At 37.4% G+C, this 144179-nt stretch overlaps 8 protein-coding genes and 1 long non-coding RNA gene across 14 annotated transcripts in view; 3 read left to right on the plus strand and 6 right to left on the minus strand.

Moving 5' to 3' along the window:
* Positions 1-254: 254 nt before the first annotated feature.
* On the minus strand, positions 255-59186 carry LOC117567274 (uncharacterized). The gene is given in 18 exon segments (XM_034247137.2): positions 255-562; positions 892-1320; positions 1377-1493; positions 1554-1767; positions 1823-2555; positions 3157-3318; positions 3381-3973; positions 4035-4160; positions 15122-15223; positions 15225-15722; positions 15936-16224; positions 22656-22779; positions 23191-23301; positions 27979-28770; positions 29726-29849; positions 44535-44768; positions 44843-45706; positions 58671-59186. Coding segments are annotated over 18 exon segments (5910 nt in total). The 5' UTR covers positions 58857-59186; the 3' UTR covers positions 255-350.
* Positions 24934-26353, minus strand: LOC117567275 (uncharacterized). Of its 3 annotated transcripts, none has more exons than XM_034247138.2 (3): positions 26196-26340; positions 25956-26129; positions 24934-25895 (listed from the first exon to the last, which is right to left on the minus strand). In XM_034247138.2, exons 1-3 carry the CDS (start codon positions 26271-26273, stop codon positions 25524-25526), a joined length of 624 nt encoding a protein of 207 aa, XP_034103029.1. In that variant the 5' UTR covers positions 26274-26340; the 3' UTR covers positions 24934-25523. The 3 variants fall into 3 exon arrangements, with proteins under 3 accessions (XP_034103029.1, XP_034103030.1, XP_051859686.1); XM_034247139.2 differs by having other exon boundaries at positions 24941-25895; positions 25956-26134; XM_052003726.1 differs by having other exon boundaries at positions 25758-25845; positions 26196-26353.
* Positions 59187-61435: 2249 nt separating the features above from the next.
* Positions 61436-63735, plus strand: LOC117570823 (gamma-tubulin complex component 2 homolog). Its single transcript, XM_034252686.2, has one exon. The coding sequence runs from the start codon at positions 61547-61549 to the stop codon at positions 63566-63568; it is 2022 nt and encodes a 673-aa protein (XP_034108577.1). The 5' UTR covers positions 61436-61546; the 3' UTR covers positions 63569-63735.
* Positions 63736-69183: 5448 nt separating this feature from the next.
* On the minus strand, positions 69184-74408 carry LOC117570397 (dynein axonemal intermediate chain 3). The gene is made up of 7 exons (XM_034252016.2): positions 74209-74408; positions 72723-73387; positions 72276-72438; positions 70931-72216; positions 70190-70365; positions 69935-70134; positions 69184-69879 (listed from the first exon to the last, which is right to left on the minus strand). The coding sequence occupies exons 1-7, from the start codon at positions 74406-74408 to the stop codon at positions 69222-69224; spliced, it is 3348 nt and encodes a 1115-aa protein (XP_034107907.1). The 3' UTR covers positions 69184-69221.
* A 17105-nt stretch (positions 74409-91513) lies between these two features.
* On the minus strand, positions 91514-94152 carry LOC117570946 (vacuolar protein sorting-associated protein 33A-like). The gene is made up of 2 exons (XM_034252880.2): positions 92544-94152; positions 91514-92412 (listed from the first exon to the last, which is right to left on the minus strand). The coding sequence occupies exons 1-2, from the start codon at positions 93981-93983 to the stop codon at positions 91999-92001; spliced, it is 1854 nt and encodes a 617-aa protein (XP_034108771.1). The 5' UTR covers positions 93984-94152; the 3' UTR covers positions 91514-91998.
* A 6032-nt stretch (positions 94153-100184) lies between these two features.
* LOC117570947 (uncharacterized) lies at positions 100185-100830 on the minus strand. The gene is made up of 2 exons (XR_007954849.1): positions 100701-100830; positions 100185-100608 (listed from the first exon to the last, which is right to left on the minus strand). It is a non-coding gene; the product is annotated as an uncharacterized LOC117570947 (long non-coding RNA).
* A 5825-nt stretch (positions 100831-106655) lies between these two features.
* Positions 106656-115386, plus strand: LOC117570606 (uncharacterized). The gene is made up of 3 exons (XM_034252350.2): positions 106656-106967; positions 111625-112087; positions 113611-115386. The coding sequence occupies exons 1-3, from the start codon at positions 106847-106849 to the stop codon at positions 115298-115300; spliced, it is 2274 nt and encodes a 757-aa protein (XP_034108241.1). The 5' UTR covers positions 106656-106846; the 3' UTR covers positions 115301-115386.
* A 10724-nt stretch (positions 115387-126110) lies between these two features.
* Positions 126111-132358, minus strand: LOC117571144 (fibrinogen-like protein 1). 4 transcript variants are annotated; one of them, XM_052004521.1, is made up of 5 exons: positions 132151-132350; positions 131497-132081; positions 131245-131370; positions 126355-126923; positions 126111-126294 (listed from the first exon to the last, which is right to left on the minus strand). In XM_052004521.1, the coding sequence occupies exons 1-5, from the start codon at positions 132229-132231 to the stop codon at positions 126216-126218; spliced, it is 1440 nt and encodes a 479-aa protein (XP_051860481.1). In that variant the 5' UTR covers positions 132232-132350; the 3' UTR covers positions 126111-126215. The 4 variants fall into 4 exon arrangements, with proteins under 4 accessions (XP_051860481.1, XP_051860483.1, XP_034105410.1 ...); XM_052004522.1 differs by lacking the exons at positions 126111-126294; positions 126355-126923 and adding exons at positions 130286-130489; positions 130550-131118 and having other exon boundaries at positions 132151-132358; XM_052004523.1 differs by lacking the exons at positions 131245-131370; positions 131497-132081 and having other exon boundaries at positions 126355-127508.
* Positions 132359-143480: 11122 nt separating this feature from the next.
* Positions 143481-144179, plus strand: part of LOC117572461 (trypsin epsilon-like) — an 894-nt gene continuing 195 nt past the window's right edge. Inside the window, exon 1 of the mRNA XM_034255296.1 lies at positions 143481-144179. This exon is cut by the window's right edge and continues 195 nt beyond it. Coding sequence (XP_034111187.1) covers positions 143481-144179 — 699 coding nt within the window.

Consider the following 144179-nt stretch of genomic DNA (forward strand, 5'->3'; position numbering starts at 1 on the left):
ATTTTCTAAAACAGAATTGTGTGTAGGGGAATGGATGAATGATAATGAGTGGAAAAGCGGCATCCAGGGAAAATAATACAATAGTAGTATTGGAGTTGTTTTATGACAAATTAACACAACTAAAATGAAATAAATAATAAATAACAAAAATAATAATAGTAATAATAATGATAATGATAATAAGTTTACATATGTAAAATATATATATATATATGATAATCTGAAACTGTATCTATAAATCTGTAGATGAAACCTTTCTTTTTTTGTTGTTTGTTTTTTCTTTTTTTTTTGCTAAAGCTATACATTGTTTTGTTTGTTTTCTTCGAAATACGATACGCTAGAGAATTGTTTTATTTATTGATCTCTGGTTCGGCGGATTCGGCAGCATGCGCATAGGATTTGTAGCGACGCAATATGACCGTCGAGTTGCTGGTGCTGGCCATCGATGCAGCTGTTCCCGATGCCGTTGACCAGCTCCCGCGGCTGCCCGTCAGCTGCTCCATGGCCGAGTGTGTATGTTCCTGATCCGGCGTTACAGATATATCGGAGAGTATGCCGCTTTCTGAATACACAATATACAATAACATATTTTAGTTGATAATACGTAGGATTAACATACAGCAATTGAGGGACACAAAAGAACATGCAGGGAACACAAATACTAGTTAGGCGGGGATCGTGAATGTGACAGGTGATGGGTGAGTGGGGTATATACAGATTGTGTTGTGTGTGTGTGTTGTCTGTCTACTAATACTGAAGGAGTGTGTATATATACAGTGGGAACAAACAAACAAACGGAAACAAAGAAACAAGTAACAAAACTAAACATAAACAAAACAACTAAAAGCAAGTAAACGCCTTAGAAGAAGTAGCACAAGTCAAGCTCTATACCCATGGACAGCTGGCTGACAATCGTCGTGGATCGTTTGTGTTGACGCTTGTTGCTCTTGCTGTTGGTGTTGCTGTTGCTGTTGTGGCTGTTGCCAGCATACGAGGGAGTGCTGGTGCTGGCACTCATGCGGTTGTCTGCCTCACTGCTGTGGCTCAGCTTCAACGCTTGCGTCTCGTTGATTAGTTCCAAGGTGGCAGAGGTGTTGTTGAGGTTGCTACTTCCAACAGCATTACTGCTGCTGCTCAGTTTGCCAAAGTTGAGATTGAGGCTGTGGCGGGTGACGGTGTCGTGGACAGAGGAGGAGCATCCACCACTGATGGAGGAGCTGCTCGTGGTGCTGGTGCCGCTGGACAGCGAACTCTCCGAGATGAGCGAATTGGGACGTCGCATGCTGCCCTTGCCAGGCTCTGCATGACGCAGCTTCGGTGCTATAAGAAAAAGTAATTAGCAAACAGTGTGTGTGGCTTACACGGCGTATACGTACTTTTGTTTAGCTGAGCGAGCGGTATAGAGCGATCGCTGATCTGATTGTGGCTGGGACGTATGTCCAGGCAGGGTTTGCTGCCAATGCCCATCGAGGACATCTCTGCCAGGCGAATTTCTGAAAGAAAAGTTTAAATTTAACATACAATTTCTTTACTTCAGTTCAATGAATACTCACCTCGATTTCGCTTCGCCTGTTTCCAGAGCAGTTTCGATATCTCCTCGGTCCAGGCATTCTTAATGTCCTCCGACATGCACTGCAGTGTCCAAGTATCGTCCGGCTTGCGTTTGCGGAACCAAATCTCAAACTTGGTCGTCGAATCGCCCGTGTGCGCTGTGAGTCCAATGTCCGAAGTCTTGATGCTGTTCTTATAGATGTAAATGTCCAAATTCTGTAGGAGAAATTTGTCAACATCATATTGAAAGCATTTATAGACATTTACTTACCTTGTGATCGGGAAAACGTCGCGCCTTACCGAACAGCACCAACTCCTCGAAGAGAAACACTTGACGCAGCGTCTTCTTGCCTCCGCGTCCTTGCCACACCAGAAACTCGTTCTGCCGCAGCAATCGCCCCTGCTCCTTCACATTCACATCGCAATCGCGCAGCGAATCCATGGCCAACAAATCGTTGCCGTGGCGCAGCTGAAACTTGACCATCTCCTCGGCCCGTTGCAGTTCCTCCACATCGGCAGCAATCTCCTGCAACGCTGCACCTTCCACACTCTTCACGGCCTTGACCAGCTGTTGCAACAGCAACGCATATTTGCCCATGCGTTGCACTGGCTTCAGCAGATATGACGCCAAGTCCATTTTGTCCTGCAGCTGCAGCTGCTTTGGCTTAAAGAACGAGCTGCCGTATTCACTGAGCAGCGTGTCGCTCTTCGGCTTGTTCTTGTTGTACAGCGCATACAGATAGAACTTGGATTCCATTTCCAGGAAAGCTGCGCCCACTTTCAAAGGGTTGCGTTCATAGCGTTCCAGTTCGCCCAGAAAGTGCGAATTGTGAAACTCAAAGATCTTCTCAATGTTGCCAAAGATCACATTACGCTGACCACGCAGCGGCTGAGGGATGTCCTCGCGCAGCAGCTCGTCGATGTAGTTCTCGATGACATAGTAGAGGGAGCGCACATAGTCGCGTTCGGTACCAATCATTTCGCGCATGATCAATAGAAGCGTTCTGTGGATGACAATGTGATTTAAGTAAAGATAAATGGTAGTTCAGAGTTTTGAAAATAAATTAAGATTTCGATTCTTATTTGCAAATATAAATAAGCGATATTTTCTACTCCATTGTAAAGCAAAGCTGTTCATAAATTTCAACAGAATATGAACCAGAAATATTACATTATAATTGCAGAGATATTGGTCTATCATAAAAAATCAATACTTAACAAAATCTAATATAATTTCGCCAGCAAAATGTATTTCAGGTGTTTTTATTATTTTCGCAAATAGCACTCTATATATTCGGACCTCTTGTAGCTTACATAAAATACCAGATTTTAGAGTTAAACAAATTATAGTGGCACAATACTCAGTAATAATTTTGGCTAGTCCCACAAAAAATGAAATTTTTTGTTGAATCGGTTTTTTCCCCTCCTTTTGTTCGTTTGTCTATCAGCTTATATTAGCTCCTACTTCATAGAGAATATTTAAGATAACATCACCAAATTTTATTATTTACAAGTTGCTAACGGAATATCACAAGGTTCCTTTTAAATTGTAAAGTTTTTCAAATAAATTGTAGCCTCATTAAATAAAATATTGTTGCTACTTACTTTTGTATTTTTGGTTCCAAACAGCTGAGCTCCTCCAGTGTGGTCAGCTCGAAACTGGAGGCATGGCACTGCAGATGGGCATTCGCCTCCATGGGCGAATGCATGTCCATGTAGCGCTTCGTCGGGCGGTCAAAGCACTCGTCCTCGAGCAGCTCATCGTGACTGCAAGGAAGAGTCCTACACTTTAGCATGGCGATGCTTGGAATTAGCGTTCGTTAACTCACCTCTTCTCGTTGAGACTCTGACAGGAGCAGATGCGCGCCAGCTTCGGATTGCGTTCGCAATTGTCGCAGACACCAACCCCAGAATCGGCAATCTTTGACTGCTGCTCCTCGCCATCAGCATCGGCATCGCAATCGTTGTCATGCTCCTCCTCTGGTTCATCCATATCCTCCAGATTGCGACTCTCGCGCCAGCAACTGCAGTGACTGCTGCCACCAGCGCCGGTTGCCCCATCGAAGGAGCTGCCATTGCCGGAGCTGCAGCGATAGCTGCCACGCTTCGCAGTCGTCGGTCCTGGCGTGCTGCTCGCTGTGGGCAGCGAGCTGGTCTTGCGCATGGTCGGCAGATGCTTCTCGATGAGCGTCGTGGCGCCCAGCTCTTCGGCCAAACGTTGCAGCTCGTCCAGGGCCGCAGTTTCGCGTTGATGCTGTGTGAGCAGATGCAGCAGTCGAGCGCCGCCTTCGATGCGTTCGCGTGTCTTCTCCAGCTTGTCGGAGAACTGATCCAGCGCCATCTTCAGATTGTGAGCGCTCTCACTGAGCACGGCAATCTTGTTGGCCGCCAAATGCAGGTCACGTCCCTTGGCCAAGTGTTTCTGCCAGGACAAAGTATATATTAGTTGAAGAGTATGATTTAAGTCAAATGTCCCAACTTACCCTGGCTATGAAATAGTACTTTTCAAATTCCAGTTCCTGCGCCTTGAGCGTTGCCTCGTTGTCCAGCTGCAGCTGTGCAAACTTTTGCAAATTATCTGCACCGTCACTGGCCAGCCAAGAGGTGACCTAAAAATTAAAGAGATTGAGATCAGCGAGGAACCTTCAAACGCTTTGTGGACACGCCCACTTCAAGGTCCAATCCCCTAAAAAAAAATTTCCCAACGATGAAAAGTGAAATTCAAAACAACGATCGACAATCGACGATCGACGCTTCGATCTAATTAGCCTCCACTTTACAAATTAAAAAGCAATCGGGCACAAATCAAATAAAATGATTCCTCTACGGGTATTTTACAAACGCTAAGCTCCCAAAGGTATTGAAAACAACAACAGAGAGGACAGAGACGACGACGACAACAACGACCACGAGCCAATCAACGATCTCACATTGATAATTTTGTAGCTCTAACCAATTTTTAATCACCTGCTGCGTCCAATTGAATTGATACAATCGATGATGCGACGAATTATGGGCCAGGGACGGGCACTAGTTCGATTTATGGCCCCAGGGAGGAAGCAGTGAGGGAGTGGAGAGAGGGGAAGCTGCACTAAGTAACTAGCTTCCAGCGTGTGCCGACGTCTCATTCACTTTCCGTTTTTGGTTTCTGTCTCTGCCGATCTTTGGCTTTGCGATAATGTGCCCCAGCCACTTTTGGGGGCATGTCCACGTCCACTGCGACTACGACTACGCTACCACAAACTATGTCTATGCGTCCTCCCCAATGAATGAATATGCTGCCAGTTGCTCCAGTTTCACAGTATGCCGCAAATCAGCAGTGCAAAAGAGAGAGAGAGAGACAGCGACTCAGTTGTGCACCGACTCCGACTGCGACTTGGAATCGCGCTCTTCATGCTCATCAGATATGGCAGACTTGGCCATATGCACGAATAATGCCGAGCGAGTAATATACAGGGTGTTGCCAATGCGCTTAATTGAAATTGATGATCGAGTTGCCTTTTTCGATTTCAAAAATTCCCTCTGGGGAGTAGCTTATTAAGAATTAATTGGAAATGTTTTAAAGTGCAACTGCCTTTCTTTCAAATCAATACAAATATATTGTTTTTCAAGAATTAAATAAATTTGATTTTAAGAACTACGCTTATTAAATTGAAGTGAATTGTATTAAATTTACTTTTTATTGGAAACCGAATCTGAACTGTTCTTTAGAACTGTTAAACGATAAAATTTTCAAATAAATTTAAAAATAAGAAGAACTTTTAGAAGATTAGTATACGTAAATATAAAAATAACTCTCATATTTGAAATCATTTGATTACTTAAAAAAAATTATGAATAATTTTGAATTAAGTGGGAACCACAAATCACTTCAATTTAATAAGCAGTATTTCTTCAAGCCAAATTTATTTGATCTGCTTTTCTAAGAGTTCTTTCTGTTCTTAAATTTTGTTGAGCTACTCTTCTCTATGTTTTCTTTTTTTATTATATATTTATAAGTTTGATATATTTATTCTGCAGCTCTTTACGTAAGGAATTAATTATATCCAAATTGAATCACATCATATTATTATTGCCAGTATTTCAAACAAAAATTCAAACAATTTAATTGGACTACCAAATTTTAGAATGATATAATCGATTTTTTGATTGTATTCATATTTTGTTTGAGCATTTTCCATAGCTTGTTTCTTATGGTTTTCATTATAGAAACTTTAATTACGCATTCATTTTTTTAAGTCTTTGTCATTTTGTATTTTGAATCATATGAATTTGTGAATTGTTATTTATTTGTTTTAATTTGCACAGCACTTTTTGTTGCAGACACACCCTGTATTTAAGAGCCGGCTCAGCAGTTAGCATTGTTTACATGACGGTGCGCAAGGCCTTTTTTAGTTTTTATTGGACGCTGCCATTTGAGAGATTGTTTCTCAACGATTGCCACACACACCGACACACACGTACACGCAGACGTCAATAGAGGCAGAAGTCAATAATAAATAAATTAATTGATTTACTAAATCGCTGGTTCAATGAAATGCTTAATGACAGGCGATAAGACTGCAGCCGGAAAGAAGCTGAAGTTGTCGTTGCTTGTTGCTGGTTGCTGGTTGCAAGTGAAATCATCATCGAATGATGCGATAAACAAACGAAAATAACCATAATAGAAACAAAAGTTTCAAACTTCAACTTGAAGTCTCAGTTGGTTGCACGTTAAAGCGATGATGACTCACTCACATAGTTGGCTATTTGGGCAGCCAATTGCTGGCTGCCAGCTGTTTCTTTCGGTGATGGCGAACGAGAGCGAGAGGCGGGGGATCGACTGGAGGTGGGGAAAGTAATCATTGCGCGAATCGAGCTCAGAATGCGATAACAATTAAAAGCGGGCCGCCAACAACAACATGCCCGAGACAGCGCTGAATTGCAACTGTTGCTCACAACGTTGGCCAGCGACGAGGAATCGTTGTCGTTGTGGTTGTGGTTGTCGTTGGCAATCGCACTTCATCATCATCATCATCGTAGTCAGCAATTGCTCACGAACAGTGCGCTGCTCTGCATTTGGCAGGCAATGAAAAATGAAAATGAAAACAAAACGAATCGAAATGAAATTCAATTCAATCAAATCAAAACAATTAGCTAGCGCAAATAAATGTCCACTTTGGAGAGCAGCAGGCAGCAATTGTTGAGGTTGCTATTGCAGTTGCCTTCTTCAATTTGCTTAGCTAAGTAAATAAGAAGAAACTGACTATCTTTTGCTATTCTCTTCTTTCCTTCATACACTCTCTGATAAGCTTGACTACATATTTCTTGCGTCAACTGATTCTATTTGCCACTGGCAGCGGATGTTGTCTTTTGTTGCCTGTGGCTGCTGATAACGCTGCAACAGCAACTGCAACCGCAACCGCAGCAGGGGGAGTTGACTGCACTCTACTGTGGATCGGCACATCTTAGAAGAAGCTGTCGGAATAGTTGCTGTTGCAGTTGTTTGCTGTTGGCATTGCTGTGACATAAAACGCAAATTTAACGTGACAGTTTAACAAGTTGATCGCATGCACCATAAAACACATGCAACACCTACAACAGCAACAGCAACAACATCCCTAGCAACCAGACTGTTGCAACAACTATGTTGCTGTTGCTGCTGCGTGGTTGCTCCCAGTGGTGTCCATAGCAACTGTTGCTGCCGCTGCTGTTGCTGCTGTCGTGTAATTTACGCAAATGTCGCGTATTTATCTCACAGCCATAAACATTTTTTAAGCCACAATATCGAATTTATTTTGACACTTAACAAAGTTGTTGGCTCTGTTGTTGTCGTGGTTGTTGTTGCTGCTGTGGTTGTTGTCGCTGTTTACTATCATAGAAAATTCCGAGAGCTATTGGGGGAGGGGGGGATTTAAGTTTTGTGTTTTGTGTCTGCATTTGTCTCTGCCTCGCGCTGTGGTCTCTTCTGGCCCGTGTGTAATTTATTTCAAAGTACGTCTTAAATGATATGCGTATCCCATTTACAATTTGCCACATTTGCCACATTTTGCCGACATTCGCGGAGTGTCTCATTTGATGTTCGGTTAATTTGTTCCTCATGCCGTGTTCTCGCCTTATCCACAGCTGCTTATCTCCACTTCTTTTTTATTTTTTACTTATGCTATTTTAACGGCCGTGTCTAGTCATTTCGCCAACTAATTTATGGCAGTTACTCAGAAACTATAGCGATGACGATAAGTGTGCCCCTTCCCTTTCACTCCTGATCCTCTCTCTCTTTCTCTTTCTGCATTTATCTCCCTCTCTCTCTCTCTCGAACTCTGTTCAGGGTGAAGCAACTGGGTGGAATGTTGTGTGTACGGCAAGTGAGACATTAAACATGTATCTTGCCACTTTAAGTGGAAACATATCAAACACGCTGCAAGCCAAGCCGTAACAACACGAAAGCACATTAAAAACAAATTTAACCTTTGAGTTATGGCTTTATGTTTTCGAATAAAAAATATATATATAAAAACTAATGCGCAAACTGTGACCACTGCGAATAAAAATATTTTACAGTGGGACATCAAAGTGCAAATAAATAAAGTGAAAAAACAAAAAACAACAAGCGAAGTTCGCATTGCGAATACACAATAAATATTAAGACACCTTATGAAACAATTAATTTTTGAAGTCTTCCTTAAGAAAGTAAAAATAGTAATAACTTTGTGTATTTTTTAAATTAGGATTTTTGAAATTGCTAAAATTTCTCTACATTAATTTTTATTATTTGCAATAATTATTTTATTCTTGTTTTTATTGTTAATTTTTAAATATCTCTGTAATTTGTTTTTTCAGATTCTTCACTAAAAAAATGGAAATCATGTTTTTGAATAGGCAAAATCGCCTACTTACTACGGGTTAATTTCCAAATTCTCTTTTAAATGTATAAATCCTTTTGATAAATATATTAAATACGCATTATTCTTTACTGTTCTGTCATTTTTGTTTTGTTTTTGATTTCTTTTTGATTAATAATTTAAAACTTTATCACTTTTTCACTTTCATTCAATGAATTTCACAACTTGCTTTGAAAACATTGAAAGTAAATTATATTTTCCAACAATAAATCACATAAATTCCGCAAAAGCTCTGCAAGCTTTTGCAAATAGAGAATGTCGAGCTTTTCAGCCAAAAGCACATTAAAACATGTACAGCTAATACGACACCTTATTAACCTATTGAATAATAAAGAAAAATTAAAAAAAAAATTTTTAATTTAGGATTTTTACGATTGAAATGCGAGTGGAAATGTGGAATCTGGAATAAGTAAGCTATTAAATGAAATGGAAATTTGAGAGTTTGCTCATGCTTTTAACAGCATCGTTAAAAAAATTTGCAGCCCCTCCCACTAATAAAAAAATAATGTAAAATACCCTCATGACTGACTGACTGAGTGAGTGAATGAATGCCACTGCAATTGCCACTGCAACTGCAACTGCAACTGAAACTGAAATTGTGGCACGCTCGGCTGCATTTTTTGGTGAACTACAATGAGACGTATGTATAATAAAGCAATTTTCGTTTAACTATTTGACGCGAAAAGGAGATTACAATTTTAGTTATTTTTCACTTTCCAATGCAACGAACAACAAAGACAAAAAAATAATAAACACGCCTCATAGTTAAACCCAAAAACAAAAAAAAAAAACTTCAAACCGAAATCCCCCAAGAGAGACTCGGGAATGGGAGACGCAACATGCAACAACAGCCATAAATTGTGGCCACAAAAGGCCAAGACGTTAATGTGGTGACAATATTGCATGCAGGCGAAAAGCCGCTTTAATCAGCAGCAGCAAGTGCAACACTGGCAACATGGGGCAGTGGCAGTGACAGTGACTGCAGCTTATCGCGTCTGAATCAAAGACGGAACGGACGTGACGCGACGCGACGCTCGAAAGGCGGCGGAGAGAGGGGAAAAAACGATGACAGCTGTTGATGAAGTTGACGATTTCTAAAAATGCGTGTAAAATTAGTGTTAAAAAACATGTCAAACTCAATACGACAGTTACATTTTGACATGCCCCAAACGATGTCGCCGCCGAACAACAATTACGTTTTGTTCGCTGTCACTCCACCTGAAGAAGAGAATGAGGAGAGTCAAGTCAAGTCAAGCCGAGTCAAGTCGTGTGTTGGGGCTTCTCTTGGTTAATTCAATAAATACTATGCACAAATGCAGATGCAGATGCAGACATTCTAGGCGGCAACTTGCACTGCCTTGGGCAACTCAATGTCTGCCAAGCTAAGCGTATGATTAACGTCTACATTGATGACACACAGCGAGTCAGAGTCAGAGAGGCAGCGGATGAAGTTGCAGCTGTGATGATGCTGAGACTGATGCAGAGTCTGAAGCTGAAGCATTGTTTGTTCGCGTGGCGAATTTGCATGCATCAACCGGTTGCAGCACTTGGCGGCACTTGCGGCAGTCGAGTCCACCACCACCACCACCATCGAGTCCCAGATCCCAGATCCCACATCCCAAGCGAAGATGTGTGTCTGCTGCGAGGGTTAATACACGCGGCTATTATTAATGCCAAAGTCAGGCCACTGTGAATGGGTCTCACTCGGTCTAGGTCTTGGTCTCGGTCTTGGACTCGGTCTTGATCTTCGTCTTCGTCTTCCTTTTGCAAAACTTCTTCTTCTCGGCACTGTCGACACTAAATAAGCCTTCATATTTCATGGCCAGTTTTCGCTGCCTGACCGAAATTCTAGCCCGTTCTCAAATGCTGTTGCTGCTGCTGCCTCATTGGCTGCTGTTGCAGCTGCAGTTATGCAAGCCAAGACAAGGCAAGCCAAGTCAAGCTTTGCCACCACATTCCACGGGACCTCAGCGACTTTTGGGGTTCGAATGTCAGAGGCCATAAATAAGCTGCGCATTGCTTCCGCGCCACAAACTTGTCGCTGCTCGCAAATTTAGACTGTGGTCAGCTCATCAGCTCCCTGTTGGCATCGAGAGATAATATGGTTGCTGCTGTCGGCGTCTATTGCTTCTGGGATATTGTGAAGGCGCGAAACAATTAAACATAGTTTTCATTGCACAAAAGCCGCCGCCAACAGCGCGCGCAAATTAATTTGAAGAAAGAAACAGAAACGAGCCAAGACGATGGCGACGACAACGATGGAGTCAAAGAAAGCGCCACAGCCCCAAAAACAAATCCAATTTCACCGTCAGCGTTCGTTTGTTTGTCTGTTTATTTGTTTGTGTGTATTTTTATCGGTATCTTCATGTAGCTATCGGCCAAGACGCGTCAACTCTTTCACCAGCAGCAGCAGCAGCCAAAGCAGCAGCAACACCCAACGCAAACACTTGTGGCCATAACTGGAGCTCTGTCTTGGCCCCGCAACCCGCCCCGAGTAATGCAGCCGATCAACAATTTAGATATAATATCGCATATCGCATCATAATGTCGTCGTTGTCGTCGTACTCGTAGTTGTCGTCGTTGTTGTTGCTGTTGATGTTGTAGTTGTCTTTATTCCCCCTTCTCTGTATTCCCCTTGTCTATTAACTCTCTTACTGCAGCCCAACAAAATGGCGACGGCGGCATCTTTTTTCGCACCTTGTTTGAATGCGCGCCTAATGGACGACAGCGACATTTGTTAGGTGGCGACGTAGCACATTCGCATTCGTATTCGCATTCGCATTTGGAATTGCAACTCGAAGCTTGAAGCTCGTGTTTGGCTCAGTTTAGTTGCGGTTTGTTAGCCAACTACATAAACGTTTTGATTTAATTAAGCAAATCAAGGCCACCGCACAACAAATACACTTTTCTTCACACACTCTTGGGAATCAAGTTGATCGTCAACATAAAGCCAATGATTAACTTATTACTGGCTAACCTAATAAACTTACTACAGATGTGATTAAGGAGTCTTACAGAAAACCTTTTAATGAGCTGAACTGGTTATTAAATATGTTATAGAATATTCTTGTTTTTACCTTTGGAAAATAATGGGATACTTAGCAAGCAATTCATTATAAATATTAATCAACTAAATAATTAATTTGCAGTTGTTACTCAGTTACTTTGTACTTCAGTTTAATAAGATGAAATATTACAGGTCGTCTGTGACGGTTGTTGTCTATATAACCTCCATTTTAAAATGTTCTTTGTTTATTTCAAATTGAATTATAAAAATATAAATTCCATATAATGAATCCGTATCAAAAAGTTTCTGATAACTCTATGTAAAGGCTATCTATAAGAAACAATACTATGTATAGAGTTTTAGTTCTTGATTTAAGAATTTATCTTTTGTCTTCAATTTTATAGACATTAAATTATTTTTTCTTGTTACTATGTTTTATAAACTTACTTAAAGTCACAATAATAACATACTGTTTCTCAACACTATTAAATTTATTTTAAAATGAATGATGTTAGCAACATATGATAATTGAGAGCTTAAAAAACATTACAACATATAATGCCAAAACACAATTGCAAACAAAAGAAGCAATCACAGGTGTAAAATCGCAATTGACGCAACAAATTGTGCGTTACAACATAATCATAACTTAATGATGTTAAATAAATCATTAAATGTATTTATAGACATTGTGCGTCTTCCCACGCCAATTATTTGTGCAAAGTCTTTTTGGTTATGCGCAATGACAAATTAACAATGCTTGGCAAACAAGTTAGAGCATTCAACTCAACTTCAAGCGGCAATAAAAAATTGGGAGCTGTCATCGAGGGGCTTTTTAATTGAAAGCGTGTTGGTGTTAAATGTTTAGAGTAAGTTTTTAGTATAATTTTAGCGGCGATCGCGATATGACAGATAGAAGAGAGAGAGAGAGAGAGAGAGCTAGAGAGCTCAGACAGTTAAGAGTTCGATGGATGGATGGACAGGCAGATAGATAGCCAGTCTTTCAGTCAGTCAGTCAGTCAATGCGTCAGTCTTATCGCTGAACTACTTTTGAATGAAAAACTAATGAAATGAGCCATCAATGGAGCAATCAATGGGCAGCTCTCAGCTGCTCAGCGCGTATTGCAAATCGATTGAAAAATCGCAAAAAAGAAAAAAACGAAATTGTATTTAATTTCTTTAACCTTGCTTTCACTTTTCTCATTAACTTTTCGTCGGCAATTAAAATTCAATTTTTGGCCCCAGCCAAGTTAGCTTTTTTGATAAATGGCCGCACACATATATCTTTTACTCCTGAGGCGGAGGAGCGTGTGAAAAATGTCGAAAAAACTGAAAACTGAAATTCGAAATCCGACAAAAATCAAATAAGCAGCAAGCGGTTAACAAGGCGCTGCAAATTGTTAAATGCCAATTTCCGCAAATTATTAAATGAAATTGAAGATCCAGGAGCCGTTTATCTATGAGATACTCGCACAAGTACACAAGTATCTACGTATCTTTTGTGGTTGCTGCTGCTGTTGTTGCTGTTGCTGCGTGTCTGTCGTGTGTTTGCAATTTGACATACTTTTGTTGGCCAACAGCAGCATCAACAGCAACGGCAGGCTCACATGCAACAATCATAATAATAATGGCAAAACTTAATAGTAGCGCGAAAGTATGACGAATATGTAAACGCATCTGCAATGCATACGAGACGAGTACGGAGTTAAAGTTGGAGTTGGAGTCTTCCTTTATGACTGCGCTAACTAATCCCACAACAAATTATTGTGATTAATCAGCGAAATTGCATTAGCGGAGACTGCAACGGAGCTCTTTGGGAGCTCGCGTTGGGCGTTGCTGCAACTGTCATTGGCGCTGATTAAGCGCCGCCGAGAGTCGAGATTACCCAGGCCAGATAACGCCACAGAGGAGAGCTACATCTCTCTGCAGGTTTGCAGCTACCGCCCAGAGACAGTTGCAGTTGCAGTTGCAAGTTGTGGGTGCGTGCGTGCTCAATTATGCATACCACATGCCACATGCGGCAAAGGGGCCAAAAGGAGGGTTAAAGGTAGCCCAAGACAGACAGATGATCATGGAAAGCCATTCATCTGCAGCCCTTGAGAGCAACTGTTACTGCTGCTGTTGCATGCTACCCATTAACAAGTCAATTAAAATGCCAGGAAATGGCAAAAGATGCAACTGCAACTGCAACTGTGATTCGCAGATGCGCCACTGCGAAACACTCTCGAATCTTGGCAGGCTTATCTAACGGCTCCATTTGGCTGCAAAAGCCAAAGCAAAAGCGACGCTGAGAGCTTTGAGCTGATGGCCAAATCAAGCAGCCATTGGCTACCGATTGGCTAAGCGAACCCGTTGCGCACATTAAGCGGATGCGCGTAATAAATTAATAAAGCCAACATTAAATGCACTGCATATTCAATTAACAATGTCAGTCGAAGTCGCAGTCGCAGTCGCATTCGCAGTTGCCGCGTATCTGCCAGATACATTTGGCATTTCGTATGTGGACGCCGCGTTTCCTGTCGCCAGTCTCACACACAAAATGTTGCCAGCTCATTAAACTCCTCTTGTTATCATCAAATCCAACAACTCTTCGGGCTCAACATCAACACGTTGCCTGCATATCAATTGAGTGCACATCAAATACGTGTGGCAATAATATTCATGAGTTCATCAGAAACATGGCCGAAATGCTTAGAAACTAAACTTTGGATTGAAGAAATTTTGGGTATAATGTGCCTTGAAGATTGAAATTTTGTGTGCGAGACGAAAATAGTTTGAAGTCTAGAATTGTATTGTTTGCTTCTGGATAGACTTTAGATTGCACGACGTTAAATTAATCATTCGGATACTATTGGAAATTGAAAGATGGAACTTTGGCACAATATAAAATTTCAGTTAATAATAATTTCTACATAAAAATATTAACTCAAAATTGATTTTTTCGAGCTTTGACCGATTTGCACTGTAAGCCAATTGAAAGTATTAGAGCAGAAGTTTTATATAATTATAATTAAAAGGGTAAAAGTTGAATTTACGTATTTTTTTCTTAGCTTTTAGTATATACTAATGTTTAGTATAGAGTATCTTAACACTTGTGGAAGTAAGTATTGAAGATACTTTATGAAATAATTGCTTAATAAGAAACGAACTAAGAAAGGAATTTTAATTAATATATGATACCCTTTGGTATTTGCTATTTATATTAATGTCAATTTATCATTCAGCTACTAATGATATCCTGATATTTAAAATTTCATGAAATTGTTGAAATGTGATTTCAATTATAAGTCAGGATTTTATGATTAAACATTCTCCATTTTAGAATGTAATCTGATTTGAAGAAATTTCTTTATTTTCATTACACTAAAAATACTTTAAACGAAGAGTTAGTCAGAAAGACTCGAAACTAGAAGGGACAAAATCGATTAGCTTTATGGTAAAATATTTGCGTAACTTTTGTTGCTATTTATGTTTACGTGAATACGTCATTAAGACATCACAGTTGTAAGTTGTGAATTCGTCATAAATTTCGTAACTGTGGTATTATTCTTCCGTTACAATTCCCAATTCTAAATACGTAACGATAAAAAGAAATTGAGCAACTTTTAACAGCAATTGCCACTAAAAATTGAAATACATAACTGAGATACTTTAGGTATGCAATAACAATTTGATGACTTACCTCATTGATCTCATCCTCGAGGGCACGCTGGCGAGTGAGTTGCCGCAGACGCTCGCGTCGTTGCTCCGTCAGCTGCTCGAGGCGCTGTGCGGCACGATCCACCTTCGCTGTAGAGCAGCGTCACCTTCCGCAGTTTCTGGCCAGCATCCGAGTTGCAACTGCTTGGGCTAGAGGCAGAGGCAGAGGCAGAGTTGGAGGTAGCAACTGAAGCTGTTGCTGGTGGCGCATTGATGGCACTGGCTGCCTCCTGGAGGCGCTGCAGCTGTGTGGCGCCACGCTTGCGCAAATTGTGCAGCTGCGAGTCCATAAGGGCACGACTGAGGGCACGATGCTGACCGTAGAGCTGTCGTCGCGTTGGCAGCCCCAGCAAATCGGCAGCGCGTATGTCACTCAAGGCGGCAACAAGTCGACCGCCGGCCGCGGAGCATTGACGCTGGAACGCCTCAAGCTGGGCGAAGAACTCGCGCCACTTCACAGCGTCGTGATGATGCTGGCCCCGGAGCAAACCGCGCGGCAACTGCGATGGCGCAACACTTGTCGTGACTTGGTCCACGCTAATGAATTTAACCAAATGCGACGATGACGATGATGGCGATGCCTCCTGTGTGTGTGCGGGTGTGTATCGGTGTGTGTTTGGAAGAAAACAAAATAGCGTCATTAGTGGCCAGGTAAGTTCTGTGTTTTGTTTAGTTGTTTTTGCTGGCCATGTAAAGCGGTTTAATTGGGTGCTGTGGGGCGTCAACCTAGACGGAGTGCCCTCCTAATGATTTCATTTTGTGGTGCAATCGCACCAAAGGTTAGACGTTGAACTTACCGGCTGATCACAGCTATTGCTGCTGCTGCTGTTCTGTTGCTGTTGTTGTTGCTGCTGCTGGTTGCACAATTGCAGCAAATTCGCATCGAGACAAACGGCCAAAATTTCACAATTGCCAATTTGCTTGCTTAACAGTTTGAGACTTTGGCAAATTAAGTCGATTACGCATAAATGTTGCGACTTCTCGATGGCAATTAAAATGGTAAATGTTTGCTGGGCGGGTTTCAGTTGTTGTTGTGGTTGCTGCTTTTGCTGCTGTTGTTGCTGTGTACTTTTATGGGCTGCAATGCTGCAAATACACAAGTTAAAATGCAATGAGTTTACGGTAAGAAGTGCATGGTCAGGCGCTCATAAACAACAACGTCAAATGTGTATGGTGTAAATTGTGGATGTGGCAGGTTGCTGCTGCCACTGCTGTTGCTGCTGCTGCAACTGCAACTAAAGCAGAACCAACGCGATGGCAACGCCCAAAACAAGTTCAGCTTAATTGGCAATAAGCGGCCTCTGCCTCTGCAACTAGTAGATGCGATGTGAATGTGATGTGTGTTTGGTTGGAAGCTGCCTTCTCACTCCTTGTTACGAGTGTTCACTGTACCTTCAAAGTATATCAAAAGGCAGGCGGCGGCGGGCAGTAAATATGACAAGTTGGTAGCCACTTTTAATCAGCGTAAATAAAAATTGAAAATTGCCGCTAATGGCAGCTGCTGCAGCAGCGCATTAATAAAATGCCCAACAGCCGCATTTGCCTTAACACTTTACCCCAAAAAGCGTTTTTATCCAGCTGCGCTGCGCTGCCCCCAGCCAGCTGCAGCTAACTGTAAATGCATGCCAGCCAGCGAGTCAGCAAAATGGTCAGCGACGGTCGGTCAAGCAGTCAGTCAGGCAGTTTGTTAGCCAGTTATGCCTGTGTGTTGTGTGTTCTCACAGCAGTCCATCCACCCCCGTCAGAGAGTCCGCATTTTAGCTGATATTTGCACGCAATGCGCATGCGGCAGGTCGCTGCTTGCTGCTGCTGCTGCCACAAGTGGCAAGCTAACTGCGGGCTTTGGCTCAGCTTCATCATCATCGCTGGCATGTTTCGAGTTTAATGATGCCGCACACACACAGCACACGGCCATCAAAAGCGTTTGGCATTTCAATTTGAAAGCAACCTACACAACACACAACGCGCTAAAGCTGCCACAAGATTTATGAGAAGTTCAACAATGAATTCTCTATACTCTGCCGTCGTAAATACTCTCAACGATTTACTAATTGTCAGCTTAATAAAGTTTAGCAGACACTTAAAGCTAACTGATCAGAAGAAAATGGGTTGCGAGTGTTATTAGTCAGTTTGTTAAAAATGCATCGAAAATGTTAAAGTCCAAAAATCGTTACATTAATCATAAATATGATTTTATGAGGAGAGCAGATATGTTGTTATGCAGTAAATATAGCCTATTACAAAATACAGTAAATAACTGTTAAATAAGGGAACTTAACAGGCAAATGTTATTACACAGTCTGTTAAAACTGCAGAAAAATATTGTTGTTAAAAAACTTTTTAATTAAATTTTTATAATATATAATTATAATAAATAATTATTACAAAATAGCTCTTAAACAAGCGAAACATAGAATTCCAACTTTAAAATAGCATAGATGTAGAATAGAAATGCTTTTTCGCAATAAATTTTCCTTAGATAAAAGTTCCTTTAAGTAAGTCAAACAAAACATTCAAATGTTATTTGACCATCTGTTAAAGTAACAATGATATTAATTTAATATTAAAGTTCAGAAATTGTGTAATTAATATTATTAAGTTAATAAACTGTTTTTACGATCAGATGAAACAGCTTAAAATGGCTGTTAAAAAACTGAACTTAACACGCAAATGTTATTAGAGAGTCTGTAAAAAAAGCACAAGAATGGTAATGTTAAGAAATTTTTACCAGACTAAAAAAATGGTTTTTAGCTCTACTGTTAAATAAGCGAAACATATCATTCAAATGTTATTAGGCAATCTGTTAACATAATAATTGCCTAATTTTTACATATAAATATTGTTATTTAGAGATACTAGAAATGTTTTATACAATAAATGGCTGTTAAACAAGCGAAACATAGAATAAGAACTAAGAAAAATCAAAGAAAAATTTTACCATTAAGAAATTGTTAAATTTTAATGTGATTTTCTGACGAAAACAAAAATGATTTGTCCCATAAACATTGACTGTCCGTTTAATAATAGAAGAAAAAAAAAAATGGTAACGAATTACATAAATGTGAAGGTTAACATTTAAATGATGATGAAGACATCTGTTAAAGTAACAAAGAAAATGTTAAACTTCCAAAATTATTACTTTAAAATAAGCAATATCATTTTAATACATTAGAAGAATTTTAACTTCTTTGCATTTTAACGTATAAATATTGTTTTATTTTCGGTTACAACATCTTCAATAAAAGAAAACAATTTACTTATATAACAGCAACGCTATTGAATTGTAAAATGTTGATAGTCTGAACATAAAGAAATCATTTAAATTGTTTTTTTTTAGATGCAGCTAATGAATTTTAATTATATTACAGCTGTAACATTGTAAGCGCTTATTAAGTTTGCCATGTAATTATAATTGTCTGGAGTATCGATAAAAAAAACCCATTTGCCAATTTACCAGAGAAAATTGAATATCTGACTACCCAATTCACAGCTTAAAGACTTAAAAACGGACAACATTAAAATTGCATTTGAATATGGGAAGTTTGCCCAAAAGGTCTGTTGTTCAAATGGCATTTACAACACTTTAAAGCCATGAATCTTTTTATTGCTTTTGCATGCAACCCGATAAATATGGGCTATAAAAACGAAAAATCATAATCAATTTATGTAAAATAGCTGTAACATTAAAAAATCTTATTGGCCAAACATAACATGCAACACAGCATAAAATTGATCTAATGTCAGTTTTAGTTGTCAGTTTTGCCTAAGGATATGAAAATGCAAGAAAGAGCAATAAAGTGTGAGTGAGTCCTCGCTTTGGGGTCGCTCTCGTGTGTAACCCGAGCTTTCTTTTATACTCTTTTTACCAGTCTTATTTGTATTATGTATTATGCGCGGGCATGCATATTAATACCTTTCGCACTCGTTGCAGGCGGCAGGCGGCATTTAAAGATATTCCCAGAAGTACTGCTGCAGACCCATAAAAACAAATTTAATTGCACGCTGTCACACACTGAGAGAAAAGACATACAAGACAAGACAAGGCACAACACAAGACAAGAGAAGACACAACATCAGTGAAGCCTTCATCATCATAGAGCTGGCTCACATTGTGACAGGGTCAAATAGGCCCATGGCCCAAAGTGGGATGATGTAAGTTTTTCTCTTTAGATAGATCAAGACTCTACAACAGCAACAACAACATCGCTTCGACTTGCAGTCTGTTTTGTTGACACTGCTGTCAGTCTGGGTCTCCACACTCGTATATCTTGTGGCTTTGGTGAAAACTTTACTCAGCTCAAATATTAAATATTTGCGTGCTGCGCTCGTCTGTCGACTGGCATTTCGGATTTAGACAGTCGAGCTAATGAATACCTTACACATGTCGGCAAACAAAACGCAAATAATGTCAATGGCTGAGGCTGGCCAGGCCCGCCATTGAAGAGAGAAGAGAGAGAGAGAGGAGTTTCCACCAAGTGAGAGGAGCGCAGAAGAAGAAGACATAGACTGAGTGGCTGTCCGAGTCCAACTTGTAAAGTCTTTAGTGTCATCGTCATCAGTCAGAGACAGGCTGGAGTTTGTGCCAGTTTTGGAATTTCGTATGACTTGTGCAGATCTTTTTTTTTTGCGCTGCGTTGCTGCGCAAATGTTTGTCAAAGTTTTCTAACACGATTTGGCCGCATTTTATCAATTGGCATTGAAGCAATTAACATGCAGCTGAAACGGGAATCAGAATTGTGTATTGGAATGGCGAATGGGGGAATGCCAGCCAGCCAGCCAACCAGCATTTATGTATATGTTAGTATAGTAAGTGGCCAACGAGTGTGTTCTCATATGTCGATTTAGATTTCACAGATTATTCTCATATTTCCAGGAATCGTGTGGAGGAGCAACAACAACAACAATAACAACAACCACAACACACAACCATTCAGCATTTCATTGCTGGGCCACTAAAGTTCACATCATAAATTTAAAGTGTCACGAATCTGTCTGAAAAAATCATTCATACGCCTGCAGCAAAGATCTTTCGCTCTCTCTCTATCTCCATCACAAGTCTTCTCTCTCTGTCTTTCATTGTCTCCTTCTGCGGTTTTGCTCTACAAAGGGAAGCCGAAAGAGCACAGTCCCTCAAGCGACGTGTCTGCCGTGCTTTAGTAGAGCCAACACACAACTGTTGCCTGACAGCGACTAGAATTCAAAATTACACTATAGAACACAGAGCTCAGCTTAACCCATGACTATCTTGATAAGCTCTCGAGAAGAAAACATTGTGTTAGTCTAGGGCTATCTTGATAATAAAGCTTGAACATCTTCCGCAAATGTGAATGACTTGAAAAAGATTAATTACGAGCTTATGCCCTTTTTTGTTATGTTACATATGAGTTTAGATTTATTTGCACTCATATGAAGGAAGCTTTGCATAAATGTCGCTTCTTGAAAAGTACTTGAAAATCTTTAGAGAATTTCCATTGAAAAGTTTGGAAATTATTTAAGAGCATAATAAATTGTATGCCTAATTTTTTTTCAATTATTAAGATAAGACATTATGCAGCTTTTTTTTTATTTATGCTTTCAATTATGCGGATTATTATTCTCAAAAAAGTGAAAAAGATGAATGAAGTTTTATATACAAATATTTCTAGACTTTTAGATAACTGCATCTTCTCTAAAAGTGTTGATTGACTATCAATTAAAAAATCTAGGTATTATTTAAAACTATAAAAAATTACGCTGCCTTATTTAATTAGACCTAATTTGGCTATTTAGCTTATGTTTCTCTTTCAATCAATCAGAACTTTGTTAAAGATAAAGTAGAAGACAAAAAGGTGTACAAATAAATATAAAAAATTAATTAAGTTTTCTTCTGAACATAAGTTAAAAGTTAATATGTATTTTCACCAAAACTACTTTAGAGAATTTCCATTGAAAAATCTAGTCATTTTTTAAAGTACGTCATAAATTTTATGCCCGCTGTGTTATATAATTATTTAGATTAGACTGAATGCAGCTATTTAATTTATGCTTGTCTCTCAATTATGCAGAACTTAGCTTAAAATAAAATATTAACCAAAAAACTGTGAAAATAAATAGAAAGAAATGAGTTAAGTTCTCCAAGATGTGAGATAATATTTATTGCAGTCCATTTAAAGGACGTTTACATTGTAATCTGTAATCTGTTGGCAATGAACTTGGGTTCTTTTCTTTGAAAAACTGAGCATTTAAAGAAGTTAAAAGACAATACTCAACTATAGTATGTTCTCATTAAATTATATAACACGCGTAGGCGATTAAATTTAAATGCTTTCATTAAATAAAGAACGCTTCATTCACAAAAGCAGAATTATCAGCTGGCAAAGTGTGAAAATAAATAGATTTTTGCTCAAAGTTTAAAGTAACTTCGCTAAAATTTATTATAAATTTTCCATATTAGCTAATATCTTAAAGAAGAATAGATTTCTATCTTTAAGAATATAAATGAAATACTATAAATTCTGCACTATTTAATCTTCTAGCAAAAGCTATTATGTTAAGTTTGAAATGATCAATTAATTTCATTCCCGTTATAACACATACAAATAGAACTAATACTCTAGTCTTTCTTGATAGAGAGATCCCAGAGGCAATCTCTTATTTATAAAAGACTTAAGCCGACAGTTCATAGCAATGCAAAGTACTTGGAAAGATTACTGATATTCTAATCTGTTATAAGGCGAAATGTGGTAAGTGGACATAATGCCAGCTTATCTATTTGTCGGCTCAATTGGAGCGTAAAATCTTCAAAGTTTGACGCTTTTGTAGCGCAGTGTTATCGACTTTTAGACTGAGGCTTTTGTTCTATTTTCTGTGGCAAAGTTCTCAGCATTGAACACAAGTGCTGTTCGATGTTGTTGTTATTGTTGCGCAGTTGTTGTTGTTGTTGCTAGTTGCTCGCTGGTTGTTCTTGTTGCATGTTTCCTTTTAGCCAAAGTGGCAAATTGACTGGCATGCATATTCTGCTGTGGCAATGAGTTCGACTGCCTGATTGCCAGACAGCCAGACGACGACCGAGCGAGTGAACAGATGTGTTGGGGAAGAGCTCTACTTGTGGCCAAAGCGAGTTCTTCCCCATCCCTCCTGTATATAACATCTTAAAGGCTTAAGTGCAGCGCCGTCGTCGTCATCGTTGTCGTTGTCGTTTTTCCCAGCGCCATGCAAAGTTGGCTCTTGGTTGGTTGGTCAGGCATTAACTGCACATTTGCATATCTGCTCGTAAATATGGATGGGCTGTGAGTCTATAAACTGCTTCTTCTTCTTCTACTTCTACCTCCACCCACTGCGTCTTCATCTTGAGTCGCTTTGTTGTGTTGAAACTGAAGAGCAGGCAGCTGCCTCGTTGTTGTGCTCATTCCCATGCGTTTTGCATTTGACATTAAACTGCCTGATTCTGATTGAGAGGGGGCAGCAACAAAGACGGAGGGCGGGGGCGGGGTTGAGGTAACCCCTTCAATAGTGTGTGTTTTTTTCTGCAAACTCACCTGCGCTCCGGTATGGTGCTGTAGTAGAGCAACAGAGTGGCCAGCTCATAGCAATTGAGGCCCGCGCTTGCCACAGCATCGCCATCCACATGCACAAGTGGGTCGCCTTGGAGGGTGCGTGTGCCTGCGAAAAAAAGGGGGAAATGGAAATGAAAATGGAATCGATATTGGTTATGCGATCGCATGGAAATCAAACTCGAATGCTTTGTGAATTGCTCGCTGGGTGGTCCGAGTGTCGACACGCCGCGTTAATGTGCGAAAAAGTGTGTGAATTAATTGAATTGAATTGGAGTTTGAGTTCGAATTGGTGAATTCACATCGCAACGAATTGAAACGAATGCAAATTGAATTTTAAGTTCAATTGCATGCCTGGCGGGCATGAAAAACACAAATAAAAATCAAGGGGCGTTGCTTGATGATTTTCCATTTCGGCGTTATCAAATTTCCAATTTATATTTATAAGCGAACAGTTAGTTTAGTTAGTTAGTTGGTTAGTTGTAGTGAAAGTCTAGAATTATGCAAAAATGGAAAGTACCTGGCAAATAGACGCCGCTGTTCAACAGTTTCTCGGGCAATTCACTGATCGAGTTGGGGGGCAACAGTTCCGTCTCTGTCTCCATCGTTGTCTCTCTCTCCGTCTGCAACGCTGCAAAAGCAAAAAACAGATACAACAAGTGACAAGTATTAATATTATATTTTATATATAGCATAGTTCGATATGGGTTAATTGCATTTTAAACGCTCGAAGGAAACCTTGAAAAAACTGGTTCAGGATCGTGCGACGTGCTTTGCATAATAATGTCATTTGATTAATTTGGCGACAGCCACAGCCACAGCTACAGCTTCACAGTAGCCCCCACACACAAAATAAAAGGGGGCGTGGCATTTCGGAAAACTCGTTTGCAATCATAAATTTGGAGTCGCCACTTTCGCGTGCGACAATTTTGATATTTTTTATAGTTGTTATAAATGCGACACTTTGCAGCGTCTGCAGAAATTCTGCCACCTGGTTGCACCACCAAAAGAGTCGCCACCACCTGTTGGCCACCGCTTTGAATTGTGGTGCGAATACAAATGCCAGGTGCTGGTTGCACGTTGCACGCTGCTCTGTTGCATGCATAAGTACGTAATTCAATACCCCAATAGTTGCTGCTGCCACAGTTGTGTGCCCCCGCACTTGTCAGCTGATTTATGCCCGCTTGCAAATTGCACCCACACACACACCCAAAATGCGACTTCAGGTCGATCGCATTCCATTGCCGCTGCACACTGGGATCAGATAACGAGCTCTCCACTTAGCATATCTGCTCCCCCTCCTTCTATATATATATATTTTAGATATAGTCAGTTGGCTTGGGAGTGACCCTTGCACCAATGCAGTGCCAATTTGCCAATCGAATTTATTTTACATCTTTGACCAAAGATCTTAGACCAGCAATTGACTGGGATTTTATTTGATCTTGTCTTTTGTAATTGCTTTTTGTACATAGTATCAAATATTTTGTTATTTATGTACATATATTGCACTTATTTCTTGTAAATTTATTAATATACCAAAGGTTATATTTAGTATATCGATATACTACTACATTAAATATATACTAGATTGTAAAGCAAGAAACCCCTAAATGTAATGTATATCTCATGTTTAAAATAAACAGCTATAGTAGAGATTAATAATTTATGTAACGCTAATAAAACTATTCAATGAACTTCTCATTTATCTTTGGATTTCACATATATTAAACTGTGGAATCTTTTCATTATTATTTTTATATCATTTTTTAGTGAATTTTGTTATTTTCCTAAAATGTTCCAAACTAACCAAGAAACAATATTATCTATACTTTTTGAAAATTAAATTTATGAAAATATTGCAATGCTCTCATTGCTCTATTATTTAATATAAATTGAATACTGGAAACAAATTTGGGAACCTGTATACTAAGAGCTTAATAAAATGAAGCAGTTAATCTATTTCTCAAACTTCTTATTAACAAAAATCACAATCAGAATATGAATATGTAATGGTTTCATAATTTACTGATCTTACAATTTCCCCATAAAGTGGTCTATAGCTATTGTCTATTGCAAATTATTTGCTGAATTACGAAAACTTTATTAAAATTCTAGAAGAATTTGAAGGCGTTTTTTACCTACGCAATTTAAATTTAAAGCAGATTTTTAGTGGAAGTTTTCAATAAGACATTCATAAAACTACATAATTAGAAATAGATATTTATCGTTATTCACAGCATGTCAACTAAAACAACACTCGTATATTTGTATCTATCAAACTCTATCAGCTAAGATATTGTTTTCTCTCTAACAAGCCGCTGCCCATTTCAATGATTTATCTGCTAGATTTCCATATCTTTTCCCCACATAATAAATGCTGGCTGAACATATGTTAAGTTGACAAGGGTCAGTTCGGTAGATTGTTTGGCAAACTGGTTCCACTGTGCACAGTGCATTGCTTTGGTTTCTCATTTAATTTTCATATTTTAGGCTTTGACAAATTAAAAGGCATTTGCACGGTTGTAGCTGCTTGCTGCTTGTTGTTGTTGTTGGTGGTGGCAGCGAAAAGACAACGATATTTTGTGGTTAACCAACGCCTGGCGGATGCTGTGGGCCGTTGTTGTTAATGGCTAATAGCTTTTTTGTTGGCTTTTGTGGTCGAACGGTAACCGTGGGCGTTGTCGACGCATTCTAGTCGCAAGCTGAACTGAACTGAATTGAACTGAACTCAGCTGCAACTGTGATACAACACACCGCGAGTGTGTGGTTTCATTTACCGCCTGGACAGATACTTTGTGTATTAGCCATAATTTAAGAGCAAGTGATATTGATGACATTCGATATTCCCTCTTAGAGACGCTGCCGCAGCTTAAAGTGACAGACGATATCGACAATCATGAGAACAAAGGCAAACCAATAGCAATTCGAGAATATAAACCAGAACCAGCTGTCATAGGCGGCATAAAGACAGCCGCGTTCATAGAGATTTTTGGGCAGAGCTTTGCGATATTTGTAGCAGGAAAGGGGAATCGTATCATTCGAAATGGGCACACCATAATCCTGGGGTCCATTGATGCCACAGCACTCGTGTGTGGTCTCATAGTAGTAGAGTCTCTCGCTAAAGAAACCACGCACCACAACATAGGCATCCGTATAGGCGATAATCGAAAAGCTGCCGGAAATCAGGAGCACAGAATTCAGCAAGAAGCCCAAAATTATGGACTAAGTTTTGCTTAAGTGAAAAACTAGAAGGGAAAGATTGAAATTTCTTCTTTTTCTTACCACCAGAAAGAGATTCCCTGTGCCACACATCACAAAGATCGTGTCCACCAACAGCACCAAACTGCAGATGCCCTCGATCCACGACAGCATCGTGAAGAGTGAGGCAAATTCATAGTTTGGCCCCAGTTTGATCAGCACATAGGCATGTTGAAACAATACTCCCACAATCAGATACTGCGCTAAGATTGCGAAACTCAATCCAGTTCAAAGCTGTTTGCAATCTGCGAATGCCAATCTTACCACAATCACAATATTGAGCATGAGGCAGGTCCAGGACAACTGCTGTTTGCTGCATTCCCAATCGGTTCTGAAACACATTATATCTCGACTATTCACGACGAATTTACATTTGACAATTAAATCGAATCAGTTATCGAACGAACGATAGAGAAAGCGGCTGAGAATTGATCGTTAAAATCGTTGCTAATAAACTTTTATGGAGAGACAATCTGCAAAGTAGCAGTTAAATAATCAATTAAACAAGTCGGGGAGCATCATGAGAAAAGTTGAAAAAGATTCTCTCAGCGATAGAGAAATGTTTTCTTTTCGACTGATCATTAAAAAATCAATTTACTGCTCATCAAAATTATTTCAAGAGCGTTAAGCAACAAAAATATGGATGAATATAACTGGAATAATGAAAATTCTTTCAATGGCGTAAAATCTCAACCACAGCTAAATCACTTTCATTTATTTCTCAAATGTTCAACCTAAGCGGATTTATTGAGCCATAAATGTACAATATATTTCAGAATACAGCTTGATTATGTTCATTTATTTCTCACATTTGTTTTTAACAAATTAAATAATTTCACAGATTAGAAATCGAATCTATTTCAAGTCATAAGCAAATCTTATAAATGATGCAATCAGTGCAAAAAAAAATGAGGTACAAATTATAATAATTTGTCAAAAGATTGTTTAAATAAATAAAAAACATTCTCTGATTTCAAATGGAAATTCTTTCAGAAGCTTTAAAAATATAATCGTAAAAATAAAACTTAAAAACTTATTTCACTTATCAAAAGTTCATTTAAATTTATGAACAAATATAAAAAGAAATTCTTTCAAAAGCTTTAAAAAATTTCATTTGTCAGAAGAATTTCTGTGATTTTAAATTGAAATTATTTTTTAAACTTAGACTCAAAAAGTCATAAGCTAAACATATTGTGTGGGCAATAAATGTAAAATATTATTTAGAAATTGTAAAAGATTTAACTTATTTTCTTTCTCAACTGTTTGTTTAGATTAGCGAAAAGTTTCGCAAGTTTTAAATTAAATTTTTTTTCGAGAGCATAAACACACAAAGATTTATCGAAGCACGTGCATTAGGAAGTAAATACTAAAGTGATTTACTTATCAAATGTTGGCGCTGATTTTGAAGTACGCTACACTTGATTAAAAGTTCAATTAAGAGCAAAGAAAGTGCAGAGAAATATGAATCAGCTCAACAGCTCAGCGGGAAGAAGCTAACTATAAATGCGATGTAAGCAAGCCACAGCGAAAGTTAACATAATAATTTATCAAAAAAGAAGTACAATTTATCATAACAAACCAGATAGAGAAGGCGAACGTACTTTCACTAGAAAATTCTCAACTGATTGCAGGCGCTCATTGCGCGATTAATTGAATCAAATGTTGGCAAATTTATGCACAGAAATTATATTCGAATTGTTTTTGGCGGACTATCTAAACGGTGCTATTAGTGCAGAGCGAGAAATGAGCTCAACACTTTGGCCGCGGGGCGTTTAATTGAATATTTGAGTACTGTGGGGCGGTGGGGAGGCGTGGCCTCCCGCTCTTAAGATTTGCATACAACAATTGCGCGCTGAGACTGTAAATTGCTCTGGCATCGATTGCAGATCTTGCGGCTAAAACAAATAACTCTAAACAACGCCCAGTTTTGTGGAGCAGAGAAACAAAGATAAGCAACGGAGTTGCACTTGTTGTATGGAGTATGCGGCGTATGCGTAATGTGAATGTGCATATTACGTATACGTTGATATGTAGTTGGTACACTTACCCAGAGATTGACGCTTCTCGCCGGCATCCGTTGCCTCCTCGTCGCTGTCGATGTGCGGAAATGAGTTGCCCAAACAAAACAGCGGCAAAGCGGGCGATGTGGAAGGCAACAACAAATCGTTGTTGCCGTTGTTGTTGTTGTTGTTGTTCATCGAGTTGCTGCTTAGATGGCTGTGCAACTCTTCGCCGGCGCTGCTGCTGCCACTGGAGCTGCTGCGCTCACTGGCGTTGCTGTTGCCCGACGAGGTGGAGTTCATGCTGTCCTGTCGATTGGTCAGACGCCGCAGCATGTAACGGTTGTTGAACAGTTTGTTTTTGGTAATTAAATCGCTGCGCCGCAACGCGCACTTTGGCGACCCAATGTTGTTCGTGTTGTTGTTTGTGTTCGAGTTGTTTGTGTTGTTGTTATTCAAGTTGTTGTTGTTGTTGGCTTCATCGAGCTGATCCTCGCCGAGGGCTAGAGGCATCTGCAGCTCGTTCAGCGACACGCGCTCAATGCTACGCTCAACGCTCACCAGCAGATTCTGCAACAACTGCGGCAGCTCGATAGCAGCATCGTTAACTTGCCCCTGCCCCGCCGTTGCTGTTGTTGTTGTTGTTGCCATTGCTGCCATCGACATTTCTAGCTGTAGCACGCTTAATGGCTCTTGCCGTGGATTATTGTAATCTATATCGATGCAGTGAGTCTGCAACTCACTACAACTCGTACTTCTTCCGCTCCTCTCTTGCTGCTGCTGCTGCTGTGACGAGCGCCAAACGACATAAAGCTGCGGTGTGGCCTCTGCGTCAGATTCTGAAATTGAAACACACAAATTATCAGTTTTAGATTAACAATCATGTGCACTAGTTAGCAACATTTTGCTCTGCTACTCGCAGTCTGCTTCTACATACATAGTTGTACATCAAGAGATGCCTAACAATATGGAACACTAAGCTAGCAGCTGAGAGCTGAGCAGATTGACGGAGTGAAAACGTTAGCTTCGCATTTCAGTAAATACTAAAGAAAGCTAACATGTGAGGCGGCTAATTAAAATTGTTGCTTTATTTACTGGAATACATTTACCACACTTTAAAAACGTCTGAGTTAAACTGTAAAGTGTTTATTCTGTTTATCATGATGTGATATCTACAAAGAGTAAACTTCCTGAAACTGATTTTGTTTGCTTTAAAAAAGTCAGTTCATGAGGAATCAGTAGAAGATACTATAAAGTTGTTCAATAAAATACTCGAATATTTATGTCAAAGTTTATAATTAAAAGAATTTAGAACCATATTATTATAATATTTTTAAGAAATGTTTCGTACTTGCCATACAAAAACTGTTTAACATTTATTTTCAATATTTTGATCTATTTTAAGATTAATAGCAATAATTAAAAAAAACGTTAAAAGAGTGTTCTAGAATTGTGCAGATTATTTTTGGTCAGAATTATTTAAAGTCTTTTTTATTTTTAATTGAATTTCGAACTGTTAAATAAGATTTGTATATGATATAATATATTATTTTTAATTTAATTATCTTCTTAAATTTCAAATTTAAATAAAATGTTAAGTATTTAATTATCTATTGATATATCTTCTATAATAATTTGGTTTTTATTTGCTTTTAATAACCCAAAATAAATGAGAAAAGAAATCTGTAAGCCACTCTTATTTTGTTCTCAATTTATAAGTGTAAGAATTGATGTTGCAAATAGTCAAGTAATAAAATGAAAAGGATATCGCTTAAGTTGGTGCGACCCACTTACCCAGTTTGACACACAGATAGAGTTCGGCTGGTTGGAGTGCGTGCGCGATCTCAGAGTCACTCAACTGCAGCACCAGCGCTCCATTGGATGTGGCCAGCGGCCAGCCGGGATGCCATAACCAGGACTGTAACGATAGCCGAAAACAGATTTGCAGATTGAGTAACGAAATCATTTGCAAATTTTTATTATTACGACGATTACATGTTGCACAGGCAAAGCTGAAGTATCTCTTCTTGTCTCCTTCCCTCCCACTCTCCCCTTCTTACTATATTTCAAAGTTAAAGCTGGAGTGAAATTATGTAGACAACAACACCCGCAAGTGTTAAGCTGCAAAAAGGAAACCGAAAACCGAAAATCGCTTAGACTGAAAAGCGCATTAAAAATGGCCCAGGCTGTCAGATGAAGTCAGGTCTCTTTCCCTCCCTCTGCCTATCTACGAATGTGTGTGTGTGTGTGTGTGTGTGTTTGACTGTGGGCCTATCAGATGGCGAGTGTGGCAGCAGCATTTCGTTGGCTAGCTGGATAGCTGGCTGCCCCCAAACGTAGAGTGACTTGCCGCGCGACTAGCGATGCAAAATTATAGATAAATCATGCAAGTCAAACTTTAGCAATTTTTGCTAATTTTTGGTTATTACCCACAGCGTTTTCAGCTCACCCAAAACTGAAAACAAAACGCGACGCGAAAATTCAAAAAACGCAAAAGATTTCACCCCTACGGGAATGTGAAATCGAACTTGCAACTCAAAAAACAAAAACACTGAAACGTACAACAACTTGCCACAAGACAGACTGAGGAGATTGAGTGAGAGAGACCTGCAGAGACCTTATAGACTGGTTTCGGGTCGTCGCTGATCCTGGACTCGCTCGCAACTATTAATTGTTGTGACGCGAAAATGTGTTTTTTTATTTTTAGTTTTGTATTTTTCGCATTGTTGTTAATTTGGAAAATGGTCAGAAACGTTCACTCAACAAAAAACTAAAAAAAAAAACAAAAGCACAAACAAAACCAAAAAAAAAAGGTGCGCTCACATTTGGCTTGATTTATAGCACCTTTTGGCTCGACACAAAAGCTCTGATATTTTTATAGGTAAAGGTTTCAAGTTGATGTTGTTGCTGTTGTTTTTGTTGTTGCACATGCCACAAAGACCCCACACAGCAGAGACAAGCGACTGAGCCACGGCATAAATCAATTGTTGAGGGAGAAGAAGAAGGAGGGAGAAGAGGAAGGGGGAAGCGAGGGAGTCTGCAACCAAAATCCATTCAAACAGAAAATGATCAATTTTGTCATTTGATCAAAGCCGCAGAGCAGCGATCGCAACGCATCGTTTACAATCGGTTGAACAAAATGATCATCGCCGTTCCATGCCACACACAGCAACAACTTCCTTTCAACATACGAGAGAGGGGAGAGAGGAAGAGAGGGAGGGGAGTATCATTGGCTGTCGCCACATGCTAAAATGATGATTCTCGTACAACATTTTCTGCTTGATTGACCGCCACAATTCGCTCTGTTCTCGCTGTTGTTCGTCTGTATGCCCCGCTCTTTATCGTTAGGTTCTAAATCATTGGCATCGACATCGCCATCGACATCAACATCAACATCGACATCGGCGTCGCTTCGATTTCGTCGTCATTGACCCAAATGATCGCGTCGCTCGGACGCCGCTTGTCATTGTCAACGTCGTTGACGACGTCGCCTCCAACCCAAAAAAAAACTCAGCTTTAAACCGCTGTTCTTAAGTTTTTTTTTTCATTTTTAAATTTTTGTTACAATTTTTCCCCCTTTTTTGGCTTTCAAAGTCAAGTCAGTCGTTTGGCATTCTTCGAACCATTTTTTTGCGCGCTATGTTGTTTTCAATTTGCAACGGCGACAAATTTCAGTTCCATTGTCGGCTACCTTAGATTTATTCTGAGAGAGATTTTGTCGGTGGATTTGCTGTGAATCCTTTTTTTCTTTTTGCTGAAATTCAGATCACTAAGAGACGCGATATATCATTGGGATTACGCAGCATTTGTGCCATTTTTTGCGTCATTCCCACGCCTTTGATGTTGAAAACTAAATTACAGTTGAGTTGCTACACAAAAAACAAAACATAAAAGTGCAAAAGGATATCAAAGTGACAGCCGACTTTGATATACCCTGCATAACAAAAAAGGAAATACTTTGTGATTTATGTATCAGTTTTGATTGCTTTTTTATACCCGCTACTCATAGGGTAAAAGGGTATTATAACTTTGTGCCTTCAGCAAATGTATGTGGAAGGAAGAAGACGACATCTTCAACCCTAGAAATTATAGACATATATTCTTCATCACCGTCAGTCTGGTCTTAGTTGCTTTGGTTAACAATCTATAATATTCTCTACTCTATGGTATATTTTATACATAATAGTATATTGATATACCTTGGCTTAGTTGACAGTCTGGTATATTCTACTTTCTTAGATATATTTTACACGCAATAGTATATCGATATACATATGTATCAAATATAACCATTGATATTTTTTATTATTTTAGTATATTAATGTAGTATATTTTAAGAATTATAAAGCACTGTTTTGCTTTTATCGAAAATATGTTGCGGGTATCCCTCAGTCGAGGACACTTTACCGTAGCTTACTTTCTTGTTTGAGTAATATTTCAGTTATCTGCACAAGGTTAACTAAGTTTCGTTAATGTTTGCTTTAACCTTGCGAATCAAATTACTTTACTTCCGAAACACCTCAAAAAATAACAGCAAAAGCTAACTGTATTTGCAATTAATTTTGCGCAGATTAGAAATATTTATGACGCCATAAAAAATGTAAAATAAAATTGATATTTGATGCAAATACCTCAAGAGCTGACTTTACAGGGTATGCGAGATCTTTCAGTACAGTTTTGTGAGTAATCAAGCCGACATGCTGTGTCATTAGCATATACTCTCCACTCGTATGCAGATCTAGATATATATATACATATATGCATATTTATCTTTATGCATATTGCACAGCAAAATACTCAAATTTTGTATCCGAATTCCCGCTTCCATTCCCATACCCACTCTCAGTCCCATTTCCATCTCCATCTCCAACGTTGGCGTTGTTGGCTGGCAACGTGTGGCGCCCAGCCTGTGGCAATTATTCAATGGGGGTGCCGTCGCACCCGGATTGGGACAGGGACGACAACGACAACATCGACGATGACGAGAGGCCGGGCAGACCGAAAGACCACCAAGTCAGCGCCACACAGAAATTACGCATGCAAAAGGCGCATAAAGGCGTTGCACCAAAACAGAAAAAAAAGAGAAGTGGAGAGATGGAGAGAGAGCGAAGGGGAAACTCATTTCTACATATGCATTTGGCGTGTTTTCTTAATAAATTATAGAAATACAAAAACTGGCAAATAAAAAAAGCCGAGACAACTTGTTGGCCGGCAAAATTTTTGCTGTTGTTGCTGCGCCGACGCCCAATAATTTGTTTTTAGATTTTATTTTCGTCTTTTGGTCTATTGGAAATATTTTTTCAAGCTACACAGCAAATAATTAATATGTTGGCGCAAAGATACAATGGATTTTCGTAAAAAAAAGGGCCACACCTGGTCAAAAGCGCCGCCAGCGCATGTTTTAATTACGCATACGCCGCTTAAGCCGCCTAAGCGGCATGAGAAAACGATACAAAAGGCGACAGACAGAAGGCCGTTATTTTTTTTGTGCGAATCAATTTGGTGTTGTTGATGTTGCTGATGTTTCTTTTGGCTGTTCCCTCGTCTAACAGTCTCTCAAGAGCCGCATGACTAATGCGGTGTGAAACTCATTCAAGCACTTTGTTATTATGGATTCCGTGAATACTAAAGGTGAATAACGTGAAGGTGGGAAAGCTTTAAATTGAGCTAAGAATAGCGCAAAACAATGGCTAAATTAAATTAATTGGCATTAGTAGCAGGCAGCTACTGTTAACTTAGTTATAGAGCAGGTTACATTGGGGAACTTATTTGTAGTAAAAGGGATTCCAAGGAGAATAAAAAGAGTATTTGGATTGCATTTAGAGTGTATTCAATTAAATTTAGAATATAATTAACATCTAGAAAAGTAGACGAAATGTTACATATGTGTATGATACATATAGAATTTATTTCATTATATTCAACTAACTTTTTGGGTTAGAAGAAGCCTGAATAAACTTTAATAAAATGGTGTTAACTGTAATACAAAGAAAATAAACTGCTAAAATATATTCCAGAGTACAACTTTTTCTGAAAACTACATATAACACATAATATTGTGAAAATAATAGCATAAGAAAATCTTGGCAATCTGTGGGAAATGCAGAGATTAAACTAAAATAAATACAGAGAAAAATGATTTTCGTAGAAAACTAGCTTCATTGTGGGAGTCTTAAAAAATTTAACAAATCTTTAAATATTTCGAATGCATATAGAACGTTGACAATCTTATGAATAATTAAAACTATCAACTAATTCAGTCATTGACAATCTTCTACATAAATAACAATTATTAACTATTTCAGAGGTCAGTCCAGCTGAGAAATTAAAATAAAATAGTAATAAATCACAGTGTGTTAAGCAATATTTAAAGATGGATCAGTAACCCGCTGCTTGATTACTTCTAATTATATATTTGATTTGAACTATTTAGCATATTTTTTGTTTTTTTGTGGAGAACTTTCTCTTTGCTTTGGGTGAGCAATGATTGAGTTGCATGTAAGGAATTCCATTCTAAGATGTGTTGCGAAGAATGTGAATCGAGAAGCATCTGCGCGTCGCAATCTGAAGCGAATCTTTGAACTTTTTTGTTGTTCGTTATTTTTGCACACAAACAAAGCGAGTGAATTTATTGCCATCAACGTCACATTTCCGCTTCATCTACCAGAACGGCCATCAAGAGAATGGCACCACCACCGGCAGCAACAGCTCCACTGGCTGTGGCAGTGTTCACAGTCAAGCCGCAGTCACCACACCTACAAATTGTTTGTTTTTATATTTTGCGGTGGCTGGAGGAGGCAGCCAAGGAAGGCATCGGCAGCTGTATTCCTCGAATGTGTGTAATATATTTATGTTTATTTTGCATGTCGCTAGCTGGCTGGAGTAAAAGAGTAGCAGGCGGGGCACAGTTGCAGCGTGACCAAAATAGATCAGGTCTAGGCTGTCATGCTTGCTGCATGGCCGGAATGCAATGCATGCCCCATGCCCCATGCCCCTTGGTGGCATGCCAAATTCAGCTGCTGCTGCTGCTGTTGTTGTTTCTGTTGTTTTTGTTTTCGCAGTTCTCGCAGCGTCTTCTTCAAAGCGACATGATTTAGGTTTTGGCATAAGCAGGAAGTTGCCTGTCGATTGCCTTGTTGAAATATTATAGTGCAACAGAATATCAACAGCAGAAATATGCTGTCACAAGGCGAACTTCAAAGCTAAGCAAAACTGTTTCTCTTTTTGCAAAAGCAGCAAGTTGCATCAGCGCACGTAATGCCAAAACGAAGATGGACTTTAAGATTGAGATTGAGATTGAGAGACAAAGATCGCAAACGATCGCAGCTCAGATGCGGGGCTCAATTACGAGTGCAATTGGCGGTGGAGTAACATAACAGCATAACAGCAAAAACCGGTACACAAAACTTTACTTTAACTTCACAACTGAGATTCTTCTTCTCCTGCTACTATCATCAACCACTTTCAGTTCACAGCTGATCATGAACTTCGAAAACGAGTTTTTATAGCCTCATGGCATAATAACAGAAGACATACAACTTATACAACAATAACAACAACAACAAGAGCAACAACAATAACCTGAGGACAACGTGAGATGATCTGAGTCGAGTTCGAGTTCCAGTCCACAGTCTCAATTTCAGTTAGAAACTCGAGTCTCTCTCTACTTTGTTCTGTCGCTCGCTGGGGATAATTGAAAAAGTTGTTAGCCACATCAATTCCAAAACGGCTGTAAACTTGTTAATGCATTGAACCGGCGAAAAACGCATTAAAAACGCCAATAACTGAGCACAAACTCCGTTGAAATCCGAAAGGGTTTCTAAGTAAGTAGCTTCGCTTGAGTTGCTTTTGCTTTTCGCTTTTCGCTGCCAATAAGGAAGTAAAAGAATTCAATATAGCGAAAAATGAGAAAAACAACAATAACAACAAGCAGTAGAAACGAGTAGCAGCTGAGCTGAATTTTCTCATTCTTATTCTCAGTCTCATTTCTTAGATTCTTGGAATATGCTGTAAGCCGCAACCACGAAATGTAATTGTTTGCTTTTTGGCGTTTTTATTGAGAAACAACCCAAGAGACTATGACGATGTCGATGTCGATGGCGATGACGATGACGACTTGGGCTATGACTTTGAGGTTGAGGTTGAGGATAAGGACGTGGCTAGCGACAACTGCAACGACAACAAAACAGCGACAACCGCTGGGACAACAACAACAACAATAACAACAACAACTGGGAGAGAGAACGCCAGGCAAATCGAAATAAACTTTATGCACGTAAAATTTTAATGAGCACAGCACGAAGTCAATTTCAATGCTAATCCGGCGGCCAAAAGCCACGCAGACAAATGGACAAAGACACGGACAGCAAGACATCAAGACAGCGGGACTTTGGACTTGGCCATGGATATTCATACAATTGACCAGAAGTTGAGACCACCGTGTGCTCATAAGCTCAACCACTGCGGTGGCTGTGGCGATGGCGATGACTGCGGTTCCTTCGCCACAGCGAGTTATGTCTAGTCTCGCTCCCATATGTGCCCTTAAGCCACAAATCACGAAGGTGCCGCGATCTGACATCCTACTCACAATCCGCCCCAGGCAAGGTGTCGGTGTCGTCTACATAGCTCAGCTGCACTAAAACACTGTGCAACAAAGCAAATGCGTCAAAAAAATAATATAAATATAAATATTTAATGAAACTAAAGAACAACTTCTAGATTAGTTTTAATATAATGTTACTAAGCTAACAAAATAATAAATAAAGTCTTTCTTGAATATTATAATAATATAAATCACATGTAAAAATATTTAAATTTAAGATAAGATGTCTTATTAATATATTTAGTCAACAATTTATAAGCCCTATTTGAAAAACTTATTGATTATTTAAAATATAAGTCATATGTTGTATGTAGTACAACGAATGGAAATAATATATAAAGTTTTCAACTTTTAAAGGTACATATAACTTCGGACCTCGATTGGCCTATGCTATGCCCTCTAGGGGCCGTAGGTTTAATCTAACCTAACATAACCTAACATATCCTAACATAACCTATCATAACCGAACCTATAATATACTCCTATCGGTATTTTATATAACAAAAATATTCAAAGAATACATTTGTAACTTTTAACAAGAAATTACTAGGCACTAACATTATTACCTTTGAAATCATAAACTTGCAAAATGACTTTAAATTTGATACAATGTATTTCATCATACAATGCAATATTTCAAATTAAGAAGCTACTATGTAGTTTCTACAGTTTTTGTTAAAAACGAAATACTTGGAAACAATATTAAAAATATTTGTAGATTTATTAAACTGATCGCTTTAAGTTAATGTTGAATTTATAATTGATAAATTAATTGCGGCAGCACATTTAAAAGATATTTGGAATTATAATTAAAATTCTTGTGGTAGATTTTTTCAAGTTCAAATATTATCTTTAAATACAAATTGAATTTTAAATTGTAACTTGTCTTCAGACTGCAGTTTCTTAAACTTCTTTGGGTGATTACCTCTTAAATCATAAACTTGGCAACTGTTTTCAGCAATGGTAACAGGAGGGAAGTTTTTAACTCTAACTGTTTATGCGCCAAACGTATTTACGAGTGCAGAGTGCCAACGAAGTCTTGGCTCGAAATATAATGCTGTTGTGCAGTGTTACAAAAGTTACGCTTGAACTTGACAAATGCACAAATAACGTGACGCCAAATACAAAATGCTGTCTATAAAGCCAAAGCCGAAGCCGTTGGCAAACTCAGTGTATAAGTTGTAATACGAAGTACTTGTAATTTATTATTGAACCATTTATTAGAGCGTGTCTAAAGTACACAATTGTCAGGCCGGGCAAAGTTTGACAGCTCCAAGTCGATGTCATTCATGGGATGGATTTGACGGCTTCGTTTGTTGAATGCACAAATTTATAACTAAGTATTTTTATTTGGTTTGGTTTCGACTGCAGCGCGGCGTCGTCGTCATCGGATTCAGGCAATTCTCACAGTTGCCTTTTTTTTGTGTCTTTGTCTACCTGTTGGCATTGCAGGAAGCATTCACCTTCTCCAGCCAGACAGACAGACAGACGGACAGACGGACGAGGAGACAGCACGCAGCCAGACAATGACGATAATGACATAAAAAAACAAAGTAAAACAAACGGCACAGACAACAACAACAGTCCGTCTTTCAGTTTGCCAGTCTATCAGTCAGTCAGTCAAACACAAAAAAAGGAACACTCTGTTCCACACACACACACACACACACATGTGTTTTGTTTCATGTCTCAGTCGCAGTCTGAGTTTCGGTGTCTGCCACTGGCACTTGACGTGGTCGCCGCCTCAAGCCCCAACCACAGCTCCAACTGAGTCTGAGTCTGAGTTTCTGCCTCCGTCTCCATCTCCAACTGGATTCAAACCGCGGACTCATCATCGGCCTGCGGCTTTTGTGCTGGGTTAATTACTAAGCGAGTCACACGCGCTTGAATAATTCAAGGCTATCGCATGCAGTTCTCGATGTTCATTTCTATTGCACAGCTGCAACTTTGCAACTTGCCACTTTTTTCTCTCTTCTTTTATTTTTGCAGTACTTATTATAAAGCCAAACATCATTCGCGGTGTGTTCGCTGTAACATAATCTGGCTGAAATCGTCGAGGGAATTAGGATTGCAGTTGCGTTTCTCGCTGGCATTTTACTACGCAGCTTGGCGCTGCAATGACTAAGTATCTTATAATGAAGTGGTAAGTATCTCTCGAATACAATAACTATAAAAACGCTATACCATTAGCTCTAACACTGTACTTTGTAGCATATTAGCAGCTGCTGTAGGTAGCAGCTATAAAAGCGTCACGACGTTTTCTTTTCGGGGTGGAGTCTTGTTCAGCGTAATTGATATGGAATTTGAAATGCATACGAAGATCATTAGACAACAATGAAATATCATATCGAGTTTAACGACGTCTTAAGGTGGCATTAATGATTGTCATAATAGAGAAATTAATTCAAGAAAGTCTAATTGCATTCCTTTAATGATTAACTTATTTTTAACAATATTTAACTTGGTTTTTATATTGGTGAAAAAATTATTTAAGAAAGAATAATTGCATTCGTATAAGATAGAAAATATTATAAGATTTTTTATAACTGCACTCCCATGGGAAATATTGAAAATATTAAATTAGACTTGAAAAATATATTTTGGTATTTAATAAAATATGATTTCATTTTTACGAAAAATAAACATTTTTGAAAATATTATTTAGGTTTAGAAAATATTACATTTGCAGGAAATTTACATGTGCAAATATTATTTAAGTTTAGAAAATATATTCTGATATTGAAAAATAAAATTTATTTCTTTTTTTTTCCATAGTATTGAAAATATTTTTCGGTATTTACGAAAATAAAATGTCAATTTAAAAATATTAAAAAATTATTTATTTATTTATTATTATTTATTTAAGTTTGGTGGATTAACGGAAATTATTGGAATTTTTCTTTAATTAAAGTTAAAGTAAACAAACAACAACAAACAACAACAAAAACAACAAAAATAAAAATTGAAGATAAAATGAAATATTTAAGAAAATTTACTTATGAGTTTTGCAAATAATTTATGTGTTGAAAATATTTTTTAGCTCAGAAAATATGTATATATTTCTGTTGTAGTAAAAGTAAAATTGCAAAAAAATGCTAATTTTGAAATGTAGAATATCAAATATACCAAAATACCAAAATTTACATGCAATTTAGCAAATAAATGCAATAAACAACGAATTATCTCAAACATTACTAAATAAATTCAATAAAAACATTGGAAATTTTTGTTGAAATATTTCAGTCAATTTCAATGTTTGAAAAATTGCTCAATAAATTTCAGTAAAACAACAAGACTTGTTTTTGGAAATATTCACAGTTATGTCAAACATTTGGAATTCCCATATTAAAGCATTTAATAGTTGTAGTCAATAAATATCCAAACTGTCGATCTCGAGTAAATTGAATTAATTTCTGTTTGCATTGAGTAAAGAGTTAAATGAAATGAATGATTTTCAAGTCTGTGAAGCTTAAGATAGACACGCTTAATCGGCAGACATCATCTCTCGTGTATGCTATGAACTCGTTGTTTATGAGTCTATTCAGAGATAGGAGCAGTGTACACAATTCATCCATATCAATATCCTTAATGACAACTTCCTCTCGAAACTGTAATTCGACATGTGATTGTCATGACTTTATAGCCAATTCACACGCGCACACAGAGAAAGAGAAAGAGAGCGAAAGATAGAGATAGAAAGAGAGACACATACATAAATACTCACTTATGCACAACACGTGTCCACTCATATGAATGTGAGTGCGCACTCGTGAATGCATTTTACAAGTTATTTTATGCAAGCCATAAATATGCACTTTACACTTTGCGCATTTCTTTCTGCAACTCTTTCTCTCCCTCCGCTCTCCCTCCGCCATGCCACAATACAAACAGCCAACTATAGAGGATACAGATCGAGTATCTCTTAGCTCTTAGTTAGACCAACACAAACATAGAGAAGGAGACAGAGAAAGAGAGAGAGGGAACGAGAGTCCCGTAGTGTCGAGTGGTGCCTGCATACAAATTATGTACAAACATGTTTTCAGAAATGTTCAATTCATTATCGCTAACAAATGCCGATCATGTTGTGTTCAACACACACAGTTCAAAGCACTTTTCCAGCAGAAAAATTATTGCCGCAGCCTCTCTTTCACTCCCTCTCCCTCCCTCTCTCTTTCTCTCCGTCTAGCAATTGCAAAATGGGAATTGCAATTGGAATTGGGTCTGGATGGTTTTTTGTGTTTATCAGCATTGTGTGTGAGGATTGATGGAGTAACGAGCAACTGTTGCTGCTGTTGTTGCTTCTGGTTTAACTCGGAAGCTGTTTTCTATCTACTATGCGGAAAATGCTCGGCACATGCTCCGTAATTGCTGTACGTCTATTTTCTCTAAGTGATATGCCATGTTCCAGCTGCAGACTTTTCTGGCCTAATCAGTTTGGACAGCGACTGTGACTGCGACGTCGACTGACTGTAACAAACAATGAAATGAAAAGCCCGGCAAGGCAACCCCAGCACTCTTTTATTTTATTATTATTTTTATTTGTTTTTTGTTATTTTCTCTGTGCGTCCACTTAATACACAACTTCCGCTTACAATTGAAGGCACTCGAAAACAAAACTCACAACACAACACAACACAAAAAACCTGATGAGAGTTGTTGCGACCCTTCGCTCTAAACACTCGCAGCTGAAGCTTCTGCTTCTGCTTGCTGCTGATGCCTCAGCTTGTTGCTGTTGCTGTTGCCGCTGCGGCTGCGCACAAAAGCGAATTAAATTACAGAACGTGCTTCATTGAGAAAAAAAGAAGAGAAAAAACACACAAAATACAAAATACAAATAAATAAAACAAGCAAAACTGTTCTGAGAGCCTGGCTGCTGGGCTTGAAAGATACTCAGCACTCTAATAAGAGTTTAAATACAAAAGAAAATTTAATTGTAAAAATAAAAGTTAAGAAATTCTAATAATTCAATATTAATAATCATCTAATATTCTAATTTAATAGTGAATTAAATTTAAAAAGAAAGGAATAAATAATTGAGTTTGGATGGTTTTCCATTTCCGAAAATAATCAAGAAATTCTAAATTTGAAATATGTACATATTTAAAATATTAACATATTTATAAAAATGGGTTGAAGAAAATCTAATAAAATTGGAATAATCTTTTAAAAACTCTTAATTAATAATAAATACGCTCATTAAGATTTAAAAATGAGTTTTTCTAAAAATAAATTCAAGAAATTCGAATAAATAAATTCAAAAAATCTAAAAAAAATTTAATATAAAAAGGAATTCAATTTCCAAGACTTAACAAAGTGTATTTCAACAAATTTATATTTTAGTAATGAATTTCTTTATATCTTCCTATTTATATATAATAAAAGAAATATTAAAAAAATATATATATTTAGTATTTTTAGCTATTTTCATAAAGTAACTAATTGCTGCAACTTTTAGGAACATTAAAGTTACTCCGTTAAATATTCCTTGTCTACTATTTTTCGGTAAACTTTTAGTTTTCTTTTCAGTTATATGATAACTCGAGTAATACAATTCAATAAATCGCTTTTAACTGCCTCTAAAAAATATATAAAAATTTCTTAATTTAGTTAACACAAAAGAAACAAAAACTATTAAAACAGAAGTACGTACAATAAAAACAGATTTCATTATACAAATTTGAAATATAGCTGTAAAGTAGAGAATGCCATCAATTTGATTTGCAAGCGATTGTGAAATATTAATATTCGAAATTGAATTTGGTTATGAAATAAAATGAAGTGTTGTTGTTGCACAACACATTTGAATGGCCACATTACAGGGTATAAGAACGCACTTTACACACGCAGAGCGATGCCACAAAGTGTCTGCATTGGGAAGAGCATTAAGTTTCTTTATTAAATGCGAAGACTGAACGCACAGCTTGAGAAATTAAAAGGCAATTAAGATGCATCAGGCAGCTGCAACGCAACTTCAGGGCGCCCTCAAGCTGCCCCGGAGTTCATTCAACACACACACATATGTGTATGTATATAGACATGTGGCAGAACTCTTTATGGCATCTAAAATCAGCTGCAAATGTGCGTAGTAATTTTTGCTGATTGATTCGAATAAAAAAATAATGTTTGTTCTCTGCAGCCGCAGTCGAAAAGCTGTTGCCTGGTATCTTGTATGTAGGTCATGTTGAGCACTTTATAGACTCCCACAGTCCACACAGCAGTCCACACACACAGACACACACACACAGAGTGTTGAATGTGCAACATGTGTTCATTCGCTATGCCACGGCAAGTACCACACTGCGTATGCGTAACGAAAATTACCATAAATTACAGTTTAGACACAGCCACGGCTCGTTCTCAGCTCAAGTTTGATCTGCTCAGTTGTCTGCTGTTTTGCTGATAAGCGCATTTAACACAAATTCGTCAAGAACATATTTTGTAATAGTAGGCAACAATTTCGATCTGTTTTTGTTGTTTTTTTTTTACTACACTATACTTATTTTATATTCGATTTTAGTTTTTTGAAAGGCTGCCCACACTTTGTCTTTGGCTTTGTCATTGAATGCAAAGCCTATTTACGAGTGTTATTCCGTGGGTCTCTCTCTCTCTATCGGTTTTTGTTTTAAATCATTTACAGTCTTTCGGTTTTAAGTGAAGGTTCTAAAAAATAGTCGCGTGGGTCGAAGGACGCTCTTTGACTTTGGCTTCCGGGCACACTTTGCACATTCGTTAATTGGACATGCAAATTGTTCAATTGTGTTAAAACTATTGATTGTTCATGAACTTGGCAACATTTTGAATTGAAATCAATTTGTGAACTTTGATACAAATTAAAATAATAATGAAAACAAAAGACATTTACCTATAAAAAAATGAAAAGAGAATCGTTGGATTTATGCGCTAATAAAGCGTTTGTTAACTATTTTCTTCACTATTTTTGTGGCACTTTTATAGGTACTTTGGTTAATTTTCGTTTTATTGCGTTGATTACGAATTTATTTCACTGCTAAAAAGGCACTTTAGTAACTTTTCGATTTGTGGTTTTTTTCTTTGAAATTTTTTGCACTACACTGGGACAAAATGCATTTGCCAACTGTTGGTGTTGTTGTTATTCCTTTGAAATTGTATTGCACATTTCGTTGATGAGGCGTCTCGGAAAAAACATAACGTAGACGAACGAAATACGAAAAAAATGTGTTGCACGTTCCGCATGCAGCACGTTCCACGTCTTCGTTGCGTATTTGTTGTTTTTTTCTCTCTTTCTTGTTTTTCTGCCGCTCACTCGACTGCGCGCCGCGAATTCAAATCTCAAACTGACCAAAAACGACAACACGAGCAACATTCCGCATTCGACCTTTTCGTACAGCAAACTTCGTGTCGCAGCCGACGCCGCTAACAGCGCGCTGTTATGCTCGATATGGCACTGCTGCGCCTTACAGTGCGCTGTTAGTTTAGACCTAAGTTAACAGCTGCCAGGGATGCTGTAAAAACGCACCGCTTGCAGGCAAATTCATTTGCTTTGACTTACACTTTGGCACTTTGTTGTGGTTAAACATTATTAATTATATTATTTATGTTTTTTATTACGTTTAAAACAATTTTCTTTATATATGCCCATTAAAAACTTTGAGCTATTGTAAACTGTGAACTGCATATGAAAGCTTCAAAATTAGGTCGAAAGCTGTTGGAAGTGTTTTAAATTTGTATTTCAATTTTTGATTACTTGAGAAACTTCTACAATTAACTTTCTCTGCGTTTGCCATAAAAAGTAGCTTTAGCTCATTTGAATATCTATAAACTATTTGCAATTTCAATATCAATTCCGATTCCCAATCCCTTTCCATTGCCATATTCATTTCGTTAAATTGCTCATGCGCTAATTTGCGATGCCTGCAGTAACACTAAATGATAGATCTTTCCTCTCTACTACTACAGATCTCTACAAATCTAGCAGCACCTCAGGGGCCAGAGATCTAGAACTGTTTTGTGTGGGGCACTTACCTCGCCAATTTGATGAGTGGCGCGCAACGTTGCCGCAATTTGTGCAAATTTGCATAGGAATCGCTGCTCGAAGCTGGGCAGGCAGCCCTCAAAATGGGACACGAGCAGCTCACGTGCCTGGCGCATTAAAATCGCACGCGTGCGTGCCCAGTAGATGGGATAAATGTGCGACAGATGGCTGTCAATCAGTTGGGCCAGCATGCCATCATCCACAGTCGCATCCAGTTGTGTTACCTACAAGCCAACAAAAAACAAAGGGATAAACTCAGAGTGGGCTAACACAATTTAGTGGGCATTTGTGCACATACCTCATTTGAGTGCTCCACAACCACCTCCACTTCCACCTCTATCTCACGTTGCGGCTCCTCCAACTCTTCGTCGGACTCCTGTGGCGCAGCTGGCGCTCGTCGCAGACTCAAGTCAAGCGGCATGCACTCGACATAGGCGCTGGACGAATCCCTGCTGCCACAGCTGGAGTCCTGTTGCTCCTCCTCCTCAGCCTCCTCTTCCTTTAACTCCTTCTGAGGCTGCATTGTGGGTGCTGTTCCGCCTGCTTCGTTCTTGATCAGTGTAATTGTTGCCGTCGTAGTTGTTGCTGTTGCTGTTGCTAGTCTGCTCTGCTGACCCGTTAGACGTTGCTTGCATTTCTTTAGATAGCTGCGTACTCGCGACTTGCTGCGGTTCACCATGCTTCCAGTTGTTGTTGTCGTTGTTGTTGTCGCTGTTGTTGCTATTTCTGTTGCTGGGCATTGACAGCACACATAATTAGCATTTGGCTTGGCCAGCGTCGACAGCTGCTGCTCCGCCTGCTGCTGTTGCTGCTGCAACATCTCCACAACAACCTCTCGCATCTCTTCCTCCTCCTCTTCATCCTCTTCCTCATCTTCGTTGCGCGTTGGCGCTGTGTGGCCCGCTCTGGCCTCGTTCATGTCGGCGTCGTCGTCGTTGCTCGTGTCCGTGTCCATGTCCATGTTATTCATGTTGTCCATGTCGATGGCCACCGCTAGCGGCGCCGACGTCGCGCTTTTGCCATCGATTTGAGTGTCATTCAGCACCAAGATCTCGCTTAAATGGCCCTGATCCACTAATTCGGCTCCTGGCTCGCTGCTTGTTGTCGTCGCAGTTGTTGCTTCCTCTGCTGCCGCTGCTGCTGTTGCCGTGTTTGTGTCAGCCTGCAAAGAAGGGAAAAGACAGCTACAGAAACAGAAACAGAAACCGAGACACGTGTGAAGTTCAAAATATATACGTATACACAATTGTGTTGCATGCAACAACAGGGCAAGCCAAGCCCTATTAGAGGCCAGTTGAGGCATGAAAGAATACAATGGAAACACAGCCAAATAATATTAAAAGCAATTTAATTTAACAAAGCTTATAAACTCCATCAATATAATTTTATCAATTTTAAATCAAAGTTTAAAGGACATATTTCATGTGTTCAACTTTTAAAGAACCTTCTTATTATTTTACTTTATTTTATTTTTATTTTTTATATTTATTTTTTTCTGTAGTTTGTACACGATTTATAAATGGTTGCATTCCATATAAAAATTTATTTTCATAAGTTTTTAATCATTTTACTGCGTATGTAGTTCAACAATTTCGAATTTATATAAATTAGGTTGAATATTTTAATTTGTATCCTAATTTTTGCAGAACATACAATAATTTCTTGGTTCGCTTTTAGCTTTAACTCAAAAATAAAATAAATGTATCTACATTAGACCTCATACCTCTCATATCTAGTAACACTAAATACTCTGATATCTTTCATCTATCTACTACCTAATCTCCAATAATGCTAAATTTGTGGCATAAAAGCATTCTCATTTCACTGTCAAAGCAATTCGTCAGTTGACGACATTCGTTCAATATTTCTCTAAAATTAAAGTAGCACATATTTGTTTATGTTGTGATTGTTGTTTTCTCTAAAAATTTAAGAGACTAGCACAATAAGTAATAACTTATTTGAAATCACGCAGCATAGAAAACACATAAATAAAATAGGGTGCGCTGATATTGGGGGCATAACAGAAACCGACAAAAAACAAAAACGAAAAAAACTAAAAATACAGAAAAAAATAGTAGAAAAGAGAAAAAAGGTTCTTTAAATACAAACACACGCGATGGACTGAGGTTTAGTTTGAGTTTGAGGTTGAGTTTGGGGTTGCCTGGGGCTACCAAAGTAAAGTGAGTACAAAGTGAGCGACCCGCGAGCCGGGTGCATGTTAAAAGTTAAACAAAAAATCAATTGGGGACAGCATTGATCCGATTTCAAAGCAGCAGACAACAACGTAGGGCGTGCCGCCGCCCAGGGGAGGTGTTAAGTTAAACAACGTGAACAACGCGAACAGTAACAACAACAACAATAAAAAAAAGCTGCACTCGCATTTGCATGGCATGACAATCAAATGACTTTGGTAAGCTGCAAACCGTCAGCGCGTTTGAAATTCGATTTGCCGTCGTTATTGTCATAGGTCAAGTGTAGCATAGTAGAATTCACTTTCTTTCGCACACACATTGCCCACAAATTTGCAGTGAAAGTGGCAACAATCTCAAGCCAAAAAGTTTGCCGCCTCCTTTTTTTCTTTGCTGACCATAACACATAACAATGCCACTGACTTTGGCACAAGAAAACAAAACAAAAACACTGAATACCGAAAAAATACTTAAAAAGCTTGCAACCTCCGTACTGACAATGTGACACTTTCCATATATGCAACGCACACACATACACACCGTGTTGCAAAGTCGCCCACAAGTCGACACACAGCAAATTGGCAACGCGTTGCCGCTTCGTTGGCTTGTGTTGCCACAACTAAGGCCAAGTGTCCTGTCTGTGCTTTAGTCCTAGTCTAGCTAGTCTAGACTCGCCGCCAGATGTCGCTTGTGGCAGGCAGCGCGCATGCGCCACAATAAATTGCCACAAGATGTTGCACACTGAGTCGTCGTCGGCTCCGTTTGAAGTGCGACCAAATAAATACCAATAAATATATCAAAAAAATAAAGAAATATAAAATAAAGCAAGTAAGAAACTACTCTCGAGTGTGCTTGACTGTGAGATACCTGCTTCCCAAGTATAATTAAAACAACTCAGTTCGGTATAATTCTTTAAATATACCGAATTAATATACCGCAAAAATACGAAAGCATACCGAAGGCGATATTTGGTGTATTGATATAGTATTAGATTCAAAATATACCATAGATTGCAAAATATTATCGCAGATCAAAATTATATTCTTTTGAATCAAAGCAAAACAGTGCGGTATTATTCTTAAAATATACCGAATCAATATACCAAAAATACAAAAATACACATAGGGCTATATTTGGTATATTGATATAGTACTACATTCATATTCGGTATATTCATGCAGTACATTTATATTTGGTATATTGATACAGTACTACATTTATGTTTGATGAATTAATACAGTACTAAAATATACCAGATTATCACCCAACGCAACGAAGAACCATAGTAAGCTCTACAACTTTCATCTGATCTCAAATAAACTTTTAGGAATCATGAATACTGTAGTTATTATTGTATATACCAAAAATCACGACATAGCAAATGTTGTCGATTAAAACTATATTTCGGATATGGCTATATCATCTCGGCTGTTGATCCTGATTAAGAATAAATATACTTTAAGGGGTCAGAGATGCCTCCTTCTGCCTTTTCCTGTAGTCACAAAGTTATAATACCCTTCTACCCTATGGGTAACCAGTAAATAAAAAGTTATTTTTGCAGTTGTGCCAGTTTTCGAATACAGAGATTTGAATTCCAATGTTGCCCCCAGTTGTGGCACGCACGTTGTCGTCCAATTTGCTGCCGGACGCGCAGCTCATCAATTAATTACCCAGCTCCCCAGCCTCAAGTTGCCTCAAGGCAACGTTTTATGCGTGAGTGCGTGTCTTGATCTTGTCTTGTGTGACTTGGTCAAGTCAAGTTTTATGGGCGGAAAGGAAATCGAAAATGTTGCACTAGTTGGCCATTAAAGGAAGGTCGCTTCAGTGCACCCAAAAGTCTAGACCTTGCGGCGATTGGCACTGAAAATTGGAATTGGAAATGCTGCGACTGTGACTTGAATTTATATTTGATGTGATGCTTCTCACGCGTCTGCAGTTACGAATGTCTAACGCCAGTTTGACCCACATTCGAAATCAAATCAAAATCTTTTGCTCGTTATTCATGCGCAGAGAGCGAAAAACAAGCTTGGAAATTAATTTTTATGCATCTCTTGTCACATTTGTGTTAATCACAACATTATGACTGCGTTTTCTTTTTATTAATTGGAAGGAAAGAGAGGTCGCCAACACCTGCGCTGAACGAGAAAGAGAGAGAGAGAGAGGGCAAAGAGACAAATTAAATTTATTGCGTGTGATTTTGATAGTGAAAAAGACAAGCGGAATACACAAAATATTGCGTCAGTAACTAATTTGTTAGCCCCCAAAGAGGGGGGAACATCGAACCGACTGCTGTTAACTTGGCTTGAACCAAAGCGCATTGGCCAAGTTTGCGTTGGCGGTGCAAATTGCAATTGTGGAGACACATTTTAAGTGTGTGCCGAGAGTGTGTGTGCGGTGTGTGTGTGCGGTGTGTGTGTGTATGTGTGTGTGGGTGGCAGTTGCAACTGCTCCCGCTGCCAAATTAAGTGACAGCAAAGCCAACGAAATTGAAAATTACATCGCGGACCGTGAATGCGTGTCGTTAATGGCTTCGCCTAACCTCTGACTGCCCCTAAAAAAGAAAAATAAAAATAAAAATGAAAGAGAAATGATTTGGCTTGAAGCTCGACTTGGAGTTGAAGCTGCAGCTGGGAGCGTGGTAAATGTAAAATGGAAAACGAAATGATGTGAGAAAGCCATTTGCATGCAAATCAGATAAAAATGCTCGTAATATCGAACGAGGTGACAAACTGACAATGCGTAAGCCTAATGCAACAAGCTTTCCAGATTACATTATTATCCATTTAACATTTAAATTGAACACCATTCACAAATAATTTCGGACGGCGCACAAAAGCTGCTCAAGTAGCCGCTTATAATTGAAAAAACAGTTTGGAAAAAACAAACAAAGAAATGCATAATTTTTAGTGGAAAATATAAATGGATTATTCAATTGGATAAACGAAGAAAATTTAGTTGGAAGCAGTTTTTAAAAAGCAGTAGGTTTTATTAAAATATATGCTTCCTACAAAAAATAAGATTTTATTTAATTGAAAGAATGTAGAGTGAAACACTGTCTAAATGAAATATATTATATTTGTTAATACATTTTTAGCAGTATATAATTTAGAAACCATAAAAAAAGAAAATATTTAGAGTTAAATTAAATTGTAATAACTAAGCATCTCAAAAAGATCACAAATACTTAAAAAAAATTATCACAAATAAACATTGTGTATCAGCTTTGTGGAAGGTATCAAAATAATTGAGCAATTTTCAAAAGTATTAAATGATGAAATTTTGGATTGAATTATTCTGAATTGAAGTGGCAAAAAATGATCACAAACATTTAGTACAATGTACAAATTAATTACAAGCAAAGACTATTTATGTTAAATATATATTTTCATTTTTAATTTATTGTGAGTTAGGAGAGCATGAAAATAATTTAGCAATTCATAAATTAGCAGCACAAATTAATTTAAAATGACACATTAAAGCAAAGCAATGTGCCCACAATTGCGCAGTTAATTAAATGCCACAAATAATAAACACCAAATATTTTTTAACAAACACAAATTAATCACTATAATTTATCAATTAAAAAACTGTAAGTTTTCAAACCAAATATACGTAGTTTTTAAACATAGCTGCTAATTAAATTATTAAAAAGCTATGACAATAACTGATCCCTATAATCAATTAATTATTTTAAAAATGTCCAGTTTTCTTAGATCTGCAGATTCCTCAATTAAATTTATTTACTTTATAGTTTAAATATAGGTTTTCTGCAAAAATTTCAGTCGTAATCTTCCTACTCAACGTACTTTTACATAAAAAACAAAAGCACTCAACTAAATGATTAAAATATTGCCAGCAGCTCTGTGTTTAGATGATTAAATAACTGAAATTTAATAATATCCTTCCAGGCACTTGAATAAATTATTTAAATATCATAACCGGATTTTAATAATATCAATATCGTGCACAATAATCTGCTTTACTCCAGTTTGCCAATATTCAATTTCATAAGCAAGTATTTAAAGTATTTATTTAAGTTTTCGCTTGGCACAGAGTTCTTTTCATTTCCGTATTCCGTGCAGCTTATCAGACGCCGCTTTTATTTTTTATTTTACCTGTCTCAGTTTTCTGCCCTGCAAGTCAAGTAATATCAACAGAGTCCGAGCAAAACTAAAAACTAAAAAAGTGCAAACTGTGTTTTTTTTCGTCATATTGCAATTGGGCATGCAAAATTTTTGTATTCATTTCGAATGCGTTGAATTTTTCATGAGATTTCCCACGTTGTGCGTGTGCGCGGGAAAAAATATTAAACTTAAACAGTTTTCATGTCTCTTGCTGTCTCTATCCTTGTCGCTGTCCCTCTCGATCGTCTCTTTCTTCAGTTAACAGCGTTTGAATGCGATTTGAAAGCCGTTCATCGTAAGAGTTGTTGCAGTTGTTGTTGCTGTTGCATGTCACGGTTTTTTTTTTGTTTTTGCATGATTTCTGGTTAAAATGCAAAACTTAGTTGCGATAAATAAATATGCATGGGGATGGATGGCAAACAATGTGGAAAACGGCAACCGAAAACTGACGAGCGGATGCACAAAAGCAGCCCCCACCTAACAACAAACAAGCAACAACAACCAACAACAACAACTAGCAACCAGCAACCAACAACCAGCAACAACTGCCAGCAACCATTGCAATTAGCTGCCACTGTAGGCAGCAACAATTTTTTATTTGGCTTTTTTTTGCTTTTTGGGTTTATTGGCCATCGAGTTTCGCGGTTCGTCTGTCCGTCCGCTGTGTCCATGCAACAAATGAGCTACTGATAAATATTATTAGCGCATTGGCTGCCCGGTTGCCCGGTTCACTGGCTCCGCTGCTCTGCTGCTCGCTGCCTGCCACATTTGTGGCCATAATCGCAATTTATTTAAATGCGAGCGAAGCAGGAGCTGCCTCTGCGATTGCACTTCTGCAGCGTGTTGTCTATGTTGAACCGGTGGCTGTGAGTCCACAATTAATATCGACATTTTAACACTTAGCGCTGACTTATTGCATCTCTTAGTTTTCCAGATTGTTATTATCAATCGGGCAGACAGTACGTTTAGGCCAACAGCAAATGCTTTAAGCCGCTTCACATCGCCTCGGTGGCAAGTGGCAAATGGCCAATAGCTGTTGGTGGTCCACAGCAGCAACTTAGCCTTCATATCATATCAATGCGCACCACAAAAACAAAAACAAAAATAAAAAAATACAACATTACGAGTACGTCAAAAGCGGCAACTTTTTACTTTGTCTTTTCGTGCTTTCGTTTTTCTCTCAGCTGAATTCAAATCTCTGCCATTTCCTTTGCACTTTTTATGCTCTTTGGCTGCAGTTAATGTGCTGCAAATTTGTAGTCCACTCAAAAAGCGATTCAAATTTGTGGTTTGCATTACAAAAATCAACTGCAGTCAATTTGTTCATGAGAAGCTTTAAATTTGATATAATGACTTTAAAATAGATATTTTATATCATAGATTTTATTTATGAGTTTTGTGTATTTATTCGTAGTTTTTTTATTTCGATTTATTTTTTGTTAGTATTAATTTCTTATTAACAAAGTTAACCAACCTTAAACTAATTTATTTGTTCGAAATTCTTGAAATTTGCTTGAATTTATTTACGTTTTTTGTAAATCTTGTTTGAGCTATTTATTTAATATTTTATTATTCCAATTATTTTTATTAGTAATAATTTCTATTAACTGACAAAGTTTACTTTAACTCAATTTATTTATTTGAAATTCAATACTTTTTCATGGGAATGTGACTTTTTTTAAAATGCTTTTTTATTTGTAAGTTTTTTCTGGTTCAATAACCCATTTCATATTCAAAGAAAAAAATGTGTTTCAACACTAGCTTAAATTTTCCATTGAATAACATAATTTCGGTACTTAGCATTTTTTCTTTATTATAGACTAGTAAAAATTCATCTGTATATAAGGCAAAATCAGACAATCTTACTGCTGTTCATAATATGATAATTAACTTAAATTCAAATTTAGTATTACTCCTTATTGCTTTATACTTCAGCTATTAATAATGCACCAATAATTATAAACAATTGATTAATAAAAAAGAATTCAAATTCCAGAAAAAAAACAAGTAAGAAATAATACATACACTCTACCCATTTTTAATTAAAGCAAAGCAGTGAAAAAAATATGCCGAATTAACATATTGAAAAAACACTAAAATATGCCACCTACTATATTTGGTATATTGATATATAGTATACTAAAATATGATATACCAGATAGTCAACCAAAGCTACTAAAACCTGTAGTAAGTACTATTTCTTAAATAATTTCTATAATTTGTATCTGATTGCAACCAAATTTAAGGAATCATTAATACTGAACAAAGAAAAAATCGAAAATTTCAGAGTGCTGTTTATAACATTCTAATTCATTTCAATTCCACCTACAATACCTCGCATTTTACTTCGGTTATCAATTATTCAACACAACACAATACATTTCTATTCAAAATCTAAAATTTAGTGTAGTTCACAGCTTTGTTTATTTTAAAGCACGCCTGCAGCTGTTCATTGGAATTCCATTCTAGAACAATTAACTATTTTCAATCTCTGTTCTCAATAATCACTTTTTCCAAACAAACCATTTAAAATTCAAAATTGAAAATTATTCTACATATGTGTAATTCTCTTTTGGAATTTGTCGCATGTGACACTATTTAAAGTGCTATTTTTTGGCAAAGCATTACCTATATATTAACACAATTTTCAAGTAATAATCTCTATATGCCAAACAAAATAAAATATCAATATTTGTTGAAAGATGTTGTTGATAAAATATAATTTGTGTAATTAATATACCAATTCAGAATTACAATTAACTGCTTTCTACTTCAGCCCTTGCCAATCAATTATTCACATCACAAAACAGCACATCACAAAATTGAATCCCCATCGAATCTGATCTCTCAATTTATGCGCTTACTTATGAGTAATGTGGCATGATTAATCAACAATAATAGGTTGTGAATACGAGTAGTTCAATCGTTGCAAATTACTCAATTTAAATCAATAAATGTTGCTACAATTTCCAGGTGACCCCCATTTCCATGGCCATGCTCAATTCCCAAATCCCAGATTACAGTTCCCATAAGCAAATTGGGATTTCCATCTCGTGTTTTTCATTTCTCCATCAACCTACCATTGTTGTTGTTGTAGTTGTCTCAATGGCTGCATACGAATGCCAGATCAATGTCGGCTGCGTATTGTGGCCCATGCCCAGGCGCAGGCGAGCATATTGCTTCATGAATAGTTTCCAGATTACATAAGACATCTTTTTGCTGGCAGAGGAAGAGCGAGTCTGAGAGTGAGACTGAAACTCATAAAGATCGATGCGGGCAGCGAGAGATATCCACATGCAAATTATATGCGTGCCAGGAAACCGACGTCTGGCGATCCAGGCTCGATCAGAGCCAAACTGGGATTTAGTCTCGGGTAGAGCGAGACAGAGATAGAGTGAGAGAGAGAGCGAGACGAGTGACGAGATTGAAGGGGACGACTGCAAGGGATCACTTAATGCGTAGTTTGTGTTGCGTTTATTGTTTTCATAAATAAAGAAAATGTGTTGTACGAAACGCGACGCGACTCAAAAGACTCCACTCGAGTCGACTCGAGCTGCCTGCCACTCCAAAATTTGTCGGTTTACATTATTATTATTATTGCTTATTATTATATGGCAATGGCTGGCGATGGCGATGGCGCTGGCGATTCACTTTACAAAAGACAGATTCACTTCATTTTTCACAAAACAAAAAACCAACAAAAGGCCTGACTGCTTGCCTTCCTCCCTCCAAGATATAGAGAGAGGGTAGAGGGGAGACAAGTCGGAGCAGCGGCTTAGTGATTTTTGTATTATTTTAATATTTATTTACATTTGAGCATTTTGCATAACGCGCGGGTCACGACGGAAATCGTCGGCTGGCAATTTATCAATACATAGTTGTTGTTTTATTTTCGTTGTTTTATTTTTATTTTTGCTTTTCCTTCAGATACAAATATATATGCCTATATATGTGTGTGTATGTGTGTGTGTTTGTTGGCTTGTAGCCTAAGGTAGAAGGCAAGCGAGACAGAAAGGTTCAGGTCCAGCCATCTACGTGCAATGTGCGAGGGGCCAGACAACCAAGGAAAAAAATCAAAAACCACTGAATACAAATGAAAAACGCGCCAAAAAATCAAAACGCGCACAAATTTTTGCGGGGGGCGTTCGCGATTCGAGCCACGAGATCAATAGGAAAAAACGACAAAAACAAAAAAAAAAACAAAACTCGCGCCAGGTTTTAGGCCGCGTAGCCAAAACCATTGGCTCTGGGCCTGGCCTGACACTGGGATAAAGATTGGGATTGCAATTGCGGCGCAACTCCAACTTCAACTTTAACTACGACTATGTCCGCGTCTGTCCGGTGGAAAACAAGTTCAAAGCGTTTGCGGCGCGCAACTAAATTGAAATGAGCTAAGCGAAAAATGGAAAAGCCGCACACTGGCCATTGAGAAGGGGAGTGTAGAGCACAGACAGTGTGTTACACACCTACAACACACACACACACACACACAACCACACACTCTCAATACACTCGCCCATTTGCAGGCTTGAATGATTTTCCATGCGTGCGAACGCTTTTCAATGTGAATCCGCTGCTGAACGAATGATTCGTTGAGCGCTTGATTGAATGCCACTCAGCTCAGTTTTCGTATTGATGATGAGAGTAATGTACACTGGACAACATTATTACTTAACCATTAACACATAACGAATATTAATCACAACCACCATTCAGGAAATCGAACTTCTTCTTGCACAATTAATATTATGCAAAATTGTGCAGGAAATTACTCTCTGACATAATTTCCATTTATGTGGATTTGTATATTTCGCAACGCAGTTTTAAAGTACTATTAATCATTGGTGTAACTTTGAATATTTTCTTATCCTGAATATTTAACAATACCAATAATCTTTAGTTAAACTTTAAAGAGAATGTGTTCTTAAACATTTTCAACACTAATCCTAAGTTGAATTCAGAAAATTATGTTCTGTTCTAAAGGTTCTAAATTTGATCTTAAGTTCTAAATGGAAAAGAAGATTTATTGAAAATACTAAAAACAAAATACTATTAAAATATTATTTGTCTTTAGGGTTATTTTAAAAAGAAAAATACTAAGAAAAAATATTGATCTTTAGTTGATTTTTGAATTCTCTTAAAATCCTAACTTTTAAAGGAAACATTTCTGGAATAATATAAAATACATAAGCATCTGGTGAAAATCTTAATATTTTCGAATCAAACTAATATAGAACTAACTAGTTCTAAGGATAATAAATAAAAAATATAAATAATAAACTAAAAAGAAAAACTTAACAAGATATATAAATTTTGAAAATATTCCTAATTTATCAAAACCTTTTAAACCTAGATTTTTCAGCTATTATTTTCAAATTTACCAAATTTTACGCTAATGTATATCAAATTTCCATTAATAATAATATTGTACACACTTCCTGCACCCATCTGCAATACTAAAGTCTCATTCTAACCCCAATGCCAACATGTTCTTAGAGGCTTATGTACTATGTGCCTCCACTTTTGTTGCACAGTGATAAATGAATGCTAAACACTGCACAACAACACACCCACATTGCCTGGGTTGAGGGATATTTTATTGTTAGTCTGTTTTGCGTGCTAGCTGGGCTTTGTTTAATACTCTGAGTGTTATTGTTTGCTCTACGTCTCCGTCTCCGTCTCCAACAACTTCGCCATCATTCCCATTCCCCACAATTGTTTACCATAATTGCCAAGTGCCAAGCGCATAGAGCGACATCTGCGCCTCTGCCTTGAACTTGGCAAAAAAAAAAAAACATAAAATAAAAACTCTGATAGTTTCCATACACAACGAATACTACTCATACTCATGCTGATACTCATGCTCGCACTCGCACTCGCACTCGTATTCGAAGTCGCACTCGTACGTGTTAGTGTTTAGTTTATATGTCTTTTGACAGGCCTTTTGTTTACGCAGACCATCAGAATGGTCGACAACAAGAGCTGACAGCTTTTGTGCTCCGTTCTTCGCCATTTAATGTGATTTTAATCATCGATAACTTTGCATAAAAACCACGCTCAACTTCTAAGTGCTGAGAAATAAACATTTGGACACGGGATAAGCAGAATGTTTTCCATATTTTGCGCGTCTCAATGGTTTTTCAGCTGGATATGACACTTGATAAATGCCCTTTCATCTGTAAACTATACTCTATAGACAGACATTTCCGTTGTTGGGGAAAAGCAATTAAAACGATGATTGAATTTCTGACGTCAACTGCAAGTCAGTAAACTATACTTGTTTATAATTATTGGGTAGTTATATACATATAGTACATAGTAAGCGCTAATTTGCGTTAGTGAATTTAATAGATAGTTCACCTAAAGATGAACTCACATATCACTTTGAAGCGAATTGTTTGAATAGAGAGAATCTTAAACAATCGTTAAGGTGAGACAAAAGTATATATTACTCCAGTACAGATTCTATATTATATGGAAAATAGATATGTAATATAGTTTAGGATATAGCAACTTATAGTTTAGTATATAACTACATATACTATATAATAGAATGTATAGAAACTCGATTGTATTAAGCCTCTAAATATTTATATAAATATAGAATATAGTATATAGAGAGTATGTAGAGATAAGATTCTATTGAGACTTGATATACTGATCTAATCTTATTCCCAATATTTAATAAGGTTGATCACTAGAATTTTATAGAATGCCTTGTTATATCAGATAATTTAATCCAAAGCTATAAATCTGTGCTATTTTTGGGAATACCTTAAAAATCATATTCAACAATTATTGAAAATATTACAAAATTAAAAATATAAAAATACCGAATATTAAAGCGGAACTGCTATGCAACAATTTGAACCAGTTACTCGGGTTCCTGTTCGAATTCCAAACCGTCTCTCCACATAATAGAAAACTCTTTGATATGCCAAGGGCGTAAACTCCGCACTCTTCTGCATAATACGTGTTGTGCCTGCAATTCGTCGCATTGTTGAGGCAAAAAACTAAAAACACGCCCAAAACAATTTCGAAATCGCACAAATAATTGCCAAAATCGAAAGAGGAAAAAAAAACACAAAACTTTCATAAAATGGCATAAATTGGATTTCTAACACTGCGGCTTGAATTTAAGCTACACAACTTGCCGTAATGTGCAACTTTTGGGGGGCTTTTTAGATTGTTTGAATTGATAAGAGACAACAGCGACAGCAACAGACACGGGAGCGGGAAAAGGAATGAGAACTGTTTATCAAACTGACAGCAATAATCGCTCAAAGCCCAAAGCTAACATGCAGAACGCTGCTCATGGCCAAGCTAGAACGGTTCGCGGGCCGGTGGACACACCTTCCTGGTGTGGCCTATAAGAGTATTTAGCAAAAACTAAATAAAACGGAAACGGAACAAAGCGGCAGACAGTTGGCAACCCTAACCGTAACCCTAACAGTAACGGTAACTGTAACTATAACTGTAAAACGGGGGTTGCGGTGCGTGGAATGAGCTTTTGAGCAACTTTTGACGTCTGGTCTTTGGAGAAATTGAACTTAGTCACGCCAATGCGAAATGTGGCTAACCCTTTTGTTTGGCTGCCCCACAAATTTCGCAGGAAAAACAAAATTAGCTGCAAATTACGCCAAAATATTATTGTCTTTAATTGAATTTGCCTGAAACTGAGTTATTAATTGAATTCGCTAGAAACACAAGCGTTTGTGATATAAAATCAATTAAAGCAACTCCAAAGGGGGTTGCAATTATCTATCATAGTTGTTGTTGTTGTTGACCCACATTTTGCACTCAGGACACTCACCCGCTGTTGCTGCTGCTGCTGTTGATGTCGGCGACGCGGCAGCGACAAACGCTTTTTAATCCACTTGAGCGTCGTTTGACGGCTGCGTGTGAGCGACATGCTGCAAAAGCTGCAAATGTGTGAGATCAGCACAAGGATGAGCTGCAGCCACTCAACACACTGTTCGCGCGTGGGCAGACGCAACATTAAACACAACACTCTCCTCGCTCTAACAACAACACCAATTTCATAACTTTACAAAGAGAGCGGGAGAGTGAGAGAGCGAGTGCAAAGAGAGCCGGGCAATTTTTACGTCACGCGATGGATATTTTTAAAGCTTTATTTTTTTGCACAAATTTTGATGTGTATTTTCGGTAATCACTTTCTTTTTTATTTTTATTGCACTTTTTGATGGGAGGCGGGGGTGGTGGGTGTAATTTGCTTTTTGTATTGTAAAGTAACTGTGAACGGTACGCGGACACTGACTGACTGTTGTTACTTCAGTTGCGTTTGTTGTTTGACTGAGAATGCGGTCGACTTTGCAGCTACTGAGACGACATCGACAACGGTGGCGACAGCGGCAGCGACGCTGGCAGTGAGAGCGGCTCAATCTGAGACTGAGAGTGTTTGCAGTAGGCGCAAATTGTCACCAATGCGACTAGCTTGTAGCTATAGTTGTTGTTAGTGGCGTTTGCTATTGTTGATATTTGTGGCGCTGTCGGTACCGCGTTTTGTTTATAACTGGTGCGTGTGTCGAGCCCAAGAAAGTACATACGAGTACGAATGTGTATAAATAATGCAATAAGCAACAGCGACAAAAACAAAAGCACACAAAAACCCCGAAACCTTAAACGGCACTTTTTTGCAGTCAGAGCACATCGCACTTCAAAGCCGGCGTCGCAGCAAGTAACCGCTGCCGACGTCGCTGTCACTATCACAGCGCTGCTCTAGGCCGTGGTCGCTGCCGAAACTGAAACTGAGCTTTGCACTCAATTTAATTGGCGGCAGCAGCAACAACAACAACGACATGCATGCCAGAGAAGCTTAAGCTTCTTCTTTTGGCTTTCGCTATTGTTGTTGGCGCGAGAAGTGCTGTCCATGTATTGTTCTTGTAATATAAGTGTTTATCCTCTGCATAGTGGTACAGAAAGTGAAGTTTGCTATCATCATCAAATATTTTAAGTTCTTGAAATTGTTTTGTTTTATAATTAATAACAAAATTCCAAAAACTTATAAAATATGCAATAACTAAAACGTATTAATATTTAATTATAAAATTGCATGATGTAAATAAATTCGTACGTAAATAAACATAATTTATGTAAATTAAAGTTTAAATAAACTTCAACAAGTTTTTAGATTAACAGAAAATTGTTTAAATTCCACACGTTGCATTTTTAAGCGACTTACACCACTGTGCGTTAGGCACGCGCTCGCACTTTTTTTTTAACTCCATCCAAAAGGTGAGAGTGAGAAAGAAAGAGAACGAAAACAAAAGCTCAGCGCGCAAGTGCATTTGGCGGATGGAGGAAGCAGCAGTAAAAGCAACAGAAGCCCAAAAGCTTTATCGGCACTTCTTGCTGTTGTTGTCATTGTTATTGTTATTTACTTGGTCGCGTTGCCAATGCATTTTATTGCTTCGGCTGTTGCTGCGGCTGTTGCCGTTGCTATTACGGTTATTTATTTATTTATGCTAATGTTGCTGACGACGTTGACCGCGACGCCACTGTCGACGCCGACGCTGACGTTGCATTGTTCAGAATGAGAACAACTAGACAATAACAACAACAGCAACAACAACAACAACACAAGGCGCTCACGCGACCAAAGCACATAAATAAAGTGTTCTCATAGTTAGTTATCTGTTATACGATGCTGTACGATATTCGCGTACATATTGTTTATACATATATTTATGAAGAAAGTGCCTCAGCACATTTTGGGTTGCTTTTTCAGTTTTGCTTCCCATCGGCTTGGGAATTATTATGAAAAATTCTCAACACGTTTTCACTCGTCGCTTGCCAAAACTGATCACGAAGGTGCACGTTGCAGTGTTGCATGGTGTCCAATGCAAAACACCTGTGGATGGTGCTGCGTGTCGCCTCCCGTTTCCCAAAGATGTCGGTGCTCGGTACGAAATGCGAATCGTAACTCCCACAGGTACTACGTGCTACTTGCCACCTGCCACTTGCCACTTGCAAATGAATACTACGAATATATTGTGCTATTATTGTGTTATTTTCATGACTCCCAACTGAATGTTGTTCAACGAGAATTGTGATGCCATTTTCATTCATAAGTTATCGATTGCCAGCAACGACCTGAAGGCATAAATAAATCATGTTGTTTGTTATTGCGTGAGCTTTTCACCTCTTGAGGTTAAAACTGTAATATGACGATGCATTACTTTAAGTTATTTCCGCAGTAGAATACTTTGTTTGAACAACAATAATGAATAATAAAAAATGTTCGACTTTTCACCAATTTAAAAAAGACGGAAAACTTTAAGATATGTTATAAATAATTCGAACTATAAAATATAAATAAATTCAGACTAAATGTCAAAAAAATTGCATTACTTCTATAAACATTTAATATTCCTCAATTAATATATATTTTTATTGTATATAGCAGTTTTTTATACACATATAACATACATATATAAAGGCTCAATTTTACCAAAATCATCAGTCCTTTGGAATTTAAAATATATAGTTTGCTAAACAAATACTGAAATTTTGAAAAACAGTTTCTTATAGAATGCTTTGACTCTGCCGTAATCCCATTTGAAGTCGAAATAGAAACGTCTCAGAGTGTCAAGTCGCACCTTTGCCGATAATATTAAAATTTAGTTTACATTTGTAAATAAAAATAAAGTTATTTAATAAAAAGTAGCAATGGATTCTGATGCCGAGGACCTAAAGAGTGGGGAGAGTTCCTCGATAATAATGGAGCAAGATGATGCTAATGGAGATGCTCCATCACAGGCAAATCACAAGAAGAAGACTGGCTCGTGGATATTCGAAACAGTCGGCGGCTATTACTTGCCCAAAGAAAACTTGAGCAAACTCTCAGCCAAGGAGCAGGAGCAGTTGCTCATCAGAGACTTGATCTACGCTTTCTCAGGTGTGCCCGCATCACACATACGACCCGACTTACCGATCGATATGATCAGTCTGCTGAAAACAGCGCAGATCGATGAAGTGCGCTTCAAGATCGATGAGAACTTTAGCGGCGCCTTTCGAGCGTTGGCCAATGAGTTGCTGCCCCTTATTGGATACTACATCAATGTGCAGAGTTTCATCGAGGACACGGTGATGTCGAAGAGTTGTTATCGTACTTTAGGCGTTGCACTACATCGCAACATACAATCGTACTTTGAACTGTTGTCCACGCTGGAGACGCAGCTGCAGCAGCAGAAACTGAATCTTCAACAGTTGGTGAAGCAATTGCGTCCCTGGGTGAGCAATCTGCAGTCGCTGGCCAGTGTGACCAGCCACGCTAGACGCAGCGAATGTTCGATTGCAGCGCTGCTGTCGATGATGTACGAACAGCAGCAGCATTTTAAGAGCAACGCTTTGAAGCAAGTTCTGACTGCTGTGTCGGATTATTACATGAAGATGGTGCAACTGTGGACACAGAAGGGTGTGCTCTACGATGTGCGTGGCGACTTCTTTGTGGAGGACACACATGCCACAGCGATGAGCAGCACTTTGTTGTCGCCAAAGCAATGTTGCCACGCGTTTTGGCAGCAACGCTACAAGCTGCACTTGCAACGTTTGCCCAGTTTCCTCGAGCCGCAGAGTGAGAAAATCTTTCTGGCCGGCAAGTATCTGAATGTGTTGCGTCAGTGCAACGTGCAGATGCAACTGATGCAGATGCCGCTGAGCTATGTGTTTGGAGATGAGGCGCATGTTGAGTTCATACGCAGCAGCTACGAGTTGCCAGCCCGCAAGTTGCTCGGCATACTCAAGGATCAAGGACAATTGCAGCAACATTTAAGCAATCTTCTAGATTACTTGTTGTTGCAACAAAATCAATTTGTTGAGTCGCTGCTGGAAAAGTGCGCGGAGCAGTTGCAACGTCCTGTGGATAGTTTGGTGCCGGAGAAGCTGCAGAAGCTGTTGCTGGAGACACTGCAGAGCAGCTCGAATCCTTATAAACACATGTTGCAGCTGCAGCTGATGGAGTGCGATGTGGTTGCTCAGCTGGAGCATCGCGAGCAGCAGGAAAAGTCCAGCGAAGAGCTGACCAGCGAGGAGGATCAGCTGCCTGAACCTTTGAACATTACTGGCTACGAAAGCCTCGCTTTGCGTTATACTCCAAATTGGCCCATTAGTTTGGTGTTGCACGAGGAGCTGCTGCAACAGCTGCAGCTGGTGCAACGCGTGCTCTTCTTGCTGCGTTACGTGCAACATCACTTACAAAGCATCACCTACAACTTGTCCAAGTGCAACCCACTTGCTGCGGAGCTGCGTGATCGCATGAATGAAACCATCAAGCAAGTAGAGCAGCATTTGCTCTTGGATGTGTTGGAACCACGTTGGCAACGCTTGCTTCAGGCTGTGGAAAAGGCTCAATTGGTGGATGATGTCATTAGAAGATTCGAATTGACTGTAAAGCAATGTGTGCAACTTTGTCTGCTCTCTGAGCCCGTGTCCTTTGTGCGTTCGCTTTTTACGTTGGGGCAAATGTGCCTCAACTTTTGTGGCTTCATTGAGCAACCAACTGAAGCAGAATTCGATGCTGGACTCTTTGAATATGATGGTGAATTTACTAGCTTACTGCAGAGCCTTCTAAATGTTATTGAGCATTTGGCAAACTCAAGTCAAACTAACGATAATGAGCGAGAGTCCTGCAAGCAGCTTCTCGATCGCATCAAATTTGATCGTAGAAGCCCAAAACTAAAGCTTAATTAGTTGCAAGTTTTTATTTTCTTTTTTAATTGCTAAACAGTCGCTTTAGGCCAAATTGATTGTGCTCCAAAATTCATTAGCTTTAAAGTAATGTAAACTTCTGAAAAAAAATTGTGTTTATGTATATTTTATTTCATTTTTAATTTAATACATTTTAAGACAATGTTATTGATATTAAGTTGTACTTGAATATGTTGTTTTTTTATATTTTGTCAACACAAAATAAATTAATTATGGGAAAATATTTTCCATTTTTCTAGGCGCAAAAGACAATTGACTAAACACAAGCTGGTAACACTAAACGTGTTCTGCTCTTCTCTTTCGACTCTCTCATTCCTTTTGTTATCTCACCGTAGAATGGACAAGTTGATTTAAACAAGTGAATATTCTAAGAAGAGTTTAAAACTTAAAACGAACACGTACTTGTTTTCTTTAATAATACAATAAATACTTATTCATAGGTCCCATTTAAATATGATAAGAATATCCATATATGGATGAAGATTACTAATAATCAAGATGAAATTCCAACGAAATTTTCTATTTGCTTAAAACGGATATAAATTAGATTTCGTTCAAGCAGTTAAAGTTTCGACTCTTCATTTGAGATTTTTACTTTGCTGATAGTCTTTCCTAGAATTAGCTTTGACATATTCAGGTCACAACTGTGCAACACTTGCCACAATGTTGCACTTGCAATTGCGCTGGGCGTGAATAATCCCAGAGTGTGCTTAACATTTGGCCAGTTCGCCTAATTTGATGCCAAGTCACGGCTGTGTCTGTGGATGCATCGCTTTGCATAAGATCGTAAATTACACTACTTAACCAAAATCAACCTTCGCTGAACCACGCGCTATAAACTTATATTTTGTATGTAGGTAGTGGCAAAAGGTAAACGAGTTTCAATGCTCAACAGCCTACAATGTGGAGTATAAAATTGCAATAAACATAAGAGGCGATTTGTTGATTGAGTGATTGATTAACAGATTGAGGATGAGAAACAATAAAACGCGAAACTATAAAGTAGCTATTGCAAAATTTGCATAAATATTTAAAACAAATAAATAAATAATAATGTACCTACTTGTAAAACTGATTTACCGATTGATTTGTTGATTGAGTAATTCAGAAAGTGATTGAGTCCGATAACTAGAAAAGAGAAACTGCAAGGTATCAGTTATTAAAATAATAATAAGCTTCGATTAACGCTTGATTGATGGACTTCTAACAAAGGGAATGAAGTGATTAAAAGCGAACAAAAGTATTTCCTTTTGGAAGAGTATAAAACTTCGAACTGTGATGTAATAAAGTGGTTACCACATAAGTGATAAATCGATGATTGAATGATTGAGTACTTAAATTGGGAAATTGTAATGTAGTAGCTGCAACGTAATTTGATTAACTGCATGTCAATTAAACAATGTGTTTAAAGCTTAAATACTTTTCTTCCAGGATTAATTTCCGTAAACCTATTAACCTAATATGTTTTAACAGCTTATTGATTAAAGTGTTGGTTATGGGAAAAATAAAAATTTTATTTCATTGCAGTTGCATCGCCTTGCGCTGTTTTTTTTTCACTGGGATCCTACGATGCGTAATTAAACACTGTAATCAAAATAATGCAATAAAATAAATGAATATCCATTTGATTGAATTTAATGACCCTGGTTGATAAAAATAAAGTAAATAAATAATTGAAATTGTATTATTTAAGATAATCTGAGCAAAATGACGATCGACAGCTGGAAATAAAAGGGAAACGATTGCAAAGTGAGTGCATCTAAAAAAGAAATATATATATATAGCCGATGCGTTAAGTTTGAGCAGACTATTTATCGATCTGCCAATTCGAATTCAAAGTCCGAATTGTTATGTAAAAGTGCAAAATGAACTTGCAGTCAAAGCTGCAATCAACATCGACATCGCAATCGCAATTGCCATTTGCTGCAGCGAGAGTCGCACGCAATGCTCTGCAGAAATGAATAATAATAAAAAGATATGTCTACAACTGACTGAAGAGTTGCAAAAAAACTTACAAAAAAAGTGCATTAAATGCGAGCGAAATCATTTTTATGGTTTATCGCTTAGCTGCGCTTAAAGGACAACAGGTGGTCGCCTCTCAACGATGATGAAGTTGTTGCGCATGCTGCACGATGATGATGCAACACAGAAACGAAAAAAAATGCCGGCCGGCAGCAAATACGAATATGTATGTAGCTTAAGCCAATCATAATGGTTGCAAAATTATGGTAAAGTTCAGCTGTATTGCTTCCGAAATGTATATCATTAACAGGCCAGCAAAAATGATGAACTGCCGCTGTCCATTTCCCCCTGGATCAATTTTCCCCCAGCTCAATCACATTATGACAACAATGGGCAACTGATGCCACAGTCTCGCAGTCGCAGCCGCAGTCGACTGAGTGCCGTGGGAAAGCGACTGCGGTTGCATCGACGCAGACGCAGTCGCCGACATTGCTCTCTGTCCGGCTCGCTGTGGCAAGTTCATTAAACCTGTGACACGCCTCGACCGCGAAAAAGAGATGATTTCATTTACTCGCTCATTCGCTTAGAAATGTCATAAACTTGAACCCGCTGCTGAAAGCGGAAATGCCACGACGTGGTTCAATGCACACTTAATTAAGGCATCCAATTTTTTGGCATCGCCAAAACCGAGTCAAACAATGGCCAAATCAAATGAAACTAATGAATTGCTGCCGCCAAAATATCATTGCTTTTAGCATGTTGTATTCATAATTATAAGAGGAAGTATTTCATTTCAATTTAAAGAATTTAATTAAATTATTGAAGAACCAAAAGGAATATTCTATAAACTACTTTAAAAATTTTGGTAAGTGACTAAGTAGAAAAACATTTTTAAATAGGTGATTTATCAAACTTTTGTGCGTTCAAGATAGCTATTTTATCTTATATTCAAGGGTTTACAAATTTTAATAAAACTCCTCAAAAATCAATCGAATAAAAATTGGAACAGTCACTCATTGAATTTAGATGAAATAAATTGCTTAAAAATAAAAGGAGTTTGTTTTTCTATGATAATAAAAATAATTTTGTATATATACAATATAATAAATAAATAAAATATTACTTTTAGTATTATCATTATTATTATTAGGTGGCACTACAACCCATTTCGGGTTTTGGCCGACCTCAGCGTCTCCCTCCAGGCGCCTCTGCTCTTCGCGCGCCTCCTCCAATTGGAAATTCCCAGCAGATTAAGGTCCTGCTCTACCTGGTCCTTCCAACGAAGATTTGGTCGTCCCCTTCGTCGTCGCCCGTAGTCGACTCTCGCTTCAAATACCTTCTGAGCTGGAGATTCTTCATCCATACGCACAACGTGTCCGAGCCAGCGCAGACGTTGTATCGTGATGCGCCGGACCACGTCCACGTCGTTGTACAACTCGTACAGCTCGTGGTTCATCCGAATGCGAAAGTCGTCCCCAATCCGAACGGGACCGAAGATCTTGCGAAGAATTTTCCTCTCGAACACTCCAAGCGCTGCTGCATCTGTCATTGACACTACCCATGCTTCTGCACCATATAAGAGCACGGGTAGGATGAGTGTCTTGTAGAGTGCTAATTTTGTTCGGCGAGAGAGGTCCCTATTGCACATTTGCCTACTCAGACCAAAGTAGCACCTATTGGCAAGTGTGATTCTTCGCTTGATCTCCAGGCTGACGTCATTTTTTGTGTTAATGGCAGTGCCAAGGTATGTGAACTCCTTGACCACTTCGAACGTATAGTTGTCTGCTACCACCTGGGAGTCTAGACGCCGCGCCTCCCTGCTTGTAGACAGCATATACTTCGTCTTGCCCTCGTTTACCGCCAAACCCACTTTTGCTGACTCTTTTTCGATAGCGGAAAATGCAGCAGTGACATCACGCTTGCTGCGGCCAATGATGTCAATATCATCCGCGTAAGCAAGGAGCTGGACACTTTTATAAAATATAGTGCCAGCACGATGCACACCGGCTTTCCGCAAGACCCCTTCCATCACAAAGTTGAAGAGGTTGCACGACAGAGGGTCGCCTTGTCTGAAACCTCGAACGGTATTGAAAGGTTCGGAGAGGTTCGTTCCTACCTTGACAGAGCTGATGGTGCTGCTCAATGTCATCCTGCAAAGACGTATCAGCTTTGCAGGAATACCGAACTCAGACATGGTGGCATATAGGCGTTCTCGTGTCGGACTATCGAATGCAGCTTTGTAATCGACAAAGAGATGGTGTGTGTCAATTCCATTTTCGTGGGTTTTCTCCAGGATTTGGCGCAATGTGAAGATCTGGTCTATGGTGGATTTGCCAGGTCTGAAGCCGCACTGATAAGGTCCGATCAGTGTGCTGGTATACGGCTTCAGTCGTTCACATATTACGCTCGATAGGACCTTATATGAGATGGCAATCAGGCTAATTCCCCGGTAGTTGGTGCATATCGTCGGGTCGCCTTTCTTCAGCACAGGACAAAGGACGCTGAGATTCCAATCGTTGGGCATGCTTTCTTCTAGCCATATTCTGCAGAAGAGCTGATGCATGCACCTTATCAGCTCTTCGCCGCCGGCCTTAAACAACTCTGCAGGCAGTCCATCAGCACCGGCTGCTTTGTTGTTTTTGAGTCGCATAATAGCAACTCGGACCTCGTCATGGCTAGGTAGTGGTATATCCACATTGTCGTCGATTGGTGGTATCGGGTTGCTTCCTCCAATGGCGGGATTAGTGCCGTCATCGCCTGCTAGCAGCTTGGAGAAATGCGCCCTCCATAACCTCAGCGTGCACTGCGTATCTGTAACCAGATTCCCGTTTTCATCTCGACAGTTAGATGCTCCGGTCTTGAAACCATGTGTCAGACGGTTGACTTGTTGGTAAAATTTTCGAGCATCATTTCTGTCCTGCAACACCTCGAGTTCCTCGCACTCTCGCTTTTCTTTCTCCCGTTTTTTCCGTCTAAAAAGCCGCCTCTCTTCCTTCCTTTTCTCCCTGTAACGTTCACACGTAGCTCGCGTTGCGCCAGACTGCAGCGTTCTTCTGTAGGCGGCGTTTTTTGCCGCAGCTGCGACGCGACACTCCTCGTCATACCATTGGTTCCGTGTGGGTGGGCGCTTGAACCCAATGGCTGCTTCAGCGGCAGCTCGCATGGAGTGGGATATGTGCGCCCAGAGTCCGCCGGCGTCAACAGGAAGAGGGGTTGGTTGGTGGAGCAGTTCCGAGAGGTGAGTGGAGTAGGCTGTTGCTGTCCGTTGTGATCGCAGCCTAGTGACGTCAAGCTTTCGTTGCGTGATGGGGCGTACGTTTTTCGCTCGGCTTAGCCGCATGCGTATCTTGGATTAGTATTATCATTATAGTAAAATACAAATGACAGTATACTCTTAGATTAAGGTTTTTCGAAAAATATTAAATATTCTATGAAAAAATAGTTATTAATTCTTGTTAAAAATTTCGTTAAGACATAAATTAATACTGTTGCCAATGGATTTTTAGTTTAAGTGTTCATTTCAAACAAATTCATAAGTCCTGCAAAAATATGAATTCCCCGAAACAATACGAGTATCATTATTTTGTAATATTTAAATTCCACAATTCCTCAACCCAGCAAAAAAATCAATTAAATCATTTTTATAGTTCTTCATAAAGAAATCTAATTACAATTAATCCTCATCAATAACAGAAGCAATTTTCTCAACCCTACTCTGCGATTCAGATGCGGGGCGCAATTCCTCCTCGGAAGTTGCCTTCGGAAACGGGCCTAAGGGGCGTCGATTGTAGAGCAGATCGGTGCCAAAGTCGCACTCAAAGATTTGATTATCGCGCAGCTTCTCCTTATACCACAAAAGACGATCAGTGTTGCCGCCCAGCGATTGATCGAGAAGCTGGCGACGTTGAATGCCACGTTCGAGTAGCTCAATGTAATCCACCGACTTGAGTTCGGGAAAGTTCTTCAGACGCTCAAAAGCATCTTCGCTGATGCTCTCATAGGACTCGGAATTGGCGATTACATTCTTCACCCGCTCTGCAATCATTTCGCTGCGTTGTTGATCGGAAATCTCGACGGGCAGAATGCGAGAGCGTATGGTGGCAACATCCTCATCGACGGTTTCCAGGAGCCGAGCGTACGATTTCTTCTTGGCGGTCTCATAGCTAAGTCGTTCCTTTTCTAGCGCCGTTTCACGTGCCAGTTTCTCGGGATCCATTTGCTTGCGAGACATTAAAATGGTCATCATGCGGTTCAGATTCAGTTCATCAAACTTTTTGGCCATACGTTCGTTGTACGGCACATTGCCGAGGCCTCCTTTGGCACCTTTGGTGCTGCAAGTGAAGATTAGGAACGGAAGCTGTCGAAATGTTATACTTCTCATCTCACCCGCCTTCCTCATCATTCTCTGACGCACGCTTTCTGGGATTCTGCTGCTCTCGCTCCAAACGCTCCAATTCCTTGCGTGCTTCTTCCTCTGCCTCACGTTTTGCTTCAATGATGTCCTTGTTCAATTCGTAATACTTTTGCTCCCAGGCCTGAATGCTCATCTTGCGGCTGATTTGCCTCAGTACATATTTCATCAATTTCTATGAGAAGATACGTGATATCAATAGAAGATATATATTAAGTACTTCAACTTACGGCCAATTCGTTGTCTAGCGGTACATCGAAGCTGTGGGGCAGCTTCACCATGCGAATGCTGCTGTTGTAGTCACCAATGCCGAGAATCTTGTGCGGCAACGAAGGACGATGCTCTGTCACTGCTGTGATGATGCCGCCTCCCAGCACTTCGGTCAACACAGCGTCATCATCGCGATCTATCGAGAAGAAGATTAATTATTTTTGACTAGAGTTAATCTAAATTACTTAATACACAAAATAAAAAACTGTAAACTTCCTTATTAGATACCGGTCAATATTAATATTGTATTAACCCGACAATACTCTAGGTTTTCACTTTACACAAAATTCATCTGAAGACTATGCAGCCAACTAATTCTTTAATAACATACAAATTTACTACCTGATGTTATGAAATTTTTGTTTTTTGTGATATACAATATTTTTTCAACAAGCAATTTCTATATAGAAAGTTATTATTATTATCTTGTCTAACTAACTAATCGAAAATTCTGAAAGAAACTAGGTTTTTATGTTGAATAACAAACCATCACAATAATATTGTTATTTATTTCATCTAGGACATGAACCAACTTGTAAGAAATAATATACAAATTAATTTTTTAATACACCAAAGATGGCTTTTAAGTTAAGTCAGAGCAAAGCTGCGGTTCAAGCTGAATAGAATTTAACAAAAAGTTTTGTCACGATGGTAATAAGTAAACTTAAGAGATATAACAAATATATGCTACATTCACTTACCCAAAATATCCCACGCTTCCAAAATGCCATCATTGCGAGTAATGTACAAGACAGCTGGCCGCGTTTCACTCCAAGCAACAGCAGTGAGATCGCAAGGACGCTTGCGCCAAATGATGGCCGAGTGAGGATAATCCTCCTTCCACAGAGCAAACACAGTGCGACCAATGGAAGCAAACAACTCCGGATAAAAGGGATTCTTGCTGACCGCCACAACAGGACCATCGTGGACCATGGCAAAGTTGATGGAGCTGTTCACCTGCTCCTTGGCACCTGCTTCACTGTACATTCCCTGCCACTCGACGCGCACAATGTGACCGTAGTAGGTGGAGAGAATGAGCGATTGACGCAACTCGGGCGGATTTTTGGCCACCACATTGATGGGATAATTGGCAGGCGAGGAGTAAATGACCTTGGGAGAAGGCGTTTGAACGGAGAACACTGAAGTGTCGGCTACGATGCCAGTCAAAGGTTCGTTGTAGGACAAACTATAAATGGGTTTGATTGTTTTGTTCTTCATCGCAGATTCGTTTTGTGTAAGCTCCTTGGGCAAGTTTTTGGCACGTTGCTGTTGCTCCTTCTTGGAGACTTCTCCATCAAGATTCCAGAAACTGACGGTGCCATCAAAGGCGCAAGTAATGAAGAATTTGTGATGATTGCGCTTATCGGGATCGATGAATACTTTGCCAAAGTTATTCAAATAAAAGTGCTTGCTCAGCCAATAGATGCCAGTGATCGCTCCCGTAGGTGAACTCTCCAGCGGCGATATAATTGCTGGAGGCACAACAACATCCTCGTTGATGTCCAGCGTCCAGTTGAGATACTCACCAATCATGGCACGATACTTGGCTTGCTCTGGGGTTAGGAACTCCTCCTCATCGAGGTGTTCGCAACGTCCCTGCAGATCCCAGACAATCAGTAAACCATTCTGACAGCCGCCCAGCAAGATATCGCCATTAAAAGGACAAAACGACAGTTTGGTCACCTCAAAAGGCGCTTCAAACTCCAGTTTATAATTCAAATTGTCGGAGAAGCTCCAGAGCAGCACAGGATTCGGTTCGAGCACCGCACGCTGCACAAAGTTTACATTGTTTGTGGCCAGATCCGTGGTGCTGGGAGTACTGAAGCCATAGGAGACGGCCAGCAGGCCAGACATTGAAGGATACCAATCGATACTGGCCACATAGCGTTTGTCGCTCTTCGAGATGTTGGCAAAGCACATAAACTCCTGCAGATACGGATTGGAGTAGTGCACCACCTGCTTGGTCGATATCAGCTGATAGTCATTGCTGAAAAGTAGTCAAAGGAAGTTTTAAGGTTAAGTTAGGAATTCCTGTAGCCAACCCACCGATAGCTGTCGATTTGATTGAAGTCGAGAGTCTCCAGCAGCAGATTTACCTGATCGGACATCTCGGGCGGTGGCTTGGGAGCCTCCACAACAGGTGTGACGGGTCTGCTGCGAACGGCTCCCGCCTGCTCCTCCTCTACTTCAGATTCATCAAGTTCGAGGTCTTGATGGGGTCAAATAAAAGAAAGCATTTAAGCAAGGGAAGTAGGGAGATAGTAAAATATTGGAGTAGAGTTGGAAAATGATAAAGATTTAAGCAAGAAAGAAGTTTTTTGGTATCCAACATCATATTAATAATTGCGTTGGATATTTTTTTTTTTTTTTTTGTTTTTTTAATAGTCACTTTCCTTTTATACAAGTGAAAAATTTAGCTCTTAAGGAAGCTAATTTGGATATTCAGGGTGGGCAGCAAGAAAGTCGCTTGATATATTATCACTTGTGACTCACCTGCATCGTCCAGCTCGTAGAGATACTGAGACCAGGCGTTCGAGGGAAATGTGGGATTAGTCTGCTGCTCCTGGCTGATGCGAGCCGGAGCCACTTGCACCCCAACCGCAATGCGACGTCTGATGATGTTATCGTACTTGACGTTTTCATTGGGCAGCAGCTCGATGACTCCATCTCGAACATCGCGAGCCAAGCGTCGTTGGAATGTAATGTGCTTGGGCTGCTGAATGGGATATACACTCTGAATCTCCACATCGACTGGTGCTTCACGTATGTGCTCCACTAGAATGGTCATTTCGTGCTCGGTGCCCATGCTGACCCAGCTGCGTGGCTTCTTGCGCAGACGTCGCTGCATGCGCCAACGTTCGAAGGCTTCCATGTTCTGGATGATACCCATCGCGAGTTTGGTGTCGCGACTGCTCACGTAGAAGATGAAGGGATCACCCTCGGGCGGATCCTCGTCGGACTCGGTGAGTGTGGGGCAATAGCCCATGAGCACATAGTTTTCGGGATTGAAACCCTTGAACAGCTTCACTAGATCGGCGGAATTCTCGAGCTCTTCGAAGAGTACATCGCGCAGTTCCTTGTACTGCAGCTGCTTCCAGGGAAATTCCTGAGTGACATTGAGCCCTACTTGGATCTTAAGGGTTTTCTGCACAGCTTCACTGTAATAGTGTAAATATATACATATGTATATATATAAGGATATTTTTACAAATTAAAGTTTTTTGAATTAAAAAAGGGACTACAGCCTAAATTCAGCTGCATAAAAGGAATAACGTAAAGTAAAAGAATTTAAGAATATTAGAATAAGAATTCTGAGAGCTAAAACAATTAATAACAACCTTAGGACTACTATGATAAAGCATGAATTGGAGAATTTGAAACTCTTTAAACACTATATTAAAAATCTGAAGTTTGAGAACTTTTCGAACTCAACAACAGTGAAGATTAAAATTTGAAGAAATGCGTGAAACCATACTTCAGTCATCAATCATAATTCAGTAATTAAAGTTTCTAATTTTAGAATCAGAAAGTTTCCATATCAAAGATTTTACTCTGGTTTTTTTCTTTGTCAAAATTCTTTTCATTAAAATATTAAAATTACAAAGTGCAATATATGCAGAGCCATTGCTTTTATTATCTTACTCGTTTCAGATATAAAGACTTAATGTACATTCTAAATGTACGAATCTTTTATCATGACTTGTAATTAAGTTATCTGTTTTTTTTTTACATTTCGAATAAATTCTTTAAAAAGTAAAAAATAGGCTTAATTTAAGAATTGATATTCTGGTTTCAATTTTGAAAAGGTTTCGTTTTGACTTAATACAATTTCTTGATTTTAGAATGTACTTTATTTTTCTGTGTAAGTTTAATTTCTTTCGGGATTGAAATTTAGAGGAATTTAATATTATCCTGCTTCTGTATTTAGTGGATTTATCCCTTATATGTATCTTCTACTATTATTATTTATTTTACTCACGTGACCATCACTTTTTGGCAGGTGGGCAAAGCAAGCAGCGTGCGCCACGATTCCTGCACATTGTAGAGCTTCTGCATATCCGGGACATCCTCATCGGAGTCGGGCTGCATGAACTTCTTGAGATATGGACGACGCTTCTGAATGCTGCCCGGCTCGAGGCCCAGTTCAAGGTCGCCCGCATTCTCGGTGAACTCATCCATGTTGCCAGCTGCTTTCTAACTAAATCCAAGTATATATTTCTATATTGTTTTCAATTGTAATTTGTTTATGTTTGACATGGCGTCCATGGCAATGCTTTGGCTGTGAACTTGGAGCTGAGCATGCGTCGCTTGAAATTTCTCCTCAAAGCAAAGGTTGGGCGGAGGGGGCAGAATCGCAATGAAGTTGCAACATTTTCACTCATTTACATGCATGAGGCTTTGGCAAAAATTTCCTTCGAACAATTTTTGAGTGGGTGATTGTTTTGTAGACGTTTGTCCATGTTGCATCAAGGCATTTCACATCATTATCTTTGACCAAATACGGAAACTATGCGCGCGCCAGCAAAACAAAATAAACGCAATTGTGTGTCACTCACAGAGGCTTCAACAAAAACGCGACTGGCAGCACGAAAAATATGTGTGTGCCCCATGTGTATGTTGTTTTTGTTGTTGTTATTGTTGTTGCTGGACATGATCTGTGGCAGTTCAACAAACGCGAAAGCGACGCTGCTACGCAATCGAAATCGAAAGTTCTGTGATGGACAGCTGCAAGTCAAGAGTCGCAAGTCGCAAGTCGCGAGTTGCAATGTCAATGCACTGCCACGGGGAGTGGGGGGAGTTGCCTCAGAGTGATGCCAACTGACACACATTTAATGGATGCACGTCGCTCACTTTCATTTTCATGCCGCATTCTGAACAAAACGGGCGGCGGCAGCGACGGCGTCGGTGGCAACTTTCGGTTTTAAACGCAATTTATGCACCTGTCAGCTGATAACTTGCACCTCCGATTAGACGCCGCTTGCTTTTGGCCGCTAAATAAATCACACGACAAATTGTTGACAAAACATTTCGTAATTTAAATAAAAAGAAACGCGACAAGCTGCCGATAGTTGCCCCTCCGATAGTTTGGCAGCATGCAACACACAAACACAAACGAATGCAGCGCAACACAAAAATAAAATAACAACAACAGCCCAACAAACAACTTCCTCATCCGCAGCCTGGCAACTGGCAACCAGCAACCAACAGCCAACAACCAGCACCAACAACAACACCAACAGACACAACAATGACGTCCCCGGTCGCAAGTCGTGGCAGGCTGATAATTTTTTGATTGTGCCACAGCTCATATGCAAAGTGAGACGCAGGCGGAGAAAAGCAGAGCACACAATGGAACTCACTCAGTTCCAGGCTTCCTCGTCTCTTGGGCCCAACTGTTGCTGGTGAAACAAGTGATCGTGATACTCTATAAAAGAGTAAAGCGTTCAATTGATAATAAAATATTACGTATTTAAAATATTAAATAAAATCGGAAGTTCATATCGAGAGCTTTTATTTATTAATGGCCAATAAAAATTATTAATATAATACTAATAAATGCAATGGAATAAAATAATCGTAATAATATATTTCAAATAGGTATAAGAAATAAATCGTACTGTAAAGCTTAAAATAAACTGTCAAATCCATTATTAAATAAATCCTGACAAACAAATCTCTTTGTCATAACATTATTTGTGTGTCCTCTCAATACGTTAATTTGTGTATAATTAATTTGGTTAAAATAAAATAGTTTCTTGATGAATGGCAAAGCGCTGAGTTTTAGTTGAATTTTGTTTTTGTTAACTTTGGATGGACTGGACCATATTTTTATATAACATATTCTGCAATCGTATTTCGTATTAACGGGATAATCTTAAATCTTTTAAATATTCTACCCTAATAATTTTGATACAAAACTCTAGGTTTTGTTTAAACAGCTATATAAATTGAGAGTGTTTTTCGTTTATTTCCAATGCAGAGAATAGTAAATCGTAAATCGTAATCGCCTGCTTATGGAAATGGGCATATCTACAAAAAAAAAACCCAAGACTTTTAAATTACAGATCCCTAGTTAATCCATTAACTTGTTTGCTATGCTTTCAGTAAAGATGCAAATGTTTTACAAATAATATTTAAAGTAATGCAAACAAATGATTCGCTTTGACAGACGGATAAGTGTTGTAACACATGGGCATAACTAACATGTAAACAATTCGAGATAAAGTATAAACAATTTAACGAATTTCATATAAATCTGTTGGATTATGATATGGCTGTCACAAACATCATAGGAAATTATTATTGCATCCACTCGCAGAGTGAAACAGGCTGCAATCGTAGTACAATTGTGGCCAATTCGGGGCTGGGCACAATCGGCAAACGGTAGGCAACAACAACCACAACCACAACAACAACAACAACCGAAACAACAGCAAGAGTCAAGCTTTGCAGTTGTACAACTGGCGACAAAATGTTGCATGTTTGTGGCTGTCACCAGCGAGTGCAGCACGTTGCCTGCCACATGCCGCATGCCGCTTGCCGCCGTGTGGTGCAAGTTTGCCTGTTGCCAGAGTTGCCTGCAATATATGCAAAAAGGTGCTAAAAAGATCAGAGGCAGCGATTTATCTTCATTTGCATTTGACGTCGTTGGCTGTGTGTCAAAAAGGTGTTAAGTGCCACAGCCACAACTACAGCTAGAGTCAGCCCCAGTCTCAGCCCCAGTCTTAGCCCCAGTCTCAGCCTCAGTCTCAGCCACATTGAGTTTTGCGGCGCCGCTTTTGATGACAACCGACAGCAACGGTAGTCGAAGCGCATAATTTTCGATATTTTATAACTTTGCGGTAGCCGAAAAAATGGCTATTCGCTGGCACATCAATCCAATGAACCGACCGCCCAATAAGGTAATACCCCCCAAGCACCGTTATTAGCAGCAGCCAAATTGGTCAACAACAACTTCGACTGCAACTCGAACAACAACAACAGCAACAAAAAACAATGCCCACTTCTAGGCTGAGTAGGGAGATAGTCGCACCGATAAAAGGGACATGAAATTCAAATTTGACTTGGCCAAAGTGCTGCAAATTTACTTTGCCAACTTATCAGCGAGTGAAATTTGCAAATACGGCTTCCGTATTACGATTCGACGTTTTGTGAATTATGTGAGAAATTTGTTAGTGGGCTAAATGCTTTACTGATTTCATCAGCTCTCCGAGTCCCGGCTTTCCCAGCCCAAAAGGTGCCCCAAAACTGGGCCACCAACTGAGTTCCATTAACCACCAAAGAGCGCTGCAAATGCCAAATGCAGTTTGTGAGGGAAAAAACTTAATTCGAAAAAGATTTCATTGATAGCCAAAAGAAATTCGCTAAATTTAGATTAATTTTCATTGTCTACAATAGTTTTTATAATTGGTCAACTTATGAAAGTTTAACATATATTGAGTAAGAATAATAAATGGCGAAGCAAATTAACGTAAAATGGAAAAATTAGAATTGAATAATATCACACTTGCTGATTACGTTAAAATTTGTCAAGGGTTGAACATTTAAAAGATTGTATGTTATACTGTACTGTTTGACACCAAAATTAATATAGAAACTTCATTATTCATTTGTCCAAAAATTATTTATTTAGGGTATTGCTTAATCTATAGTATAACTAAACAGTGATCACTTGAAGAAATAATGCAGACGTATTTTAAATGATATGAAAATAAATATAGAATTGATAAAGTATGATAGTTCTAAAGCACTGTTTTTATATCCGCTACCTAGAGGGTAGATAGGCATTATACATTTTTCAAAAGGCAGAAGGATTCATCTCCGATCCAGTATCGTTTTGAATCGAATAACAAGCGTAATTTTGAATCTAGAAAATGTTGGTACAGACAATAATAACTACACTGTTTATTAATCCTGAAAACAGTTGCGATCGGATAAAAATTGTAGAAGTTATATATATGAAATACTTTTGTATGGTCACATCTGAGAATCTGGTATATTTCGCAATCTATGGTATATTTTGATTGTATTACTATATCAATATACCAAATATAACCTTCGGTATATTTTTAGTATTTTATGGTATAGTAATTAGGTATATTTTGTATATATTCGAAAATATATATATTTTATTTTGATTAATTTTATTATTCGGCTATTTCAATGATTATACATGGGTTCAAGCTTCAAAATCCAAAAAGATTAAAGTTCTTATGCGGATATAAGCACTAATTCTATTATTCTATATAATTATGTTAGTCAAGGTGCTGGTTGAGTATAAGAGTTGAAGTTTCGCGCTTAAATTTTAGTTAAATAAATAAATACATTACAAACTAATTCCAGTAGTAAGATTTGATTAAAGCGAAGATGACTAAACTCTGGTTGCGACTATTGTTGATCCTTTCATTAATATTCATGTGCCAGCAAAAGCCACAAGTTAACTCGCGTTGTCTTTTTTGTATTAATGGCACGGAAGCAAAACGTTGTAAACCATTCGAAGTACTTATTAATGGTCGATGTCGTAAAATAGCATAAGAAAAATTGACAATAAAATAAAAAAAAATTTGTCGATCATTTTTTTGTTGTAGAAAAACTTTTTTAAAATTCTTATACAGATATAAGCACTAATTCTATTATTCTTTATAATTATGTTAGTCAAGGTGCTTGTTGAGAATAGGAGTTGAAGTTTTGCGGTTGAAATAAATACAGTACAAAATAATTTCAGTAGTAAGATTTGATTAGAGCGAAGATGACAAAGCTCTGGTTGCGACTGTTGGTGATCCTTTTATTAATATTCATGTGCCAGCAAAAGCCACAAGTTGGCTCGGGTTGTCCTTTTTGTATTTATGGCAGGGGAGCAAAACGTTGTAAACAAGACGAAATACTTGTTAGAGCTCGTTGTCGTAAAAAACAATAAGACGAGTTTTCATTTGAAGTGACAATAAAATTAAAAAAAAAAAAACACAAAATTTATAGATCATTTTTTCGTTGTAGAATAACTTTCTTAAAGTTCTTATACAGATAAAAGCAATATTTCTATTATTCTCTATAATTATGTTAGTCAAGGTGCTTGTTGAGTATAGGAGTTGAAGTTTTGAAGTTGAGTTTTAGTTAAATAAATAAAAACAGCACAAAATAATTTCAGTAGTAAGATTTAATTAGAGCGAATATGACTAAGCTCTGGTTGCGACTGTTGTTGATTCTTTCATTAGTATTCATGTGCCAGCAACAGGCGCAAATTACAAAGCGTTGTATTTTTTGTATTTATGGCACGAAAGCAAAACGTTGTAAACAAGACGAAGTACTTATTAATGGTCATTGTCGTAAAAAAGCATAATAAGAGTTTACGTTTCAAGTGACAATAAAATGAAATAAAACAAAAATTTGTCGATCATTTTTTTGTGGTAGAAAAACGTTGTGCAGTGTTGAAATGTGATCGTAAATAATTAAATTTATAGTGACAATTTTACAATTTGGCAAAGCTAATGCCATATTAACCCAAGATTTTAGTGTTCAAGCACTTTCCCCCAAGATGGTCAATAGAAAATTTGCGTTAATCTCATAAGGAAAATCTGTAAATTAGAATTCACATGTGGCCAAAGTTGCGACCGCATCGAATTGCAGTGGCAGTCAAAGAGTCGTCGTCGTTGTAGTTGTCGTCGTCGTCTGGCTGTGACAACGATAATCCCTGCAAAAATATGCGCACAAATTAAGTATCCAAAGTGCGGCGATTCCAAAACCGATGGCGGGATTGGCGGTTGCCCCCAGCCCCGGCTTCGACTACGGCTTTGGCCATTGTTGGCATATTTAAAGTTGTAAAATAGCGAAAAACACGTTTGACCGACATTCGTGACCAAAGTGCGGCTGCAACTTGCACTGAAGCTGGAATTGGAATTGGAATTGGAGTTGCAGTTGGAGTTGGAGTTTCAAGTTGGAGTCAGCAGACTGCAACCAGGATTTCAATTTCGATTTCGATTTCGCTTTGGTGCGGCGACAAATGTGCTGCGTCCATCCATCCGTCTGTCTCTGTCTCTGTTTCTGTCCCTGTCCCTGGTTGCCGTCTTCGACCCAGGCCAATTGACCGTGTGACTACTTTAGCAAATGAAAATGGTTAGAAAAAAGGTTTTTTTGTTGTTTTTGTTGCCAAAGCCAAAACATAATTTATGATGCACTTTTGTGGGGCTTGGGCTATACTTTTTTCTCGTTGTTGAGGCCGCATTGTGACAGCCTGTGTGACTCATGAGCTGTTAGCTAGCTAGCTAGCTCCCCAGCTTAACGTTGAACAAACGTTTGCCAGGTGTCGCTCAGCATTCAAACAAAAGTGAAAATGGATAGGAAGAAATAGCAGAGAAAAAGCAAAAGAAAAACAAAATATATCAACAGACCCTAAATTGTCGCGCATTTGATATTTATGATGGTCTTGCATTTTAGCTTTTAATCACATGTGACTTGAATAGTGAGCATGAGTGTGAGTATGTGACCATATATTCGTATTTGGATGTATGTATGTATGTATAAGTACCAGTTTCGACTCCCAGGGTGCACTGACCTCAACCTCAACCTACGTAGTTGTAAGCACAGTGCAATGGCTACTGTATTGTGCGCCAAAGTTGTGTGCGGTGAAAATCCCTCGCGCACTCCAGCTAACTATGTTAAACAGCGAAATCAGGCTCAGTCTCAGGCCAGGCGCAGGCGCATGACTCTCGACGACAGCGGCATCAAGATAAAAGCGCATGACATACGGCGACAAGAAGCTACCAGCGACCGGCGACCGGCGATCAGCGAGGAGGGGACAATTTTTAAAGACATTGCCAGCCCAGAAGTAGCAGCCAAGCAAAGCAGCAGCAGCAGCAACAGCCACAGCTCGTTGTCGTCATCGTCATCGTCATCGGCGGCGTCGTCATCCATTCCAGCTGCTGCAAACGGTCACCCGAACTCTTGTTGTGCTCCCAAATTTGGTCAAACGTGCAACATTTCAGCCACCCGCTGTCAAACTTTTGGCATAGAAAGCGAAAATTCAACGTTTGTCTTGGCCTAAACCGTTGCCAACAACTACAACAAAAACAACGCTGCGGCTGATGATGCTAGCAACTATGTATGATGCCTCTTAATGTTGTTGCTGTTGAGGTAATCGCTGTGGCAGACAACAGACAGTGTGATGAGAATTCCACTTAGAATAATGTGTCAGCAAAGCGAAAGTGTTTCTTTGTTGTGTCAGAGCATCTGCAAACAAATTGCGCAATGTAAAGTCATTTAAAATATTGTTATTACGTATTAAAAGTTAGTTACCTCTTAAATTTAAAACTGTTTAAGGCAATATTTTAAATTAGGAATGATTCAATATTTGACCATCATTTTGAAGCAAAACAAAATATACGTACTTTTAAATTGTCGTATTACATTGTTATCGCATTTAATTTGGCTAATTAAACAATAAACCGAATTAAGGAATGCTTTAAATAGTCGTAATAATAATTCCAATGCCTTATTAAATTGCTTTATAAATTACTTTATAAATGGCAAAGCAGACTTGCTTCTTACTATATCCTGACACAAGGGTTACAAAGAAAAACTTTCGCTGATATTTTTAAGCATGATAAACAATAAGAATCTCTGTTCAGGCGAAGAATGAAGTCGAAGAACATTAAAACATTTGAGGATACACAGAATTAACTTTTATATTATATAAAAATTATAAATATTATTATAATAACATTCAAATTACCCTTTGTAAGTAAATATTTTCAGATACTATAATTTGTTTTGTTCCGTCTCCAAACATCCACGGTTTAATTTCGTTTTAAAATTTTATTATATAACGAAGATTTCATATTTAAATTAAAATTTAAGATTTAGTCGAACAGTTTTTAATAAGAGACATAACCACTAATATGCTTCTTAGGCTCGCAACTCTATTATCCTTTGCCCTTCTGCTGATAGCCTTTGATTTTCATCTATATGATCCGTATGGTCGGAACTACATTCAACATCTAAAAAAATGATAATCACGTTTGATAAATCGGTGAAAAGCGATAAACATTTTAGTTTTTCAATTTTACAATTTCTATAAAATAAAAAAGAATGTAAATATAATCAATGTTTTTATTGCTTAAATATACTAATGGCTATATTTGGTTTACAAATATTATTAAAAAAAAAAAAAAAAAAAAAAAACAGTTGTTAATAAAACACATAACTACTAAAATGCTTCTTAAGATCGGGACTCTATTATACATTGCCCTTCTGTTGATAGCCTTTCAATATTATGATCCGAACTACTACTATTTATGATTTAAGTGTGTATTTTAATGTCAGTACGTTTAGGAATATTTCGATAATATAATCCGATAATTTAATGGTGTGAAATTTCAATTTCGTAGAGTACAAAATAATATTTTTTCGTTATACTCTAATTTGATTAGTTCTGTCTCCAAACGTCCATGGTTTAATTTCGTTTTAAAATTGTATTATATAACAAAGATTTCATATTTAAATTAAAATTTAAGATTTAGTCGAACAGTTTTAAATAAGACACATAATCACTAAGATGCTTCTTAGGCTCGGAACTCTATTATCCTTTGCCCTTCTGCTGATAGCCATTGATATTGATCGATATGATCCGTATGATCGGAACTATCAGGACTTCATTCAACATCTAAAAAAATGATAATTACGTTTGATAAATCACTGTAAAGTCGTGATAAACACTTATATTTCTTAATTTTAAAATTTCCATAAAATATAAAAGAGAATGTAAATATAATCAATGTTTTTATTGCTAAAATACCACAGATTAACATTACTTAATGTCAACTAAAGCAATTTTTGACCGATTATTTATGATTAAAGTGTGTATTTTAATGTCAGTACGTTTAGGAATATTTCGATAATATAATCCGATAATCTAATGGTGTGAAATATCAATTTCTTAGAGTACAAAATAATATTTTTTCGTTATAATCTAATTTGATTAGTTCTGTCTCGAAACATCCATGGTTTAATTTCGTTTTAAGATTTTATTATATAACGAAGATTTCATATTTAAATTACAATTTTAGATTTAGTCGAACAGTTTTAAATCAGACACATAACCACTAAGATGCTTCTTAAGCTCGGAACTCTATTATCGTTTGCCCTTCTGATGATATCCATTGTTTTTGATCCGAAAGATCCGAGCTACCGGGACCTTATTCAACATCTAAAAAAATGATAACTTCGTTTGATAAATCGGTGTAAAGCGATAAACATTTAAGATTTTCAATTTTAAAATTACTATGAAATAAAAAAGAATGCAAATATATTCAATGTTGTTATTACTAAAATACCATAGGTGAACATTACTTAATGTCAACTAAAGCAAGTTTTACCACAAAACTTACTATATTATCAACGAAACATTTTGTGGGAAGTTTCTGAACAGAGGCTAATCGAAGACAAAAGTTTATCATTATTTATGATTAAAGAGTGTATTTTAATGTCAGTACGTTTAGGAATCTTTCGATTAAATAATCCGATAATGCAATGGTGTGGAATGTTAATTTCCTAAAGTAGACAATAATAATTATTTCGATATACTCTAATTTGATTAGTTCTGTCTCGGAACATCCATAGTTTAATTTCGATATACAATTATATAATATAACGAAGTTTCCTATTTAAGTTAAAATTTAAGCTTGAGTTGAATTGTTTTTCATAAAACAACACAACAACTGGATACAGCTAAGATGCATCTTAAACTCGGAACACTATTATCCTTTGCACTTTTCTTGATAGTGTATAAACCGAATCCGGACGTGGAGAGATTCTACCGCTCAAAATAATAATATTAATATATTATACTAATTATATCTGTTCACCTGGATTAAAGACTTGACTAACATTTGTCAATTTTTTAAATTGTCAATCAATGTTAATTTTATTATTGATATACCAACATATTTCAAATATATACCAGTGAAAATATACCAAATTATCAACGCAATTCTGACTCGATCAACAGCAACAAAACTTATTGTACTCGAAGCGACATGTGTGTTCAGCATCAGTAAATTCTTAAATAACGGCTGCACATATCGAAAAATGCTCATCGAAGACAAACGTTGATAATTTTTTTGATTTAAGAGTGAATTTTAATGTCAGTAGTTTTAAATATATTTCGATGATATAATAAGAAAAACTAAACACTGTTAAAAATCAATTTCGTAAGGTAAAAAATATATATTTTTTCGTTATAGTCCAATTTTATAACGAAGTTTTCCTATTTAAGTTGAAATTCTAGTTTGAGTCAAACACTTTTAGTAAAACACACAACAACTTGGATACAGCTAAGATGCTTTTTAAATTTGTGACTCTATTATCCTTTACTCTTCTGCTAATTACCTATCCTCCAGACACGAAGAAGTTAAAAAATAGCTTTAAATACCTGATAAACATTTGAATGTTTTGAAATTTTACAATGACTAAAACATAAAAAAAGAATGCAAATATAATCAATTTTTTTGTGGAATTTGAATAGGGTTTATGCAACTTTGCTATTGCTGAGATAAAAGTAAGTGTGCAACAACAAGAGTATCAACATTAAAATTAACAGCGGCCCACGCGTCGCATGTGTAATCAATCAAATGGACATCATTCGTGGCTGCCACTTGCAAGAGGTAAGGGGCAAAGGGGCAGCGGCTAAGGCCAAGGCAGAAGCCACAGGGCGTTGCTAATGTTGATGGCTGCCACAGTGTCAGGGGCAGAGACCTGCAGTTGCCACTTGATGTGCTTAATGTTGCCGATGCGTTTTGCCGCACACTTAAATTGCCTTTGGCTGTTGGCTGTTGCCTCTTCGGGCATTAGAGGGCGTAATTACATTTTCATTGAGTGCCGTGCCGTGCCACAGGTGCTGTGCGGCAGTTGCTGTTGCAGTTGCAGTTGAAGTTCGTTGTGTGCTGCGTCTAGTTATAAAACTCCCATGAACAAAATTAATACCAATTTCCGTAAAAATAGTAAATTTGCATTGTCGTCCCCCGCGGCAAGTTTAATGATTAATTTTCCCAAGCCAATTGCCAAGACTCCAACGACAATGACAAGCATATAAACTACAATCGAGTCTTAAATACAGAGAAGAAGAAAAAAACAAAAAACAACAAGAGTGGGCTGAGAATGCGCTCGCTTTGCTTGATCGTAACGAAATCAATCTACAATTTTAATTCACAATTTTATTTGTTGCCCAGCTTAAAAACAGTAAAACAGCAGCCAAGCTGACTCGCATGAAGGCGATAAACATCGGCATGCACGACTCATGCACAGCCAGAAGTGATCTTGGCCAGGCCCAAATGGTTGAAGCGAGACCAAAACGCTGACATTTTGTTGGGTGTGTGTGCAAGAACAACAAACAACAACAGTTGGTAAACTGCAAACTGCAAACAGCAACAATGAGAGTGCGACAAAAAAAGGTCAACGGGCTGCAATCAAAATAACTCAATTTTCAGGAGCAATTAAAATGCTTGGCGCTGATCTGCAGGCATCAGATAAAAGCCCACACATCGATTGCCCAGAAGAAAAAAAAAAACTGGCGGCGACTTGTAACATTTGTCTTGTGACGCCCCAGCAAATAAATAATTGCGAAACAACAACAACAACAGCAACGGCTGCCAAATTGCATGTAATTAACAGTCAATAATAAAAAATTACGTATACGCATACGTGATATTGTTTGGCACAGCAATTAATTTACCCATCGATTTCTGCATAGCCTCATCATTTGGCCTCACTGACACCTGGAACTGACTGAGTGAAGAAGATGAGGAGGGGTTTTTATTTTTTTCTCTCTTTCTTTCATTTCATTTTTTGGGGGAGCCTTCACCCGCGACGAAAGTTGGCGAATTCTTTAGAGTGAAATGAAAAGTGAAATTACTTATTATTAATGAAATTAATATATAAGCATGTTTTGGGTGCGTGTGTGTGTATCTGTATGTATGTGAGTGTGTGACAGCAACACGTACATATGTTAAATCATAAAAAAAACGACGATAAATAAGAAAAAAAAAGAAAAAAGAGCCACAACCATTGCATTGGAACACGTTTCGCAGGCAGAGCATCACAGATAAAAATAAAAATGCTTTGACTGCTGCTGGCCCGGCATTAAAAAGTTCACTTTCGTTTGTGTCCAAAAACTACGTTGCACGAATGAGCTGCATGTGGCAGGCAGGCACAAGCTGGCTGTGCATCTGCTCAATATGAGTACTACTCTCCATTTGTATGATAATGAACACGTAAAAATTGCGCAAAACCAGTCGCAGTGCGCACCAAAAATCGTTGCAAATTGTTGCGGATGCTTCGCCATGCCACTGCGACCCAGTGACAGTTTGCAACTGCCACAGCAACAACGACAACAACAACAACGAGTTGAGAAGAAGGTAGCAATCTGGAATTGGAGTCCCAAGTCTGTCCCAATTTAGGGTTTATTTAGTGCGCTGTGACAAACTGACTGCGACCAAAAAACAGATGAAGGTCATCGTCGAGTGGCCCATAAAAATTGTGTTATGCTGAAATATGATCGCGCTTGGATTAATCCACCAGATAACTGTGAACCAATTAGCCGGCTCATTTATAAGTAAATTTTCGTATCAGATAAAGCGTTAAAGCAGTTGCATAACAATGCTGAAGAATTTATAGTTGCCTTTGGCTTATTTAATTTTCTTAAGAATATATCCAATAATTTAATTTTATATTTGTATTATAGATATTATGAGAAATACGATTTCTTGGAATATTTTTGGCAATTATTTTTATAGTAAATCTATGTTTTCTAGTTAATTTTAGATATTATTTTGTTGAATATTATTTGGTTAACTAAATGTAAATCTATATTTTGCTTAAATCATCATTATATTAAAAACTTTTTTAGGGTAATGATAATTTGTTCTTTGTTGTGTTCTTCTATTATTAACTAAAATAAATCTATATTTCTCGTAAATAAAATTTTTTTTTTAATATTTACATTATTAGCTAAACGTTAGTGTTGGTGTTAATGTTAACATTTCTATTTCATTTTTAATCATATTTTAATTTAATATTTTCGCTAATTTTTTTTTTCTTTTTTTTTTAAGTAAAATAATTATATATCAATCAATTTTTTATTTATTAACCGTTGATTATTATTTCGTTTAATGTAATTTATTTCTACCTATTTATGTACTTAATGATCATTTAATATTTTTCACATTTCTGCTTCCTTAAGTACTTCTATTATTAAGCATAGTAAGCTCTTATATCTATTGTATCATATTTATTTTATTTTTACTCAAAATTTAATTAAATCTTTTTTCTACTTTGTGCTCTTCTGTCCACTTCTTTCAATAAACACTTTACAAAATTATTGAAATACACATTTCTAGCAATAAATGTCATAAAAAAATGCATCGTAAATTACACTCAATTATACAACTAAATTTGGATTAATGACATTCATAAATTGCACCCTATAAAATCGAAATAAATGCCACAATTTCCTGGCAAATGTTGCAAACGTGCCACTTGCAGCACCAGCAGAAAATGCGTTACAAATGAAATGGTCCAAAATTTATGTAATTTTCAATTTCCTTGTGGCCTTTTTAATTAAAACATAAATATTTATATGGAATATTTCACATTGTGGCCAGCATGCCACATGCTGTATGCTGTATGCCGCATGCCACTTTTGGCTGGCTGCAATGTGCGAGCCATGGAAATTAATTCGCCAAATAAATAATAAAATCATTTACAATATAATTGCAACGAGCCAGAAAACACTTTCACCTTCGCCACGATGCCACACGACGCGATCACAGAGGGGAAGCGCGCCACTGAGGGGTTGAGGAGGTGGCAAGGAGGTGCAAGGGGGCCAAGCGAGGGCGGGTCTCCAGTTGTTGCCGTTGTTATTTATGCTTTGTGGGTGTTCAACATGCAGCATTTTGAGTCTTTTACCACAGTTTTTTTTTCGGTTATTGTTGCAACTGCAACGTTTCAATGTTGCGCGACACGACGCGACGCGACGCGCTGTGGCGCTTGGCATAAACATATTTATGTATTAAACAGTTAAAATCTTTATGGCATGCAAGTGCCTGCAATTAGCCACAGCCAAAGACAAGTTGAAATCCGAAAGAAACGAAAGCTAAAAAACAAACAAGCTACAATTATTTTCTGCTAACTTCGATTTGATGCGACACCCAAAGTTCCCTCCTCCAATCGATATTTGCCAGCCCCCCAACCACGATACTATCTCATTACATAAGCACAAGATACTCAGTTGTATCTTCACTGAGCTTCGCTTAGAATCAAACATTTTTCACTTGCCAATGACAGTTGCTGAAATATCGAAGCCAAACCAATCATTAGGCGTTTGATTAGCCCGAAGCTCATACATAAAACATGAAAGAGATCATGATAATGATAATGATAATGGACAACTGCTGTCAATTGCCAAAATATTCGCGAAAAGTCTGCACAGTGGTTCAAAATCTGATAATTGTTACTGCAATGCAAAGCATTCAACAAATTATGAATTTAACAGTTGCTAGTTGGTTAATTCGATTGCGATTCTGATGGAAAATTGTTTTATTATTTTATCACCCTAATAACAAAATTATGATATACATACATATATAAGTTTCTCTAGAAACTGCAACCGCCGCCAAAAAATTCAAAGTCTATAAAAGTATGTTTTTTTCACATTTGTTTATAGGGAAAATATTAAATTGAATTAATATAAGCGATTTTTCCATTTAGTCTTAGCACATTTTGAAATATAAGGTTGGCCAAAAAGTCTTGCGGTATTTCCGATAGGTGTCTTTGCAAGCGCGTAGTTCTAGTTTTATTCGTCGCATCATGCTATACCTTTTTGGAAAGCTCTTTCCACGCGCTAACACGTGTTTGATTTAATTTTTTTTTGTTTTGATTCGTTCGTGAATTATAGCGTCACAAACATGGAGCAAAATAAAGAGAAAATACGGCATATTTTACAGTACTACTACGATAAAGGCAAAAATGCAACTCATGCTGCCAATAAAATTTGTGCAGTTTATGGACCCGATATAGTTTCCATTTCCACCGCACAACGATGGTTTCAACGTTTTCGTTCTGGTGCGGAGGTGGTCGAAGATGCGCCACGGTCCGGAAGGCCTGTCGTCGAAAATTACGATTAAATCGCTAAATTGATCGAAAGAGATCGGCATAGTAGCGCCGTAGCATCGGCCAAGAGCTGGGCATGAGTCATCAAACCGTTTTAAACCATTTGAAGAAGCTTGGATTCAAAAAAAAGCTCGAAGTGTGGGTGCCACACGACTTGACGCAAAAAAACATTTTTGACCGTATGGATGCATGCGAATCGCTTCTCAGTCGCAACAAAATCGACCCGTTTTTGAAGCGGATGGTGACTGGCGATGAAAAGTGGATCACTTACGATAACGTGAAGCGCAAACGGTTGTGGTCGAAAAGCGGTGAAGCTGCCCAGACGGTGGCCAAGCCTGGATTGACGGCCAGGAAGGTTCTTCTGTGTGATTGGTGGGATTAGCAGGGAATCATCCACTATGAGCTGCTCCCCTATGGCCAAACGCTCAATTCGGACCTGTACTTAACCGCTTGAATGCAGCACTCATGCAGAAGAGTCCATCATTGATCAACAGAGACCGAATTGTCTTTCATCAGGATAACGCCAGGCCACACACATTTTTGGTGACGCGCCAGAAGCTCCGGGAGCTCGGATGGGAGGTTCTTTTGCATCCACCGTATAGTCCGGATCCCGCACCAAGTGATTACCACCTATTTCTGTCCATGGCGAACGAGCTTGGTAGTCGGAAATTGGCCACAAGAGAGTCCTGTGAAAATTGGCTCTCCGAGTTTTTTGCCAATAGAAAAGCGAGCTTCTATAAGAGGGGCATTATGAAGTTGGCATCTCGTTGGGAACTCGTCATCGAACAAAACGGCGCATATTTGACTTAAATCGCATAATTATAACCAATTTTATGAACAATTGAAAATTCAATAAAAATACCGCAAGACTTTTTGGCCAACCTTATATTTCAATACAAAGTCGAAGATGAGCAAAAGTTCGGTTTTGAACATTTCTACTGCAAGTTTTGTTTTGATTCATTTCCTTGAAGGGAGTCAGTATGCATTGATACTCGTAGTTTAATATCTTCTTTAATATCCAAGGAATATATAATAGCTAATTAAGGTAAATTTCTCTCAGCTTATCAGCTTCTATTTTTGTTGCGTGCGACAATGAAAAACAGCATTTGTTATGAGTGCATCTAAAGTTTTTGTCCATTGAGCATTCAAAATTGTGTCCAAACACATATTTTGCTACCAAATATAATAAAATAAAATTTGGTTGAAGATAAGCACAACTTCATTTTTAAGAATTTTTGAAAGTTTGTCGCGTGCGTCATGGTAAAATTTTTTTTTTTTTTGTTTTTCCTTAAATTATTTTTTTTAATGTAGATGATGCATTCTAATTTTATATTCAGAAATCAACATAAATTTCATGTCATCTGCGCTAATTGAGACTTTGGCATTATATTATAAGTTAGATAAACAATGATAGGATGTGCACAGTATACCGGGTGTAAACCAGATGAATTTGTTTGACTGCAATGGCCAACAAACGAAATCTACTAGAACAGCATATTCATTAAAATATTTTTAACATTAAAGATGTAATTTAAGTTAGGTAATTATGTTTCTCATGACATAATATGAATATATTACTTTTTGTTAAACTTTTTTGAAGATATCTTTTTAAGTATGAAATTTCTGTTGAAAATAAAAATATATATTGAATATATTAAAAAACTATGAAAATGCCTCATATGCTCTTCTAATTTACCTAAAAAGTAAAAAAAAACTGCATGATGTATGATGGAAAAAATGTCGCGTTAGACAGTGATTAAAATTTAAGTTAATTAAAAAAAAAAACAACTATATATTTTTAAGTCAAATCAAATACACTATTTAGATAAATATATGCATAATAAATTTAAATTAATTGCATTAAAATCTTTCATCACGTTTCGCTGAAATTAGTGCTTGAACTGATTTTTGAAAAAGTAACTTCTGTATTTGTCGCGTGCGAATGCGCAACATTTTTGCAATTTTCAGGAAAACGAACAATTGCCCAAAATCCATCTTAGCTCCAATTAAGATATAGTGCTAACCAAGAAAAAATTAAAATAATGTCTTGGCACATGTTTTTTCAGTTTGAATGCGTACAAATGTCGGAGAGAATTGCCCATATATATATATATGTGTTTTAGATGGTTATATTTATGTAGTATATGTAATAACATCTAGAGAGGTTGTATATACAAATCGCGAGTTGCAAGAGCCCCATTCAAACTGTACACATATAAAATATATAGTATGAAATATATGGTATATAGGAGTTATCATCTATAATCTGAATATACATAAATAGTTGATTAATAATAAGAATTATTATATGCCATTATCGAATCCTAAAAAAATAACATTTATACACTCAGAATATATCTATTTATATATGTTTTGCGTGTATATATATATATATAATTTAGAGCAGTCATCTTCTATGTGTGGTGGTCTACTCTGGCATCGGTTGCTTTGGTGTCGTCATCGGCTTGGGTTTGTGGCCAGCACTGCGTTGTTTGGGCTGCTTTGGCTAGCACATTTTTGGTCATGGCTTCAACGGGATGGAGGCGTTGCGACCCCGCGACATGCCGCAGCTGACGGACAAGCGATGCGCCTCCAGGTGACTGAGGCGCTGCCTTCACGATCCCATCACGCTCTCGAGGAACGTGTGCTTATTGATGATCTTCGTTGTCGCAATCACAAACTGCACATTGTTGTCCTCCTGCGCCGCCAAGAAACGCAGCGCCGCAATCTCCGCAAACGTGCAGCCGCCCACGAAGAGCACAAGTACCACACGTCGCGCATGCAACAACGATGTCTCGCTGGGCGTGCCGCCGCCCCCATGACGTCCCCGGATGCCAATTAGAGGCACTTGGAAGTCCTCGAACGTCGGGCCGGGCAGATTGTTGATCTGGCTCTTGAGCGTCTGCCAACCACGCGGCTGCAGCCAGTGCTCGACGAGGCGAGCGGTCAACGGAGCATAGAAGCTGTGCACGTAGCTGATGTCCTTGGGATTCACCTCGACGCTGTCGTCCACGGTCAGGTGAAGTGTCTGCAAAAAGGTTGGATTGTTTTAGCTGAAGTCTACAAAAGTCTAATAAGCGTGGCACTGCACGAATTGCTATAGCCAAGTTTGGAAGATCTAAACACGGACTGTGGATGCTATAATCCCCGGATAATCACCTTGCGCAGCACGGCGTAAGCACGAGATTCGGTCTGGACATGCAGCAGACCCGCCTTCTCCAGATTGCTGATGGTCAGCAGCATCTCCAGCCCATAGACGTGGGCCAGCTTGCGCTTGTAATGGTAGAGCACATGCTCCTTGAAACCGGAGGCGGCGGCGCACTGCAGACAAATCAGGCGCAGCACATTGCGCAGCTCCGAACGGCGAGCAATGAGATCCTCAATGTACGCGCTCGACTTGTCGATGTCCGCACACACCATGAACTCCTGCTCGGCGGCGAGGTCATCGTTGAAGGCATCGCTCTTCAGTTGCTCATCGATCAGACCCGCGATGGATGTGTGATCCGAGGTGGCACGCTTCTGTTCCAGTATCTGTGGTATACGGCGGACAAAGCTATAGATCTCCTTCATCGATTGCTGCTTGAAATTCAAATTCATCTGCTCCTGGATTTCCTTCGCCTTGCGCGCGAGCAGCATGCGCACCTCGTTAAAGTTCTTGTTGCGCAACTCAGCATACAGCTCCTCGCCCGAGTGCAGCATCAGCGTCTTGCACTGTCCTCTGTCCGACAGCAACCGTTCCGACTCCTCAGCAGCACGGGCAGCAGTCGCAGCTGCGGAGGACGAATTGACTGCATTGTAGGAGGGAAAATGCTCAGCGGGGAGCGTCAGTTGATTCTGTCGTATGCCATAGAACTCATCAATCAGTCCCTCGTATGTTAATTGGGTGGCCAGTGGCGACAGAAGATCGATGCCACGATCCAACAGAATGAGCTGATCGATGGCGCCCTTATCGCCGTTGTACAGTGACATCTCATCGATGGCCAGCTGCTTGGCATGATGCCACACCAGCTGCGCCTGCACACCCATGCCATAGATCTTGGGTATGCGTCCGTAGAGACGCTGCAGTTGCACCAATCCAATGGCAGCCTGATACAGCGCTGTGGTGTCGCCATCGATGCTGACATCACGATATGCATGCAGCATTTCCATGCTCACCACATCCGCATCGAGGGGTAGAAAGTTCCAGGGCAACTCCTCAAGCCGTCCAAATGCCCCCATCACCTCTTTGTTCTCCAGGTGCTTGATGCACTGACACGAGCGCCGTGGCACGAAGAGAATGTGAAATTGCCGGCCATGTTGACTGTTGGTTTTCACATGCGCAACCAGCTGATCCATGAGCGCTACCTGTGGCCGTACAATGTACACAATGTTGTTTAGCTCCTTGGGGAAACGCATCTCCGGCTTAAGGGGCAACAAATCAATGGAGCGCTCTCTGAAGAGATTCGGTTTGGTCACCAGATCGACTGGCCCAATCATTGCCTCGTCCAGGACAATCACTTTGGAGCCATGGATGGCGTCGATCTGTTGCACCAGCTCGCGGCATGCGGACTCCTGCAGCAGTTGTAGATTGACGCGTTCACTCTTCAAGTGAGGAAACATAATTTGCTACTTTTGTTTTGTTGTTATTTACACTATTTGTCTGCGAGCGAGCGACTTTGCAGCCGTCGTTGTGGATGGCGAGATGTTCCTTTTGCTTTTTCTATTCGCTTTTTGTGGATGGGTGGCAAACTCTCCAGTTCTAGCTGTAACTGCAACTTGCAACGCCCACGTACCGACTGAGCGCTCACACATTACTGAGCCCAAGCAAACAGCTGATAAGAAACTATAACATGAATTAATAAAAGCAATAATAATACTACATAATAAATCCATACTGACATCATATTCAATCTAAAAAAAGCTATGCGACTTTTGCAGCAACATTCAGAGAACAAAAGAAATTTATATAAATCATTGCAACACAAGTATTTTCTAATCGTTAAAAATAACATCAAGATCAACCACAACAAGGACGCTGCAATAATTAAAAAAATAAAAAAATGACGAAATCAATTCAGCCAACCACACGTAACAAATTTAACACAATTTAATACAAAACAAATATTACAACAAACAAAACAAAAACAAATAAATTGGAAAGCTACAGTCGAGTGTGCTCGACTGTGAGATACCCGCTACCCATTTTGAATAAAAGCAAAATGATACGGTATTATTTTCAAAATATACCGAAAATACTACTAAAATACTAAAATATACCAAATGGTATATTTGGTATATCAATATAGAACCACATTCAAAATATACCATAGACGGCATAATGTACCAGATTGTCGGCCAAAGCAACTAAGACCCCTAGTAAACTCGAGTGTTTAACGTGAGCACCTGCCATGTTGGCTTAATCTCACGAAGCCCGAGCTCAGGGATACAAATTAAGCGTTGATCACCGCCCCCTTGGAATTCACCGCAGGTACACAATTGAAGAGCTAGTTGTTTGTACTAGACACTTCCTCCTGTGTGGGGAGCGAGGCCCATCTAAAACCTCTTCCGATTTTTGGTTATCGGCAACCGGTTGATCGCACGCAACTCCACGCTGAGTAAAAACCTCATTGTCCGCTTTGGACTAACCACAGCCACCACGATACTCCCCGAGGGGCCGCAACCAAATACCAGGACGGACAAAGTCCGCAGGCACCTGGTTTCCGTGGTACCAGAAACACACCTCTGGTCAGGTGTCGTACCTGCCAATGGTACTACCAATTAAACTCCAAACAGTTAGCATTGGTGCCGCATCTCCTTAATCGCCTTTTACGATAAGTGGCGGTCCACTGTGATGGTATTCTTTCTAACCCATCCACCTCCCAGCCGCCAATACACGGATGAACTAAGTAAGTCGGCGTTTTTGCCCATACAAAAGTATTTCTTTAATACCTTCCACAATAAAAATTTCAGGACTCATAAATACTATAGTTATTATTGTATACACATCAAAATCATCATCACAGCTTTAATTACGCTTGTTATTGAATTTTTTTGATTTGCGGGGGCGGAAGGGGGCGTGGTAAAAATTTGAAACAAACTTGATCTGCGTGCAAACATAACAAATGCTGTCGAAAATTAGAGCTCTATCTCTTATAGTCTCTGAGATCCAGGGTTTCATACGGACAGACGGACAGACGGCCATGGCCAGATCGTCTCGGTTGTTGACGCTGATCAAGAATATATATACTTTATAGGGTCGGAGATGCCTCGTTCTAGTTGTTACATACATTTCCTGCCGGCACAAAGTTATAATACCCTTCTACCCTACGGGTAGCGGGTATAAAAACAAACAAGCTACAATTTTTTTCTGCTAACTTCGATTTGATGCGACACCCAAAGTTCCCTCCTCCAATCGATATTGGCCAGCCTCCCAACCATGATACTATCTCATTACATAAGCACAAGATACTCAGTTGTATCTTCACAGAGTTTCGCTTAGAATCAAACATTTTTCACTTGCCAATGACAGTTGCTGATATATCGAAGCCAAGCCAATCATTAGGCGTTTGATTAGCCCGAGGCACATACATAAAACATGACTAAGATCATGATAATGATAATGATAATGGACAACTGCTGTCAATTGCCTAAATATTCGCGAAAAGTCTGCACAGTGGTTTAAAAACTTATAATTGCTACTTCAATGAAAAGCTTGAAGCAAATTATGAATTTTACAGATGCTAGTTGATTAATTCGTTTGCGATTCAAATAGAAAACTGTTTAATCATTTTTATCACTTTCTAATAACAAAATAATGTTATATATGTATATTGTCAATTTATCTTTATTACAGTTATAAAATATTACTCATTCATCTTTATTTTTAAAGACGTCCTTAAATCAATTAAATAAATAAAATAAGAAATCATTTAATCTTTTTTACTTTTTCAATATTTGTTACTAATATTATTGGATTTACATGTTATCAAATAAAAACATTTGTTTTTGTGTGACTAAAAATAATCTTTTATATTTATTTCAATTTGAACAACTTCAATAAAATAAGTTGTATGGTCTATCTATGTAGTGGATTCCTTGCCTTAAATATATTAATAAAATATTTCTTAAGAAGGAAATTGTGTGTTCTTCATATAATCTTATTAAAACTTTAGGTTGTTAAATTGTCATTGTTTTTTGTATTCAATGTATCACATGTAAAGCCTCAACTAACAAGAAATAAAATAGTTTGTTAAAAAATAAATACAAAATAAAGTAAAATAAAAGTCTCACAAATTGTACTTGTTCCACATCCACTACCTATCTGGCCATCTAGAATATACTCGTTGTATCACCAAATTCATCATAACCTCATTTAACAATGCGAGATAAATTTTGAGATTTTATCAGAATATCATTAAACATTTTCAAATTCCATTTGGCATGTCAATAATAATTTAATTGCAAATATTTGTAATCGATTTGGGGAGCCAGTGTACAAACAAAACGTATGGCTTGTTGTATTGTGTGTGTACGTTGTACGATGATCGTTGTACATGTGGAAGGCTGGCTGGTTAACGGCTTAACTGGAGGCTCATAATTCATATGGCCAAGTAAACAGCAGGCATTTTTCGTTATGTGGCACAAAATGCCAATGAACTCGCAACAGCGGCACAAATTTCTGTATTTTGTTGTTGTTTTTCGTTCATCTTTTGTCTTAGAAATACCAAAAAGAAAAAAAATAACGAAACGGAAGCGACCTCAAGTGCCATCCACAGTCAGCTGGTAATTTGCGACTGCTTGACATGCATATCAGAGCAGAGTTTGTAAAGAGAATAGGAGAGGGAGGGGAACAGGTAACGCACTTGAAGGCCATCGCGGAGTCGTCGTGAAGCCGAACCCGGAGTTGCAACCAGCAGTGGAGGTGCATGCTCAAAGCGCGTTAAACGATGATTTAATGCCAATAAATAAGTGTAAACGTTCATTACAGATAATTAATGTATCTGCACTGTGCCGGCCAGAGGTCATTTTGGGTCTCGATCTGTGTCTGAGACCGAGACTGAGACTGCGACTTCGACTTGGCGTTGGAGTTGTAGTCTCGACACAAAAAGTGAAACTTCAATTAGACGCTTAACAGCATAATGGCGTGGACGATTAAGACTTAAGTTACGAGTAGTTTTTGGGCTGGCAAGTGTAAAATGCACAGAAGAGTTGACATTTCACCTGCCCAACAAAAATCACGTAAGAAAGCTACAGACGAGTGTGCTCGACCGTGAGATACCCGATACCTATTTTCAATAAAAGCAAAATTGTGCGGCATTATTCTTAAAACATATCTAAATTTATATACCAAAAAATACTAAAATAGACCGAAGGCTTCCATTGGATATATTAATATACTATTACATTCAAAATATACCATACAATGTAAAAAATTGTAAATTGGTATACAGAAAAATACATAAATAAAACGAAGACTTTGTTGGTATATGAATGTACTATTAGATTGAAAATTTACTATTGAGTATAAAATATACCGAATTGATATACAAAAAATTACAAAAATATAAAGATAGCTTTATTTAGTATATATGTAAATACACATTCAATATATACCATATTGATATACTAAAAATACTAAAGTATACTAAATGCTTTATTTGATATATCGATATACTATAACGATCAAAATATTCCGCAAGGTAAACCAGATTTTCAGCCGACCAACTTACATTTCCTGCAGGCACAAAGTTATAATACCCTTTTACCCTATGGATAGCGGGTGTAAAAAAGAGGCGGACAGACAGTCAGACGGTTGAGGGAGAGACACTGTCAAACAGATGGCAGCACTGGAGCTGCCATTGATCTCTTTATCAGGTGGGCATGTTGTGCCCCAAATCCATATCGAAGCAACAGGAGTTTCCACTAGCTGACAATGTCGCCCAATTCGTCTTGCAGTTTTCATGCCCGACGGCCTGGAAATTGTTGTCTGTCTCAGACCGAAACTTTGGTTGAGGAGGCAGCCAGCAAAGCTAGCTTGCAGTTTGTGGGGGGAGACTTGGTTTCGGTTTCGGTTTCAGTTTCGGCCTTTTCAATTTAAAATGTAAATCAAGTGTGAAAAAAACACAAAATCTGCAGCGAAAGTGTTGCAATTGCAATTTGCTCGTTGCAACGTTTTTGACACTTTTTTGCTTTGGGGCTGTGTATTGATTTATTTTGATTGTTAATCAATTTGGCGCGCCCGTCCGCCGTTTGTTTCGTTGCTGTGTCGTTGTTGCACCTTCCAGCCTTGCAGTAATAGTTCAATGAAATTATAAATCAGTCGCTGTGCACAACATCGAGAGAGGGAGTAGCATAAAGGTTTTTTATCGTAGTGGATAAAGGAGAGAAGGTAATTCAAACCAAGAAAGAATGCAAGTGACACACTTTTGTGCTGGCAAGCTGGCAGCTCATTTGTCAGCAGGAAGCTGCAACTGTTGCCGCCACCAAAAGAAAAAATGCATATAAAAAAAGGTTGTGCCACAATTTGCGCATGCGCACGCAAATTACGCGCCATAAATCATGCAACGAGCGCAGTTTTGTTCAGCTTTATACTTTGTTTTATGGGTTGGTAGGAGGAGGTAGGAGTAGCCGCAACTGTCACCGTCACTGATTGCCGCAGTCGCAGTCGGAGTCGAAGTTTCTGCGGTTGCAGTTGAAGATTAGCAAGAAGCGATAAACACACATAAACTCATATAAATTGCAAAGAAAGTGGATGTGGACATTGGTTCATTCGATTGCTTCTCCAACTCGCACGACACACACGATTCGAGCTTTGGTCGCGTGCGTATGCAATTACCAGATACAGCAGCAGCAGCAGCAGCGGCAAACAGCAAAGTTGCCGCAAAAGTGGCAAAGTTGCATGTATGCTAGTTTGACATTTGTCTGCCTGACCCTGACCCACAAAAGTCAGTGCAACAATCTGGCAGCACAAGTTCACAATCTTAAATTGAAATTGAAAGAGAAAAGAAAAGTCAGCGGTGCAGCACGTCAATCACTTTGGCACTTTTGTTTACCACCATCCATTTGCCAGTTGCAGTTGCAGCCTCGCAACAGTGGCAGCAACAACAGCGACGACGATTCCTCTGTCGGTCTCTGTGGCATGCAAAGCAGCGGAAAAAACTGTTGTACACTTCTGCTATTCGCTTGGCTGCCCCAAAAGTGCCCCCAAGGTTAGCGGCGTAAACAAACGGGCAAAAAACAGCAAATGGAACGAAATAAAGTGAGGCGACTCGCCTCGGTTCGCCGCTGTCCACAAGACAAAACTAAACAACATGCCACAGTCAACAATCGTTCAACTTAGACTAGAGATGAGCAAAGAATATGCCAAGCTAGCATATGGAAGGATATAATGCGTACGTAATGTTTGAAAGGGATCTGTTTGAGAGATCTGTTTCATAGATTTAGCATAATTTCACTTTTCTTAGGAACTCAGTTAAGTGAATTGTGATGGCACCAAAGTTCGTTTATGTTGGCAATATAGAATGATATCATAAATTTAAGATAATCATATAAGGATCCTATTTACTTCACTTTATGTGAACTATCAACAAAATTGTTCATAAGAGAATCTCAAATTTAGCAAATTTTTTCTATGAATGATAGTATAGTTAAGATAGAATATTTAATACATATATTGAAATTGTGTTTGTGAATACGTATTTCATAATACAGAACTTAATATCAAGTAAAGACATGTTTGTTGTCTAAAAAAAATTTGAAAAAATTTGGAAAAACTCACAATTCGATCTTCAGTAAGATTTTAATAAAAATAATTCTTAATGATGAACATTAAGAATGTATTTTTTGGGATAAAGTACTTACTAATATCGATTACGGCCTATACAAAGGCATTTGTTACTAGGACTATTATTTACTTATCTATTTAATGCTACATGAGTTCATGAGTTCAAATCCATAAGTTCAAATCTGCCTCCTCTTATCTAATCCTTTTATGAATTGCTTAGATTACTCAACAATCGAACTACGCGTCAAAGTTATTCATCTATAGAAACTGCAAACTTCTTTCAATAACTGGTTGAGAACTTTGCATAAAACTGCGATACAACTAATAATAGCCTGGCATTGACAGCTCGCACTTGGCACAGTTCATAGCTCTCACGATGCGTCACGGTGTCGTCTCTAGGCCCAAGGGGCAACCCATCGGCGCTGGCTTTGTTCTTTCTTGAATGCCAAACCCGAAACGTCACTCCAAAAAAGAAAGAGAAAAAAAGTAGAAAAAATTAATAATAATAAGAATACAAAAAAAAAAGGAAAATCAACAGCACACTCAACTCAAACTCAAACTCGGACTCGAAGTCGAGCTCGCGCTTGATTTGATTTTTATTTTATTTATATTTATATATTTTTTTCTTTTTTGAGAGAGCGCCGCCGCTTCGCCGTTGGCTTTTTGACAGCCGCTTGGCATGTTCATTTTTATGAGACTGAAGAAACTGAAGACTCGTCTACGCTTCTTCTGGCGTCATCATCGCCGAGTGCATTCTTAGAAGCGTATCCATAGCGTATCCCATTTTGCTGATTCGTTCTAAGACTTTGCGGTATTTCTGACGCTGATTGAAACCAAGTTGTTCTCTGCTCTGCTCTGCTCTGTTCTGTTCTGTTTTTTTCAGCTGTTTTTTCGTAGGGCGTGTTGCAGGCATCTTTTCTGATTACAAATTGAATTTTATTCGTTTTGGCTTTCGCAGTGCATTGATTTATGATATTTCTACAAAAAAAAAATCATCATCTGTGGCTCTTCTACGATTCCCGTTCCCGATTTTTAATTAAGAGTGTGAAATGGCTGGCAGCATTTTTGATTTATGCTGCACAAGTTCTTCTTGCCACACTCAATTGTAACTCTAACTATATATCTTGGCAGATATATAATTAAAACTGGAGAAAAAAAAAACTGAATTTAAGCAATCAAACTAGAAACGTCGCAGTGGGAATTGGAAGTTGCTGCAGTTGGAAGTTGGTGGCAGCTTTCCCTTTGCTCAATTGGCGAGCTCAGTTAATGCAGATCTTGTCGCTTGGGCCTTGGACATTGCGTGCGATTGCATTACGAGTGAAATTTGCCTGGGCCATCGACTTGGCTTTTCTTTCACTCGCGATCTCGAGACATCGATAACCTTTTTTGCTTAGCTTTTGTTGCCATCTAAAACTGACATCATCAAAAACCAAAAAAAATTGAGAAAACACTGGCAAATTTAATACTGCGTTTGCGTTTGACTTTTGCTTTTTGGTTTTGATTACATAAATTTGGCCGCTCCATTTGCATCTTCAAACGCAGGCAGCGAAAAGTGTGTCAGCAGCAGCAGCAGCAAATGGAGTTCGAATGGTATGGAGAACTTGCCACATGTCTGTAATTACAATAACTGCAACTTCAACTGCAACTTTGACTTCAGACTTCGGACTCGCAACTGGCATCAATGCAAATAATGCAGAATGTGTTGGAAACCTGTCGCTTTTAATTAAAGGCCCCGCGAGTTGATTTTGCCGCCGGACTAAGTAACTTTTCATGTTTCAAGTTATGCGCACAATTTTAAGCGAATGCTACGCCTACAACAACAATAACAACAACGACAAAAGTAACAACAACATTTTCAGCTGCGACAACAACAATATAAATAACTTTTGCATTTAGTCATAACTGCATTTAAAATGTTATTGTTGCTTGAGTGTTGTTTTTTTCTTTTTACATATTCATTTAATGTTTATTTGTGTTGATTTTTCTTGATCCCATACTGTGTATGCAAAAAAAAGAAAAATGGAAGCAGGCGCTAACTCAATCGAATGTTTTCAGTTTCCCGAGCCCAAGGTACGACCCACTTCTGTCATGTTGCACGATAAATACTTTGAGATTTATTGTTTGCCACAGTGGCAGCTATAATTACAATTTATTCCCCTTTGGGCAACCAACAAATAATGCTAGCAAACTAACAACAACAACTTGTGCAACAATCAAGCTGAGCCAAGTTCAAAGCATGTTTGAGGAAGCTGTCGCCAAAGACAAAGACCATACAAATTGCCAAAGGAAGCTGTCTGTCTCTTTATCTCTCTGTCTGCTTACCTGCCTCACAATTGCCATTATTCTTTGGCGACCACTCAAAGTGTATACCAAATAGACCTACGACACCATTTACAAGCCTCTCCTAGCACAAAACATATGACGAAATTCTTATACTCTGGAAATTGCAGCCAAAAAATCCCTAGAAATGTTTAGAGCAAGAAATAATTCAGTGAAATCTTTGAGTTATATTTTTCAAGATGTGTATCTAAACTTTTAATTGGTTTGTGCAATATTTCGATTTTTTAAGGCACCTAATGTAACATAGTAATAGAAATTCTTTCTAAAGAAATTCTTTTTCAAGTCAACAGACTCTGTTTAAAAAAATTAATATAATATTTTAATGTTTATAATACAAAGTCTTTAGAGTATTTTAAAATATATTCATTTAATTTTATTTGCAGCTTTATTTGTGTTTAAGTAATATAAAACAATAAACAGAACTCCAAATTTAATAACTTAAAAATATATATGCAATTCCATGCTGAGAATTGCATTACTTAGTAAATGTAACTGTTAAATTTAAGAAAAATTAAACGTAAACGAAAAAAAAAAAAGTTCTAAAATCAAGAATAAAATCTGGAATCAAGATTATTTGATGACAAAGTTGCACCAATGAACCGAGGACCAACGAGAACAAAATTATTTTTAAAAATCGAATAGTTATATATAATACAATTTATATTCTTAACATTCAATTGTTAGCATTGGTCTAATTACGAAAATATAAATTTTAAAGTTATAAATTTTGAATTAGAACTCCCTGATTTTTGAACGATAAACTACTAATATTTAATTTATATAATGTCAAATTATGACATCAATTTAAAAATATTTTTAATGAAAATATTCGATGGGTTATAACTTTAAAAATATTTTAAATTGCTTACCTTTAAATAAAGTTCAAATTCCTTTTATTCAATTTAATTTTAAACAAGCAATTAATTGCCATATTGGAGTTTCCAAAGTTATATACTTCAACTTTAATTCGCTTCATATTTTTTGCATATATTTTAATACAATAAACTAATAGATTAATCAATAATCAGATCGCAATAGATTGAAATAGCAAATCACTTGCCATTTCTTTGGCACTTTCCCGTAGTCACAAGCATGCCAAGCATTTGGTAATAACCTTTGGCAAGGGTAGAGCATCAATCAACTTTCGCATACCATTTGGACTCGCACACACATTACATCATGTGAGTGTCTGATGGGAAGTCAGAGACGGAATCTCGAAGCACTTGGGTGCCATTGTTGAGCACATAATTAAGCGCCGCTTAGCTTATGTAATTAACGTCGAACACAACTACAGACAAAGACACATCACACACAAACAAGAGCCAAAGAGTTTTGAGGTCTAATGAACCTCGGCAATGGGCTTTTGGCTTTTTGGCCAGCTGCGTGAGCTGATTTATATGCGAGTTGTTGAGTGTGTTTTCGAATCGACCAAATAATGTTTTGTCACCGTGTCTCCGTCCACAATTCGATCGCGCACTTAAGCTTCGTTTTTCTTTTTTTTTTGTCATATACGCAGGCTCTCCAATGGGGAGCACTCATATTTGTATTCGCAGTCGAGGCTAGTTTGAATCTGAGATGAAGTCGCAGATGGAGATGACGATGGCGATGAAGTTGGAGATTGAGATGGAGCTGAAGTTGGAGTCGCAGTCGGAGTGGAACATGTGACATAAGTTGCCGGGTGTATTGCCATGATATATGAATATGACAAAGCGACATGGACAACTTTATTGGCTCATGAAAAGCGCTGTCACTGCCTGACTGACATAAATCACGCGCAAAACAGAAACGACTGTAAAAAAATAAAAGCCAACGCAGGCCAAGTATACCAACTCCAATCGACGGCCGTCGATCGCATAGATCGAACAAATACAAATACAAAAATAATAACTAAACAAACCAAAAGCAAACAAGAAACCAACAAAAAATAAATCAAAAATCAATTTTCTTAAATGTTGAGCGACTAAAAAGAACAATCACAGCATGGCAATCGCAACTATCATCCAACATGAAGATCTCGACCTAGCTCAAAGAGTTAATGTGAGTGGGTCGCACCAACTGCAATCAAGAAGCACACAGACGACAGCATAGAGTAGTTTTAAAAAGAAATATATAAATAAACAAACCTTGCCTGAAGATAAGGTCAAATAGTATAGAGAAGCAGAGACGTTAAATGAAAACTTTAAAAGCTAATTGCCAAATAATAAAATTCTACCTGACTCTTTAATTGACCCTTTGAAATAATTTATCGATTATTATTATTTTATTATTATTATTTTCAAATATTATATCCTCTGAACGGAGTGAATTTTTACTGTAATAACATTGACCATGCAAATTTGAAATTTAGAAGAAGAGTATTACATTATTCGGCTTAAATTGAATATTTCTCATCTAAGATTCATACATTGATAACATGTAGAATTTTTTAATTTCCAAGGCATACTTGTAGAGCGACAAGAACAAACATAAAATTCTCAAAATTGATAATTTTAGAATCTTAGAAAAATCATTCAAGATAGAAATCTTCTCTAAAGTGTTTTCTTTCTTAATTGTTTGAGTTATTAACAGTATTAAAAATATATCATTCGTAAAGTTTTCTGCTAATATAAATCATTGGTAATTTTTATACAAATAGTAATGACGGCGGTTCTGGTTTAATTTCCATACAATAGTTATTAATTAATTCGCTCCTATTACGTAAGATTTTAAGGTAGCTTTTGAGTATATAAGAGCAGTAGCTCTGTAGAATGGTTTAAAGTTGGAAACGGAAAATCAAACCAGCAAGATGACTTTTAAACTCTCGATCGTTGTAGCCTTGGCCATTCCTCTGTTTGTAGCAGCTCCATGTCCATCCCGATGGCCCGGTCTTGTATGTGGAATTTAATATTCGTAGTCAACTGGAAGACATTAATAAATATTGCTTGAAAATATTCTGAAATATACCGAACATATACCGAACATGTTTTTGTTATTTACTAATACCTTTAAAATGTATACCAAATTCATACACAGGAAAATTCTGAAATATACCAAAATGTATATTTGTTATATTTTCTCTAAAGTGTTTTCCAATATTAAAAACTTTTTTTCACGAACATCCGAACTCAAATTTGTATTCTACTTTCAGAAAGTATTTTTTTCTCTCTGAACAAAATACTTTATCACCAATCACATATTAATTATTTAATTTAAATTGATAAATGATTACTGAATACACTTGAATACTTGTCCTTAATGTAAATACATATGAATCATATATCAACATGCACTTCAAAGAATTTTGTAAGCCTACTCTGCATAAATTTCACTAAATCAAGTATCCAATGTCCTTGCCTATTCATTAAAATATGAAATCTGAGTATTTACACTTGGGGAAATACCCATTAAAAGTCAAGTTTATTATTTGTGGTTTTCTATGTCATGAAATGACGTGTCTAGGTCAAAATGAGGCTTATACACGCATTTTCCAACTACTTTTACAAAATTAAACTCAAAACGTAATATAGAAAATATAAAGAAGATTTCGTCATAGTTTTAGCAATAAAAACTTATCATTAAAATCAGCAGAATTTTAGCAGCAAGAAGACAATATTCTGGTGTTATCCTAAAGTAAAAACTAACAACAAGTGATAGAACCTACATGTGAAAGGAATTTAAAATAGCACGCCATCTAGCGGCGAAATTTGAAGCGTAGTCAGACACGCCATCTAGACACGCTACAAGTAAAGAACGAATACACTCAAAGTACTCAAAGTACGAATGTGAGTACTCATATTTAGCCTATTTAGCCATTTCGTTTTTTTCTTGTACCTTGTTTTGGAGCAACAGAAGTGAAACCCTTTTAGCCTATAAAATGTGCGCCCAACGCGCATGACCTCAGCAATTGTTTTGGGGCTGGGAGTTTGAAGTGCAAACGCACATAAAGCAACACTCAAATGTGGCCGAGGTCCTGTTGCGTGTAAAAGAGCAGCAACAACAATAACAATAACGAGTGCTCATTGTGTATGCAAGTATAGTAGTTTGTAATTGTTGTTCGCTGTACGTTCTTCTTTGGTGTTGTGCTAGCCATAGCTAAATGACCAAGAGCTGGACTGTTGGACTGCTACTGGCTAACTGACCCTCTGCTTGTGTTCTTTGCTTTTGGGTCAGTTCAGTTGCGTTGAGTTCGCGAGCAAAGGCGGGCGCGTTCTATTCTATTCTTCATATTTGCAATTGTGTGTTTGCTTCATTGTTTTTGTGTTATACACAAAACACTTTCGATTCGATTCGATATGATTTAGAGTTGTTGTGTTTAAAAACTCCCTCTGAACTGACCTGGCCTATATATAGAGTCAGACGCCACAATTGTACGTTGTTTTGTATGTTCGCCATGGGCTGCGCCAGCAGCACTCCAATGGTGGCAACCGCAGGCAGTGAAATGCTAAAAGCCGCCACACATGTGGCTGGCGATGCCAAGCAAAAAGGAGAAGCCGCACTCGAAGGTGTGTGTGTGTGTGTGTGTGTGTAACAGTGTTTGTGTTTGACATTTAAAAGCGCATTTGTCATAAGCAAATAAAAAATACAAAAAAACCCATTGCAATTGTGCGCCCCAAAAGTGTGCTATACTTGGCGTATACTTAATGTGCTCGCAGTGCGTGACAGCAAATCAATCAAGATGTATAATCATTACACTAACTAAATTCACTTGCCAGCGACCTTCGACCCTTAAATGGCAACAATATTATTACCCAGCAGTTTATTGAACTGCCTCCAACCAAACAAGCAAAAAATCAAATGGCAGGCAAAGCAGAAATAATGCCACATCATAAAGGACAATTGATTAGCACAGCCTGCTGTGTGTGCTCCTCGTGTATTTCCTTGATTTCATTTTATGAGCAGTTCATGGTCTTTATATATGTGTGTATATTATAATTTATTATATTGTACACTCGCACACATATATTACACGCATAGATTTTCTCTTTTTTTCATTATTAAAAGCATATGCAGAGAAACGAGTTTATTGCGTGACTGACCGACTGAACTGCTGCTCTACTTAATTGAAGCCCTGATTTTATTTTAAATAATATACCATATTTACATACTCTTTATAAGCAGCATGTTTTTGCATTGATTGATTCATTTTCTATTTGCGAATTACTCAAAGAAATTTCCCCCATTTAGTCAACTCTTTTTTAGGAGTTACTTTCTTACGAAACTGACTCAATTGAAAAACTAATTATCCAACATGATTTTTTGTTTAGAGCTCGAGGCGAATAGATACAAATTGTGGAAGCTATAAAAGAAAATATAATATATGAAAAAAGGGTACATTTTGAACCATTTGGTATATTTTGAACGTGATAGTATATTTAAATACCATATATAAACATCGATGTATTTTAGTATTTTTTTTGTATATAATTGTTTGATTAGATTTACTAAATGTGCAATATGTTACTCAACTTCAGTCTTTTTTCATTTATTAACAGTACACAATATATTGTAAAACCAAAAACATATTATTCGCAAAGTGTTATATAATAGTATTTTCATCGGTTCCGGTTTCTATACATTAGCTATAAATTAATACGCTTCTATTACGAAAGACATTGTGTGGGCTTGAGGGTATATAAGAGCAGTTGTTCTGTGCAATAGTTTAAAATTGAAGACGAAAAATCAAAGCATCAAGATGACTTTTAAACTCTCTATCATTGTAGCCTTGGCCGTTCCGCTGTTCGTAACAGCTCCATGCCCAGCGGGACTTGTTTGTGTTGGACGTTAATATTCGTAGTAAACTAAAAGATATAAATAAATATAGCTTGAAAATATACTGAAAAACACACATCATTTGATTTACCAATATTGTGTAAATTCATTTGGTTGCGATCAAAGTTATTAAAAAAATACTTTTGTATGGTCAAAAACACCCACTTACTAGGGGTCTTAGTTGATTTAGCTGACAATCCGGAATATTTTGCACTCTGTGATATGATTTGAATATAGTACTATGTTAATATACCGAATGTAGCCTTTGGTATATTTTTGAATAATACCGCTAAATTTTTTGTGAACATAAATCATTTGTAATTATTATAAAAATAGTAATGACATCGGTCCTGGTTTACATTTCCATACAATAGTTATTAATTAATTTGCTCCTATTACGTAAGATTTTAAGATAGCTTTTGAGTACATAAGAGCAGTTGTTCAGTAGATTGATTTAAAGTTAGAAACGGAAAATCAAAGCAACAAGATGACTTTTAAACTCTCGATCGTTGAAGCCTTGGCCATTCCGTTGTTTAGCCGGACGTATTTGTCGCCGTTAATGTTCGTAGTCAACTGGAAAACATAAATAAATATTGCTTGAAAATATACTGAAATATACCGAACATATGATTTGATATACTAACATCTTTAAACATTATAAATCCAAATTATGTTCCTGATCTTTAGATTTTCTTTTTTCTTTAATTAACAGACCACAATATTTTGGTATGTAGTATGTTACAATAATAACTATATTCTTTGTGATTCCTGTAAATTGGTTGCGGACAGATATTGTGGAAGTTATTAAAGAAATACTTTTGTATGGTCAAAAACGCCTAGGGGTCTTAGTTGCTTTGGCCGACAATCTGGTATATTTTTGCACTCTATTTTTTATATATTTTGAATATAGTACTATATAAACATACCTAATACAGCCTTTGGTGTACTTTCAATATTTTTGCGGTATATTAATTTGGTATATTTTAAGAATAATACCGCACTGTTTTGCTCTTATTCAAAATGGGTATTTCACAGTTTGTTTATTTGAATTATTAACAGTAACATAATCATTGGTAATTATTATACAAATAGTAATGACATCGGTTCTGGTTTAATTTCTATACAATAGTTATTAATTAATTCGCTCCTATTACGTAAGATTATGAGATAGCTTTTGAGTATATAAGAGCAGTAGTTCTGTAGAATGTTTTAAAGTTGGAAACGGAAAATCAAACCAGTAAGATGACTTTTAAACTCTCGATCTTTGTAGCCTTGGCCATTCCGTTGTTTGCAACTCGATGTCCAGACGGACATATTTGTCCGTTCAACAGGAAGACATAAATAAATATTGCTTGAAAATGAACTGAAATATACCGAACATATGATTTAATATACTAACATCTTTAAAAATTATAAATCCCAATTATGTTCCTGAGCCTTAGATTTTCTATCTTCTTTTATTAACAGACCACAATATTTTAGTATGTATATAGTATGTTACAATAATAACTATATTCTTTGTGATTCCTGTAAATTGGTTGCGGACAGATAAAAATTTTGGAAGTTATTAAAGAAATAGTTTTGTATGGTCAAAAACGCCTACTTACTAGGGGACTTAGTTGCTTTGGCCGACAATCTGGTATATTTTTGCACTCTATTTTTTATATATTTTGAATATAGTACTATATAAATAAATCTAATACAGCCTTTGGTGTACTTTCAATATTTTTGCGGTATATTAATTTGGTATATTTTAAGAATAATACCGCACTGTTTTGCTCTTATTCAAAATGGGTATTTCACAGTTTGTTTATTTGAATTATTAACAGTAACATAATCATTGGTAATTATTATACAAATAGTAATGACATCGGTTCTGGTTTAATTTCTATACAATAGTTATTAATTAATTCGCTCCTATTACGTAAGATTATGAGATAGCTTTTGAGTATATAAGAGCAGTAGTTCTGTAGAATGGTTTTAAGTTGGAAACGGAAAATCAAACCAGCAAGATGACTTTTAAACTCTCGATCGTTGTAGCCTTGGTCATTCCATTGTTTGCTCTATCTCCTTGTCCAGCCAAATGGCCCGTTGTATGTTCACCTTAATATTTGTAGTCAACAGAAAAATATAAATAAATATCGAATGAAAATGTAATGAAATATTCCGAACATATACCGAACATGCTTTTCTTTATTTACTATTACCTTTAAAATTTATACTAAATTCATACACAGAAAAAAGCTGAAATACACAAAAATTAATATTTGTTATATTTTCTCTAAAGTGATTTCTTTCTTAATTGTTTGAGTTATTAACAGTATCAAAAATATATAATCCGCAAAGTTTTTTGTCAACATAAATCATTGGTAATTATTATACAAATAGTAATGACAGCGGTTCTGTTTTAATTTACATACAATAGTTATTAATAAATTCGCTCCTATTACTTAAGATTATGAGATAGCTTTTGAGTATATAAGAGTAGTAGTTCTGTAGAATGGTTTAAAGTTGGAAACGGAAAATCAAACCAGCAAGATGACTTTTAAACTCTTGATCGTTGTAGCCTTGGCCATTCCGCTGTTTGTAGCAGCTCCATGTCCATACAAATTTCCCCATGGGGTATGTCGACCTTAATATTCGTAGTCAACTGGAAGACATAAATAAATATTTCTTGAAAATATTCTGAAATATACCGAACATACAAGTAAAGAAAATGTTTTTTTATTTACTAATACCTTTAAAATTGATACTTAATTCATACACAGAAAAAATCTGAAATACACAAAAATGTATATTTGTTATATCTATCTAATACTAGATTAGATTTATACCATAGAGTAGGAAATATACGATTTATACTTTATGGATTTGAAGATGCTTTTTTCTGACTGTTTTATAGATTTGTTGTTGACACAAAGTTATAATACCCTTCTCCTTCGTGGATATGGGGTATATAAAGATGACAGCCATCTTTGGTCAAGAGAATATTTTGCTGGCAAATTAAAATTTCATCAAAATGTAAATATAAATCGGATATTTCTATTATTTATTTTGTATTATTTATTATTTATAAAATAATATTTACTTTATGGAATTTTGTTTGTATTTCCCTAATAATAATACTTTCTTTCACAAATAAGATATTAATAGCTTCATGTGCTTATTACTTAGTCAAAATTGTACCCACCCTACGCTTAAAGCAAATGGTTAATAACCTTTTCGTAATACACAAACATTTGTATTTATTTGTATCGATTGACTGAATAATTGACAGCGCAGGTTAACGACCTGACGATTGTGTCGGCAGTCGGCAGACTGTCGATCAATCAATGCAACCAATTAGTGATAATTTGTGTGTAAACAAATCGCTTTGTTGATTTCTTGCAGATGCGACACAAACGTTAAATGCGACCGTGGACACGGCCAAGGAAACGGTTAGCACAGCCGTGGCCGGCATAACAAATGAGCTGGGCAACGCATTCAAGGATGGCACCGAGGCACTCGACGACGCCAAGCACAAAGTGCTCGAGGGTCTCCACTTGGAGGAACCAGCAGGAGGAGGAGGTGGCGGCAAGCCAAGCGAAACGGAAGGACTCAGCACATCACGTGCCCCGACACCCGCACTCGATGCAGATGCGGACAGTCTGAAGACATCGACGCCCGAGCCGGAAATTGAACGAGCTCTGGCAAATGGCTCGGCGAATGAGGAAGAGGCGCCGCCAACGCCGAAGCCTTCGTTGCAGGAAATGGCCGAGCTGAGTGCTCAAGTGGATGCCATAGTGGCAACAGAAACAGCAGCAACAACAACAACAACCACTGCTGTTGCTGCTGCACCATCGTCGAATGTGGAGTAAGTAGGCATAGAAGCGAGAGCACCGCAATAATCCTCATTCAGCTAATTCTTCAGCATAATCCTTGTAGAGCCACTGAATCAAACGTAGAACTCGCTGCACCACCGCCAGATGTACCGTAGCTTTCTTTGTAGTTTATCGATCTTGAATTGAATCCTTTGTAGCTCGTCATAACGAAAGATATACTTGAATACTCGACTATTATATACTATTATACTTAATTTATCGCTGACTCTTTCTCTCTATTGTTTTTCCTCTCTACTTCCAACAATATGTAAATTGTAAATAAATAACTTTTATCTCTATGTAAATATCATATACTCTGCATTTATTATTATTATTATTATAATTATTGTTGTTGGCGAGCAAGGCAACTCGACTCGTTCGCCTAACCAAACTATCAAAGAAACAACAGCATCAAAAGCCTTGTACGTAGTATTGGTAATAATAACTCTCTTATGTAACAAAATATACTACACAATTAACTTAATATTCGGCATGTCGAAGCTTTTTAGTCAAACTCTTGCATAGCTAAGATCTAGAACAAATTGCGAAAATATTAAAGACATCGGATCTGGTTCATTTTCTATTATTATACTTAGATGTTGTTAATTCTTACACAACTTTTAATGATATCAGTTCTGGTTTATTTTCTACAATTATGTTCACTAAACTTGTGGGTATATAAGAGCAGTTGTTCTGTACAATAACCTAAACCAAAAATCCAAGCAACTAGATGAAATTTACACTCTGGACCTTTGTAGCCCTGGCCACTACGCTGATTGCTGCAGCCTGTCCACCCTTCGATAAGCGTTAATATTTGTAGTCGGAAATTGCTGCTTGCTGATGCAAATACAAGTTTAATGCAATAGAATTATTTTTTATTACTTATCAGCTAAAAATATCGCACTTAGTCCTTTTCCGAACTTATTAGCTTAAGTTGTGACATTTTTGTTTATATCCGCTACTCATACATAGGGTAGAACAAAAATCCAATAACAAGCTAGAATCAGGAATTTTATGATTAGATTAGGATACAAATTGTATAAGTTTTTCTATAAATAGAAAAATTTGATAGTTTAATTTTTATATATGTTTTTTTTTTGCCATCCTTCTGTATGGCAAATTACGCCTACTGTTATATACTCAACTGTAGGTTTCTTTCATGATGTTTATTTTTATTTTTTTGATGAAAAGTTTATTAGAATTCTGCTTTCAACCATGGCGACTTAAACTAGAGTAAGTGGTGTCTACAAAATATAACATATATTAAAATTAAATTATCAAATTTTTCTATTTATAAGATAGAATTCTACAAAGAGACATTTCTTTTGAATTCTCTATTTAGTTCGCTGTAAAACTTCCGAGCATTGCAAGAGTTTATCTAAAATCTAAAACACAACACTTAACACTAAAACATTTTTTCATGAATTACTAACTAACACATTTACATAAACACACACACACACTGCCAACCACACACTTAATTTGATACCTTTTGACCAAATTCGGAAAACCAAAGCCAACGTTGGTCTCGTCGCTCGGAGCCAGAAACAGAAACAGACGAAGAGCAGCGACGACCGAGCACCACAGAATGGGAAAAGCTGGCCGATCAGTTGGCCAAGAGTCGCAAATTCAAGCCCTACGAAAGTTTCGCACATAGCCAAAATCAATTCTCCGTGTATCAGGACTACACGAGTCTGCGCGATAAGCCAGGACACTACGATGGTCACTTCAGTGGCGGCAACTCACTCGAGACGAGCGCCTCGCAATCGCAATCGGATCTGTCCAGTGGGCATTTGACACCAGCGCCCACACGGCGAGGCCATCGGGATTATGCCAAGTTCGTTGGGTCCGAGCAGCCGGGAAGTGTGTCGCGTGCCAGTTCACGACTCTCGAATGTGGGCGGCAGAGCCTTTGACTTTAATCCGCAACGCGAACGCATTAATCTGCCCATTGCGAATGCTCGAAATGCTGTTGGCGGACGTTCGCTTTGGGCGCGAGGTCAACACGATGTGCTGCCCGAGGAGCCACCACAGTTGCGTAGAAGCAGCATGACAATTGGCCATAGTCAACCTTTAAGGGCGATGGAACGTAATCTAAATGTGGCCAGATCTACTTCGAATTTGACAAGTTCCTCATTGCAACGCCAGCATGAAGCAAAGAGCAAACACAAGTTGAGACAATCTATGGAAGATGTGTCAAAGAAATCATTTAATGGCAGTCGTAGAGTCAGTGAAGCAGTTGAGCAAAGCAAGCCACGAAAGTTTGCTGATAACGTCGACAGAAGTGACCCGATAAAGTCGCAACGCTTGCACAGCTCAAAGCCGATTAAACAACCCAAAGAATCGGAGAATCCTTTGCATGAGGCCTTCAAGTCCATGTTAATGGATTCAGCACGCGACATCAGTTCCACGGTGATGTTAGCCAAGCCCCTAAAGACCAACCAAGCCAAGCTGCACAGCCCGTCGCATGTCACAACGTGCAACAACAGCAACAGCCCAAGCAACAATAAAATGCCAACGCCTTTGGCCTCGCGTGCTTCAACTTTTATTGCAGAGACAACCGAAAGCCGCAGCTCACTTGTCAAATATGCCACGCCCATTGAAACGCCTCAACTGCAGACACCAACAAGACAGCAAACTGCCGCTTCGAGGGCTTCGGCTTCATCTGTCATCAATGCGCTGACAGTTTCCCCGCGGGCAGCGAGTAAAGAAAGTACCGCAACAACTATCGCAGGACATGCTAACCCCATAAGAGGAAGGACGAATGTGGAAGACAAGTCACAATCTCCGCCTGCCTCTCGTTCCGCTTCGCGTTTATCCTCGGCCAGCAGTGGCGAAGTGGTCATAAAACCTTTGAGTCATTTAAATACTCCCAGCGTTGTGTCCATCTCACCCGAGTCCTGTCAAGTTGTGATGACCGAGTACGAGGACAACGACTTGGAAGCTGCCTTAGCTCGTCTGGCGGATTGGCGAGGTTCAAGTGCCACATTGCATTCGCTGCGTTCTTCCAATCGCAATTCTCTCAACTCTGGCCACTTTGATTCGCGTCGAACTTCGCCTTGGTTGCGGCGACAGGCGGAGCACAACAGTCACAGCAAGGATCGCAGGACATTCTCTAGCTGTGGTATTGCTGAGTTGACGTCGCCCTCGAAAACAGCGCCGCTCGACAGGTGCGAAATTTGTTGCAACGAGATTACAATGAATTGAGTATACGTTATCAAGTATACGCAATGTTGGATATAATATGTTTAAGAAAATGTTATGTTATGTTTCTAATTTTATATTTAAAATATGGCATTTCACTTAACAATTTAAATTTTACATTTTGTATTTAAAATTTTAAACATTTTCTTTAAACATCACATTTTCCAAATATTATATGTTTTAAGCATTAACGAATTTTATATTTTTTCCTTTAACATATTTTACTATTATTTTACTATTATTTTATATTTCTACTTTTTATATTATCTTCAATAATCTAAATTTTCTATTTGATGACTAAAATATATTTGAATTTACTTGCAATGAATTTTACAGTTTTTTTTCCAATATTAGAATTTATTATTTAAATCACGAACATGAAATTTTATATATTTTTAAAGCCTTGCTTTGTTTATTTTTTCTTAAATTTTATTTGAGTTGCTTATCTTATATTTATATTTTCACATTTTACCATTTTTCATCTTACATTTTTTAATAACCATTTAAAATTTTACATTTCACATACATTAATAATATTTTTAAAATATTGGCTAGACATTTAAAATAAAAAATTTTGAATTCAATGTTTAATATTATTAATTAATTATTCATTTTCATCTATTTATTTATTTTAGATTTTAAAGCTTAAAAACTGCCTTTAGATGAAATAATTCGAAACAATTCGCTTAAAAGCTTCCAAAATTAAGTCAATTTTAATATTGCATTTGTAAGAAACTCTTATTAAACTGCTAAAATAAAAATCCCCAACGATTTGATTACCTCATTAAAAATTGTAATAACTTCATAGTATACAACTAAATATTTATGGAATGCAAGTATTGGTGCTAAGAAAAATATTAAGCTTAAGGACTCAAAATAAGTTTTCCTATATTGATCGATTGGAATTTAATATTTTATTAGCAATTTATTAAATAATATATAATGATTACTTTTGTGTTTATTATGTGAATTCAATTAACACCCCAAATAGATAACGATTAACCTTTAATAAGCGAATACTATAGACATGTTTGCTATGATCTGAGCCTAATTGATGACTTAATAGCAGAAAGAAAACAAAAATTGATTTGTTTATCAGTGCCGTTCACTCAATTATTCTGCCACTTTGCGGGTTGTGGATGCTGGATGTTGTATGTTGCTGTGTGTTCGTTTTGTATTTCATGTTTCACGTTCCACATGCGCCACGACGCGTCGTCCCGTCCGTGACTTAATGAACTATTAACAGCAATGATAGTAATTTGTTGTAGCAAGCAAAGCCACAGCAGCAGCAGCAGTCTCAGACGGCAAGGCAACAAATGAAATTGCTTTCAGGTAACAACAACAGCAACAACTTGTCTTCATGGCACTTTTTGGCAAACAAATAGACAATTCAACAAAGCGACATGCAGACAAATGACTAAACAACAACAGCAACAAGCAAAAGCAACCGACAACAGACAGACCAAACGAATTTGCGATTGCAAATGCGAATGAATACGAATACAAATACTCGTACTTATTTACAGATAGCCTAGCATACTGCGGGGGTGTCATATCGCTTTTAGAGACCCCCAAACGATGGCGATGGCGTCGCACCTGTAGCAACAACCAGCAACCAGCAGCCAGTTGAAGTCGCAATTGGCTTTGCAACTATTTTTGGCACGATTTTCAAATTACGTACATTGACTCGCAAAATGTTTGGTTTATGCCGCAATTAATTTCCAGGCGGAAGAAGCAGCCACAGCCAACCACTCACATAAGTGGAGCCCCAGAGCTGGTGTTTCGTTTTTGTTTTTTTGTTTTTTCTGTTGTTGTTCGCTAACATAACTGAAGTTGAAGGTCTTCTGTGCGATTGTTTGCGGCCTGTGGCGTGACATTGAAAGTGAAAGAACAAGTTTTGGCCCCCTGCACTTCCTCTCGTTGTTTACCTGCTTGCCACTTGCCACTTCTGCTTGCCTCGCCTTTCGCGTTGCGTTGGCGATTGCAATGATCATTTCTATTTTTAATGACTGCGACTGTTTGACTTTTACATGGCAAAACTCTAACTAAAGCTGAATGACTGACTGACTGACTGAATGTCTAATTCAAAATGCGCCTGCCTGCTGCTTTTTTTCGTGTGGTTCATTGAACGCGCCACGCATAACAAGTAACGCTAATGATCTATGAAGTGTAAGTGCTTGTACTTTTACTTTCATTTATCATAAATTGGAGGCGTCTCTTTTGTGCATTTTGGGGAATTAGCAAACTGTACTCCACACAGTTTCACACACAGTTTTAGCACTTCATTTGGCTGTCGCTTTTGTGTATGTTGTGGTCAAACTAGCTTGTAATCAAATTTACATGTGCCAACAATGTTTTTTTAGACACCATCCCATACGCACTGTGGGCCGTGCCACACGGCGCCAAAAACGAAAATCACAACTACAAAATATACTTTTTTTTGGTTTTGGTGTTAAATTGATTTATGCAATTGTCTGTTAGCCACCAGCTGATTTGTTTATATGTGCAACGACAGCAGCAGCCACAGCAGCCAACAAGTCGAATCAATATGTTTATGCAACACGAACTGATTGTAGATTTTTGAGCGATAAAAATCAAAAGACAGCCAGAAGACAATGGCAACACACAGTTGCAGCCGTCTTCCGCTACAACTTTGTTACCATTTTCCAGTAACAGACGTCTTAACATTTCACTGTTAACTCTTTAACATTTTTCGACCAATTTTGTTTTGGTTGCCGCTGTAAAACATTTTTCAATTAATAATGCAACGTGCAACGTGCAACGTGCCACGCACTTGGCAGCGCTGGCCGAAAAAATAGCAATCATTTGTTAGGCAAACATTTCTAGTTGCCTGCGGCTGCTTTCGTTTGGCCTTTTGGCCAACATTTTCTGTGTGCTTTGCATAACTTCGGGTCAAGACGGAAATGCAGAAGACAAGACGCTTTGGCCAGCGCCATTAATAATTTTTATTATACGTTTTGCGCAGCGTCTTTTTGGACATCTTCAATGCGTTTTCGAGAGCCTTTTGTTTTTAATGGACCGCGCTGAACGAAACGTGCACCGAGTGCCACATGCTGCATGCCACATAAACATCTGCTTTTTAGTGTTGCCTTTCGGCATTTTACAGCCACCTTTTTTTTTTTTTTTTTTTTTTTTTGGGGAGTGTGTTTTTTTTCGGTAGCTGCAGCATAATCCAAATTAAATTGTCAAGAGAAATGACAATTCAATATGAATAACAACAAGAAGAAGAAGAAGAAATCTCGTTAAAGCACTTCACCGAGAGAAGAGGCCACAAAACGAGGACAGCGTGTAAGCGAAATGTCAAATTAAACTGTCAGTGTCGACGTTTAACCCCCTTTTCCTAAATTTGTGTTTGTGTAGCTATTACATAAGCTACTTATCAGCTCTGCTGATAACTGGAAAAACTCTTCAAGTACTTACATATGCATGAAATATTAATGGGCTGTGCGTATGTGGCTGTGCATGTGTGTGAGTGTGCGTGAGTGTTTATGTGTTCACACACTGCGTAGGTGGCGTTGCGGTGCGGTCAAGCGCATAAATCAGTGCGACAGTCGAGACATTCAAACATTGAATCCTCAACCATTCGCTCATGCGTCAGCGCAAACAAAAGACTTAGGCAACGAACGCGACGCAATGCAGTTGCAGTTGCAACAAAATGCGTTTTATGTGCTACGCTTTGCTATAACTGCTTTGCACTCATACGTGCTCTGGATATGTGGCAACAGCTGCATCTGGAACAAACATATTCTTAGCGATTGCTTTTGGGGTTCAGCCCATGGCGTTGACTTGCCTCCCCTCCTCCTCCCTCCGCTCCGCACACTACTGCAGCCATCTGAAGTGAACTGCGCTAATTCGTGACTACTTTGTTGTACTTTGTTGCAGTGCGACTGCGAGGCTAAAACCCTAAAATTCAACAACAAAGCCAGGCAGCAAGACTTCTCGTTAGACGAGCTCTGAATGCACTCACGGAACTGAGAAGGAAGTTAGGGATTTGGAGATTAATGTGTCAAAGGTGTCAGAATTTTTTGAGATTCTTCTTGGAAGATAACTTTATATATTAGTGTCAAAATTGTCAGAATTTGTTTGTATTTTCAGTAATCTTATAATACTCTGAAGGAGTTTACTATTAATATATATGTAATTAGGTTTCAAGAGTCAATACTTTATATAATAATTTAAAAAAAAGGTTAAAAATGAAATACATGCCTGTGAAATTCTTATTCCAAAGAAATAAATAAATACATTAAATATAAATATATATATACAGAGTGCATACAAATTAATAAGGAATTTTTAATAAATTATGGTTTAATTTTGTTTAACAGATTGAACATTATAAGATATATAAAATTATAAAAAGTTATAGTTTAAAAATAAAGCATTGCAAATAGAAATGAAAAACTTAACCCAAAAGAATATAGAAAATAAGAAAGAATTGAGGAAGTTCTTAACGAAATACGTCAAGCTATTGGAAAGAAAAAGAAAGCATGACTTTTGTGCTTTGAGATAAAACTAAGAATTCAATAAATAACGATGGAAATATGTTGAATTCGTGTTCAAGTAAGTGTCAAAGATTATTAGCAGCTCAAATCTTTGATTGTCAATGTACAACACAAACCTTATAACAAACTCAGTGTACTTCAAGTGCCAAAACTTATTCAGGGACTGCAAAAATAAAAAAGAAAAAAGGTAAACAAAAAAAGAAAAATGTAAACACAAGCTGAGGGAGTCTTGGATGCTAAGCTCTGCTGTCAGTGGCTGACTGTCTGACTGCCAGGCCCAAACGAGACGCCAATTCATTGGGAGACTATTTTGCGATTTTCCTATTTTGCTACTGCTGCCACTGCTGTTGTGTGAGTCATGTCCTAGATCATTTTATAAATGCTTATATACAAATTTACTCACTGACAGCGGGAGTACACATGGAGCACATATGGAGATCAGGCACTTTACTTTTGTTTTCAAAAGCAAAGTCCCAGTTCCCAACTTCCAGCTCACAGCTCCCAGCTTGCAGTTGGAGGCGAAGTTTTCCCAGTTGTCAGTTTTGCTGGGCTTGTTTCAGTTTCGATTTCGTAGTTTGTTTTTGTTTTGTTGTTGCTGTTTGTTTTTTGTTTTTTGTTTTTTGCGTCTTCAGCAATTCGACAGCATTCGTTGTCGCCGACGACAAAGATAGAAATCGCATGACACGATCTTGTAGCCCGAAACAGGCGCCAGTAACCCAGTTTTCAGGTTTTTGGCAACGACCACAACAACAACAACAACAACGACGACGACGACGTCGAAGACAACGATAGCGACTCCCTTGGCCAAATGAAAATGAAACGTTTTGGGCATAAATAAATAATGACAATACTCGAACAACAACAAACCAAAAACAGGCAACAACAAATGATTGCAGTCTCTCAGTCTCAGCCTCAGTCACAGTCTCAGCTTCAGCTTCAGCTCAAGTCTCGTGTGTCTCGTATTTGCATTTGTTGTTGTGGTTGTTGTATTGGTTTGTTTGTTTTTGTTACTGCGGCATTTCGTTGTTTGTTTCATGTTGTTTTGCTTGTGCCCCAGCCTAACAAGCTCCACCGACCGACCGACGTCTGCCCATTGTCTTCTTGTTGTTTATATTGTTTTTTTGTTGTTTGTTTTTTGTTGCTGGCATTTTTCTAGATTTGCCAACCACCCCCAAAAACATGCGCTGAACTCTGACATCGCCCAAAATACAGCTGAGCTTGAGCTGAGCTGAGGTTTTCCCTGCCCTCCGCTGTTGTCTCGAGAGCTGTCCTCTTCTCCACCTTCTTTAACTGCTTCCCCTAAATGGTGCCACTTTAACTCTTTGCTGCTCCCAATTGTTGCCTTGGGGCATCCATCGCACTTCGACGTGCGCAGTGCAATGAACTTCAAAAAGCAGCCAAGCCCCATAAATTGATTGATTTCGCCAAGCAACGCTGATTTATTACCGCTTTGCTCAATTCTAAGCACTGTTCACAACTCGCGGTTTCACTTTCGTTTGTGGCAGTTCGTCAGTGCAACGCGCAGACGGATAACATCAGGCATCATCAGACTGGGGAAGAAAGCAAACGGATGGATGGATGGCACCCTATGCGTACTCACAGTAGCTGCAACAATGTCTCTCCCCCAAAAAAAAACGAAAAAAAAAGCGAGACAGACGAACAGCTTGCCAAAAGTTGCATTTTCTACAACAAATCAAGGTGACTGGACATCAAGATAAAAACATAACAAACGATTTGACTAAGCCAAGCCAAGTAATAGGCTCTCCACAACATCAACAGCAACAGCCACAGCAACAGCGACCGTTATTGTTATTGCTATTGCAATTGCTATTACTATTGGCCGTGGCTAACTTGGCTCGGCTTGGCCTAAGCTTCGCTCCTTCTCCTTGAAGCGAGGCGCACCAAATTTGGTGCGAAACTGAAGCTGCGTTCGTTGTGTGGCAGGCAGCAGCCTCGCAGGCTGTCATGGACAACGCACAGTGGAGCAAAATTCCGAAATAGAAACTTGTCAATTTATTTGAGGCATTAAAACAAAATGAAGCTAAGGTCACAATCATTGGCACATAGAATTATAACAACAGCCTAAAAATTGTAGAAGTTACCTATTTAAGTAATATTTATATGGTTTGGCAGATAATCTGGTATATTTTGTACTGGATGGTATATTTTGAATGTAGTACTATATATATTTTTAGAATATGGTTTAATTGACAATGAGCAGAGGGATTCTATATCGATATACCAAATATAGTATATGGGTTTGTTGAAAATGGGTAGCAGGATTCTAAATCTATATACCAAATAAAGTCGTCGATATATTTTAGTACTTTTTCGGTATATTAATTTGTCATATTTTTAGAATATGGGTTTCTTAGGACTATAATTTTTTTACTTGTTTTTAATAAAACCTCAATAATTTCTTAACATCCCGCAAGGCTTAACTACACCCCCATAATAAAGCGTTGACTTGAACCACTGTGCAGCATTGTCGCGTCGTCGTCATATTGAAATTGAAAATAAGAATCGTATTTGGTAATTGCAATGAAAGCGAAAGGAGTGAAAACTTTTTCAGCGAGTACTTTTTTTGTGTGTTGTTTGTTTTTTGGTCACAAAGATAGATCAGCCAGGATAGCGTTAGCTTTAGCCACTTTCTATATACATGAGGAATAAAACGCATTGGACAGCGCGGTTCAATGACATAGACACAACAAAAGCAAAGCAAAGCCTCGAATCCAATACGTATCGCATCGCAGTCGGATCAGTGAAGTGGACTCGAGCCAAAATACAACAACACTTATCGTGAAGCTAAAGCCACTAAATAGCAATAACAACGCACACACAGACGGACAGATGGAATACCAATCGAAACCTTTTGACATTTTTATCACGCAGCAAGCCGCAGTTGAATGCTAATTGACCTTGACATGCGGAAGATTGTCGACTCGGTGCTGTGCTGTGTTGCACTTCAAAACTCAACTCAACTGAAACGAAACGAAAGACTCAGGCAACGAACTTGACGGCTGACCACTAAAGAGAAGGCCCTCGTTGTTGCACTTGGCAAGTGTTGTTGTTACAACTTGTGGTTAGCTTGCAACATAGCGAAGCACTTGACACAAACACTAACATGTAGTGTTAATCGCAATTGAATTCAGTGTGACCAAATTGCGTAAAATTCCACACACTTTTTCCATTTCGTTTAATTTGCTGTTTTCATTTATGTTTCTTTCCACTTGTGTTTTTGGGTTATTCCAATTAATAGCGAGTAAACAAAATTTCTCGTTTTATAAGTAGCTCTTGATTGGATTTCTGTATTTTTACGCATTTAATTTCTTTTTTCCGCATGCGGTCACACTAATTAACATGCAGCCACCTTTGACAGGTGTGTGTGTGTGAGTGCGAGAGTACGTTAAAAAATCGTTAATAAATAAACAAAAAATGTACAAAAGTGCATTAAAAACTGACATGAGGCCGTGGGGCAGGCGTTTTTCAAGAGGCGACACACACTCACTTCACCTTGAGACGCCGCGTTGCAAGCTGTTAACATTGCCATTGTGTTGCACTTGGCTTTCGACTGCGACTTCATTTTGGGAATTTGAGTTAAGTTTATTAAATGAAATTTTTACTTACTTGCCGCTCCTCCTTTACTTTGTTTTTTTTTTTCTGCTTGGGTTTGTTTTTTCTCGCAGGCGACACATTGTGACATATTGCCAGTAAAATTGATAACTCTATTGGCCATTCGACTGGCTGCTGCTGCCGGCGGGCGAACGAGCGAGCGAGCGTCAATTGCTCAGCCGTTGATTGATTTTGCTGATTGCCAACAAGTTTTCCATTTGCATTCGCATTTGCATTTGCATTTCACATCGCCAGCATCGCCGACAAAACATGTATTCATGCTATACAGTTGCAATATTTACCGCCGGCCAATTATAATTATTTTTCATTGCCGGCTGCTCTCACCTGCCGTCTGTCACATCATCACAGAATGCGCTGCATTTTGTCAACACCAAAAACAACTCACAAAAAATGTGATGTGAAAAAAACGAAAGTCAATTGCAGGAACAAGTGACTTGACTTGACTAACTGACCAACTGACTGCGCCGGACGAGCAACAGCTCTCACAAAAGCCCAACAAACAAACTGGCTGCGACGTTGCTTTATTGCCACTTTTCCAATAAACGACCCAGACCCAGTCACAGCTCCAGTCACAGTCCCAAGAGCAGACCCTGACTCAGTCCCAGACCTCGTCCCACTACACATCATGTGCGTTCGTTTAACCCATAAACCAGCTGCAAGTGCAAAAGCAAATGATGAGACTTTTTTTTTGATACTACAAAATTGGAATATTTATTGCATCTTTTGATTGGGCGCTATCAAAATCAGCATTAAGGTTTAAGACTCTAAGTTATTTGCTGTCATTCGATTAAGGAGCTTTCAAAGCCCATTAAAAGTTTTAAACGAGATTCACAATCGTAACTAAATGTTTTTAGTCTTGCCTAGACGAAACAGTTTTAGTGGCTGGAAAAGCTATGAAAACACAAATCCTGGCAGCTAAATTGTAATTGAATTCTTAAGCTGACTTATTGCATGAATTATGGGCTGAATTAAAGCTATTAGAAAGAGTCTTCTCAACGTTTCAAGTGATCTTTCAGTTTACAGTTTAGCTATGAAATTTATTTTAGCTGCACTAAAGATTGTTTTCATTGAGTAAGCCATTTACCATAAGCTTAAGAATTATTTTTACATCAATACTTTTGGACTAAAGCTTTCTTTAATTAAAATTGATATAAATATTAAATCGTGTAAGGCATAAATGACATGAAAAAGAACTATTAGAAAAAAAAATGTATAAATAAGCTGGCATTTAAATGATGGATTTCTAATGACAATTACTATAAATACAAATTGAATTAGAATTCCTTATTAATTTTATTATAATTACTATAATATAAATTGAATTAGAATTTTTATTAAGTTTGTTATTTATTAGAATATCAATAGCAAATTTTAATGAAATAATAAAAACTAAACAACAATCTAGTTTTGTTAATGTTTTTTGTTTTCTTTAAGTTGCTTCTAAGTGATTTTTTTTAATTACAATTATAATTCATACATATATTCAACTATTTTGGAATATCAGGTTTAGCTTAAATTTAAACACACATATGTGAGAGTGTGGGCATTCGCTTTCTATTTGGTTGAGTATTAATGCCTCAATATTACACAATTTCGAGTCTCTGCAAAATCAAACCAAAACTGAAACAAGAACAACAACAACAACTAAATGTTTTGGAGTGGCTCTGTTGGTGGTGGTGCTAAAACAAATATTGAAAGTGGCTTTAAGAATAAAAAGAAAAAAAACAACAGAGAAAAAAACAAATTCGAAAAAGAGAGAAAAATACTTTACGCTCAAATGGCAAATCAATGTGTTTCCTTCTGCCAGTCAATTTTATGGTTGTATTGTTTCCCATATTCTGTACCACAGGGCCACTGCATCACCAGCATCACCTCCATCACCGTATCACATCATCAAGGGCGAACACAAAACAGCGCAGAAAGCAAAAAGGATTATGAAATTGCGAGACAGAAAGAGAGAGAGAGACATACAGAGAGAGATATATATATATAGAGAGAGAGAGAGAGAGCGCGAGAGATGGAATAAGAGGGAGAGACTTCCATTTAAGCATTAATCTGATACCTTTACTTCTAAAATGCAGCAACAAACGATTACGAATGCTGCACAACTCTGAAGTGCGAAATAAATAATATTAATTTACTAGCAGCAGCAACAAACCTTTATGAATGGCGAACAAAGCAGAATAGCATAAGAAAAATCCCTGAAAGGGAATTCTAACTCAGACTTTTTCACTATACTTTTTTAACAAACGTTAACGAATGTCGCAATAAACAGAATAGCAAAGAGAAATGTGCGAGAAAAAAAACGAAGTCTTCTCTACAAATAAAGCTTAAATCGCAATCTTTTGTTTTTACGTTTAACGTTGACAAAACGATTACGAATAACGCATAAAGTACAATTCAAAAAACTAAAAGCAGCATATTTCTCTGATAGGGATGCTTGTGTGAATAAGAACTCCAATTGTTAATTGTCGCCGGCAGGAAACGCACGCACATCGTCATCGCTCCCTCCCCAACAATATCGAAAAAAAACGTACAATGAAAATTATTTTTATATAGTCAAGCACAGCATCTGGAAAGCATCTGAAAATGTACAAATATCGTCACCAAATTGATTTGTATACACAATAAAAGATGCGATTAAATCTGATCTTCTTTAATATTAATAATCTATAGAGTATTTTTTAAGAAAGCATACATAACTTACACATAAACGATTACAAAAAAAGAGTCAAACATAAAAATTTGAGTTCTACAGTTGTTCATTGCTTGGGGCGTACTAACATCTTAATTTCTTTAAGATCGATCGTTTGGTGAATTAAATATTCCTTATTTAAATTACTGCATAGGAAAAAGAAACAGTTATGTACTCCTTTAAAAATAACAGTTTTCAATATTTACCAATAAAAACAAGCGTTGTACCACCAGCCACTTTTATAATATTCCGCACAATTGTTCTTATAATTGTCGTTGTCGCGATCGAATGTTGAGAATTTCATGTTGTCAACGTAACGCATTGCATCGTTAACATTTCCCTTGAATTTACCCAAACTCAGTTTGTATCCATTGTCTTCATTAGATATTTTGAAGTCGTCATAACGAGCGAAGTAAACAGTCCCATTCACAGCAACCAAATGTATATACAGTTCGGAACGTTGCAAGCTCGTGATACGATGCATTTTGTCCAATCCGAGGAAGAAATCACTATTATAAGAACCGAAACCTTTGCGATACGTTGCCCAATCCCTATTAAAATTCTCCTTTCCCCCAACTCTCTGTTGTATTACAATCCATCCAGGTCCAGCTAACTGACTATCGCATAAAACATCGAAGAAACCAACTCCAGAAACTCTTATTTCATGAACACCAGGATAATCTCCAAAAGGAGAGCAACTTGATGGGATAATAGTATTGGGTAAACTCTTATTCAATGTATCAACTTCAGCTCGACATTGCTGATTTTCTTTCACCTTATCTAATAGCTTAGTTTGACCATCTTTAAATTGCAATTCAATTTTTTTCTGTTGTTCTCTGATATTTTCTGATGTCCTGTTCAATGTATCAATTTCAGATTGGCATAACTGAATATCTTTATCTTGCTTTATTAATTTAGTTTTACTCTTCTCTAAATTCAACTCAAGTGTTTTCTGATATTTAGTATTATTTTGAATATTCTCAATTATGGTAGAATTAAGATTTTTGAATTGAAGTTCGCAATTTTCTAAGTTGGTGGATTTATCAGATAATTCTCCTTTTAATTTCAAAATAATATTTTGTAGTGAATTAATTTCAGATTCTAGTTTATCAACTTTAATTTGACACGATTGCAAATCGATTTCCCCTTTCATTACTTTGTTTTTATACTCATCTAATAGAGCTGCCTCCCTCATGGATTTTTCATGAATTTTTACATTTAATTCTTTAAGCTTCTTTTCCTCAATTTCACTTTCTTTTAACTCATTTTTAACCTGGTTTAAATGATCGAGCAACGGTTTCACAACTTTATAGGTCTGATTGAGGCACTGTTCTTCCATTCGTTGGTCGGATTCACATGTCTAATGAGAAGAAAATGTAAACATTTTTAGCACTCACTGTACTACACTGCTTTATGTAACTGTTCTCACCTCTTCGAAGTCAGCTGCGGCCACCAAGAATATTTGAAGAATTATTAAGAAAACAGTTGCGTTGATTTTTATTTTGCACATTTTAAATGTTTCGACTGCATGCAACCAAGAATAAATGGAACTAAAAGTTGAATTTAAATCGAAGAATTCAGCTCTATGTTGCTGTTTTGTTTTTGAGCTTTCACGTGATCAACGGATGTGGGTTCAGAAGGCGATAGCAAATAGTGTCAATGTCCAGACACTGTGATTCGTTTCTAAGAATTTTGGTTTTACTTAGAATTAGAAGTCTGTGTAGTTCAGTCGAAAATAGTAATGTATTATTAGATCAGAGAAATTAAGAGGAAAGGAAAGTTATTTTAAGGTCAGGATCAATGAGCTATGAGATATTGATGATCTCACATAGACCTAAAATATCATGATCAGCACTCTTCACTCTCTCTCTCTCTCGCTCTCTCTGTCTTTCTCTTTAAAATATAATATACTTAAAAATTGTATTTTATTTTCACCGATGAACCTATTCGTCGAGATTGCTCGATTACAAATTACCCTATAAATCTATTTATAATTTACTTATTTATTTTTATATTAATGTTAGCTTTTACCTTTATTTATTTACTTGCTGGCTCTCTCCGCTGATCTCTCTCAGCTTAGCAACCGCTGTTCAGTACCGATTTTATAAAAAAGATTATGATATTGAGAGACAGAGAGACAGACATACAGAGAGAAAGAGAGAGAGAGAGAGAGAGAGAGAGAGAGGAGAGAGAGAGAGAGAGATAGCGAGAGAGGGAAAGAATAAGAGGGAAAGACTTACACTTAAGCATTAATCTGATACCTTTACTTCAAAAATGCAGCAACAAACTATTACGAATGCTGCAATACTCTGAAGTGCGAAATAAATAATATTAATTTACTAGCAGCAGCAACAAACCTTTATGAATGGCGAACAAAGCAGAATTGCATAAAAGAAATCACTGAAAAGGAAATCTAACTCAGACATTTTCACTATACTTTTTATAGTTTAGCCTTCCCTTTTTTGAACTACGCTCCAAACGTTAACGAATTTCGCAATAAACAGAATATCAAAGAGAAATACATATGCCAGAGAAAGATCGAAGTCTTTTCTACACATAAAGCTTAAATCGCAATCAATTACGAATAGTATTCAAAAAACTAAAAGCAGCATATTTCTCTGATATTTCTCTGATGCTTGTGTGAATAAGAACTCCAATTGTTACTTTTATGTATGTATTTTGTCTTTGTATTTGCCACAAATAATCCTTTAATTTGTAATGCCTATCGATATGTTATCGCTGGGATGAAACGCGCGCATATCGTCATCGCTCCCTCCCCAACAATATCGAAAGTATATTCGATAGTTTATACCGAGGCATCAAACCATTAACCCATTAACTTTTCGTCGTAATTTTTAATGCAAACGCTTTTAACGCAACACCCCCGCCCTCAAAAAACTCATGCATATTCATATAAAAAGAAGAGCAGAAATGTTTACTACTTTGAGTATTGTAAGCTAGCCCTCTTCGCCGCCTCTCTGTGAGTCTGGCACTCGCAAGTGATGCATTGACTTTTCGATATACATATGTACATAACATTTTTATTCAAACAAAAGAGTGCAGCCAAGGCAAAGGGCACCTGGCCCAAGGAGCGTTTTTCACGGCTTTCAACCACCTCCTCTGCCTCCGATTTCGCCTGCGGCTCTTGCTTACCAACCGTTAGCACTCCCTGTAGATTTTTGTTGCTTTTGTTTTTATAGCGGCGTGCAATGTAATTTATAGTCTGTTTGATCCTTAAAATAAATTCCTTTTAATGGTTTTTTATTGCCATCAATAGTCGCCATCGCCGTCGTCAGTGCTAATTTTAATTAAACTATTGTAATGCTTGTTGCTGCAAAAACCTTTGGGAAAGCCAGCGGCCATCATCTCCAACTTACCCCAGTGGAGGCAAGCATGAAAACCTGGCGAGCATCTGGGATCACTTTTTTTTGACATGTATGCAGTTTTTAGTTAGGAATTATGATGATGATTAAATTATTTTCACCCACTAGTATTGTGATTCCATTAGTACCAAGGGAAGTCGGGTATGACAGGTGAGTGGAAAGTTTAGTTGGCTAACTGAAGAGTCTACGCATGGCAAATTTTCTTGACGACTATCTCATATCTCATCGATTGTTTTCCGATGTTCTGACTTATGTTGGATCTTGGGAAAATAGAACTGTTTTTATCCTTCTAAACAATAGTACAATTAAGTATCCTTAATTGAATCTCAAAACAAGTCGAGTGTGCCCGACTGTGAGATACCCATCTTGAATAAATGCAAAACAGTGCTGTATTGTTTCTAAAATATATGGCACAATCATTGGAATATTAATAAAGTACCATTCAAATTACACTACAGAGTGCAAAATATACCAGATTGTCAGCCAAAATAACTCAGACCCGTAATCGGAAAACCTGAGAAGAAAATTATATATTTAAACTTTTTTGCAAAGTTAAAATAAAGAATAAAATAAATAAAAGGAAATCAAATGATATCTGCAGTATAATTATAAGTCTATTAGTAGGCTGGTATTAGTAAAAAAAAAGTGCAATGAAAATTATTTTAATATATGTTAGTCAAGCACAGCATCAGGAAAGCATCTGAAAATGTACAAATTGCGTCACCAAATTGATTTGTATACAATATAATGCAATTAAAACAGATCTCCTTTAATATTTGTAATCTATAGAGTATTTTTTAAGAAAGTATACATATACATATAAACGATTACAAAAAAGAGTCAAACATCAAATTTCCAGCTCTACAGTTGTTCATTTGCTCATTGCTTGGGGCGTATTAACATCTTAATTTCTTTAAGTTCGATCAATAGGTGAATTAAATGTTTCAGATTATAATTACTGTATAAGAAAAAGAAACAGTCGTGTACTCCATCGAAAATAACAATAAACAATATTTACCAAACATAACAAGAGTTGTACCACCAACCACTACTAAATTCCTTCGCGCAATTACCATCGCCAGAGTCATTATCGCGATCAAATGTTGAGAATTTCATGTTGTCACCGTATCTCATTCCATCGTAAACATTTCCCTTGAATTTACCCAAACTCAGTTTGTATCCATTGTCTTCATTAGATATTTTGAAGTCGTCATAACGAGCGAAGTAAACAGTCCCATTCACAGCAACCAAATGTATATACAGTTCGGAACGTTGCAAGCTCGTGATACGATGTATTTTCTCCAATCCGAGGAAGAAATCACTATTATAAGAGCCGAAACCTTTGCGATACGTTGCCCAATCTCTATTGAAACACTCAATTCCCCCAACTCGCTGTTGTATTACAATCCATCCAGGTCCAGCTAACTGACTATCGCATAAAACATCGAAGAAACCAACTCCAGAAACTCTTATTTCATGAATACCAGGATAATCTCCAAAAGGAGAGCAACTTGATGGGATAATAGTATTGGGTAAAGTCTTATTCAATGTATCAACTTCAGTTCGACATTGCTGATTTTCTTTCACCTTATCTAATAGCTTAGTTTGACTATTTTTAAATTGCAATTCAATTTTGTTCTTTTGTTCTCTGATATTTTCTGATGTCCTTTGCAATGTATCAACTTCAGCTCGACATAGCTGATTTTCTTTCACCTTATCTAATAGCTTAGTTTGACTATCTTTAAATTGCAATTCAATTTTTTTCTGTTCTTCTCTGATATTTTCTGATGTCCTGTGCAATGTGTCAATTTTAGATTGACATAACTGATTTTCTTTCATCTTATCTATTAGCTTAGTTTGACTATTTTTAAATTGCAATTCAATTTTGTTCTTTTGTTCTCTGATATTTTCTGATGTCCTTTGCAATGTATCAACTTCAGCTCGACATAATTGATTTTCTTTCACCTTCTCTATTAGCTTAGTTTGACCATCATTAAATTGCAATTCAATTTTTTTCTGTTGTTCTCTGATATTTTCTGATGTCCTGTGCAATGTATCAATTTCAGATTGGCATATTTGAATATCTTTATTTTGCTTTATTAATTTAGTTTTACTCTCCTCTAAATTCAGCTCAAGTGTTTTCTGATATTCAGTATTATTTTGAATATTCTCAATTATGGTAGAATTAAGATTTTTGAATTGAAGTTCGCAATTTTCTAAGTTTGTGGATTTATCAGCTAACTCTCCTTTTAATTTCACAATAATATTTTGTAGTGAATTAATTTCAGATTCTAATTTATCAACTTTAATTTGACATGATTGCAAATCGATTTCCCCTTTCATTACTTTGTTTTTATACTCATCTAATAGAGCTGCCTCCCTCATGGATTTTTCATGAATTTTTACATTTAATTCTTTAAACTTCTTTTCCTCAATTTCACTTTCTTTTAACTCATTTTTAACCTGTTCTAAATAATTGAGCAACGGTTTCACAACTTTATAGGTCTGATTGAGGCATTGTTCTTCCATTCGTTGGTCGAATTCACACGTCTGAAGAGAAGAAAATGGAAACATTTTTAGCTCTCACTGTACTACACTGCTTTATGTAACTGTTCTCACCTCTTCGAAGTCAGCTGCGGCCACCAAGAATATTTGAAGAATTATTAAGAAAACAGTTGCGTTGATTTTTATTTTGCACATTTTGAATGTTTCGACTGCATACAAGCAAGAATAGTTTGGAACTAAAAGTTGAATTCAAATCGAAGAATTGAGCTCTATGTTGCTGTTTAGTACTTGAGCTTTCGCGTGATCAACGGATGTGGGTTCAGCTCAAAAGTTCGTAGCGGAAGAGAAGGCGATAGCAAATAGTGTCGGTGTCCAGACACTGTGATTCGATTCTAAGAATTATTTTTCTTAGAATTGGTTTTACTTAGAATTAGAACACTGTGTAGTTCAGTCGAAAATAGTAATGTATTATTGGCCTAGAGAAATTAATAAGAAGTTGTATCACAGGAACGTTATTTTAAAGTCAGGTTTTTAGTATATTTGGTATATTTTGAAAATAATACCGCAGTTTTTTTCTGTTATTCAAAATGGGTAGCGGGTATTTTACATTCGAGCACACTCGACTGTAACTTTCTTACTTGTTATTTTTGCCTTATTTTTATATTTGTTCATTAAATATTTAATTTTATTAATTACATTTTCCTTTTTTTGTAATTTAAGTTTTCTTCTTAATCCATATTTTAAGGAAATATTTCGAGTTTTCGAAAGTGGTGCAATTTTTAATTTCGCAGCTGTACATATTTGCTCAGATGATAAGGAAAAGAGCGACCTTTATGACATCAGACTTGTGAAGAGCAGTCAAAATACTGATCTCTGATCTCTCTCAGCTTAGCAACTGTTGTTGAGTACAGATTTTATATATAATATAATACTGATAATTCTAGCGAACGGGAAAGGCGACAGATGATGATATGGGTAATTCCATGGCGAAATTTGTCCCGTGCGAGACTTTTTACAGTGCACTGCAGTGAAAATAACATAAACTGAAACAATTTTAAAAATAAGTGAATGTTATTCTTAAAGCTTTAGATAAGCACTATATTTAGAGCTAAGATTGATTTTAGGAACTTGCTCTGTTTTACAATAAAATATATAAATTCGTTCATTTTTTGGTTGTGCGTACGAATTGGTTAATTTTTGTAATTATCACAACAGAAAACAAAACAGAAAGAAAATTCCAAAACTATTCTTAGCTCTAATTAAAGTACTTATCTAGAGCTATGAAAATAAACATTTCTTATTTTTAAAATTGTTTCAGTATATACATATACATTGTGTTTCGATGGGTAGATCAGCTAAGTGATTTCGAACATTTTCTTTTTTAATAACAAATTGGCTTTAACAGACGTGAACAGATCTTAAACTTTACTGCATTTAAATATTATATATATCGACGTAACGCATTTCGACTATAACAACTATAATGAAGCCTTTCGTGTATAAATTTCTACTTTCAATTTTCATATCAAATTCACATTCAATTTTGAATACCTCGTCTTAAAGATTAACTACGCCTAACTTGTTTTGACCTCCGTTTATCACAGCCATATTATTTTTGATTAGGCTTTGTGCAGTGAATTGCATTTGGGATTATGTTGTGTTGATTTAGCACAGCATCCAGAGCTCACAGGTGCTTTTCTCCCCTATAGTATGTGGATATGTGTATTTTATTAAAATTATAGACTGTTTGCGGCAGTTTATTGACAATGTTTGTAAATGATAACAAGCACAATGTAAACCGATAGATTATACAAGGGAAAGTTACAAAAATAATTTAAGAGTTGAGCTACATTTCTGAAACACGCGAGTAATGCAATGAAACAATGTGATTTCTTACATTACCATTAAGCTTCGACATTAATACTTGGTTTTAAATAAAAAGGGAATAAATGTATCATATTCTCTTATTCACTGTAAATTTCGTTATGAGCTGAATTCTCAGATTTAGTTTAATTATCATAAAACTTGATATTATTTTCAATCACCAAAATACTTCAAACATGACATAATATTACTAATAATCTAATTTTATTAGTTATAAACACAAGCAGCCATTATTAGACGTCCACAGTTTAGATTGTTTTGTTTATAAGACACAGCTAGACAAGGTCGAGGTGTCGTGTGCAGTACAAATAGTGCTTGAACAATTTCATATATAGTATGAATTCGATTATATCGACTTCTTCAAAATATTCTTCGATTGTACTCACACCTTGTCGCTGCCATGGCCAAATCCATATATCTATTTTTAAAAGGCAGTTAATCTTTACTTTTGATTCTGAATTGAGTCCTAAGTTTAATGCCAAATTATGTTTATATTAATTTATATTAATAAATAGAGAAAAAAGAAAAAATAAATAAGACAGTTCATTTTATTTATAAAATGATTAAATTTTTTTAAATGAGATCATTTTTTTTATTTTGAAAAGAAAGATAAAATTCCAAGATTTTAATCGCAAATTGACACTAATTGGAATGCAAAAACTTTTTTTTTATTCATTTTTATATTTATAAATGGGTTAATGTGCATCTGCTGTTGAATGCTGGGAAGAACTTTCAATTTCTGTGAAATGCAAACAACGAAACATCAAATGCGTAGTTTATGCTAAAGACCTTGTCCGTCAATCTCAGATGCGACTGCTGCAGTGAATGTGACTTGTTTGATGGGTGTCGTTGTTGTTGTTGTTTTAGTCGTAGACAAAATCGATTGAAAGTGGAGAGAGACAATGATGAGAAAGGTTTGGTAAATGTTTTGCGTAGATTTTTCTTTTTTGCATTTAACGCTGCAATTTGATTGCAGTTTGTTGATTTCATTATGAAAGTGGGCAACAAACTGTTTTGCTTCTAGACTAGACTGCAGGCTGTGTGTTTGTGTGTTGCATGTTGCCAACAATTGAATAAAAACCCAATGCGAAAAAACCCTTTTTCATGTTACCACAACATTTGTTTGTCTCACAAATAAAACAAAGCTGCAAAACCAACAACAAGAATTGCCATTGGCGGCGCTTTGGCTTTGTACTTGTCTCTGATGCAGTTTTTGTTTTTTTTTTTTTTTTTGTGCAGTTGTTGTTGTAGCTGCTGTTGCCTTAGTTGTTTCCTATTAACGATAAAATCACATGACACGAACTGGTTGGCGATTTGGCCTCGGTTCCAGCTTCAACTTCGGTTTCAGCTTTGTTATTTCGTTGTTGCTGCCTTTTTTATTATTTATTTATTTATATCTTATTGGCTTTGGCGCCGGCGCCACTAACCCAGTTAAGTCCTCCACGCTTTGCGTTGGCCAATTATGCCACATTAACTGCAGTCGCCGCTCTTATCGCAGAAGGATAAACGGCTGAAGGCAGGCAGGCAACAATGAAGAGAAGGATGGTCATTGATTCGGGCTGCTGCACACATTACGCAACGTCAGTGTCAATTAAATCAGTTTTACTCCAAATATTTTACGGGGCAATGTCAACAACAAAGAGAAGATGCTGTCCGCTTGCCAAGCCAAAGAGACAATATATACGAGTATATGGCTCAATATATTGACAGCGGCCGCACACCTTTTGGGCTTTGGGCTTTGGGCCACGCCTGATTGAATTTATGTCTGCCCTGCATTGGGCTCCAATTGTTTACACACAACTTTCACAAATTAACTCGAGCTCCAGATATAAAAAACCAACTTGCGAGTCGACAAAATAAACCAACAACTACGATTGCAACTGCAACGACAGCAACTGCAACAGCAGCGGCAACAGCAGCGACAACAGCAACGACTTGTTGCACAGCCAACTCGATTAAAATGCGGCAAATTTAATTGGACCCAAAACGGGTCGCTAATTCTGGGTGGCCACACAGTGGCAAGCTTTGAAGTTTCATTTATGAAATAATAAATGCATATTTTTAAATTATGCACCTAGAAAATTTAAGCAATTTAAAACTGAGAGATATCAAATTACACAAATTTATAAACTTAAAAATATTAATGATTATGAATTCAAAAGAGAATCATCTTTTTTTTTCTTTGTAAATTGTTAAAATTTAAACAAATAATTAAAAAGGATTATATATTTATTTAATATTATTATTTATCATTTACATCGCTTTGTTGAATTCCGAATATTAAAGAAGTGTCACAAAATCCTCAGGATGATATGTTAATACTTTTTGCCGGCAAAAAATGTATGTAACAGACAGACTGCATAAAGTATTTTCTTAAATATCAATATACCAAATACGCATAGCCATTGGTATATTTTAGTACTCCGACTTCATAAAGTATATTCTACGGTATATTTTAAATATAGTACTATATCAATATAATCAAATATAACCTTTGGTATTCATTATTATTTTGTATATTAATTTTATGTATTTTTAGAATAATTTAGTTTTTCTTTAAAATGGGTAGCGGTTATCTTACAGCCAAGCACACTCGATTCCAGCCTTTTAACTTGTTTGTAAATTATTTTAGCTAAACAATTTGAAATATAGAAATATCTATAGAAAATTATAGTAATATAATTTCTAAATAACTTATAAGTACTTCCTAAATAAAATAAATATAAAAGGTATTTCATTAAAATACATTTCTAATAACTATTTTAAAATATGTGGTAAGCTTTAAGTAAAGTATTTGGTATTAAAACTGATCAATAAATAGAAAGTTGTATATATATTCCTATTTTAAATTAGTAAAATGTTTATTAACATTATTCCATTCAGCATCATTCAAATTTTATTGTCGAATTGCTATACAAAATTCTAGAAATTTTCAACTTTAATTATAGTTCAATTGTGCCCACTGTATTGAAATGTGGTTGAAATTGGTCTGGCGGCGATCGGTCAAGTGCAAGTGGTAATTTAAAGAATCGGGTGAAGAGCGAAGGCAGGCATCGAGTGTCCAATGTTGGCGCCCCCATCTTGCGCATAATTTTCGATCAGCTTTGCTGTCGTCGTCGTCGTCGTTGTCGTTGTCGTTGGTTCCGTTGTCGTTTTTGTCTGCTGAATACGATTTTTTTCTCTTCGTTGGAGGGGGAAGAAAGTTGAGCGACAGTGCGACAGAGGAACAAGTAATCGTATGCTGCAGTGCTCGGCATCGTTTCATGTGTTGTTAAGTGAAATGAAAAGTGCATAAATAAATCTGCCGCCTCGTCTCGTTGCAGACACAGACGCAGCCTCAGTTTGCGTTGCAAGTTGCCAACGATAAGAATCAAGTGAGTTCAGGCTGCAACGCAACAGACAAAAGAACTTTCGCTTTCGTTTTGGGCCTTTTTTTGGTGGTAGACAGCAAGCAGCAAGTAAAAGTGCGAGTGCATTATTTAAGCCAAGTTTGGCTATTGAAATGCAACCGGTCGCAAGCCATGTGAAAATCGGCAATCGAAAGACTGATGCCTGGAGACAGCAAAAGTGAAGTTGTATAGTAAATGTAACTGTGGCTGTGCGTACTTTATAAGTAGATACAACAATTATGTGGCGTTTAATGAGCCGCTGAAGTTGCCTGTCATGCGGCCTGACTGATGAGATTGATTGCATAAGCTGCAGCAATGCAACAATTGTCAACGATTCTTCGCCTCTTTCTCTTTAGTCGAATTATGCGCGCTTTCACTGTAGAATCGGTTAGAAGTGCAGCAAATGATTTTCGCTTGTTAGGTTTATGAGCGCAGCGCAACGGCGACGAAACGAGTGATAGTAAAAGTGATAGTCGTTTTTCAATACCAGATTATTATGGCTTAAATATTTTACGACTTATATAACCACACACACACACTCGCACACACGTCAAAGCAATTAAGCCAGCAAAACACACACACACACCCAGTCACACACTCAGCTGCTGCTTTTCTAATTAATTTCGAAATAAAATGAAGACAGAGAAAGAGAGAGAGAGAGAGAAGAAAAAAAAATCTCAATAAAATTTCATTTTCATTGACGGCCACTTTTCAACTGCAGTTGTCCGCCGCCTGATGAAGCACAACAACAGCAACAACAACAACAACTATAACGTTTGGTACACTTAATTGACAAGTGTGAAACTTTCGATTTCTATACACCCATTGACATACAAAAATACAGCGACAACAACAACAACACGTTGGTTAAGAGCTGCCTAATGATCCCGCCTGCTATGATTTGTTGTGTCTAAATGTCACAATTTTCCAAACTGATGGCTTGACTTGACGATGCAACGAGCAGCAACAACTGAAGCAGGAGGTGTTGTCTGAACAAGGTGTGCGCCTGCCTCTGGATTGTGGATTGTGCCTCGCCTGCTATCACGGCGGTGGTGCGGCTTGATGGCTTTGCTGATAATTATTGATATGGCTTGAAACGGGTGTTAAACTGCCAACTGGCAACTGGCAAACCGCTGCCGAATCTCCATTTGACTTGACAAAAAGGCAGGGGCAATGAAATTAAATGATTAACTAACATTTGCCACAGACAGAGGTCTATCTATCTCTCTCTGTCTCTCCCTCTCTCTCTCGCTCTTCTCCCCTTCTTCTGAAGACCGTTTTGGAACGTGCAAAATGGGTGAAATTTCTTACTAAGTCTGGTCTTCGCTCGCATCGTGCTCAAGTGCCGCTCTGACGTGATTTTATATACTACTCGTACTACAAAATATATGTTTCAATTACCGCTGGCGGCATCGACAACAACAACAACAAGAAATGTTTCGAAAATGAAAGTTGCAATATTTCAATTGAACAGCTTAATTGTGATGTGAGCTCGCCGTGTGTGCGAATGCGAATCTCAATCTTCATCGCTGCTCGTCGTGTCGTTCCACAAATCACAAAGCACACATTAAATGTATGAAGAACTAGCTAAGCGATTAAGTTATTAAGTTATCTATTTTAAGTTAAATATTTAATAAGAAACATTACGCAACTTTAATTTAATGAGATTATTTAATTATTTAAGGAAGATGCTGTGAACGCACGTCCTCTTTATTTAACTCGTGAACGTAAAACTCTTTTAGCATCGTATTAAAAAAATAATAAAATATTTTAAGTACATATATCTTAACAGCCTTAATTTTACTTGTGTTATATGATAGTTATGTTAATGTTACAATTTCGTTACCCTGTTTATATTATTATGTACCTAACACTTATTATACAATATTATAAAACTTATTAACATTTACAGTTGAAAAGAGAATAATAATGGATTAATTCCCATTTTCTGTTGGCATTCATAAAATAAAATATGTTTCTTAATTTTAAGGAAGAATTTAAATTTTTATTAATAAGCGCAAATTATAAACTTCATAAACTTTCTACAGCAATGCTTCGTATATGTATGATATTTAATGTGTGCTTTGATTTGTATAAAAAGAATAATAATAAAGACTTATTAACAATATTCTGTTAAAATTAATAAATAATAATACTTTTGTTAATTTGAAATTGGATACTAAAACATAAAAGTATTTTATAGGTACAAATATAAAAAATAGAAAAAGTATACATTTTAAATAAATATTTTTAATTTAAGATCCATAAATCATATAAAAGAATAAAATATTAATTAATAATTAAAATTTAAGAATTCAAATATAAATTATTAATTTAAAAGTTAAATTTCAGTTATATAAATCATAAAAAGTATAAATTGAGAATAATTAATTAAAGTTCATGATTTCAGAAGAATCAAATAATTGCTGAAGTGGAACCTAAGAAATAAAAAAGAATTCTCAGTCATAACCACAAATCAAAATATTGAGAAAAAGATTATCATGATAATGAATAATGCATCTATAACACGAACGTAGGTTTTTACCTTCAACCTAATCAGCTTCTGGGAAACTATGTTGCATTAGCAAAAACCACATAATCTATTTTACATTAAGAACAAATTTTATTTCACATTCATATATCCCAGAAAAAAGGAAATATTCTCCTTTATTTGATCCAAACATGCAATAAATAGTTCCTTTAGTTAACTACACATATTCTCCACATCCAAAACTTGAATCTTAATCTCATTGCAATCAGATACAGACTTGTTAGGCATCGCAGACGGGATTGCAAATTCTATTAAGGATTGATTTCGCAGAAAAAAGGAGAACATCAGCTCGTTTATATTTCATCTTTCTGACAACCCATAATTAAAAATCAATTTGGCGCGCTTAGAAGTCGCGCATGTCAGCTACAAACACACAAAGCGTGTATTATGCAACCGCCGACAGCAACAGCGACAACAACAAAAATATTATAAAAATACAGAAAATACAAAAAATAATAATAAAGTTTGTTGCCTGGGTCTTTTGTTTTGTCAAGAGGTGCAGAGGCAAGATGCCCCCCGCATCTGCTCGAGCAGACATCAACGTGAGCTCAACATATCAAGCCTAATATCTTAAACACACACACATAGACACACACACACATATGTGTATATAGACTGTCGTTTATGTGGAGTTCACGCTATGTCAAGCATGATTTTGTTGTTGCCTCGAGGCTGAGTGGTTAAGTGAGGCTGCCGTCGCCTCCCAACTGCCATAGAAACTCATTAATGAGCGCACAAACTGGCATTTGACAGATTTTTTAATTAAAGCATACAAATTGCGATTTTCATGCTTTTAGCCAGCTGAGATGCTGACGGCACAGCACCTAAAACAACAGCCGAAACCAACTGCAAATATTTTCAACTTTGAGGAGCGACGACGAGCGGCAGCTGCCCTATTTAACCTTAAAAATGTTAAGACTTTCCTTGCATCTCAATTTGATTTACGTAACTCGTAACCTGATTAGCATTATTATAAATACAACATGCTAGAGCAGCAAAAAGTGTTATGAAATGAGGCACCCCTAAGGTCAATAATCGATCGAGTAGAAAATTTCATCAACCAGTGTTCTCTCACTTTGTTTGTAACATTGTTAATAGCCATTGAAAATTGAGAAAATTTATCAATTGGGTAAATTAGGATTATGAAAAGCTAACATGTTGTAGGCCTCTGATCTTATAAAGTATTTATATTCTTGATAAGTATTATTTAAAAAAAAATAACCAATAATATTTATACGTAATATATAAAGCTGAAGTATACTAATAATTATTGTTAGATTATTATTCTTATACTTTTATTTGTCAGAAGTGTTCTCAAATTTATTATATAGATTAATATTATTTTATTAATTTTATATATTATATTTATATTCATTATAGCGCAACAAGCACTAGGATACTATAACACTAAATGTTTGCCTATTTCTATACTACTACATAATGATATATAAGCTAAATTTGATTTGTGTTAAATATAAAATTAAATATTTGAAATCAAGAATATTTTACTTTAAATCTTTTACATATAAAATTTAACTTTTAGCTAAGTGACAAATGAACTTTAATCTGCAGAGTAAACTTTAGCTGTGAAACGTTTTAGAGATGGAACATAGGGAGATGAGAACATTTGATTGTTTAAACGATTAATTGAATATTTGGCCACATTATGCTAACTATTTATAGTCTTCAAAGTTTAAAATAGAATGATGCCAAACGCCGCAAACAGTCGAAAATTGGAAGCTTGTCGAAACGAAAGCACGGCAATGAACTTGCGTCTACTATTAATCTTTATTCTGATGCTGCACAGCTGAATTGCGTTTAACTGGTTTAAATGGAAATCCGGAGGCGATGAATCTCGCGATGAACCGGACTCGATGCGACCCCAAGTTACAAAGACTGGTGCTATAGAGCCGTGTAACACACTCTGCAAAATACGTAGAGCGTTCGAAAATACTGTATAGTATACAGTGTATACCCAAAAAATTAGACAACTCTAAACGCATTAAATTATGAAATTGTGAAAAATACGGTGAATTACTTGTTAATATAGTAACATTGCATTTGACTTCTCGATGATATTTTAACAATAACGTTTATATGTAAATTCTGTGTGCTTGTGCGCCCAAAAAAATTGATTCTTTATTTTTCACTTCTGCAGCGGCGACGAAAAACAACGCACAGTGGTTGAATTTATATAAAATACAATCATTATGTTGGTAAAAATAATGCTGTTATAAATTACGAACTTTGTTTTTTTTTTTCTTTTAGATTATAATTTTTGAAAATTAAAATAGCAGAAAAGAACATTTTATGAAATAATATTATGATATTGTTTATGTTTAAATAAGTCAAGTGCATTTTATTTTGAATAAACGTTTATGTGTAAAAAAAAATCAAACTAATGTTCCTTAATTACAATTTTTCTGATATTGTGTTTTTTTTAACTCTACAAAAACTGCAACGCTCACATTTTTTTTTTTTAAACTTAGTATACTAATATACTAAACTATAGCAGTACAGTATTGTAGTATAGTACATATAGTACACCAGTAGTATATAGTACTACTAGTGTACACAATTTATTTTAAAACTCATATTCTAGTATACCACAATATAGAAGTATACTGTACTGTAGTATACTACTATACTATATAGTATACTTATACTTAGTATAGTATACTAAGTGTAGTATACTACATAATATAAGTATAAATATATATACTATAGTATACTTCTATATTATGGTATACTAGAAAACTGAGTTTTCAAAAAAATTGTGACTATTAAGTCACAACCGATTTTATATTATTCTGTTTTGCACATTATTTAAATATAATATGGTAACTTGTAGTGCTTATCTTTATGATTTCAGCATTTGAAGATTTAGCTCATATAATATATTAACAGCTAGGCTATCAAATTAAGTATACGCAACCGGCGAATGCATTTCCCAAAAGTTTGCGTAATCAACAGCAACAGCAACATCATTATTATTATTAACATTATCAAGCTGGCAGTCTGTGCTGTGTTGTTTTGCTCCTTTCACTTTGTGCACAGACTGCCGCCTAATTATTCCTGGTCGATTCGCCCCCGCCAAGCAACCGCTGCCGCCGTCTGCTTTCCTCTCTGCTCCATTGTCTGGCTGAGATTTCGCACATAATTAAATTGCGCAAAAATTTACATGAAATTAATCGTTTTATTGTTGTGTCTCGTGTGGCACATGTGCCGCATGCGCCATGCGGAAGCGGTGCCCTACCAAAAATGGCCAAAACAAAAAAAAAAGCAGTATCCAAACAGCACGCAAGATTTATGCGCCGAACGCCGCCAATTGACGACAAAAATTATTGAGGAATTTTAGCCAAAAAACAAAGTTTGAATTTACATTCATTAGATTTCTTAGTGGCTACCTCTTTTCACTTTCTCAGTTGCGTCACACGCGCGAGACAAAATTTGTTTTAACCACTTGGCCCAGAATCGTCAAGCAATTGACTGTTCCCACTTGGCCTAAAATCGTTAGGAAATTTACATTCTCCCGCGGCGTTTTGTTTAGACCAAAAAGCGCAGAAGCTGCTTCTGACTTCAGTAGTTATTAAATGAACGTGTCGCGCGACGGTTCGAGAATGAAGCAACTTCGATTTGGAATTGGAATTGGATTGGTGTTGCTGCTTTTTGTGGGAGCAGCTGCTGGACAAGCGGAATATTACTACAACAATGTGACAGATTACACGTATTTAGATGACCGATCGTCTCGCTTTCCACCGCTTAGTTTCTCTAGTAATGAAAATATTACTGCCATCGAGGAGCTCGACGCTTTTCCCAATCGCATCGTAAATGGCAAACGCATCGCCTGCCATCGAGCACCTTACCAAGTGGCGCTCCACTACAACGGCTACTTCATGTGCGGCGGCAGCATTCTCTCGCGACATTGGATACTGACTGCAGCGCACTGTGTGGCAGGTAGTCGTGGCAAGTTCAAGGTGCGTGTGGGATCCACGCAGCAGCAACGTGGCGGGCAATTGCATCGCGTCAAATTGGTGATTGCGAATGCCAGATACAACAGCAAGAGCATGCGCAATGATTTGGCCTTGTTGCGCCTGGCCACGCCCCTGCGCTTTGGCAACTGCGTGCAGCCCATCAAGTTGCCCAACAGTCGCAGAAGACGTCTTCCGAACTGTTATCTCGTCAGTGGTTGGGGACTGAGCAGCGCTTCGGCCAAGAACGTGCAACGGTATCTGCTTGGCACAAAAGTCTGTAAGGTGACACACAATCGTTGCAGGCAGTTGTATCAACGTGGTGGAGTTCGCATCTATCGGCAGATG

The sequence above is a fragment of the Drosophila albomicans genome, chromosome 3, assembly GCF_009650485.2.
Source record: "Drosophila albomicans strain 15112-1751.03 chromosome 3, ASM965048v2, whole genome shotgun sequence".
Lineage (NCBI taxonomy): Eukaryota > Metazoa > Arthropoda > Insecta > Diptera > Drosophilidae > Drosophila > Drosophila albomicans.

What these genes read in the sequence shown, in the direction of transcription:
- LOC117567275 (XM_034247138.2), bottom strand. Translation starts at nt 26,273, where the DNA reads ATGTGTTTCAGAACCGATTGGGAATGCAGCAAACAGCAGTTGTCCTGG. An exon ending in TGCTCAATATTGTGATTGTG is followed by an intron (nt 26,130 to 26,195) that starts GTAAGATTGGCA and finishes ATCTTAGCGCAG; the next exon opens with TATCTGATTGTGGGAGTATT. An exon ending in CAGGGAATCTCTTTCTGGTG is followed by an intron (nt 25,896 to 25,955) that starts GTAAGAAAAAGA and finishes AGCAAAACTTAG; the next exon opens with TCCATAATTTTGGGCTTCTT.
- LOC117570823 (XM_034252686.2), top strand. Translation starts at nt 61,547, where the DNA reads ATGGATTCTGATGCCGAGGACCTAAAGAGTGGGGAGAGTTCCTCGATA.
- LOC117570397 (XM_034252016.2), bottom strand. Translation starts at nt 74,408, where the DNA reads ATGGATGAGTTCACCGAGAATGCGGGCGACCTTGAACTGGGCCTCGAG. An exon ending in TGCCAAAAAGTGATGGTCAC is followed by an intron (nt 73,388 to 74,208) that starts GTGAGTAAAATA and finishes ACACTATTACAG; the next exon opens with TGAAGCTGTGCAGAAAACCC. An exon ending in CTACGAGCTGGACGATGCAG is followed by an intron (nt 72,439 to 72,722) that starts GTGAGTCACAAG and finishes GACCCCATCAAG; the next exon opens with ACCTCGAACTTGATGAATCT.
- LOC117570946 (XM_034252880.2), bottom strand. Translation starts at nt 93,983, where the DNA reads ATGTTTCCTCACTTGAAGAGTGAACGCGTCAATCTACAACTGCTGCAG. An exon ending in CTTACGCCGTGCTGCGCAAG is followed by an intron (nt 92,413 to 92,543) that starts GTGATTATCCGG and finishes ACCTTTTTGCAG; the next exon opens with ACACTTCACCTGACCGTGGA.
- LOC117570606 (XM_034252350.2), top strand. Translation starts at nt 106,847, where the DNA reads ATGTTCGCCATGGGCTGCGCCAGCAGCACTCCAATGGTGGCAACCGCA. An exon ending in AGGAGAAGCCGCACTCGAAG is followed by an intron (nt 106,968 to 111,624) that starts GTGTGTGTGTGT and finishes GATTTCTTGCAG; the next exon opens with ATGCGACACAAACGTTAAAT. An exon ending in GCACCATCGTCGAATGTGGA is followed by an intron (nt 112,088 to 113,610) that starts GTAAGTAGGCAT and finishes GGAAAACCAAAG; the next exon opens with CCAACGTTGGTCTCGTCGCT.
- LOC117571144 (XM_052004521.1), bottom strand. Translation starts at nt 132,231, where the DNA reads ATGTGCAAAATAAAAATCAACGCAACTGTTTTCTTAATAATTCTTCAA. An exon ending in CCGCAGCTGACTTCGAAGAG is followed by an intron (nt 132,082 to 132,150) that starts GTGAGAACAGTT and finishes TCTTCTCTTCAG; the next exon opens with ACGTGTGAATTCGACCAACG. An exon ending in TACAACGCTTGTTTTTATTG is followed by an intron (nt 126,295 to 126,354) that starts GTAAATATTGAA and finishes TTTCCTATGCAG; the next exon opens with TAATTTAAATAAGGAATATT.